This window comes from Chiloscyllium punctatum, chromosome 27, assembly GCF_047496795.1.
Source record: "Chiloscyllium punctatum isolate Juve2018m chromosome 27, sChiPun1.3, whole genome shotgun sequence".
Taxonomy (NCBI): Eukaryota; Metazoa; Chordata; class Chondrichthyes; order Orectolobiformes; family Hemiscylliidae; genus Chiloscyllium; species Chiloscyllium punctatum.
In genome coordinates this window covers 72413677-72557855 of record NC_092765.1, presented here as the reverse complement: position 1 = coordinate 72557855, position 144179 = coordinate 72413677, and positions in this window count along the sequence as shown.

Genomic DNA, 144179 nt, shown 5'->3' with positions numbered 1-144179 from the left:
TGAGTGTGTGTGTCCTTCCCTCGTTGTGAGTGTGTCCTTACCTCGCTGTGTGTGTGTGTGTCCCTCCCTCGGTGTGTGCGTGTGTCCCTCCCTTGCTGTGTGTGTGTTGTTGTCTGTGTATGTTTGTCCTTCCCTTGCTCTGTGTGTGTGTGTGTGTGTTTGTCCTTCCCTCGCTGTGAGTGTGTGTGTCCCTCCCTCGCTGTGTTTGTGTGTGTTCCTCCCTCGCTGTGTGTGCGTGTCCTTCCCTCGGTGTTTGTGTGCACGTGTCCCTCCCTCGCTGTGTGCGTGTGTGTCCTTCCCATCGCTATGTGTGTGTGTCCTTCCCTTACTGTGTGTGTATTTGTGTGTGTGTATGCGTGTGTGTGTGTCCCTCCCTCGGTGTGTGTGTGTGTGTGTGTGTGTGTTTGTGTGTGTGTGCCCCTCCCTCCCTCGCTGTGTATGTGTGTCCCTCCCTCCCTCTTTGTGTGTGTGTGTGTGTGTGTGTATGTGTGTGTGTGTGTGTGTGTGTGTGTGTACACCTCTTGTTGTTCCTGTGTGTGTGTGTGGCCCATCCTCGCTCTATGTGTGTGTGCGTGTGCGTGCGTGTGTGTGTGTAGTCCCACCCTCGCTGTCTGTGTGTGTGCGTGTCCCTCCCTCACGGTGTATATGTGAATTTCCTCTTTGCTCTGTGTGTGTCCCTCTTGCTGCGTGTGTGTGTGTGTCCCTCCCTCGCTGTGTGTGCACATGTCCCTCTCTTACTCTGTGTATGTGTGTGTCCCTCTCTCACTGTGTGTGTCTGTGTTTGTGTGCTTCCTCATGCACGTTTCACTCCCTCACTGTGTGTGCATGTCCCACCCTTGCTGTCGGTGTGTGTGTGTGCGTCCCTCCCTCGCTCTGTGTGTGTGTGTGTGTGTGTGTGTGTGTGTGTGTGTGTGTGTGTGGTCCCACCCTCGCCACCCTCGCTGTCTGTGTGTGCGTGTCTCTACCTTGCTGTGTGTGTGTGTGTGTGTGTGTGTGTGTGTGTGTTCTCCCCTCACTGTGTATGTGTGAGTTACCCCTTGCTCTGTGTGTGTGTGGGTTTGCGTGTGTGTTCTCCCCTTGCTGTGTATGTGTGAGTTACCCCCTTGCTCTGTGTGATTGTGCGTGTGTGTGTGTGTGTGTTTGCGTATGTCCATGTCCCTCCCTGGCTATGTGTGTGCGTGTCCCTTTCTCGCTGTGTGTCTGCGCTTGTGTGCTTAAACATGCGCGTGTCCTTCCCTCACTGTGTGTGTGTGTCCTTCCCTCGCTGTGTGTGTGTGTCCCTCCCTCGCTCTGTGTGTGTGTATGTGTGTGTGTGTGTGTCCTTCCCTCCTGTGAGTGTGTGTCCCTCCCTCGGGGTGTGTGTGTGTGTGTGTGTGTCCCTCCCTCGGTGTGTGTTTGTGTGTCCCTCCCTCGCTGTGTGTGTGTGTGTGTGTGTGTGTGTCCCTCCCTCGCTGTGAGTGTTTGTGTCCCTCCCTCGCTCTCTGTGTGTGTGTGTGTGTGTGTGTGCGTGCGCGTGTGTCCTTCCCTCGCTGTGAGTTTGCGTGTCATTCCCTCACTGTGTGTGTGTGTGTTTGTCCTTCCCTCGCTGTGTGTTTGTGTGTCCCTCCCTCACTGTGTGTGCATGTCCCTTCCTTGCTGTGTGTTCGTGACCCTCTCTCGCTGTGTGTCTGTAATTTTGTCCTTCCACATGCGCGTGTCCCCCTCTTGCTGTGAGTATGTGTGTCCCTCTTGCAGGGTATGTGAGTGTCCTTCCCTTGCTGTGTGTGTGTGTGTGTGTGTCCCTCCCTCGCTGTGTGTCTGCGTGTATCCCCTTAACTGTGTGTATGTGTGCTTGTCCCTCCCTCGCTTTGTGTGTGTGTGTCCCTCCCTTGCTGTTTGTGTATATCCCCCTCACTGTGTGTGCTCATCTCCCCTTGCTGTGTGAGTGCATGATCCCCTTGCTGTGTGTGCGTGTGTCCCTCCCTCTGTGTGTGTGTGTGTGTTTGTGTGTGTGTGTGTCCCTCCCTCGCTGTGTGTGTGTGTGTGTGTGTATGTTTGTGTGTGTGTGTGTGTCCTTCCCTCGCTGTGTGTTTGTGTGTCCCTCCCTCACTGTGTGTGCATGTCCCTTCCTTGCTGTGTGTTCGTGACCCTCTCTCGCTGTGTGTCTGTAATTTTGTGCTTGCGCATGCGCGTGTCCCTCCCTCACTGTGTGTGCGTGTCCCACCCTTGCTGTCGGTGTGTGTGTGCGTCCCTCCCTCGCTCTGTGTGTGTGTGTGTGTGTGTGTGTGTGTGTGTGTGTCCCGCTCTGTGTGTGTGTGTGGTCCCACCCTCGCTGTGTGTGTGTGTGTGTGTGTGTGTTTGTGTGTGTGTGTTTTCCCCTCGCTGTATATGTGTGAGTTACCCCCATACTGTGTGTGTGTTTGCATGTGTGTCCTTCCCTTACTGTTTATGTGTCAGTTTCCTTCCCTGTGAATGTGTGTGTGTGTGTGTGTGTGTGTGTGTGTTTGCGTGTGTCCATGTCCCTCCCTGGCTCTGTGTGTGCGTGTCCCTCTCTCGCCGTGCGTCTGCGCTTGTGTGCTTGAGCATGCGCGTGTCCATCCCTCGCTGTGTGCGCGTATCCCCTCTTGCTGTGAGTATTCGTGACCCTTTTACAGTGTATGTGAGTGTCCTTCCAACGCAGCGTGTGTGTGTTTATGCGTGTCACTCCCACACTGTGTGTGTGTCCCTCCCTTGCTGTGTGTCTGTGTGTATGTCCCTCCCTCGCTTCGTGTGTGCGAGTCCCTCCCTCGCTGCGTGTGTGCGTGTCCCTCCCTCGCTGTGTGAATGCGTGTTCCCCTCGCTGTGTGTCTGTCCCTTCCTCACTGTGTGAGTCCCTCCCTCAATTTGCGTGGGTGTCCCTCCCTCGCTGTGTGTCTGCGTGTATTCCCCTCACTATGTGTGCATGTCCTTCCCTCGCTGTGTGTCTGCGGGTATCCCCCACACTGTGTGTGGTTGCGTGTCGCTGCCTTGCTGTGTGTGTCCAAAATCTGCACCATCAGTGGATTGGCCATCATAAATTGACTATAGTATTCAGGAATGTCTGGTTTAAGTAAGTTCACCACGAGAAATGCAGGGTTTAATGTACAGTTAGAGGGGTGGGTCTGGGTAGGATGCTCTTCAGAGGGTTGGAATGGACTGGTTGGGTCGAATGGCCTGGCTCCACACTATGGCGATTCTATTCAGGTCATTGTCCAGCCCTGTCAACCATCCCTGTCTCTTAAACCTTACCTTATCCCCAATATTCTCCTTAACACTGTAATCTCCTCCAGACTCTAAAACAATCCTTGGCGATGTAACCTTCTCCAGTCCTTACAAAGATCGATATGTCTGTCATCTCTTCCTGCTTTTAGAACCCTCCCTATAACTATTACCATTTGGTACAGCACTCCCGATCATTGTTCCCTCTTGAAACTCCCATAAACATTTGTATCTCTGAAAACACATCTGGACTGTCTCAACTTCCCTTTGACAGTTACATGCTGAGACGTGCTCTATATCAGTGAAGTAATTAAGTCTTGGCAACACTCACTGTTATAACCTCCCTCCAGCCTGCCAGCACCGAGGATCTGTAGAAGCTCTTCTCAACCAGACAGCCATCTCTGTGTCTGTAATCTCCTCCACTCGCCTTAATACATTCTGTCTGAGCTCTTCTGTAGTTCACTAAACACTCCCTAACACTGTCTGTATCAGTGTAACCTTCACCAAAAATACAACCTTCCCTATCTGTGTAAATCCCGACACCGGGCCCTATCCCTCTCAGCTCCGTCTAACAATACAACCCTCCATGCCTGTGTATTCACCTTCAGTCCCTACATCCCTCCCTATCTGTGTCACCTTCTCCATGCATTTTTGCTTGTCTCTTCAACAGTCCTTGTCAGTGTAACCTCTTCCAGACCCGAAAACTCCCCTCTCTTTAACTTCCTCAGGTCACATACCCCTCACTATCTATAACCTACTCCTATCTGAGAATCCTACCTCTGCAAATTGCTCCAACTCTTCAACTCTCCATAAGCTCCTGCAGCTCTTACATCCCTCCCTATCCACCAAACCTCGTCCAGTTCCTAAACACCAACAGTCTGTGAAGACCCTACCACCATCCCGATCAGTGTAATCGTCTCAGATCCCTGCAGTACTCCTGGTCTGTCGAACTCACTGAAATGCCTGTGCCTCTCCCAATCCACTCCCTACAAAACCCACTATCTTTTTAACACTCTCCTGTCACGATCACCCCCATGTCAATGTAAGCTCTTCCTGTGTCTCGATCATCTACCCATCTCCATAACCTTGTCCAGCTCTTACACCACTATCTGTTTAAACGTCACCCTCCCCGACATCTTCCTCCTGTTTGTGCTATGCTCCCTTATCTGTGAAACTGTCTCTGATCAAAATTGCTATCCCAGTCTCCTAGACCCCTCCTAGAACCTAAGCCTTCCCTACATCCATTAACATCTCCAGTCACGACTACCCTGCATATCTCTGTTTGTTCTTCCACTCGATACAAACATCTTTATCTCTGTAATCTGCTCAGCTCCATAAAACACTCCCTGTCGGTGATCCAGCCCTGTCCGACAAATATCCTTATCCCTGTAAGCTTCTCCATCCCTTCCAACATTCCCAACTCCATGAACTCCTGCAGGCCCTGTAGCTCTCCACATTTCTGTAATCTCCTGTGTTTCTATGGCCCTTCTTCTCAATGTAACCTCGTTCAGACCACATACTCTCCAGCTTCCTGAATCCTCTTCCTGCCATTGCAACCAAAACCACATGTTTATGTAATATCCACCAGTGCTTAAACCCTCCACAACTCAGTAACCTCTTGCAATCCTAACAAAACACCTAAACTGTGAAACCTCTCATTTCCCTACAATCCTCCCTCCCTCCCTCCTCAAATGCCTTCATCACCATGAAACCTCACAATTACTGAAGCCTCCTTTTGGTACTGCAACCCTCCTAATGTCTGCAAAATCCTCCTGTCCTGATATACTTCCCTATCTCTGTAACCACCACCACCCTCCAGTACCCTATCCTATCCTGGGGAACATTAAGATTAGATTACTTACAGTGTGTAAACAGGCCCTTCGGCCCAACAAGTCCACACCACCCCGCCGAAGCGCAACCCACCCATACCCCTACATCTACCCCTTACCTAACACTACAGGCAATTTAGCATGGCCAATTCACCTGACCTGCACATCTTTGGACTGTGGGAGGAAACCGGAGCACCCGGAGGAAACCCACGCAGACACGGGGAGAATGTGCAAACTCCACACAGATAGCCGCCTGAGGCGGGAATTGAACCCGGGTCTCTGGCGCTGTGAGGAAACAGTGCTAACCACTCTGCCACCGTGCCGCCCATACATGGCAGAGGAGGGAAGATTTGTAGAGTCTGGTCCATATTACGGAGGTAGAATTCTGGGAATTACAGATTTGGTCGAATGTCCGTGGTGTGCAGATTATTGGCGAGGATTCTAAAGACAGGATTTATGACTACTTGGAAAACCATAGTTAAATTAGCCACAGTCAGTAAAAGTTTGTCAGGGGTCAGGTCATGCCTCACAAATCTTATTGAATTCTTTGAGTATATGGCAGATTACGTTGATGGCTCATTTAAAAAAGAAGGGTGATTTTGAATACAGGGAAATCTGTCTGTCTGGATACAGGATTGGATACCCCAGAGGAGACAGAGCATGGCAGCAGATGGACAGTATTGAGACTGGATTTCAGTGGCCTCCAGTCAGTCCAGTGGCTCAGTTTTCTGTAACAGTCGGCTTTGGGACTCTGCTCTTTGTGATTTTTTTTAAAAAATGATGTGCATGTGGATGTTGGAGAGTGGGTTTGTAAGTTTGCCAATCACATGAATATTGTTGGAGTGGATGGGAATGTGGAGGGCTGTTGTAGGTTGCACTGGGACATTGACAGGCCGCAGAGCCGGGCTGGAAGTGACAGATGGAGTTTAATCTGGAAAAGTGATTCATTCTGGAAGTTCAAATTTGAATACAGAATACGGGGTGAAAGGCAGAATACTTGGCAGTGCGGAGGAACAGAGATCATGGGGTCCATGTCCATGACAAAATCACCACGCACGTTGGTGGATTTGTTAAAAAGGCATATGTTGCGTTGGCTTTCCTTTGCAAGGGGATCGATTTTAAGAGCCGTGAGGTTTTACTGCATCTTTATAGCATCCTGGTGAGAACACACTTGGAATATTGTGTTCAATTCTGGTCCCGTCTTTACAGGAAGGATGTGCAGGTTTTCGATAGCATACACAGGAGATATACCAGGATGCTGCCTGGAATGGAGGGCATTTCTTATGGAGAAAGGTTGAGGGAGCTTAGGCTTTTCTCATTGGAGTGAAGAAGGGGCGGGGCGACTTGGTAGACGTGAACAAGGTGATGCGAGGCACAGAGTGAGTGAATACTCAGAGACTTTTTCTCCTAAAGCATAAATGGCTATCACAAGCGGGTGTAATTTTAAGATGATTGGAGGATGGATCAGACGATAGAGAATGGTAGGTGAATGGAATGCACTGCCAATGGTGGTAGTAAAATTAGATACATCCGGGACATTTAATAGACTCTTGGACAGATACATGGATAATAGTAAAATGAAGGGTATGTAGGTTAGTTTGATCTTACAGTTGGATAAAAGGTTTGCATGAAATCATGTCCGAAGGGTCTTGGGCTGAACTGTTCTGTGTTCTGTGTTCTGTCTGCTAAACTGGGTAATAAGCCCAGATCAGCGCAAAAACAATATGGCATTCAGGAGGAGCTAGTGAACTGGATACAAAAGTTACTTGATGGTATGAGCCAAGAGGGTGAAGGGGGACATGTTTTTCTGACTGGAGGTATGTGACCAGCGGTGTAGTGGGCCCACTTGTTTGTTATTTGGATAAATGGTATGGATGGGAATATTGGTTTCCTGGTAAGTAAGCTTCATGGGTGACACTGACATTGGTGGTAAAGTGATTAGTGGAGAAGATTATACATAATACAACAAGATTAACAGTACTGCTGGGATAGTGGGCTGAAGAATAGCAGATGAAGTTTAATTAGATAAAGGTGAGGTGTTCCATTTTGCTTAAACAAACCAGGGCGGGACTTGTACAGTTAATGTTTGGGCCCTGGGTAGTGTTGTCAGTCAGTGACCCAGGGATGCAGATACACAGTTCTTTGAAAGTGGTGTCACAGATAGACAGGCTGGTGAAGCAGAAACTGGGGTGGTTACCTCCATTGGGGGGAGCATTAAGAGTAAGAGTTGGGGTGTCATGTTGTGTCTGTAAAAGACATTGGTGGGGCCACCATAAAAACATTGTTGATCAGTAGGAAGAACCCATCTAGTTCACTAACCTCCTTCAGGGAAGAACATCAAATATTCAAACCTGGTCTGGCTAACATATGCCTCCAGACCCACAGCAAGACGGCCAACTCTGAGCTATACTCTGGGTAATTAGTAGTGTGGTCAAAGAATGTTAGTTTAGGCAGTGACACCCCCATCCCATGAATGAATAAATACAAATACATATGTCCCTCCCTACCTCTGCAAACCCTTCCAGCTGCAACAATCCGTACTGGCTTTGTAACACCTTTCAGACCTTGACCACTCTCTGTAACATTCTCACCACCTCCAGCACCTTCACCTCTCCCTGTTCCTATTGTGTCAATAAACCCTGACCATCAGCCCTCCTCCTGTGAGCAGACCCATTCCAATCCATTAACATTTACTCCTAAAGCACACTCTCACTTCAGGATTTTAAGTACTTTGTGGTAATCTTCTCAGCCGTATAATGTAGTATGATCCCTTTTGTCCTGAGTGAGGGACCAGTGGGGATTTCTTGCTGAGGTGTTTACTGTTTCAATGGAGTGTCCTTTTGTTGAGTGTTTTACACTGCTCCTTCAAATGGTTTCCACTGTTCATTTCCAGGCACATATTTCAGTCGGTTTCGCCTGTTTATCTTGGTCAGTTCTCCTCTCAAACTCATGTAATTGGCTATTTTTGTTTCTAGTTGTAGCTTGTCCTTTCTGTGTTTCACTTTAAAACTTTATATGTCTTTAAACTGCACTTTATCACAATTTCCAGAAGGATCTCTGCAGGTGACATTACTCATTCATTAAGTTTCATTACACGGTCGCTCTGCGATAGTTATGTCCCTAGCCAGTTGCACAATATGTCTTTCAAAGAAACACTGAAAAAAAATCTCCGAACTCCTCTTCCAATATCAATGTTGACTGTGTGATTGTCCCAGATTATACAAATATTGAAGTTTTCCAAAATTATCACAATGTGTATGTCAAAAACTTCCAATGAGTTCCTGTGTAATGCAGTGATGAGCAATGGAATGCAGTAAGGTGGCTAAAACTGTTCTGTTGCTTGTGTCCTTGACAAGTAGTAGCCAGAATTTACATTCAGACTGACTCTACTTCATGATCTGAGGCCAAATGCTTTCTCTGTAATGCCTTTGTTACCCATTATTGTTAGAGTCGTCCATTTAGCCTGAGTTGTGAACCATTGAATATTTATGTCCAACTTTTGTCATCCTGTAACCATATCTCTCTGGTGTCTAAATTTCTTCTATCTCTGTGTCAGAAATCCATCTGCCTTATTGATGAGACTTCATCCATTCAAAAAAAAACATAACTTACTCTTTCCCTCAATTTCCTGTCACAAACCTATTCTCTGATGTACAGTTTTGGTGAATGGCTGTCCCATTTTGTTCCTTCCTGCTTGTCTATGGCCACATTCCCGTGCTGTTCCGATGCTCCACCTTTTCTCTTTGGATTTGGAAAGCTCCTTTGACCTGAACCCTGTCCCTGCATCCTCTCAGTCACTGTAAAGCTCTGTCCTTAAACCTACTAACATGATTAGCCAGGATACTGGTCCCAGCACAGTTCCAGTGGGACCATCCTAATAGATTTTTTAAAAAAAAATCAGGTATGGGATGTGGGTGTCTCTGGCTGACTAGCATTTCTTGCCCATCCCTCGCTGCCCTTGAGCTGAGTAACGTGCTCAGCCATTTCCAATATCACTGTTGTCAGTGTGATTGTCCCAGACTTTGCGAATATTTACGTTTCACTAAATGTTCACCATGCTTGTATTAAACATTCCAATGAATTCCTATTTATTGCAGCGACGAGCCATGAAATGCTGTTCGGTGGGTGGTCTGAAACTGTTCTGCTGCTTGTGTCCTTGGCAAGTCGTAGCCAGAAATTACATTCAAACTGACTCTATTTCATGATCTGATGCCAAATGCTTTCTCTGAACTGCCTTTCTTACCCATTATTGTTAGCGTCGTCCATTTTGCCTGAATTTGCACAAGATTGTGAACCATTGAATATTTATGTTCCACCTTTTGTTCACCCTGTAACCACATCTCTCTGGTGTCTAAATCCCTTTTATCTCTGTGTCACAAATCCATCTACCTTGTTGCAGAGACTTTGTCCATTAATAAAAAAAACATAATTTACCCGCTCCCACAATTTCCTGTCACAAATGGATTGACTGATCTACAGCTTTTGTTAAACTTTGTCCCATCCTATTCCTTTCTGTTGTCTTCGGTCACATTCCCACGCTGCTCTGATGCTTCACCTTTTCTCTTTGGATTTGGAAAGCTCCTTTCACCTGAAGCCTGTCCCTGCATCCTCTCTGTCAGTTTAAAGCCCTGTCCATAAATCTACCAGCGTGATTGGCCAGGACATTGTTCCACTGGAACTGTGCTGGGACCAATCTGATGTTTTTTTTTAAATTCAGGTATGGGATGTGGGTGTCTCTGTCTGACTAGCCTTTATTTCCCATCCCTTGCTGCCCTTGAGCTAAGCAGCTGGCTCGCCCATTTCACAGGGTAATTGAGAGGCAAACACTTTGCTGTGGATATGTCGTGCAGACCACATGAGAGTGAACTGTTGTCTTTCTCTGAAGGTCAAGTGTTTGGATTTTTATCAATATTTATTTATGGATTGTTAATTCCAATTTTTAAAACATATATTCATTTAAAATTCCACATGGTTAGAAGTTAGAAAGAAGAAGCGGGGTGGTCACTTTGTTGGGACTGTATTGTAGACTGTTGTAGACCCAACAGATACCAGAGGAGCAGCTGTGTAGAGAGATTGCAGATAACTATAGGAATAATAGAGGAGTGCAGGCTGGAGATTTTAATATTCCCTCTATTGACTGGGTCACCTCGAGTATAAAAAGACCAGGACGGAGGGCAATTTTTCAAATGTGACCAAGAAAGGTCCCCTCAGAAAACGAGGTCGGGCAAATGACTGAACTGTCATTCAGAGAGCACTTTGGGTCCAGTGCCCACAACTGTCTTCATTTTAACATAGTTATGGAGAAAGATCAGCAGGTCCGCAGATTGAGAGGAAAACTGGAACAGGGCCAGGTTCGGGGCCATTCTGCAGGATCTGGTCAGCGGCAATGCCGTGAATTTAAAATTGCACAACGCCCAGTTATAATCTAACTCGCTTTGGAAGCGCTGGTGGTCACTGAAACAGATGAAAGGCTTAAACTAAATTTGTTTGATTTTATATTCCATGACACTGCCATTCTGTTGTTATAAATTCTGTACCTTAGGATTGTGCTCCACAACCACCTGATGAAGAGGCAGTGTTCTGAAAGGTAGTGCTTTCAAATAAACTGGTTAAACTGTCACTGAATGTCGTGTAATTTTTAACTGTGTACACCCTAGTCCAACTCAAGCACCTCCATATTATGATTCCAATTGATTGGGTAAGTCTGTTTGAAGGAAAAGGAACAACTGGCAAATGGGAGTCTTTTCAAAGTGTGATATCAAGAATCCAGGGCCAGTATGCCCCATTGGGGGGAAAGGGAAAAGCTGGCAGGTTTAGGGATCCATGGCTGATGAGGGATAATAAGGATCTTGCCTTGAAATAAAGACTGCATGCATTGGGTTTAAGCTATTCGGATCTACATAAACTCTTCTATTCTTAAAGACACGATCAACCTGTGGAGACCCTACAATCAGTCCCTGTAACACTCCCAATCTTCAGAAGTCATTCCAATACCTGTGACTCTTCCAGTCCAGCTCCTACAAGACCCTCTATCTGTGTGATATCTTTTCATTGCCAGCACCCACCCTGTCAATGTAAGCTCCTCCAGTGTCTCCATCCATCTACTCATTTCCACAATCTTCTCCAGCTCTTTCATGTGTAAACATCACCCTCCCCTACAACCCTTCCCACTTTGACCAATCTGGAAGAAGTTACAAATGCTCCCTAATCTGTGAACGGTCTCCAACCAAAATTGCTGTCTTTGTCACTTGGAAAAATCTGTCTGATTCCACACCCTCCATGTCTAAATAACCTGCAGAACCTAAGCCTTCCTGTATCTATAAACATCTTCAGTCACGACTACCCTCCATATGTCTATTTGTTATTCCATTCTGTACACCCACGTTTTCTCTGTAATCTGCTCCATTCACCTGAACATTCCTGTCTGTGTAAAGCACCCCATCCTACCAAAATCCTTCGCCCTCTAAACTGATCCATTCCTCCCAACCTCCCCATCTCCATGAACACTGGTAGGTCCTGTAGCTCCCCACATTTCTGTAACCTCCTGTGGCTCTATGGTCCTCCCTCCTCCCTGTGAAACCACCTCCAGTCCCCACACCCCTCTCAGTCTGGGTCATCTGCTCCAGATCAGGCCATTGCTGTCTCTGTTACCTCATACAACCTTAGCAATGCCTCCTATTTGTGTCTCTTCATTCACATCGCATCCCCTCCCGCTTCCTGGAACCTCTTGCTGCCATCATAACCCTTGCTATTTAGAAAATGGGATAGCACATTTCAGTACAAGCTCTTCAGCCCTCAATATATTGCTGACCTTTTATCCTAATCTGAAGACTAATCTAACCTACATACCTTACCTTTTTACTATCATTGATGTGCCTATCCAAGAGTTGCTTAGATGTCTGTAATGTGTCTGAATCTACTACCACGGCGGGCACCCCATTCCACGCACACCACAGTTTGTGTAAATAACTTACCAGTCCCGTCCATGCCGACAGGATATCCCAACCCAATCTAGTCCTACCTGCCAGCACCTGGCCCATATCCTTCTGATATCTCAGCTAAACCTTCCGCCAGTTAACTTAAACGTATGTCCCCTTGTGATAGCCATTTCGCCATGGGATGTAGTCTCTGGTTATCCACTCTATCTATGCTTCTCATTCCCTTGTACACCTCTATCATGTCAACATTCTTCCTCCTTCGCTCTGATCAGAAAAGCCCTCGCTTCCACAACCTACCTTCGATGGACATGCCCTCCAGTCCCAGCAGCATCCTGCTAAATCTCTTCTGCAATGTCTTTAAAGCTTCCACATCCTTCCTATAATGAAGCGAATAGAACTGTTCAAAATATTTTAAGTTTGGTCTCACTGGGGTTCTGTAGAGCTGCAGCAAAATATCATATCTCTTAAATTCAAACCCCCTGCTAATGAAAGCCAACATACCATCCGCCTTCTTAACAGCCAGTCAACTTGGGTGGTAACCAGAGGGACACAGGATCCCTTTGTTCCTGCACGCTGCTAAGAATCCTGCATTTAACCACGTAAAGGTTTTCTGCAGAATCCTCCAATCTAAAACTATCCCTATCTTTGTAAGTTCCTCCGGTCCCTACAACACTCATGTACTGTGAAACCTCCTCAAGTCCATATATTCCTAATGTCTGCAAAACCCTCCCGTCCTGATGTCCCTCCATATCTCTGTAACCCCCACCATCCTCCAGTGCCCTTCTGGGGAACATTACAGAGGAAGGAGGAGTTGGAGAGTCTGGGCCATGTTACGAGGTATGAAGGGCTGCAGAACCTGGAGGATGGTACAAATGTCGGAAGGGACGTGGGACTTGCAGAAGCTTAGAGGTTCCGGGATTCATTGAACCTGCAGGATGGGACAGGGGATGGCTTGTGGAACCTGGAGGATATTATGATTTGAACCACAGGTAATTTTTGATTAGACCATTCAGCCAATCTTACAGTCAAAGAGATGTACAGCATGGAAACAGACCCTTCATTCCAACCCAGCCATGCCGACAGGATATTCCAACCCAATCTAGTCCTAACTGTAAGTACCTGGCCTATTTCCCTCCAAACCCTTTCTATTCATATATCCATCCAAATGCTTCTTAAATTTTGCAATTGTACTGTATGTAAGATTGGCTGAAAGATCCAATCAAACATTACCTGTGGTTCAAATCATAACATCCTTCAGGTTCCACAACCCATTCATGGTCCCATCCTGCAGATCAGATATCCCAACACAATGTAGTCCCACCTGCTCGCACCCGGCCCACCTCCCTCTAAACCTTTCCTATTCATATACCCATCCAGATGCCTTTAACTGTTGCAGTTGTACTAGCCTCCACCACTTCCTCTGGCATCTCATTCAATACATGTACTATCCTCTGCGTGAAAAAGTTGCCCCTTTTTATCTTTTATATCTTTCTACTCTCACCCTAAACCTCGCCCTATAATTCTGGACTCGCAACCCCAGGAGAAAGACTTTGTCTATTTACCCTATCCATGCCCCTCTTAATTTTATACACCTCTATAAGGTCACCCGCAGCCTCCGACTCTCCAGGAAAAAAGCCTTCATCTGATCAAACTCTCCCTATAGCTCATCCCTGGCAACGTTGTTGTAAATCTTTTCTGGACCCTTTCAAGTTTCGCAAAATCCTTCCGATCGGAAGTAGAACAGAGTTGCATGCAACATTCCAAAAGTGGCATAACTACTGTCTTGTACAGCCGCAACATGACCTCCCAAATCCTGTACTCAATACTCTGACCAATAAAGGAATGTATACCAAGCGCCTTCTTCGCTATCCTAACTACCTGTGACTCTACTGTCAAGCAACTCTGTATTTCATCTGAAAAGTTGCATAGACAGGTAGAGTGGCCCGAGGTCTTCTGGGTAATGCTAGTTTAGTCTAAGCTGGTAGGCAGAGCCAGTGAAGTATTTGCAGCGCTGTCTGATGAATGATCGAGAGATAATGCACATGTCAAACAGGCTATTTTAAGTGCTTATGGATTGCATATGAAAGGGAAACCACTACAATTCCCTTTACTGTACCATCGCTATCTGTCAAAGCTCCTTCAGGTCTATATCCTCCGAATTGTTGAAACCTGCTCTCACCATTGCAACTCCCATTATTTCCTAACATTGTTGAGTCTCTAAAAGCTTCCCTATCAGGTTAATGTCCTCCACTGCATACAACATTCCTAGCCTGTGTAATCTCTTCAATTCCTTCAGTTCCTATATACCTATGTATTGGTGCGACTGCTTTGTGGCCATTGTATCCTCATATATATCTGCAAAAGACTCTGCTCACTGTAGCACATCCTATGCTCAAAAGTGAATCTGGTCTCTCACAAGACTCTCCATCACTCTCTCCTCCAATCTCTATAAGCTTCCCTGTCCCTGTCGTAACTTGCAGCATGGACACGACTCACTCTCTCTGACGTACTTTCCAGTGCATAAATTCATCTCTCCTTCTAACTATATCCAGTCTACAACTTCATCCCTGTCCGTGCAACATCCTCCAGTCCATATACTCCTCTCTATTGCTGCAGCATTCTCCAGCTTATATCATCTCCCATGTGCTTGCAACATTCTCCAGTCCATACTAGCCACCCTTTCCCTGTAATATTCTCCAGTCCATACCATCCTCCCTATTACTGTGATATTCTCCAGATCCCACAACTGTTGTTAAATGTACGACATCCTGGAATCCTGTGAATGTTTCTACGCCCTGATCAACATCGTCTATGTAACGATCCACAACACTATACACATCCCTATCTCTGGAATCTAATCAAAGACACTTTATCTCTCTAACTTCCTCCAAACAATAAAATGTTTTCTCCTGCGAACATTCTGTAGCAACTGTAACTATGTTTAACCCTGCAACATTGTCGCGCCCCCAAACATCTCTGCCACTCTGTGACCTCTAACCATCCCTCCAAGGCCCTCACTAGGTGACACGCGCCATGCATTTGCATCAAGGCAGATGGAATGACAGCATTAACTGAAGAGAACAGATATGATCGAACAGTTATTGTGGAGGTGTGGCTGCAGAATGATCATGACAGCAATGTGATTATTGAGGGGTTGTCGGGATTTAGGCAGGATCAGCAAAAAAACCAAACAAGGTCCCGTTTTGTTGTGAAGAAAGGATGCAGTCAGTGCATTAGTGAGACAGCCAATTTAATCTGGGAAACAAAGTATAGAGTCATTTTGAAATGATAGCTTCCAAATAACAAGGGGGATCTGGAAGATCAAATCACAATCCATGCTGGTTGTTAAGTTGGATGCAATGTTTTCTTGGTGATAGTAGATAGAGGCATGTGGAGTGGTGAATTTCTGATCGGACGTCTGTGGCCAATGATGTTTCACAAGGATCAGAGCTGCGATGTCTGTGTGTAATTTATATCTGTGATTCAGATGAAAAGGTCAGCAGTTTGAGTGGTAATTTTGCAGACGACATTTGGAAAGGCATGTAATGATTAGGGATAGTTAGGGGAATTGTGGATAGTGAGGAAGAGTGTTAAAGGTTGCAGCAGTATGTAGATCAGCTGGAACGTTGGGCAGAGATGTGGCAAATTGAATTTCATCGGGACAGGTGTGAAGTGATACATTTATGAAGTTAAATGGAAGAGAGAAGTACACTCATTGACTAGTTGGAAACATTGATAAACAGAGAGACATTGGAAGCAAATCCATAGCTCCCTAAAAATATCAACACAACAGGATGTGGTGGTAGAGCGGGAGTATGGTATGCTTACCTTTATTGGTCACAGTATTGAGTACAGACGTTTGCATGTCATGTTGTGACTGAATGAAACTTCAGTCGGCCATGTTTGGAAGCTTGCGTGTCGTTCTCATCGACACACCACAGGAAGGTTTTGGGGAGGTTGCAACAGAGTGTTGGCAGAATATTGCCGGGATGAGAATGTGTTTACTGTAAGGAGGTTGGATGCAGTTGGATTGTTTTGCATGAGTATAGGAGATTGAGGGGTGACTTGGTACAAGTATATAGCATAAGGAGAGGCATGGATAGTGTGGATAGTTGGAATCCTCCTTCCAATGTAGAAATATCAAACACTAGGGCGCATCGGTTTAAGGTGAGCGTGAGAAGTTTTAAGTGAGATGAATGAGGCCAGTTGTCTTCACCGAAAGGGTAGAAGCTGCTCAGGAAGTGGGAGAGGTGGCAACAAGAGCAAACATTTGAAGGGCATTTAGACAGAAACATGAACAGGCAGAGAATAGAGGGATATCGCCCATGTGCAGGCAGATGGGATTAGTTTAGAATAGCATCATGGTCAGCACAGCCATGGTGGGCTGAAGGGCCTATTACTCTGCTGTACTGTTCAATTCTCTAACGTAACGACATCTAACCTGTCAAAGCCCCTCCGAATCCTGGATGTTTCATTCAATTTCTCTCCCATTCTTCAAAACCCCAATATGTTCAAGGGCAATCTACTCCACCTCTTCTCATTGGAAAATCCCGCCATCTCCAGGATCAGCCGAGTGAACATTCCATGGCCTGCTTCTAATGCAAGAATGTCTTTCCGTAGGGCACGCATACTGTTCATTATAATCTAGGTGTGGTCTGACTTGTACCTTGCATCTTTTTAGCAAGACCGCCCTATTTTTAGACTCCCTTTGTAATAAAGGCCAACATTTGATTTGCCTTCTCTATGACCTGCTGACGCTGTCAGCTACCTGTTTCAGATTGATTCACAAGGATTCCAAAAACCCTTTGTGCAGTCAGTCTGAAATTTCAGAAGCATTTTGACAAATTTCAACAAGGGCTAAAAACTAGCTCGTGAGAGAATAGGGCCCCTGAAAGGTCAATGAGGCTGTCTGTGTGGAATCACTGCTGATGGGTGAGATACTGAACACATATTTTGTGTTCGGATTTACTACGGAGAAAGACATGGAAGCTCGGGAAGTTAGGAAAATACATAGGGATGTCTTGAAAAGAATTCACATTGGAAAACAGGAGGTGCTGGATGTCTTAAAATGAAAAAAGGTTAGATAAAACCTTGGGACATGGTCAGATATATCGAAGCGTCTTGTGAGAAGCGAGGGAGGAAATTGCAGTGCTACTCCCAGAGATATTTGCATCATCAACAGTCACTACAGACCAGTGAGACTGATGCAGCGGTGGTAAGTTGTTGGAGGAGATTCTGAGGGAAACGATCATCATGCCTTTGGAAAGGTCAGGACAGATTAACAATCATCAGCATGGCTTTGTGCATGGGAAATCATGTCTCAAATTTGAGTGTGGAGATAGACAAGTGAGAGATCAAAGCAGAGCAGTACACGATGTCCACATGAACTTTATCAAGGCCTTTGAGAAGGTTCTGCATGGCAGACTGGATAGTAAGTTTAGATCACACATAACCAGGGAGCGCTCAACAATTGGATACAAAACAGGATTGACTGTAGGAGATAGAGCATATTCATAGACGGTTGCTGCTCAAACTGCAGGCCTGTGACCAACGGTGTGCCATGAGGTTCGGTGCTGGGTCACTGTTGTGCATCATTTATATAAACAGTTTGGATGATAATACAGGAGCCATGGTTAGCAAGCTTGTGAGTGAGACTGAATTGGTGATAAAGTGGACAGTGAAGAGGGTTATCGAAGAGGACAATGGGATCAACACTACTGCTGGACCAGTGAGGTTAGGGATAACAGGTGGAGAAATGCAAGATGTTGTATTGTGGTAAAACAGACCAGGCTGGACTTGTACAATTAATGTTCGGGCCCTGGGTCGTGTTGTCAATCAGTGACCCAGGGACTCAGGTACACAGTTTTTTAAAAGTAGCGCCACGAGTAGACAGGCTGGTGAAGCAGGCGTTTGCGATGGTTCCCCTTCATTGGGCAGAGCATTGAGAGTAGGAGTTGGGATGTCATGGTGTATCTGTACAGGACATTAATGAGGCCACTGTATAAGCACTGGTGATTATCTGGAAAAAATCAAATTGTTCACGTATGTCCTTTAGGGAGGGACATCTGGCATTCTTACCTGGTCTGGCTCACATGTGACTCCAGTCCCACAGCAATATGGCCGACTTTGAGCTGCCTCTGGGCAATTAGCAGGAGGGCAATGTATGCTGGTCCAACCGGTGACATCCTCAGGCCATGAATGAATCAATGAAAATACAGATGTCCATCCCTAGCTCTGCAAAAAGCTCTAGCTGCAGCAATTCGTACTGGCTTTGTAACATTGTTCAGGCCTTTACCCCTCTCTGTAACACTCTCACCATCTCCAGCACCTTCAATTCTCCCTGTTCCGATCATCTGATTAAACGCTGACAATGTTTCCTCTTCCTACTGCACTCCTCCTGCTAGGAGAATCCCTAGCGATCTCTTTAACAAATGCGTCCACATTTCTAAACGTTGGCTTCTTCAGAATTAATCATTTGTTTTCATCTCTTAATCAAATCTGTTAAGTCCTGGGCCAAGACCGTCCGAAGTGGGGAATGAGCATTGGGAAGGTGTTGAACACTTCGAGATTTGGTGTGGGGAAAATGGGAATCCAGGAGAAAAAACACAAGGAGCGCGCTGTCACATCAATGCCCCACCCACCCCCTTCTCATGTCCACCTTCTGCCACCAGTGTAACAGAGTCTGTGGAAGGCCACATCGGTTTGTACAGCCAACTCCAGCCTCACACCCCCCCCCCCCCCCACCGAGAGTGGGAGAGAGTCAGCCTCTTCTGTCATGTGATAGGAAGGTTGAATCCCCTCACAATTATCCCAGTGCCTTTGTTACAAATTCAAACAATTCCCTGTTAATACAGTGTCTAATAATGTGATATCACTCATTATCTCTCCATGTGTCGATCTATGTTCTGCGCCTGTCAGCATTTCTCCCTCTGACAGATAGAACATAGAACATAGAAGAATACAGCGCAGTACAGGCCCTTCGGCCCTCGATGTTGCGCCGATCAAAGCCCATCTAACCTACACTAACCAACTATCCTCCATATACCTATCCAATGCCCTCTTAAATACCCATAAAGAGGGAGAGTCCACTACTGCTACTGGCAGGGCATTCCATGAACTTACGACTCGCTGAGTGAAGAACCTACCCCTAACATCAGTCCTATATCTACCCCCCCCCTTAATTTAAAGCTATGCCCCCTTGTAATAGCTGACTCCATACGTGGAAAAAGGTTCTCACTGTCAACCCTATCTAACCTCCTAATCATCTTGTACACCTCTATCAAGTTACCCCTAAACCTTCTTTTCTCCAATGAAAACAACCCCAAGTGCCTCAGCCTTTCCGCATAGGATCTTCCTACCATTCCAGGCAACATCCTGGTAAACTTCCTCTGCACCCGTTCCAGTGCCTCCACATCCTTCCTATAGTATGGCGACCAAAACTGCACACAATATTCCAGATGCGGCCGCACCAGAGTCTTATACAACTGCAGCATGACATCAGGACTCCGGAACTCAATTCCTCTACCAATAAAAGCTAGTACGCCATATGCCTTCTTCACTGCACTATTTACCTGGGTGGCAACTTTCAGAGATCTGTGTACATGGACACCAAGATCCCTCTGCTCTTCCACACTACCAAGTAGTCTACCATTAGCCCAGTAACCCATCTTTTTATTACTCTTACCAAAGTGAATCACCTCACACTTAGCTACATTGAACTCCATTTGCCACCTTTCTGCCCAGCTCTGCAGCTTCTTTATATCCCGCTGTAACCTGCCATATCCTTCCTCACTGTCTACAACTCCTCCGACTTTCGTATCATCCGCAAACTTGCTCACCCAACCTTCTAACCCTTCCTCCAGGTCATTTATAAAAATGACAAACAGCAATGTTCCCAAAACAGATCCTTGCGGAACACCGCTAGTGAGGGCACTCCAAGATGAACCTTTGCCATCAACTACTACCCTCTGTCTTCTTCCAGCCAGCCAATTCCTAATCCAAACCTCCAACTCACCCTCAATGCCATATCTCTGTATTTTCTGCAGTAGCCTACCATGGGGGACCTTATCAAACGCCTTACTAAAATCCATATATACCACATCTACCGCTTTCCCCTCATCTACCTCCTTAGTCACCTTCTCAAAGAATTCAATAAGGTTTGTGAGGCACGACCTGCCCTTCACAAAACCATGCTGACTATCCTTGATCACATCATTCTTATCCAGATATGCATAAATCCTATCCCTTACAATTCTCTCTCAGACTTTGCGCACAACAGAAGTGAGACTCACTGGCCTATAGTTACTAGGATTATCCCTACTCCCCTTCTTGAACAAGTGAACCAAGTTTGCTAGCCTCCAGTCCTCTGGCACTACTCCTGTAGACAAAGAGGACACAAAAATCAAGGCCAATGGCTCTGCAATCTCCTCCCTTGCTTCCCAGAGAATCCTAGGATAAATGCCATCAGGCCCAGGGGACTTATCTATTTTCACCCTTGCCAGAATTTCCAACACCTCTTCTCTACATATCTCAAAGCCATCCATTCTACTTATTCGTGCCTCAGTATTCATATCGACAACAATGTCCTGTTCCTGAGTGAATACTGACGAAAAGTATTCATTCAGTGCCTCCCCAATCTCTTCAGCCTCCACAAGCAACTTCCCATTACTATCCTTGATTGGACCTATTCCTTCCCTAGTCATTCTTTTATTCCTAACATACCTATAGAAAGCTTTAGGGTTTTCCCTAATCCTACCAACTAAGGACCTTTCATGTCCCCTGCTTGCTGCTCTTAGCTCTCTCTTCAGGTCCTTTCGGGCTACCTTATAACTCTCAATCGCCCCTATTGAACCTTCACGCCTCATCTTTACAAAGGTTTCCCTCTTCCATTTAACAAGGGATTCCAACTCCTTATTAAACTACGGCTCCCTCACATGACCCTTTCCTCCCTGCCTGATAGGTACGTACTTATCAAGGACAGTCAATAGTTGCTCCTTGAACAAGTTCCACATATCAATTACGCTCTTGCCTTGGAATCTACTTTTCCAATCCACACATCCTAAGTCATGCCTCAACGCATCATAATTTCCCTGCCCCCAGCTATAACTCTTGCCCTGTAGTACACACTTATCCCTCTCCATCACGAGAGTAAAAATCACCGAATTGTGGTCACTGTCCCCAAAGTGCTCACCTACCTCTAGTTCTAATACCTGGCCTGGTTCGTTACCCAGAACCAAATCCAGTATGGCCTCACCTCTTGTTGGCTTATCTACATATTGTGTCAGGAAGCTCTCCTGCACACATTGCAAAAACACTGACCCATCTAACGAACTTGAGCTATAGCTTTCCCAATCAATATCAGGAAAGTTAAAGTCTCCCATAACAATCACCCTATTACGGTCACTCTTCTCCTGAATCATCTTTGCAATCCTTTCTTCAACGATTCTAGGACTATTAGGAGGCCTGTAAAAGACTCCTCACAGGGTGACCTCACCTTTCCTATTCCTAACCTCAACCCAAACTACCTCAGATGGCAAATCTTCGTCCATCTTCCTTTCCACCGCTGTAATACTATCTTTGACAAGCAAAGCCACCCCCCCCCCTCTTTTACCCCCACCTCTGACCCTACTAAAACATTTAAACCCTGGAACCTGCAACAGCCAATCCTGTCCCTGATCTAGCCACGTCTCCGTAATAGCCACAACATCGAAGTCCCAGGTACCAACCCACGCTGCAAGTTCACCTACCTTATTTCGTATACTTCTGGTATTAAAGTATACACACTTCAAGCCACTCTTCTATTTACAGGCACACTCCTTTAAGATTGATGCCATATTCCTAACCTCCCTACACTCCATGTCCTGCACCCCAAAGCTACAGTCTGGGTTCCCATGCCCCTGCAGAGTTAGTTTAACCCCCCCCCCCCCCCCCCCAAGAGCACTAGCAAACCTCCCCCCAAGGATACTGGTGCCCCTCAGGTTCAGGTGCAGACCATCCTGTTTATAGAGATCCCACCTTCCCCAGAAAGAACCCCAGTTATCCAAGTACCGAAATCCCTCCCTCCTGCACCATCCCTGTAGCCACGCATTTAACTGTTCTCACTCCCTATTCCTCGACTCTCTATCACGTGGCACGGGTAACAAACCAGAGACAACAATATTGTTCGTTCTAACTCTGAGCTTCCAACCTAGCTCCCTAAAAGCCTGTCTAACATCCTCAGCACTCCTCCTACCTATGTCATTGGTGCCTACCTATGTCATTGATGGTCTGAGATCCTGGGTCAACAGAATTGTCCAATCCAGAGAGACGCAGCAGCACGGGCAAGGGATGGAGACTGGGATTTTTAAGATCTCTGCTGGACTCAGTGCAACTCTGCATGTGTTATCCTCATTGCATCAATCTAATTTCCCATTCTGTCTCATGCAGGTAATCAGGATGTTCCTAACTTCTGTCTCATCCATCACCTCATTGAAGCTGGTTAGTCAGCCAGAGAGAGAGGGAGATCTGGAGCCTTCAGTAAATCATACAGCCGGTAAGATCACTCACAGTAAACAGCACAGGGTGGAGGTAGTAGACTTCTATATTCAGACCTGGAAGAGCGGACATCGATACAGAGCTGGGCAAGTAACATTCTAGGCTTCATTCTAACCATCTTGTGAGGTCTTGCTTTCACCTCTGCTGTACTGGTCCTCAATGCGACAACACAGGGGATCGCAGGCATCAATCCTGACCCATGATCTCAGTAATATCCGCCAGTCCCGAGAATCCTTCCTCGGTTTGGAATCTCGTCTAGTCCACACCACACCTCTGTCTTTGTGTCTGTCAGGTTCTTCAGTCCCTAACACACTAATTCCTAAACTTCTCCAGTAGATACTAAATTCCTTCACCCCTGTTAACCCTGACAGCCTTGTCTATCCTTGTAAGCTCCTCCTATCAATACCACCTTCCATGTCAATGTATTTGTCTTTAACCTCTCCATCAGTCCCTATCTATGTAATCTTCTCCAGCTCCTACAACCCTTCCTTAGCTGTGAAAAATTTGTAATCTCCTTATCCTTCTCCAATTCTTTGATCTTTATCTTGTTAAATTTCATCCTCATTCCTGACACCATACCTCTCGCGACCACAAGAACCTCTTTCAGTTTGTGCAACCCTCCCCATTTGTGTAACTGTCTCCAACCCAGTAACCTGGCAATCTCCATTGCCTTCCTAGCTATGTAGCCTCCAGAGCCTAGAAGCCTTCTTATATCTGTAAACGTCTTCAGTCAGGACACCCTTCCATATCTCTGTTAGTATGTACAATAATCTCCTAGATGAAACAGCTCCCTGTCTGTGCCTCTTCGTCTGCCTACCTCTTCCTTTCTCCATCCCTATCCTTATCTCCAGAATCTAATCCAGTTCCCTTTTCGATCTCTGAAAATTCCTCCAATCCCCAATCTCCTACTGACATTCTTGACCAGCTGTCACTCTGTTTAACTCTAACACCCCCGAGTCCTGTAAGCCTCCCTATCTCTGTAACCTCGACGCATCTGTTCAATCCCCACTACCGAGGAATGACTCCCTGTAATCGCCATAAGGGAGAAGGAATGACAGTGATCAGATATGATGGAACTGTCATTCCGGAGATTTAGCTGCAGAATGACCATCGCTGGGACGTGAATACTGAAGGGTTGTTGGGATAGAGTCAGAGAGATGTACAGCATGGAAACCGACCCTTCGGTCCAACCCATCCATGCAGAGCAGATATTCCAACCCAATCTAGTCCCAATAGGTAGACTAGGCAAAAAGCCAACAAGTTGTGAAGGAAGGATGAGGTTAATGCATTAATGAGACAGTCATGTATATTTGAATATCAAAAGTGGAGCTGAGATTAAGCAAGCAGCAGCAACCGTTAGCATGAATTCTTTTGTAGGCACCAGACAGTGATGGTAATGTCAATATAGTAACAGTCAGGACACTGAATGTACTTGTAGCAAGGGCAGTACAGTAACTGTGTGTGACAGTGGTCTCCATGCCGACTCATACAGCAATGGGTATCAGTGCTGTAACGGATAGAATCCTGGATTTTATGTGAGAGTTTTCTATAACATCATATCATATTTGTAGATCAAATGCTGTGTCCTAATAAATATCCAAGAATCCCATTATAAAGGAGTTTTGTGAGCAGAGACAAATAATATTATGCAGGACATTTTGAATTTGTACGCAGACCATGAGATTTAGGAGGGGAATGAGGCCATTTGGCCCATTGAGTATGCTCTGTCCTTCAATCAGATCATGGATGTTCAGCTCTACTTTCCTGCCTTTTCCACAAAACCCTTGTTTTCCTGATTAACTAAAATCTGCAGGAGGTGACAGAACAGTTGGAGAGATAGACAGAAATGGCAAATTGAGTTTAATCTGGACAAGTGTGAGATGATGTCAAATTCAAGAAGAAAGTTATCATACTGAAGGATATTGATATACAGAAGGATCTTGGTGCAAGTCAGTAACTCACAGAAAATGGTAACAGAAGTCTTTCAGATGGGAAAAAAGCAAATGGAGCACTGACCTTTATTGGTCACAACGTTGGGTATAGTGGTTTGCATCTGATGTTGTAATTGTATCAAATGGTTGTTTTGGCCTCATTTGGAGTACTGGGTGCAGGTCTCATCTCCACACAATAGGAAAGATGTAGAGGCTTTGGAGAGGGGACAAAAGGGGTTTATCAGCACGTTGCCTATGTTCGGGTTTTTTAAGAGTGTGTTCGGTGTAAGAGGAAATTATACAAAGTTGGATTGTTTAATGAGAGTATAAGAGGCTGTCAGGTGACCAGGTACAGTAATATAACATTTGGAACAGGGTTAGATAATGTCGATAATCAGAATCTCTTTTCTAGTGTGCAAGTTTCAAATACTAGAGCGCATGGGTTTAAGGTGAGAAAGAGGAAGTTTAAACGAGGCAAGTTTTTTTTATGTAGAGTGGATGTTACTGATGGAGGTCGTAGAAGCAGAAATGTGAGTTAAGTTTCAAGTGGGATTTAGACAGAAACATGAACAGGTAGGGAATAGAGGGATATGGACCATGTGAATGCAGATGGTATGTGTTAGAATAGTATCTTAGACAACACAGATGTGGTGGGCCGAATGGTCTGTTTCTGTGCTGCACTGTTAAGTTTTCTAACTTCCCAGCATCTGCCCCAGCATGCTGAAATTGTTCGAAACGATATGTCAATATACAATAACTGGCCACTTAGAAACACTTTTGATAAAAGAGAATTTGTTTTTGAGCCTGTTGGATTTAATTTGTTGGTGTGAATATAAATGGCAGAATTGTAAGGGTGTAGGAGGGGTATAGTGGTTTTGGGGATATGGTGTATTTGAATTATCAGAAACCTTTACACAAGTTTCAATAAGGGCTAAAGAGTAATTTGGTAGAGAATAGGGCCCCTTAAAGATCCATGAGGTCACCAATGTGTGGAACCAGAGGGGATGGGTGAGATATTAGACAAAATAATCTTGTCAGTATTTACTGTGGCGAAAGACATGGAAGCTCGGGAACTTGGTGAAATAAATAATGATGTCTTGGAAAGAATCCTCACCAGAGAAGAGAAAGTGTTGGAATCTTAAAACAAATAAAGGTAGATCAATCCTCAGGAGCTCATTAGGTCTGTGCTAGAATATTGTGAGAAGCTCGGGAAGAGATTGCAGTATCCCCAACAGAGATATTTATATTATCATCAGACACAGTGAGGTGTCAGAAGACTGGAGGGCGGCGAATGCTGTTCCGTCACTTAAGGGCTGCAGGGAAAAGCCAGGAAATTACAGCCCCGTGAGCCCAGTGATGGGGAAGATGTTAGAGGAGATTCTGAGAGAAAGGAGCTCCTTAATGAGAGGTCCTTAATGAATACTATGTCTCAGTATTCACTGCTGAGAAGGGTATTGTCGTTTGTGAGGACAGCGTGAAACAGGCTGATGGACGTGAACAGGTGGATGCTAAGAACGACGAAATGCTGAGAATTTCGTAAAAGATAAGGATCGATACATCTCTGACGCAGACGAGATGCGTCCAAAGTTAGTACACGAAGCGAGGGAATGGATTGCTGCGCACCTGGTGGTGACCTTTGCACCCTCACTGTCCACTGGAGTCTTACCAGATGATTGGAGGCAAGAAAATATTAGTCCCTTATTCAGGAAAGGGAATAGGAATAATCCTGGGAATTGCACACCTGTCAGTCTTATGTCTGTAGTGTGCAGATTATTGGAGAAGACTCTGAGAGACAGGAATTATTACTCCTTGGGAAACCATAATTTGATTAGAGGTAGTCAGCATGGTTGTGTAATGGGCAGGTCATGCCTTACATGTCTTATTGAATCTTTTCAGAATGTGATGAAACACCTTTATGGTTCATTCAGAAAGTACGGAGACATGGGATACAGGGAAACCTGTCTGTCTGGATACGGGATTACTGGCCCACACAAGACAGAGGGTGATGATAGATAGAAACAATTCATCCTGGAGCTCAGTGACCAGTGGTTTTCTGCAGGGAGTTGTTACAGGACTTCTGCTCTTTGTGATTTTATGAATAAGTTGGATGTGTGAGTGAAAGAGTTGTTTAGTAAGTTTGCCAATGACACGAAGGTTGGTGGAGTGGTGGATAGTGTGCAGGGCTGTTGTAGGTTGCAATGGGGCAATGACAGGATGTAGAGCTGGGCTGAGAAGTGGCAGGTGGAGTTCAATCTGGAAAAGTGTGGAGTCATTCATTTTGAAGATTGAATTTGAATGCAGGATACAGGGTTAAAGGTAGGATCCTTGGCAGTGAGGAGGAACAGAGAGATCTTGGGTTCCAAGTCCATAGATCCCTCAAAGTTGCCAACCAAGCTGATCGGCTTGTTAAGAAGGAATATATTGTGTTGGATTTCATTAGTTTGAGAATTGAGTTTTAAAGCTGTGAGGTTATGCTGCAGCTCTATAGAGCCCTGGTTAGACCTCACTTGGAATATTGTGTTCAGTTCTGGTCCCTTCATTACAGGAAGGATGTGGAGGTTTTAGAGAGGGTAAAGAGGAGATTTACCAGGATGCTACCTGGACTGGAGAGTATGTCTTATGAAGAAAGGTTGAGGGAGCTAAGGCTTTTCTCATTGGAGTGAAGAAGGATGAGAGGTGACTTGGCAGAGGTGAACAAGGTGATGAGAGTCATAGATAGAGCGAATAGAGAGAGATTTCTTTACCCTGACATAAATAGCTATGACAAGGGGTAAAATTTTCGGGTGATTCGCGGATGGTTAAGGGGGGATTTCAGAGTTAGGCTCGTTACATATAGAGTGGTGTATGTGGAATGCACTGCCAGCGGTGGCAGTAAAATTAGATGCATTAGGGACATTTAATATACTCCTGGATAGGCACATGGATGATAATAAAATGAAGGGAATTGAAGTTAGAGTCGTAGTGATGTACAGCATGGAAACAGACACGTCAGTTCAACCCGTCCATGCCGACCAGATATCCCAACCGAATCTAGTCCCACCTGCCAGCACTCGGCCCAGATCCCTCCAAACGCCTCCAATTCATATACGCATCCAAATACCTCTTAAATGTTGCCATTGTACCAGCCTCCACCACTTCTTCTGGTATCTCATTCCATACACGTACCGCCCTCTGCGTGAAAAAGTTGCCCCTTAGGTCTCTTTCATATCTTTCCCCTCTCACCCCAAACCTCCAGTTCTGGACTCACCCACCCTATGGAAAAGACTTTGTTTATTTACCCTATCCATGCCCCTCATAACTTTGTAAACCTCTATAAGGTGACCCCTCAGCCTCTGACACTCTCCCTGTAGCTCAAATCCTCTAACCCTCGCAGCATTTTTGTAAATCTTGTCTGAACCCTTTCAAGTTTCCCAACACCTTTCTGATTGTAAGGAGAACAAAATTGCACACAATATTCCAACAATGGCCTAACTAATGTGCTGTACAGTCGCAACATAACCTCCCAACTCCTGTACTCGGTACTCTGACCAATAAAGGAAAGCATACCAAACGCCTTCTTCACTATCCTATCTGCTTGCGATTCCACTTTCACGGTGCTATGAACCTGCACCCCAAGGTCTCTTGGTTCAGCAACACTCCCTAGGACCTTACCATTACGTGTTTGAGTCCTGTTAAGATCTACTTTCCTAAAATGGAGCATCTCGCATTTATCTGAATTAAACTTTATCTGCCACTCTTTTTTAATCTTACGGTCGGTTAAAGGATTGGCATGTCACCATGGCCGAAGGGTCTTGTTCTGTACTGTTCTGTGTTCTACCTGTCGTATCTTAAACTGGATAATAAGCTCAGATCAGTGTAAAAGGATACCGCATTCAGGAGGAGCTAGTCAACTGGACAGAAAATTGGGCTTGATGGTAGGAGACAGAGGGTGTTGGAGACATGTTGTTTTTCTGACAGGAGGCATGTGACCAGCGGTGTAGTTTGTTATTTGGATAAATGGTTTGGATGGGAATATTGGTTTCCCGTTAAGTAAGTTTTTTGGGTGACACTGGAATTGGTGGTAAAGTGGACAGTGATGAAGGTTATCTGTGATACAACTGGATGAACAGTACTGCTGGGATAGTGGGCTGAAGAATAGCAGATGGAGTAAAATTCGATAAATGTGAAGTGCTCCATTTTGGTGATTGTACAGTTAATGTTCGGGCCCTGGGTAGTGTTGTCAATCAGTGACCCAGGAATGCAGGTATACTGTTCTTTGAAAGTGGTGTCACAGGTAGACAGGCTGGTGAAACAGGCAGTTGGGATGGTTTCCTTCATTGGGCAGAGCATTAAGAGTAGGAGTTGGGACGTCATGTTGTATCTGTACAAGATATTGGTCAGGCCACTATTAAAACATTGTTGATCAGTGGGAAGAACTAATTCTGGTTCACTGACCTCCTTTAGGGAAGACATCTGACATTCTAACTTGGTCTGGCTAACATGCGATTCTAGACCCACTGCAATATGGCTGACTCTGAGTTGTCCACTGGGTAATTAGCAGAGACACCCACATCCCATGAATGAATAAATAAAAATACATATGCAAACCCTACCTCTGCAAACACTGCCAGCTGCAGCAATTAATACTGGCTTTGTAACACCGTTCATGCCCTGACCACTCTCTGTAAGACTCTTACCACCTCCAGCACCTTCAACTCTCCCTGTTCCTTTTGTGACATTAAACCCTGACAATGATTCCCCTTCCCATTGCCTTCCCCCTGCTATCAGACCCTTTGCAATCCCTTTCACGCTTACTCCTTCAACGGACTCTCATTTTAAGATTTTAAGTACTTTGTGATGATCTTCTCATCTTCATAATCTAATACGATACACTTTGTCCTGAGTGAGGGGCCGGTGGGAATTTCATGCTGTCTGCTTCAATGGAATGTTCTTTCGTTGAGTGATTTACACTGTTCCTTCAAATGATTTCCACTGTTCGTTTACAGGCAAACATTTAAGTCTGTTTAGCCTGTTTACTTTAGTCCATTCTCCTCTTAAACCCATGTAATTGGCTGTTTTTGTTTCTAGTTGTAGCGTGTCCTTTCTGTGATTCACTTTAAAACTTTATATTTCTTTAAACTGCACTTTATCACAATTTCCCAGAGGATCTCTCCAGGTGATATTACTTATTCACTAAGTTTCATCACACAATGATCGCTCTGAGATAGTTATGTCCCTAGCCAGTTGCACAATTTGTTATTCAAAGCAACACTGAAAAAAGTTCTCTGAACTCCTCTTCCAATAGCACTGTTGTCAGTGTGACTGTCCCAGATTATGGGAATATTGAAGTTTCCCAAAATTATCACAATGTGTTTGTTAAAAAATTCCAATGAGTTCCTGTTTAATTCAGTGATGAGCAATGAAATGCTGTTTGGTGGCTAAAACTGTTCTGCTGCTTGTGTCCTTGGCAAGTAGTAGCCAGAATTTACATTCAAACTGACTCTACTTCATGATCTGAGGTCAAATGCTTTCTCTGTAATTCCTTTGTTATCCATTATTGTTAGCGTTACCCATTTTGCCTGAGTTTCCACAAGGTTGTGATCCATTGAATATTTATGCCCACCTTTTGTTCGCCCTTTAACCACGTCTCTCTGGTGTCTAAATCTCTTTTATCTCTATGTCACAAATGAATCTACCTTATTGAAGAGACATTATCCATTCCAAAAAAAAACATAATTTACTCTTTCCCACAATTTCCTGTCACAAACCGATTCCCTGATGTACAGTTTTAGTTAAACTTTGTCCCATCCTGTTCCTTTCTGTTTGTCTTCAGTCACATTCCCGTGCTGCTCCCATACTTCACCTTTTCTCTGTGGATTTGGAAAGATCCTTTCACCTGAAAGATCCTTTCACCTGAATCCAGTCCCTGCATCTTCTCTGTCAGTTTGAAGCCCTGTTCATAAACCTACCAACACGATTGGCCAGGACCCTGGTCCCAGCACGGTTCCAGTCGGACCATCCTAATGGATTATTTATTAAATCAGGTATGGGATGTGCGTGTCTCTGGCTGACCAGCCTTTCTTGCTCAGCCCTAGCTGCCCTTGAGCTGAGTAGCTTGCTCGGCCATTTCAGAGGGTCATTGAGAGGCAAACACTTTGCTGTGGGTATGTCTTGCAGACCACATGAGGATGGACAGATGTCCTTCTCTTCAAGACAAGTGTTTGGGCTTTTTTTTGTACATCAGCAATGTTTTCATAAGTATTTAAGGATTGTTAATTACCATGTGTTTTAGTTATTGATTTCAAATTTCTCCATTTCTGATGGTGGGATTTAAACCTGCCTCCACAGAACATTCGCTGAGGTTTGGCATACATGCTCGAGCAATAATACCAAGCCAGCACTTCACCTGCTCACAGGTTGTTCAACCCTGAGCACTGATACATCATGAAGCTAAACCCGTTCTTCCTACACACTTGTTTGATCCTAAAGTCATCCTGAACTCTGCTAATAGCACTCAGTCTCTCTCTATGTGGTATCCCTCACTGTGTGGATCTAATTGCTGCCTCTGTCAACATCTCTCACACTTGCAGCTACTCCATATCATGAGCCAACAGAATTGTCCACTCTGAAGGGACACAGCAGCTCAGGCCAGGGATGGAGACTGGGATTTTCCAGATATCTGTGGGACACAGTATCATTCTCCCTGTGTAACCCTCACTGCTTCTGTCTAATTTCCTATTCTATCTATCTTTCAGTCTCCTCAGGAAGTTACTGACTCAGTGGACTTCCCAGCTGCTGGGTGTTTCGTCCATCACGACATTGAAGATGTTTGGTCAGCCAGAGAGACAAAGTGCAGGGAGATCTGGAACCTTCGGCTAACAAGACATGACATAGATACAGTGCTGGAGGAGGAGCACAGTACAGACACACGCCAGGCTCAATCACCGCCCCGACTTTAACTTACTTTGTACTGAGTCAGCATCGGGAGTGTCACAGTTATCGATCCAGGACTGTGCTGTCTTAGTGAGCATCAGTATAACCAATGGGAAAGCAGGCCTCCCATGAGAGGGTGGCACTTCTGCCTGGGGTCATTCTGTTCTGCACTCCCTGTCCAACACTGTATCTATGTCATATCTCCTTGACCAGTGTCTTCAACAGTGTGTAACTACTACATCAGTTACAGTCCCTGTAACCTCCTCCCTTCCCTTTCGTCCGTCCACATATTTGAAATGTACTGCATCCCAGCGTACCATCCCTGTCTCTGTAACTGGCTGCAATGTCTACAACATGCCTTATCTCAGTAGTCTCCTCCTCCAATAACTGGAGACAGATTCATGCAGCACGGAAACAGAACCTACGGTCCGACTCGTCCGTGCTGACCAGGTTTACCAAACTGAACGATTCGCTTCAGCCTCTGTTTGGCCCATATTCGGTCAAACCTTCTCTCTCCATGTACCTGCCCAAATGTCTTTTCCATGTTGCAATTGTTCTTGTTTCTCCCATGTGCCCCTGGCAGTTCATTCCGTCTATGCACCACACTCTGTGGATAATGTTGGCCCTCCACTTCCTCTTTAAATCCTTGCTCTCACACCTCCCATTTATACCTTCTAGTTTGGACTCACCTACCCTTGGCTATTCACCTTACTCAGGGCCCGCAAGATTTTGTAAACCTTGATAAGTTCACCCCATTGCCTCCTCTGCCCAAGGGAAATATTTAGGACAATGTTACAAATATCTCCAACTCATATAGCAAAGTGCTTGCCAATGAGGGCAAGTTTACCAAATGATGCTTTCTCCAAGCTGTCCACCTGTGATGCCACTTCCAAGGAACAATGTAACTGCACCCCTTGTTCTCTCTCTGTTCGACAACACTGCCCAGGGCCCTGCCATTAACTGTGTTAGTCCTCCCTGGTTTGTCTTAACAAAATCCAACATCTGAATTCTACTCCATCTTTCATTCCTTGGTCCACTGCCCCAGTTAGTCGAGATACCCTTTGATAACCGTATTCACTGCCCACAACACCATTAATCTGATCATCCATACAATTACAAATAATGGCTCCTATATTCTCAACCAAATCGTTTATTTAGATGATTCACATCAGTGGACCCAGCCCTGATCCTTATGGCACACCGCTGGTCACAGGCTTACAGTCTGAACAACAATCCTCTCCTACCTCTCTCTGTCTCCTATTGTCAAGCCAATTTTGTATCCAGTTGGCGAGCTCTCCCTGATCCCATGTGATCTAACCTCACTCACCAGTGTATCATGCTAAACCCTGTCAAAGGCCCTTCTGACGTTAGTGTAGACAATGTATGGTCACAACTTCAACGAAAGCAATCAAGTTAGTGAGACCTGACTCTGTCTGCACAATGCCCTGCTGACTATCTTTTATCAATCTTTGCTTTTCCAAATGAATGTGAATCCTGTCTGGCAGAATCGCTTTCACAACTTACCCACCACTGACGTTGGGCTAATTGGTCTTAAGTTCCCTGGCTATCCATTGCAGCCTTTCTTAAATAATGGAATAAGACTATATTCCTGTCATAGAGCCATAAAGCATGGAAACTGACCCTTCAGTTGGTACCAAATATAACCTAAAAAACTAAACACATCCCAGCTGCCTGTTGCTGGCCCATATCCCTCTAACCCCTCCCTATTCTTTTACTTAATCAAATGTGTTTTAAACATTGTATTTGTACCCACATTCCCCCCTTCCTCAGGAAGTTCATTCCACTCTCAAACCACCCTCTGTGTAACAATTAGCCTCCATGTCTTTTTTTTTAACATATCCCTCTTCGCACCTTAAAAATGTGGCCCTTCCACTTGAGACTTCCCCATCCTGAGGAAAAGGCAACTGCCATTAACTCTATCCCTCATCTTTTTCATAAACTTCCATCAGGCCATCTCTCATCCTCCAGGCTCAAGTGAAAAAAGACTGGCTGGATAGGCTTTTTTTTCAGAACCCAAGACTTCCATACCCAGCCACATTCTGGTAAATCTCTTCTGAACCCTCTGCACCTTAATAGTATCCTCACAATAACTGGGCGACCAGAACTGGACAGAGTATTGCAGAAGAGGCTTCACCAATGTTTATACAATCTCAATATGACGTCCAAAATCCTCCACTCAAAGGACTGAGCAATAGTCAGGCATGCCAAGCAGTGCCTTATCCAACCTGTGATGCAAACTTCAAGATTTATGTACCTGAACCCGGAGATCCCTCTGCTCTAAAACACTAACTGAGGCCCGAACATTAATTGTATAAGCTCTACCCTTATTTGTTTTACCAAGTGCACTACCTTGCATTCATTCAGATTGAATTCCATCTAAGGTTTCTCAGTCCATTCAGCCATATTATCAAGATCCATTTCAGCAAACCTCCCTCACAGTCCACGATTCCACCCTCCAGTCTTCCAGCACATCACACTTGGCTGTTAATTGTACAAATACCTTTGCTCGGTGCTCCACAATTTCTTGCCTAGCATCCCACAATGTCCTATGATAAACTTAATGAGGTCATGGTGCTGTCCATACCTTTGTGTTTTAAAACCTCCAGCATCACCTCTTCTATAACATGCCCTCTTTTCAAGTCATAGAGATGGATAGCATGGAAGCAGAGCCTTCGGTCCAACTCATCCATGCTGACCAGAAGATCCAAATGTATCCATCCCATTTACCAGCATTTGGCCCACGTACCTCAAAACACTTGTTATTTATATACACAACCAGATACCTTTTAAATGTTGTAATTGTATTAGTCTACATTACTTTCTCTCTCAGCTCATTTCATACACGTATCACCATGTGCATGAAAAAACTGTCCCTTCAATCCCTTTGAAACCTTTCCCCTCTAACCTTAAACCTATGCCCTCTAGTTTTGGACTCCCCAACCCCTGGGAAAAGACCTTGAATGTTTACCCAATCCATACACCTCATGTTTATTTAAACCTCTGTCAGGTCACCCCTCAGTCTCCGATTCTCCAGTGACAGTAACCCCAGCTTATTTAGCAACAACCCGGACAATATCTTGTTAATCTTTTCTGAGCACTTTCAAATTTCACAACGTCATTCCTAGAGCAGGGAGGCTGGAATTGCAGAGAACTCCAATTGCTGTCTAACATACTACTCTTGTTCCATGAGTTACCCAGTCTTTCTCCACAGTAAGTTCTGGAGTGAAAAAAATGTTTAGGGTCTTAGGAAATATCCGCACATCAATTGCCTCATTGATCTTTAAGGGCCCGTATTTTGTCTCGAGTTACTCTTTTACTCTTAATATATCTTAATATACAATCACTTTTGGATTCTCCTTATGCTTCTCTGCCAAGGCTAGTTCATGTACCCTTTCTGCATTACTGATTTCCACCCAAAGTGTATTCCTACAGCCCCTGTGATCCACGTGGATTCCCTTGCTCCAGCTGGCTATACCTGACATGTGCCCCCTTTTCCTTGGCCAGACCCTCAACAGACAGCCAATGTTTGCTAATGCTGTCAGCATTGACCTGCACACAAACAGGAATATGCTGGCACTGAACGCTCAATTTATCTCACTTTTAATATATTCTCACTTGCCAGATTTCACTTTCCCTGTAAATAGACTCTCCAATCACCTTTTGAAAGTTCCTGGCTGATACGATCAATATTAGTCTGGCCCCATTTTACAACTTGAATTTGTGGACCAGGCCTGTCCTTTTCCATGGCCATTTTCAAACTAGTACAACTGCCTCAGTCCCTTTCCCTACCTTGTTTCCCAAGTGGAGGTCAGGTTTTGCCCTTTTCTCTTTTCAGGCCATTTACATATTGATTGAGAGTTTTTCTGGAACGCAATTACCAAATTCCACCCTTGCAAACACTGAACACTGGCAGTCCCAGTCTCAGTTTGGAAAGTTTAAAAACCCCGACCAGAACAGCCCTATTATTGTGATCGATATTTGAGATCTCCTGACATATTTGTTTCTCAGTCTGCCACGGATTATTCGGGGTCAATAGGACAATTGTGTCAGAGTGATGACCCATTCTTATTTCTCTGTCCCACTAACATAGCTTCACTGGGCGATCTCACTGGGCGATCGCACTGGAATATCCACTCTATGTACTGCTGTGAAAATTCTTGCAAACGAAGCCCACCACCACGCGTCCTCTCTTGCCTCCCCTTCGATGCTTCCTGTAGCATCTCCACCATGAAACAATGAGCTGCCAGTCCTGCCCCTCCCTCAGCTGTGTTTCTGTAATACCTATAATATCCCAGTCCCATGTTCCAATCCATGTCCTGAGTTCATCTTCCTTAGCTGTCATGCCCCTTGCAATGAAGTAAATGCAGTTTAATAATCAGTATTCCCCTATTCCCTGCTATGTTCTTGCCTGCCTTGTCTGTTGAAATTGCTGTCTTTAACTTGTGCAACAGTCTCAACCTTTTTTCTGACCGTACGACTGTTTAAGGTTCAACACCCTGCCAGATTAGATTATATCCTCTCAAGCAGCTCTAACAATTCGCCCCACCAGGATGTGAGTCCCCCTCGCACTCCCAGTTCAGGTGCCTTCCCCACCCAGTCCACCTGTGGTGACACCTTTAGGGATATTTGGATTGATCATTCAGGTCCCTGTGTTCCTCAGTAGTCGGCAAGAACCAACCATTCGTTATGTCTGCCCTTCGCTTATCATACCTCCCATAGGGTATGTCCTCACATTGATCAGAACTAAATACTGCTCAGATTATCATCTGATCGTCATCAGACTGTAGCGGGAGACCATCCCCCTCACTGTGCACAACATCTTCATCTTTCATGTCGTCTGCAAACGTACTAATGATTACTTTTGCTTTCACATCGAAGTTATTATTCGACAGACGAACCAGCGATGGTTCCTGCACAGATCCCTGTGGTACACCCGCTGGTGAAAGAATCTCAAACACAAATTTTGTATCCAATTTACCAACTTGCCTTGAATCCCTTTGGATCTTCCCTTTTGGACCAGCCTTCCATGTGGGACATTGTCAAATGCCTTATTCAGGTCCATGTAAACCACATCATCTGCACTGCCCTCATTAATATTTTGAGAGATCATTTTAAAAAAAAGCAACTGAATTCCTCAGACAGTATCTTCCTCTGCCAAATCCGTGATGACTTAGCCGAGTTGATCCCTGCCTTTTCAAGTGTGTATTCATCTTCAGAATTGTTCCCAGAAATTTCCCTCCACCTGCTGTCAGACTATCTGCTCTGTAATTACCTGGCCTATCCCTGCTACCCTTTTGAACAAAGGAACCACATTCGCTATCCTCCAGTCATTCGGCACTTCACCTGTGTCCAGCAAAGTATTAAATATATCCACCAGGGCCCCAGCAATCTCATTCCCTTACCTCCCATATCAGCCTGGGATACCTTTCTTTGGGCTCTCGGGATTTCTCCATCTTTATGCCTGTGAAGGCATTTACTCCTTGCTCCTTATTGATCTTAACATGTTGTAGAACCTCAGCATCCCAACTGAAATGCCCGGCGACAATGTCTTTCTCCTGTGTGAATACAGATGGGAAGTATTCATTGGATGACCTCACCTACTTCCTCTGGCTCCATGCACAGATTATCCCTTTGGTTTCTAACAGGCGCAACTATTTAACTGGTAATCTTCTTCCTCTAACTGTATTGATAAAATACCCTGTGGCCTTTTCTTAACAGTATCTTCCAAGGGTATTTCAAGCCCATTCTTTGCTCATCATTTTTAAGGACCCCTTGCACTCTCTATACTTTTGAAGTGCTTCCCCTGTTTTCATCGCACTGTCCTTACTTTATCCAGCTCATGATATCGCTTGACCAGTATTCACTGGAGTTACTGCCTTTGTCTTTCACTCTTCTCTTCTCGGAGCACACTAGCCCTGCATTCTCACTGTATCACTTTAACTTTCTTCCTTTATCCGAATATGATCCCAACTGCAAATAGTTCCTCCCAGTCTGTGTTTGCCAGACCCTGTCTCGTGACAGTGATAATGCCCAGTGACAGTAACATTCTAATGATTAGGGGCTTCCCCAAATTTGGCACCTTCACTTCTGCACTATCCTTATCTCTTTCCAAAATGACTTTGACACGTATTGTTGTGTCCACTATCCCGAAAACGGTACAAAAATCCTTATGTCAGTCATCCTGTCACGCACCTACAACCCTACTCTGTCTGTAACATCCAGCCCTTATTGATCTACCCTCCAGCCTCTCCAGCAAATGATATCACTGCAACCTTCTCCAGTCCCACAGCACTTCTCCATCCTTTCATACAGCACCTCATTACCTCTAACTATTCAGAAAGTACGGAGGCATGGGATACAGGGAAACCTGTCTGGATACAGAATTCCTGGCCTATAGATGACAGAGGGTGATGATAGATGGAAAACATTCAGTCTGGAGTTCTGTGACCAGTCGTGTTCTGCAGGGATCAGTTCCTGGAACCATGCTCTTTGTAATTTTTATAAATGATTTGGATGTGGGAGTAGAAGATTGGGTTAGTAAGTTTACCAATGACACAAAGATTGTTGGAGTGGTGGATAATGTGGAGATCTGTTGCTGGTTGTAACGGAGTATTGACATGAATGGGAGCTGGGCTGAGAGGTGGCAGAAAGAGTTCAACCTGGAAAAGTGTGAAGTGATTCGTTTTCGAAGGTCGTAACTTGAATTTAAAATATTGGGTTAAAAGTAGGATTCTTGGCGTGTGGAGTAACAGTGGGATGCATGGTTCCACGTCCATAGATCCCTCAAAATTGCCACCCAAGCTGATAGGGTTGTTAAGAAGAAATACGTTGTGTTGGTTTTCATTAGCTGGGGGATTGAGTTTCAGAGCCGTGAGGCTATGCTGCAGCTCTATGGAGCTGTGCTTAGATCACACTTAGATATTACATTCAGTTCTGGTTCTCTCCTTACAGGAAGAATGTGGAAGCTTTAGAGATGGTAAAAAGAAGATTTACAAGGATGCTGCCTGTACTGGAGAACATGTCTTATGAAGAAAGTTTGAGGGAGGTAAGGCTTTCCTCATTGGAGTGAAGAAGGATGAGGGACGTCTTGGTAGAGGTGAACAAGATAATAAGAGGTGCAGACACAGTGAACAGTGAATTTTTTTTCCCCATGGCAGAAATGGCTATCAGAAGGGATTATAATATTAAGGTGACTGGAAGAAGGTTAAGGGGAGATTTCAGAGTTTGGTTCTCCACAGAGTGGTGGGTGCGTCCAATGTACTGCAGTGGTGGAAGTAGAGTTAGGTACATTAGGGGCATTTAATAGACGCTTGGAAAGGAACATGGATGATAGTGCAAAATGAAATGCATGTACGTTAGTTTGATCTTGGAGGAAGATAAAAGGTCGGCAGAACATTGAGGGCCCAAGGGCCTTATACTGTACTGTTTTATGTTCTATGTTCCGAATGGAAAACTGGGTAATACGTTCTGATCAAGGTAAAAGGATACGGCATACAGGACGAATTGTCTACTGGATATACAATTTACCTCATGGTTGGAGACAAAGAGTAGTTGGAGACATTTTGTTTTTCTGACTGGGGGTGTTTGTCATTTGGATAATTGATTTGGCTGAGAATTTCCTGGTAAATACGTTTGTAGGTGGCACTAAAATTGGTGATATACTGGACAGTGAAGAAGGTTAACTATGATAAAACAGGATGACCAGTACTGCTGGGATAGTGGGCTGAAGAATAGCAGATGGAGTTTAATTAGATAAATGTGACGTGTTCCATTTTGCTAAAACAAGCCATGGCGGGATTGTACAATTAATGTTCGGGCCCTGGGTAGTGTTGTCAATCAGCGAGCCAGGGATGCAGGTACACAGTTCTTTGAAAGTCGTGTCACAGGTAGATAGACTGGTGAAGCAGGCGTTTGGGATGGTTTCCTTCATTGGTCTCAGCATTCAGAGTAGGAGTTGGGATGTGATGTTGTGGTGGACACTGGTGAGGTCACAATAAATGCGTTGTTGATCAGTAGGAAAAAGACATCTGGTTCACTTACATCCTTTAGGGAAGGACACCTGATATTTCAACCTGGTCTGGCTGTCGTGTTACTCCAGACCCACAGCAATATGGCTGATTCGGAGCTGCCCTCTTGATAATTAGCAGTGGGGCAAAGAATGCTGGTTCCGGTAGTGACACCCACAGCCCATGAATGAATAAATTAAATACATATGTCCCTCCATACCTCTGTAAACCCCTTCAGCTGCAGCAATTCGTACTGGCTTTGTAACAGCGTTCAGGCACTGATCACTCTCTGTAACACTCTCACCACCTCCAGCACCTTCTCCTCTCCCTGTTCCTATCATCTCATCAAACCCTGACAATGATTTCCCTTCTCACTGCCCCCCTCCTGCTAGAAGACCATTCGCAATCCCTCTAACACTTACTGCATAAACACTTTCTCACTTTAGAATTGTTAGTACTTTTTGGTGATCTTCTAAGCCTGATAATCTAATAAGATCCATTTGGCCTGAGTGAGGAACAGGTGGAAATTTCTTGCTGAGGTTTTGACTGTTTCAATGGAATGTCCTTTTGTTGATTGTTTTACACCATTCTTCAAGTGTTTTCAACTGTTTGCTTACAGACACACATTTCAGTCTGTTCATCCTGTTAACCCTTGGTCAATCCTCCTATCAAACCCATGTAAATGGTCTATTTTGTTACACGTTGTGTCTTGTACATTCTGTGATTCATGTTAAAGCTTTAGAATTAATTAAATTTCACTTTATCCCAATTTCCCAGAGGATCTCTCTGTGTGCCATTACTCATTTACTCTGCTTCGTCAGACAACAATCGCTCTGAGATAGCTGCGTCCCTCGCCAGTTGCACAATGTGATATTCAAAGAAACACTGAGTGGAAAAACAAAGTTCTCCTCTTCGAATATCACTCTTGTCAGTGTGATTGTGCCAGATTATGCGAATATTGAAGTTTCCCAAAATTATCTCAATGCATTTGTTAAAAATTCCAATGAGTTCCTGTTTAATGCAATGATGAGCAAGGAAATCCTGTTCAGTGGCTAAAACTGGTCTGCTGCTTGTGATCTTGGAAAGTACGAGCTAGAATTTACATTCAGACAGATTCTACTTCATGATCTGTGGCCAAATGCTTTCTCTGTAATGCCTTTGTTACCCATTTCTGTCAGCGTTACCCAACCGCCCTTTCCCATTCTGCCTTAGACCCAGCAAGATTGTGAACCATTGAATATTTACGTTCCACCTTTTATTCGTCCTGTAACCATGTCTAAATCCCATTTATCGCTGTGTCACAAATCCATCGACCTTATTGAAAATACTTTGTCCATTCCAAAATAAAACATAATTTACTCTTCCCATAATCGCCTGTCACAAACCTATTCACTGATGTACAGTTTTAGTTAAACTTTTTCCACCCTGCTCCTTTCCACTTGTCTTCAGTCACATTCCCATGCTGTTCTGATGTTTCCCTCTTTCTCTTTGGATTTGGAAAGCTCCTTTCACTTGAATCCTGTCACTGCATCCTCTCTGTCAGTTTAAACTTTGTCCATAAACCTACCAACATGATTTCCAGGACTCCGTTCTCATCATGGTTCCATTGGGACCCAGTGCAATGGGATTGTTTTTATTTACTTGTGTGATATGGGTGTCTCTGGCTGACCAGCCTTTCTTGCCCAGCCCTAGCTGCCTTTGATTAGAGTAGCTTGCTCGGCCATTTCAGAGGGTAATTGAGAGACAAACACTTTGCTGTGGGTATGTCGTGAGGATAGGCAGATGTTCTTCTCTAAAGGACCAGTGTCGTTTTGATGAACAAAGATTATTTTGGCCATCAGCAATGGTCTCATACTTATTCATGAATTGTTAATTGCAAGTATTTTTTATTATTGATTTAAACTTACCCCCATTTCTGATGGTGGGATTCAAACCTGTCTCCCCTGAACATTAGCTGAGGTTTGGGGGACATGCTCTAGCAATAATACCACTCGGCCATCACTTCACCTGCTCACAGGTTGGTCATTCCTGATCGGTTCTGCCAGTGTGTACTGAAGCAAAACCCGTTCTTCGTGCACAATTGTTTGATACTGACATCTTCCAGCAATCTGGTGATATTACTCAGTCTCTCTCCATGTGGTATCCCTCACTGTGTGGGTCTAATTGCTGCCCCTGTCAGTGTCTCTCACACTTTTAGCTACTCCAGATCCTGAGCCAACATAATTCTCCACTCCAGAGCGATGAGGCAGAACAGGCCAAGGATGCAGACTGGGATTGTCCAGATCTCTGTGTGACTTAGTGCCATTCTGTATGTGTAAACCTCAGTTCATCCGTCTAACATCCCAATCTGACTATTTCTCTGTCTCCTGAAGGTTCCTGACTCAATAGACTTCCCAACTGTTGGGTGTCTCTTGCAACACCACATTGAAGATAGTTGGTCAGCCAGAAAGACAAAGAGAAGGGAGATCTGGAGTCTTCAATAAATCCTGCATGAGGTAAGATCACTCACAGTGCACAGAGCAGAGAGCAAAAGAGGGCTCCAAACATCGGCTAACAAGACATGACATAGATACAGTGCTGGAGGGGGAGCACAGTACACACACCCCCAGGCTCAATCCCCACCTCTACTGTAATTTCTGTTGTACTAAGACTCAGTAATCTGCAACACTGTATCTGTGGTATGTCTTGTGCGCCAGTGTCTTCAATAATTTGTATCTCCTATAACAGTTCCTGTCTCTGTAACCTCCTCCCTTCCCGATAGCCCCTCCACATATTTGAAATGTACTGCACTCCAGATTACCATCATTATCACTGTAACTTGCTTCAGTGTCTATCACATGCCTTATCTCGGTGGTCTCCTCCTCCAATAACTGGAGACAGAGCCATGCAGCATGGAAACGGTTCCTTGGATCCAAATAATCCATGCTGACCAGAGTCCCTGAACAAGTCATGTTTCCCTGCACTTGACCCTGCACTCCCTTCAAACCTTCTCCTCTCCATGTATCTGCCCAAATGTCTTTTACATGTTGTTATTGTACTTTGCTCTACCACTTCCCCGGGAACCCATTCCATGCCTGCACCATCCTCTGTGAAAAATGTTCTCCTCCAATCCCATCTAAGTCCTTCCTCTCCCATCTCATACTTATGCCCTCCCGAACACAGATCATGACAGTGCAGTACTGGCCTTTCAGCTCTCGATGTTGCGCCGACCTGTGGAACCAATCTGAAGCCCAAGGAGCTAACACTAATCCATTCTTGTCCATATGCCTATCCAACGACCATTTAAATGCCCTTAACCTTGTCGAGTCTACCACTGTTGCCAGCAATGCATTCCATGGCCCGACTATTCTGAGTAAAGAACCTACCTCTGGCATCTGTCCCATATCTATTTATTAATTTAGTATCTACCTCAATTTACTGTCTCCCCTCGCATTAGGCATCGCCATCCAAGAGAAAAGACTCTCACTGTCCAACCCATCTAACTCTGATTATCTTATATATCTCAATTAATTGGCCTCAAATGTCTTCTCACGAACAGAAACAGATTCAAGTCTCTCATCGTTCCTCATAAGACCTTCACTTCAGACTCTTTAAAATCTTAGTAAGTCTCCTCTGAACCCTATCCAAATCATTCACATCCTTCCTGTAATGCGTTGATCTGAACCATAGTCAAAACTCCAAATGCGGCTGCACCAGAGTTTTGACCAGCTGCAGCATTATCTCATGGTTCTGAAACTCAATCCCTGTACCAATAAAAGCTCACACGCTGAATGCCTTCTTAATAACTCTATCAAACTGGGTGGCGACTTTCAACGAATCCATGTACATAGACACAGTGATCTCTCTGTTCATCCGCACTACCAAGGTCTGCTTTACCCACATCCACTCGTTAGGTCACCTGCTCAAATACGTCAATAAGATTTGTGAGGCATGACCTACCCTTCACAAAACCATGCTGAATATCCATCATCAATTTATTTATCTCCAGATGATTATAAATCCTAGCCTCTTTTACAAGCCTTTCCAACACTTTACCCAGAATCGGAGTAAGGCTCACAGGTCTATAATTACCCAGTGTTGTCTCTACTTCCCTTCTTGGTCAAGGGGTCAACATTTGCTATCCTCCAGCCTTCTGGCACTATTCCTGTACACAATGACGACATAAAAATCAAAGCCAAAGGCTTGGCAATCTCCTTCCTGGCTTACCAGAGAATAAAAGGATCAATCTTATCCAGCGCAAGGGACTTACCAATTTTAACACTTTCCAGAATTGCTAACACCTTCCCCTTCTGCAGTTCAATCCCATCTAGTTATGGACCCCACTACCCGGGGGTAAAAACGTTGGCTAATCAACTTTCCTGTACCCATCATGGTTTTCTAAACCTTTAGAAGGTCACCCCTCAGCCACCTCCACCCAATGGAAATGAGAAAGACAATGATATAAATATCCCTGCTCATGTCCCTGCTACTACATTGTCACAATGTTCTGGGATACACTTGTTTAGGACCTAGGGCTTTCTCACCCTTTGTGATCTAAGACCTCCAGCGCCAGCTCTTCTGTCATAGGGACTCTTTACAAGCCATCACTGTTTCTTTCCTTTGTTTCCTAGTCTTTGTTCACAGTCCATTCTGACATGAAATATTCATTCAGGCTCTCGCCCAACTCCTGTGGTTCCACACATCGATGACCCTACTGATCTTTGAGGGGCCCTAGTGTCTCTCCAGTTGCTTTATTGTACTTTTGTGCTGTAGAAAACTCTTTGCACTCTCCTTTACCTTATCTGCCAAAACTCTCATCTCCCCCACCTCCATGTTACTTTCCAGCTTATCCAGCCTCTCCATTTCTGTCATACACTCCAGTATCAGTAACATCTTCGTCAATCCTTGCAGCATTTACAGTTTCAAAAATGCTTCCTAAATCAGAATGATCAGAATTCTACGCAGTACTCCAAAGCTGTGCTGACTATCCCTAATCAATCCTTGTCTTTGGAAATGCATAGGACTCCTGTCCCGCAGACATGCTTCCAACAACGTATGCACCACTGACATCAAGCTAATTGGTGTTGATGTCCCTGGCTTTCCCTCGTAGCCTTTCCTAAGCATTGGCACAACATTAGCCCCGCTCCAGGCTCCCTGGAGACACTGATAACTTCTGGCTATCAGTGACAGAAAAATCTCTTTTTGGGACGCCGCAATTTCTTCCTGAGCTTCTCACAATATCCTGAGATATACTTCATTAGCTCCCAAGGACTTGTCTCCCTTATATGCATTTTAATACCTCCAGTACCTCGTGTTATCTGGAGTCTTTTGAAGTTATCACATTTTTTCCCCTGACGTCCCCAGTCTTCCTCCACAGTAAGTTCATAGAAACATAGAAAAATACAGCGCAGTACAGGCCCTTCAGCCCTCGATGTTGCGCCGACCGAAGCCTTCCTAACCTACACTAGCCCAATAACCTCCATATGCTTGTCCAATGCCCGCTTAAATGACCATAAAGAGGGAGAGACCACCAGTGCTACTGGCAGGGCATTTCATGAACTCACAACCCGCTGAGTTAAAAATCTACCCCTAACATCTGTCCTATACCAACCTCCCCTTAATTTAAAGCTGTGTCCCCAAGTAACAGCTGACTCCATACGCGGAAAAAGGTTCTCACTGTCAACCCTATCTAAACTCCTAATCATCTTGTACACCTCTATCAAATCTCCACTAAACCTTCTTTTCTCCAATGAGAAAAGTCCCAAGTGCCTCAGCCTTTCCTCATACAATCTTCCTACCATGCCAGGCAACATCCTGGTAAACCTCCTCTTCACTCGTTCCAATGCCTCCACATCCTTCCTGTAGTATGGCGACCAATACTGCACACAATACTCCAGATGAGGCCGCACCAGAGTCTTATACAACTGCAAAATGATCTCAGGACTCCGGAACTCAATTCCTTTCCCAATAAAGCCCAGTACACCATATACCTTCTTCACAGCACTATTTACCTGGGTGGCAACTTTCAAAGATCTGTGTACATGGACACCAAGATCCCTCTGTTCATCCACACTACCAAGTAGTCTACCATTAGCCCAGTGATCCATCTTCTTGTTACTCCTACCAAAGTGAATGACTTCACACTTAGCTGCAAAGAATTCCATTTGCCATCTTACTGCCCAGCTCTGCAACTTATCTATATCACGCTGTAACCTGCCACATCCTTCTTCGCTGTCCACCACTCCAACGAGTTTCGTGTCATCCGCAAACTTGCTCACCAAGCCTTCAAGCCCCTCCTCCAAGTCATTTATAAAAATGACAAACAGCAATGGTCCCAAAACTGATCCTTGTGGAACACCGCGAGTAACTGCGCTCCAAGATGAACCTATACCATCAACTACTACCTTCTGTCTCCTTCCAGCCAGCCAATTCCAAATCCAAACCTCTAATGCACCCTCAATGCCATACCTCCGTAGTTTTTGCATTAGCCTGCCATGGGGTACATTATCGAACGCCTTTCTAAAATCCATATACGCCACATCTTCTGCTTTACCCTCGTCCACTTCCGTGGTCACCATCTCAAAGAATTCAATAAGGTTTGTGAGGCACGACCTGCCCATAAAAAACCATGCTGACTATCCTTGATCACATTATTCCTATCCAGATATTCATAAATCCTATCCCTTACAATTCTCTCTAAGACTTTGGCCTCAACAGAAGTGAGACTGACTGGCCTGTAGTTACTCGGGCTATCCCTGCTCCCCTTCTTGAACAAGGGGACCACATTCGCTATCCTCCAGTCTTCTGGTACTGTTCCCGAAGACCACGACGACATAAAAATCAAGGCCAATGGCTCCGCTATCTCCTCCCTGGCTTCCCAGAGGATCCTAGGATAAATGCCATTAGGCCCAGGGGACTTATCTATTTTCATCCTTTCCAGTATTCCCCAGACCTCTTCCCTACGTACCTCAAGGCCATCCATTCTAATCACTTGTGACTCAATATTCACATCAGCAACCGTGTCCTGTTCCTGAGTGAATACTGACGAAAAGTATTGATTTAGTGTCTCACCAATCTCCTCCACCTCCACACACAACTTCCCACTACTATCCTTGACTGGACCGATACCTACCCTAGTCATCCTTTTATTCCTGACAAACCTATAGAAGGCCTTTGGGTTTTCCCTAATCCTACCAACTAAGGACTTTTCATGTCCCCTTCTCGCTGCTCTGAGCTCTCTCTTTAGATCCTTCCTGGCTACCTTATAACTCTCAGTCACCACAACTGAACCTTCACGCTTCATCTTTACATAGGCCGCCCTCTTCCCTTTCACAAGGGATTCCAATTCCTTATTAAACCACGGCTTCTTGCAAGACCCTTTACTCCCTGCCTGACTGGTACATATTTATCAAGGACACACATGAGCTGTTCCTTGAACAATCTCCACATGTCATTTGTGTTCTTCCCTTGAAGCCTATTTTTCCAATCCACGCATCCTAAGTCATGCCTCACCGCATCATAATTTCCCTGCCCCAATCTATAACTGTTGCCCTGCAATGCACACTTATCTCTCTCCATCACTAGAGTAAAAGTCACCGAGTTGTGGTCACTGTCCCCAAAGTGCTCACCTACCTCCAAGTCTAACACCTGGCCTGGTTCATTACCCAGAACCAAATCCAGTATGGCCTCACCTCTTGTTGGCCTGTCTACATATTGTGTCAAGAAACCCTCCTGCACACATTGGACAAACACAGACCCATCCAACGAACTCGAGCTATAGCTTTCCCAGTCAATATCTGGGAAGTTAAAGTCTCCCATAACAACCACCCTGCTACTTTCACTCTTCTCCTGAATCATCCTCGCAATACTTTCCTCTACTTCTGTCGGACTATTAGGAGGCCTGTAGAAACCTCCTAACAGGGTGACCTCACCTTTCCTATTTCTAACCTCTGCCCACACTACCTCAGATGGCAAGTCTTCCTCCATCATCCTTTCTACTGCTGTAATACTATCCTTGACAAGCAATGCCACACCTCCCCCTCTTTTACCCCCATCTCTGACCCTAATAAAACATTTAAACCATGGAACTTGCAACAGCCATTCCTGTCCCTGTTCTACCCACGTCTCTGTAATGGTCACAACATCGAAGTCCCAGGTACCAATCCATGCTGCAAGCTCACCTACCTTATTTCTTATCCTTCTGGCATTGAAGTATACACACTTCAAGCCACCTTCCTGTTTACAGGCACCCTCCTTCGAGATGGATGCCATGTTCCTAACCTCCCGACACTCAAGGTCCTGTACCCTAAAGCTGCAGTCCAGGTTCCCATACCCCTGCAGAGTTAGTTTAAACCCTCCCAAAGAGCACTAGCAAACCTCCTCCCAAGGATACTGGTGCCCCTCAGGTTCAGGTGTAGACCATCCAATTTATAGAGGTCCCACCTTCCCCAGAAAGAACCCCAGTTGTCCAGAAACCGGAATCCCTCCTTCCTGCACCATCCCTGTAGCCACGCATTTAAAACTTCTCTCTCCCTTTTCCTCGACTCTCTACCACGTGGCACGGGTAACAAACCAGAGACAAGGACTCTTTTCGTTCTAGCTCCGAGCTTCCAACCTAGCTCACTGAAAGCCTGTCTAACATCCTCATCTCAACTACTTCCTCTGGGTTCATGCACAGATTGGTCCTTTAGTTTCTATCTCTTCCCTCAGTAATTTTCCTATCCTTACTATACTGCTAAAATACATTCATTCTTCTGGAGGCCAACTTGCAGTCGCTATACTTTTGAACGGCTTCACCTGTGTTTATTGCAGTGTATTTTCTTTACCAAACTCACGATATAACTTGATTAGTATTTGCTGGACCTGCTGCCTTTACTATTCCCTCGTCAGGAACACATTGGCCCTGAACTCCCACTGCATCGCTTTAACGTAATCCCACTTTCCAACATAGACCCAACTGCAGATAGCCCTCCCAATCTCTGTTTGTCAGATCCTCTCTATTGATAGTGATACTGATAGAAGGTTCAGTTGTGAGGGGGACAGACAGGAGGTTGTGTGTCTGCAGAAGAGACCCAAGGATGGTATGCTGCCTCCCAGGTATCAGGGTCAAGGATGTCTCTGAGCAGTTACAGAACATTCTGAAGTGGCAGGGTAAATATTCAGAGGTCATTGTTCACATTGGTCCACATGACACAGTTAGTCAAAGGGATGGTATCCTGTGAAATACGTACAGGGAATGCGGAAAGAAGTTAAAAAGCAATACCTCAAGGGTTGTGATCGCCAGAATACTCCCAGTGCCACATGCCAATGAGGGTAGAAATAGAAAGATTGGCTAGATGGATACGTGGCTGGGGAGCTGGTGGAGGGGCCAGGGTTTTCAGTTCTTGGATCATTGGGATCTCTTCTGGGGTAGAGGTGACCTGAAAAAGAGGGGCAGGTTGGACTTGAAACAGAGGTGCACCAGTATCCCTGGGGGGAAATTTGTTTGTCTTACGCAGAGGGTTTAAACTAGTTTGGCAGGGTTTTGGACTCTGAGTAAGAGAGGGCCCATTGATCAGTCAAGGGAAAAATGCATCAGCCATCGAGAGCATGTTCTCTATCCAGGATATCCAGGGGCACATTCAAGGGAGGGAAAAGACGTCTGTTTGAAAGGACATTTATTCCGACACACGAGGCCTGACAGGTAAGGCAGACGAGATCAGAGCATGGATTGGCTCTGGGGACTAGCATAACAGAAACATTGCTGGGACAAGGGCAGGACTGGCAACTCAGTGTTCCAGGACACAGAAGCTACAGGCGTGATAGAAGGACAAGTAAGTGAGGAGGGGGAGTTGTCCCTTTTGATAAGGGAAGACATAACAACAGTGCTTAGAGAGGATACTCTTTCGGGGTGATCAAATGAGGTCATATGGTTAGAATTTGGATCAAAAAGGGGATGGTCAGTCTGCTGGGATTGTGTTCTGGACACACAAATAGCCAGCGGGTACTAGAGGAGAAGATGTGTAGAAGGATTGCAGGCATCTATAGAAATAATAGAATAGTATTGATTGGAGATTTTAACTTTCCCTGGATTGTCTGGACCACCCGGAGTGTAAAAAGTCCTATATGGGGTGGAATTTGTCAAATGTGTCCAAGAAAGTTTCCGAGATCAATATGGAGAGTGCCCCACTCTACTCAGGCAGCTGAAAACGAGACCTCCCCTCAGAAAACGAGTTCAGGCAAGTGACTGAAGTGTCAGTCGGAGAGCACTTTGGGTCCAATTACCACAACTGTCCTCGTTTTAACATAGTTATGGAAAAAGATCTGGCAGGTCCACAGATTAAGGTCTTAATCTGGAGCAGGGCCAATTTTGGGGCTATCTGGCAGATTGAGCAGAGGTCGATTGGGTGAATTAAAAATTAGACAACACCAGGTTATAGTCCAACAGATTTAATTCAAAGGACCAGCTTTCGAAATCCAGGTGATCATTCTGAAAGATGAAAACTTAAACTAAATTTGTTTGGTATTACCTTCCATCACACTGCAATCCTGTTGCTATAAATTCTATGCCTGTTTATTGTGCTCCACAACCACCTGCTGAAGGAGCAGCGCGATGAAACCCAGTACCTCCAAATAAACCCGCTGGACTGTAAGCTGGTGTTGTGTGATTTTTAACGTTGTCCATCCCAGTCCAACACCAGCTTCTCCACATCATGCACCCATCACTGGGTGAGTCTGTTTGAAGGAAATGGAATGACTGGCAAATGGGAGGCTTTTAAAAGTGTGATCTCAAGAATCCAATATGTCTCTGTTAGAGTGACGGGAGAAGCTGGCAGGTTTAGTGATCCCTGGCTGATGGGGAATATTGAGGCTTTGTTCAAGTAAAAGAAGGCGGCACACATTGTCTTCGATGTTTCTGTATCTACGTAACCTCTTCCAGTCCTAAAGACACGATCACTCGGTGGAGACACAACAACCCTCTCAGGTCCCTGCAGCACTCCCGATCTGTAGAACCCACTGAAAGCCTGTGACTCTCCCGAACCAGTTCGGACAAGACTCACTCTCTGTGTAACATCATCCCATCGCTAACACCCACCTTTTCAATGTAAGCCCCTCCTGTATCTCCATCCATTTACTCATCTCCATAACCTTTTCCAGCACTTACGCCCCTACCTGTGTAAATGACACCCTCCCCTACAACCCTTCCCACTGTGACCATTCAGGAGGAGTTTCCTAATGCTCCCTTATCTGTGAAAATGTCTCCGACCAAAATTACTGCCCTTCTGGAAAATCTGTCAGACTCCACACTCTTCATATCTAAATAATCTGCAAAGTTAAACGTCCTATATCTGTAAACATCTTCAGTCACGACTACCCTCCATATCTCTGTTTGGTCCTCCAGTTTATACAATCCACTTTATCTCTGTAATCTCCTCCATTCACCGAAAATCCTCCCTGTCTGTGTAAACTGCTCCATCCTACTAACATCCTTCTCTCTGTAAACTGCTCCATCCCTCCCAACCTCTCTATCTTCATGAACACATGTAGACAGTACAGCTCTCCACATTTCTGTAACATCCTGGGGCTCTATGTGCTCCCCGTGAAACCACCTCCAGTCCCCACAACCCTCCCAATCTGGGTCGTCTTCTCCAGATCAGATCATTGCTGTCTCTGTTACCTCCGACAATCCTAGTAAATCCTTCGTAATGTGTCTATTCATTCAGATCCCATCCTCTCCTGCCTCCTGAAACCTTTTCCTGCCATCGGAACTCTCCCTATTTAAAACAAGGAACAGTACAGCACAGTACAAGCCCTTCAGCCCTCAGTTTTGTGCCAATCTTTTATCCTACTCTAAGATCAATTTAACCTGCAGACCATTGAAAGAACAAAGAAAATCACAGCACAGGAACAGGCTCTTCAGCCCACTAAGACTCCGCTGATCCAGATTCTCTGTCTAAACCTTTCACCTATTTTGTGAGGATCTGCTCCCTGCCCATTCAGGCATCTGTCTGGATACATCTTAACTGACGTTATCATTCCTGCCTGTTCCTCCTCCGCTGGCAAAGTGTTCCAGGACCCCATCACTCTCTGCGTATGGGGGCCTGCCACGCATATCTGCCCTAAACCTTTCCTCTCTTACTGTGAACTCGTGACCCCTAGTAATTGAGTTTCGCACTCTGGGGAAAAAAGCTTCTTGCTATTCACCTTGTCTATAAATCCCATGATTTTGCAGACCTCAATCAGGTCCCCAATCAAACTTTGTATTTCTAATGAAAATAATACAAAACTATTCAATCTCTCCATATTGCTAGCGCCCTCTATGCCAGGCAACATCCTGGTGAACCTCCTCTGCACCCTCTCCAAAGCATGCACATCCTTTTGGTAATGTGGAGACCAGAACTGTACGTAATATTCTAAACCAAACTCCGAAGCAACTGTAACATGACCAGTCCCCACTACACTCTTAAACTGTGAAACCTCTTCCAGTCCCTACAATCCTCCTTAGCTCTGTATCCTCTGTAAGCATGCGGTGGTAGACGTGTGGTTTAGGCGATGGGTTAGAAATCCATTGGGGCTTGCCCACACAGTTTTGAATCCAACAGGGCGGTGGGGTTGATTGGTGCAGGTGTTAGGAGATGTTCTCTAAAGTGCTCTGCGAGGAGATGAGGAAACTGATGCCTTCTCACATCTTGCTTCACAGAACATCTCCACAACACCTGAAAATCAACTCACCGCCCTGTGGCCAAACATTTGAACTCCCCCTCCCACTCTGCCGAGAACTTCGCCACTCCCTCACCACCTGAGGAAGGAAGAGAGAAGAACGTCTTATCTTCTGCCTTGGGACCCTTCAACCACATGACATCAATGTGGACGTCACCAGTTTCCTCATTTCCCCTCCCCCCTTACCCGAGTTCCAATCATCCAGCTCAGCGCTACCCTCATGACCTGTCCCACCTGTCAATCTTCCTTCCCACCTATCCACTCCACCGTCCTCTCTGACCTAACAATCTTATCCCCATCAACAACCACCTATTGCACTCTCAGTGACCTTTCCCCCAACTCCCCTTCCCATTTATCTCTCCACCCCCGAGGGTCCCAGCCTCATTCCTGAGGAAGGGCTCCAGCCCAAAACATCGACTATCCTGCTACTCAGATGGTGCCTGACTTGTGCTTTTCCAGCAATACACACTCAACTCTGATCTACAACATTTGTAGACCTCACTGTCTCCTCTTTATCAGATGAGCCAATGGAGTGAAGAGTGTCAGCTGGAGAGAAAGGCACAACAGAAGAACTTTTATTTTTAAGGCTCCCTAGCAGCATTTCATTGTTCATCACTGCAATAAACAGGAATTTGTTGCAATTTGTACCAAAGACTCAAGGGAAAACAGTCGAGTGTCAGAGGCTGAGGGGTGGCCTTATCGAGGTTTGTAAAATCATGTGGAGCATGGTTAGAATAAACAGACAAGGTCTTTTCCCTGGGGTAGGGGAGTCCAGAACAGATGGCATAAGTTCAAGTGAGAGGTGAAAGATTTAAAAGGGACCTAAGGGGCAAATATTTCACGCAGAGGGTGTTGTATGTACAGAATCAACTGCCAGAGGAAGTGGTGGAGGCTAGTATAGTTGCAACATTTAAAAGGCACCTGGATGGCGATATGAATAGGAAGGGTTTAGTGGGATATGGGCTAAATGCCGGTAAATGGGACAAGAATGGTTATGACATCTGGTCGGCGTGGATGAATTGGACTGAGGGGCTTATTTCTCAGATGTATATCTCTATGACTGTATGACACTAATTGTTTTCCACTGTTCACTTACAACCATATATTTTAGCCGGTTTTCCCTGTTTACCTTGGTCAGTTCTCCACTCGCACTCATGTAATTGGCTTTGTTTCTGATGCTCGGGTGTGTTTTATTGTCACTTGAAAACTTGATAATCTCTTTGAATTCCACCATATTGCAATCTCCTGGAGGATCTCTGTGTTACATCACTCCTTCAGTCAGCTTCATCACTCAACGGTTGATCTGAGATGGTGACATCCCTAGCCATTTGCACAATATGTTACTCAAAGAAACACTGACAAAAACATTCAAACAGGAGCTTGCAGAATATCATTCTTGCCAATGCGACTGTCCTAGATCATGCAAATATTGAAGTCTCTCAAAATTATCACACCACCTTTGTTACAAATTCCAACAAATTCCTGTTTATTGCAGTGATGAACAACGAAATGCTGCTAGGGAGCCTTAAAAATAAAAGTTCTTCTGTTGTGCTTTTCTCTCGTAGGACATAGAATTCACATTCAGGCTGATTAAGCCACATCATCTGAGGCCAAATGTTTTCTCTGTACTGCCTTTGTTCCACATCACTGTCAGGTGTTAGGCTCCTGCGCTCCTATTCGGCCTGAGATCCATTAAGGTTGTTTACCATTAAATATTTATGTTCCACCTTTTGTTCACACTGTAATTATGACTGTCTGGTGACTAAGTCTCAGCTATCTCTATGTCACTAGTCTATTAACTTATTGCAGATACTTCGGCAATTCCAGAAAAGAACATTATAATTTCCTCTTTCCCACAATGTCCTGTCACAAACCTATTCACTGATGTACAGTTTTAGTTCAACTCTGTCCCTTCCCGTTCCTTTCTGCTTGTCTTCAGCCCATTCCCCATGCTGTTCCGATGCTTCACCTTTCGTCTCTGAATTTGGAAAGCTCCTTTCACCTGAACCCTATCCCCGAATCATCTCTGTAAATAAACCTACTGACATGACTGGCCAGGATACTGCTCCCAGCAGGGTTAGTTTTAAAGCATTCATGGGATGTTGCTGTCTTTGGCTGGCCAGCCCGTCATGCCCACCCCGAGATGCCCTTGAGCTGAGTGGCTTGCTAGATCATGTCAGAGGGCAGTTGAGTCCCATTGTTGAGGGTCTGAATTCATATGTAGGCCAGACCAGCTGCCTACAACAAATTTCCTTCCTTAAAGGCTATTGAGTATTCACATGGGTATGCCTGACACCGGCATTAAATTCTGGATGAACAGTCTAGTGAGAGGAACACCAGACCATTGCCTGGCTCACTGATAGCTCCCTCATCCCTGAGTACTGATCCCAGTGCCCTCTTCTTCCTGACTGTGGTTTGATCCTGATGCCTTCCTGCGCTCTGGTGATATCACTCAGTATCTGTCCATTTGGTATCTGTCACTGTCAGGGTCTAATTGCTGTCTCTGACTCCACCTTTTGCAGCTACTCCAGATCCTGAGCCAACAGAATTCTCCACTTCAGAGAGTCCAGGCAGCACAGGCCAGGGATGGAGACTGGGATATTTCAGATCTCTGGGACTCAGTGTCATTCTCCATGTGTAACCCTCAATGCATCATTCTAATTTCCCATTCTGTCTATTTCTCTGTCTCCTGTCGGTACTCAGGATATTCCTGACTCAGCAGAATTCCCAACCCCTATCTCGTCAATCACCTCATTGAGGATGGTTAGTCAGCCAGTGAGAGATGGAGTGTGAGATCTGGAACCTTCAGTAAGTACTGCAATGATGTACGATCACTCACAGTGAACAGAGCAGAGCGTATTTAAGGGATTGAAGTTTGATCCAGAAGACACAACACAGATACAGTGTTGAAGGGTGAACACAGACCATGAAGATTCGAGGCTCAATCCTCACCCTCTTGTTTACTTTCATCTCTGCTGTACTGAGCCTTCCTCTGACAATATAGGAAGTTCACAGTTATCAATCCAGGCCTGTGCTGTCTGAGTGAGGATCAGTACAACAGAGGGGAAAGCAGGCCTCCCTTAGGAAGGTGGTATTGAAACCTGGGATCTTTCTGTTCTATGTTCCCCTCTCACACTGTCTCTTGTCGTGTGATAGCGTCATACAGCAAAGAAACATACCTTTTGGTCCAACTCATCTGCACTAGTGTCTTGAATGCTTGTAATTCCCAGAAAATGTCTTATTTCTGTAACCTCCACCCCTCCCATAATCCTGCTATATATTTGAAACCTACTCCAATGCTGACGACTCTCCCTATTTGTAAATTGCTCTGGTCTCAATAACATGCCCAATCTCAATAACCTCATCCTGGACTCAGTACAATAATCCCTATTCCTGTAGTCTTGCAAAACAACTACAGTCCACCCTGTCTCTGTAAAGTCCTCTAGCCCGGACCAAAATACCGACCTGTGTATCTTTCTCAAGCCCCAAGAGACCATGATATCACTGTAACCTTCTGCAGGCCCGATCATATTCCTGCCTCCTGGCCTATAGCACCACACGACCTCAGTAACCATCTCCCATCCCTAAAGACCTCCTTATCTATATAAACACCTACAGACCCTTTTCCAGCTGAAACAACACCATATACCTCTATTTGCTCCTCCACATCCTACAACCCTCTCACCATCTCAAACTCTCTCTTTGTGTAACTCTGCAATTTGGGGCATCATGGTGGCTCCGTGATGAACACTGATGCCTGACAGTGGCAGGGACCGAGATTTAATTGCAGGCTTGGGTGACTGTCTGTGTGGAGCTTGCACATTCTCCCCATGCCTGCGTGGATTTCCTTCAGGTGCTCTGGTTTCCTCCCACAGTCCAAAGATATTCAGATTACGTGAATTGGCCATTCTAATTTGTCCATCGTGTTAGGTCGGTATAGACTTGTTGTGCCGAAGTGCCTGTTTCAGTACTGTAGGGGATTTAGTCGAATCTAAACTCTACCTCTGCGTTCCATATTAAAGTCCCTAAAAATATATCTCTATCCATAAATAACCCCAAACCCTCCAAACCTCCCAGTCTCTGTAAACTCCGACAGCTCCAACATTCCTCCTTTTCTATGTAAACTCTTCCAGTCCTAAAACCCTCTGATAATGTGGAGATCTTACCATCCTCCCTATCTGCGTCATCCTCTGCGTAAGGTTGCTGCACCACTCGCAATCTGTAGAACCCACTCCAATGCCTGTGACTCTCTCAATCCAGTTCATTCAAAACTCTCTATCTATGTAACCTCCTCCCGTCACTTCACCCGCCCTGTCAATGTAAGCTCCGGCTGTCTCTTTATCTTTCTAATCATGTCCATAATCTTCTCCAGCTCTTACACCTCTATCTGTGTAAACGTCACCCTGGCCCAGAACCCTCTCTACCGCAGGAACCTCCTCCAGTGTTTGCAATGCTTCCTAATATGTGTTATTGTCACCAAGCTCTATTGATGTTCCTGTCTCTGTAAGCTCTGACAGACTGTCCAGCTCTCACGTCCATTTAATTTCCAGAACTTTCATATCCGACATTAACTACAGCCTTTCACATCTCTGTTCGTTCCTCAATTCTATACAACTTTGTAATCTCAGTAACTAGTACCATTCCATAAAATACTCCCTCTCTGCGTAAACTGCCCCATCCTACGCTGAGAAGCCTCACTGTCCTTTTGATCACCTATGGTCCATTCAGATCTCCCTGTATCTTCCCTGACTCCATTGAATACAGCCCATCTCATGTTGTAATCCTCATATGTTACTCCCTATCTCAGTGATATTCTTCATTCCATTCAATTCTCGTTCTCTATCTCCAGACCTTCCAACCCCCCCTGATCGAGGTAAGGTTATTGATCCCTTGCAGCATGTTTAATACCTGTAGCAGACTCCAACTCCTCAATGCACCCTGTCGCTGTAACCTCCTCAAATACTACAGCTCACTGTCTTTGTAACATCTTCCAGCATCTCCAACCCTCTTGATTTCTGTAACCTCCTCCATAGCAGCACTCCACATCTCTGTAACTGATGGGAATGCTGCAAACCTGCCTTCATAGACCCCACTAACTCTCTGAACTCCTGTGGCCTTACAATCCTCAGTATCTCTGACTTCTTCAATCGCGACAATTCTCCTTGGCTCTGTGAACTTATCCAGCCCCTTTGAACCTCCCTATCTCACTGATCCCTGCAGATCTAAGTACTGTCCTTGTTAGTGTATGCCCCAGCACTAATAATCCTCCCTATCCTATAATCTCCATGAGCTCCAACCACCATCACTATCTGTGTACACTCCAGTCCCTACAACAGTCCCCATTTCTGTAAGTCCTGCAGCTCCAGTTGTCACCCTTTTCTGTGCAATCTCCAGTCCCTCGAATCTTCCCTTTCTCGAAAAAACTCCTGCAGCTCCGACCACCACCACTATCTGTGTAATTTCCACTGCCTACGCCCCTCCTTTTCTCCAAAACCTCCTGTCGCTCCAACTGCCACCCATATCTGTGTAATCACCAGTCCCGACCACCTTCCAGTCTCTGTATCTCCTGGAGCTCCACCTACCAGCCCTATCTGTGTAATCTCTTGTCCCTATATTCCTCCCTATCGCTGTAACTTCTTCCGGACTAATAATGTTCTACCTCTATGAGACATGTTTCATCCCGACAACCTATCTGATCTCTTACCACCAACAGTGATCTCAAACCATCCGAACTCTATAACATCCTCCAGTCTCCCTGCTTTTCTCTGTAAGCTTCCCTAGTGCCGGCATTCCCCATTATCCCCGGTTACAGATTCTTGCTCAGGGGAACAACGTCTCAGTACCGAACCTGTAAGAACACAAGGATATTCGGTCTATGAATAATTTTGCCTTATTTTCTACATTCTAATAAGTTCAAGTACAACCTTTTTCACCTACTCTCATCAATATCCTTCCATTTTGAGCAGCAGTCTGTTGAACCTTCTCTGGACTGCCTCCAATGCAAGAACATTCCCCCTCAAGATAGGGGACCGAACCTGTTCACAGTATTCTCAGTGTGAGCTGACTGGAACCCTCTATAGTTGTTACAGGCTTTCCCTACTGTTATTCTCCATTCCCTTTGGAATCAATCCCAGCATTCCACTTGCCTTCTTTATGACCTGCTGATCTTGTATACCACCTTTCTGAGGTTTATACACAAGGCTCCCCACCTTACTCTGTGGTGCAGCTTTCTGCAGTCTGTCTGAAACCAAGAGGTGACTGCAAAAATTTGGAAAATGCCGGAGTGCATGGTAAACGATATGGCAGAAAGGACAAATGCATGAAACCTATGGAATAAGCACTGTCCACAAGACCATCGGATACAATAATAGAATTAGGCCATTCAGTCTATCGAATCTGCCACACCATTCAATTGTGGCTGTATTTTGTCTGAGCCCCATTCTCTCAGCTACTCCCTGTAACCATTGATCTCTTCGTTCATGAACAGCCTATCTATCTATGAGTTAAATGCACTGAAATACTTACCTCCACAGCCCTATGAGGTAGTGAGTTCCACTGATCCATCACCCTCTGGCTGAATAAATTCCTTCACATCTCCATTCGAAAGGGTCGTACCTTCACACGGAAGATGTGGCCTTGGCCCCTAGTCTCTCTGCCTAGTTGAAACATCTTCCCCACATCATGTCCATTTAGGCCCCTCAGTATTGTGTAAGTTTGAATGAGTTTCAGCCACTGCCTCCTAAACCTCATAGAGTACAGCTCCAGAGACTTCACCTGTTCCTCATATGACAAGCATTTCATTCTGGGCTCATTCTTGGAAAACTAGTTCTTGTACCCCTTCACATTTTTTTCCAGACTGTTAAAGCATGACATGTACAGCGTGGTCCCAACACTGACCCCTGCGGAGTTCCCCTCATCACCAGATCCCATCGTGAAAACAACTCCTTTATACTCACTCCCTGTCTTCTGTCAATCAGCCAATCCTCTATCCATGCCAAGCATGTTGTTCTGAAACTGAAATTCCATTTCATAAACCCTGCCGGATTTGATTTCCTGTTTGGCTGTAAACAGCAGAGTAGATAAAAGGGAGGAACGGTTTGTCGGGAATTTTATAAATATTTCAACAAGGTCCCAATGAAGAGGAGGATAAGCAAAATTAACATGTGTGGGGTTGGAGGGAATGTACTGGCATGGTATGGGAATTCTTTAACTGAAAACTAAGCGGGAATAAATGGATTAGTGCTTGACCCCTACCTATTCACAAAGGGATTCGATACATTTGATGGATGGACAAAATCGACTGATTCCATGTTTGTTGCTGACATCGAACTCGATAGGAATGTGGGTTGTGTGGAGGAAGCAAAGGGGACATGAACAGTCCATGAGTTTCCCTGTTCAAATTCATTGATGGGATGTGGCCATCACTTGCTCGGCCATCATTACCTTCCCATTTGTACTTCCCTGGAGAAGGTGATGGTAACCTGCCTTGCTGATGCACTGCAGTCCTTTTAGGTGTAGGGACAGATACAGCGCTGGGAGGATGGAGTGTGGCTTGGCAGTCACTTTGGAAATGCTGGTGTTCCCGTGCACCTGGAACTAATGTACTTCCAGGGTATAGTGGTTCCGGGTTTGTGAAGGTCTGCTGAAAGAGCCTTCCTGAGTGACCTCCGTGATGCTTGAAGATCTTTTATTTATTTATTCACTCGTGGTCATGAGCATTGCTGGATGTATTGTTGATTTGGAGTTGTCCCTGATAATGTGATGGTGAGCTGCCTTCCTGAGCCACTGCACCAGCCGATGGAAATGCTGTTATCTGTATCCCCTCCAGCAGGCGCCACAACACTCCTCATGTCTGTAAATGCATACAGACAATGCAGCTCTTCCTGTATATGTGACATCTTCCTCTACCGACAACACTTATTGTTCATCAGAATGTCTCACCACCTCCATTCCCATCTACACTCATGATCTCTCAATTTTTTTTATTCTTGTTTAAACTTCTGATCATCTATAACCTCTTCCTTTCTAAATTTGTAACCCCTCGGTATCTGCAACTCTCCATATAACTGTAATCAATGACAGCACAGGTTCCCTTCCTTAAATCACTGTGAATTACAGCGGCTGGTTGTGCTAAATTGGTACTTTTCATCCCCCTTATCCATCTTAACTCTTCCAGCCGCTGCAATCCCACTAATTTGCAATGCTCCCATTCTCTGTACCTCCTTATGTCCTGAGGGTCCTTGAATATCACGAGTGCTTCAAACATCTGTAACCCCCCCCCCCCCCCCCAGTTACTGCGAGTCTTCTAACTCTGTAACATCCAACAGTCTCCAGTACCGTACAACACTTACTGGCTGTCAATTTGAATTTGTTGACGTCTTCACATCTCAGTAAGTAGCTCACAAAAAGCCCTTTAGAGTGTACAAGGCTCCGTAACCAACAAACCACGATCTCTCTATTTCTTTTGCCTCCCTCAGTGCCTACAATCCTCCCTGTATCTTCCAGTAACCTGCTTTAGACACTGCAGGTCTGCCTACCTCTCCAGATAACCTGTTCCATCGCCGACAGCTCGCTCAATCACTGTAACACCCTCTGTATACTCTCAACCTCCTCTTTTCCTCTGTCCTCCAGGCACAGCGGGGATCCTATGTGGGAGCAGTGTGGAGTGGGATATTATACATCTCAGCTGAGGCTTGAGGCCTACCATTAGCTGGGAATGACAAAGGGAGAAAACCTGACCTTGAGCAGCACAAAGCTGGAGAATATAAATCAGCAGCGAGGATGAGGGCCGACTGGGACTTGGCGTTGAACAAACAGCAGAGCAGGGGGCTCTAAATCAGCACCAAGTCACAAGGGAGTGACCACGTGAGGGAGCAACTTGAAGCAGGAACATGAAGGCTCACACTCACCTGGGTGTTACAGAAGCACCAAAGTGGGAGGATATAAATCAGCACTGAGGATCAAGGCCTAATCGTGCCTGGGAGTCACAGACATGGTGACCCTGTGAGGGAGCAGAGTGGAGTGGGAGCTGGAGGATTACATGTACCTTGGAGTCACAGAGACAGTGACCCTGTGAGGGAGCAGAGTGGAGTGGGAGCTGGAGGATTACACGTACCTGGGAGTCACAGAGACAGTGACCCAGTGAGGGAGCAGAGTGGAGTGGGAGCTGGAGGATTACACGTACCTGGGAGTCACAGAGACGGTGACCCAGTGAGGGAGCAGAGTGGAGTGGGAGCTGGAGGATTACACGTACCTGGGAGTCACAGAGACGGTGACCCAGTGAGGGAGCAGAGTGGAGTGGGAGCTGGAGGATTACACGTACCTGGGAATCACAGAGACAGTGACCCAGTGAGGGAGCAGAGTGGAGTGGGAGCTGGAGGATTACACGGACCTGGGAGTCACAGAGACGGTGACCCTGTGAGGGAGCAGAGTGGAGTGGGAGCTGGAGGATTACACGTACCTGGGAGTCAGAGAGATATCTTTCTGCTACTTGGACCTGCCTGCACCGAGTTTGACAGAAGGGCTCGAGCCATCACAGAAAATGCTATAAGTTTCATTGGCTTATAATGACGCCGTTATTAGCGACTGTCAGTTAACTACTGTAAGTCAGCAAATGTATTTTGTCAACTTCTGAAATAAGAGTTGAACTCACAACTAAGAGGAAGAAGTGAATTCTGAGCCAATATAATAAATTATGCTCAGTAAGCCATTGTGGAATTAGAGAGTTAACCATATTGTTATTTCCCTGATATTAACTTAATTAATTACTAAGAATGAAGTTACTCTAGACATGTTGCATTTTAAGACATGACAAGACATGTTTGTCAGATGGAAAATGTGTTCTGTTACATTGGGATGTTATAGCCCCTGCTCGTGTCCTAGATGAACACTGGGTGTTGGAGCTCAGACAGTGACTAGAGATTCAATGGGACATCTGTGATGCTGAGAATTAGGGGGATAGTACATACACAGAGCAGATCACCCTGCAGACATGAAAGCTGAGAAGAAGAAAGGGAACAGGGGAATAGACAATCGAAGAGAAACATTCAAGGAATGGGATAATATCCTGATATCTCCGTCCCAATTCAGTTTCCTGGTTTGGAAGCTGATGAAGGTGCTGGATGCTCAGGGAGGGCAGTCGGAGCCATGTCGGCTACACCACAAGCAGCCTGACTGTACAGGAGGTGGGGGGGGGGGGATGATGTGGGGGATAAGGAAGGTGGAGTAATAGGCACAGGGGAGTCAGGAAATTGAAGAAGTTGTCAGTATTCCTGTAATTCCAGGATAGTGGAGTGAAGAATGTCACGGTGTCTGCAGGACATTCGTCTGATGGACAGTGAGCAGCCATGTTGGTAGGAATGACCTGGGAGGGAAGGTTGAAGTGGTCTGGGAATCAGAATTTAGGGAGCTTGGTGGATGGTAAGCAAGCAGGACCTCAAATTTAGCAGTCCCTTGGTTACTGCCAGTGCCGTGTCCAAGTGAGAACAGAACTCGGAGTTTTAGGTAGATGAGAGTGTGACTGGAACGATGGTGCAGCAGGAAGGGCTTCAGATTCCTGGGACATTGGGACTGATTCTGGGGAAGGCAGCAGCTGTACAAGCTGGATGAGCTAACGTGACAGAACCAGGACTAAATCTCTTACGAGGTGTTTGGGAGTGATTGAAAATAACTTGGCGTGTGCTTAAGATCCAAAAAGGAATAGTAGAGTAGACTACCAGGAATCTCAAAATAATGGGAGATATAGTTGGTACTAATTTACAACAACAAGTTTATCAGTGCAAGATGGAATGAGAAAGAAAGCCTTATGGACATGGACATGAATACTCGGGATGTGGGGCGTTCCAGGTGCAGATTGGTGTGTGGAAATCTGATGTACTGATCACCGAGAGCTGGTTCAGGGAATGGCAGGCCTTTGTGTTAAATATTGCCAGGTATAAAGGATTCCAAAATAATAGTAGGGAAAGGAATAGATGAAGGTAGAAGTACTGGTTGAGATTAGCGTTAGTTAAAGGGTCCAAGAGAATGAGGATCCATCCAAGGACGGAATGAATTTGGCTGGAGCTACAGAACAAAAAGTGTGCAATTACACTGAGGTACAGTCTATCAGCCAGCCACCATTGGAAAGGATGGAGAGAATAAATATGCAGGGGTATTTGAGAGCGATGATAATACTACAGATTAGTTATACTGAGAAACTTAATTTATCCAGATATTGACTGGGTTATTGGTGGTGCAGGGTCATGATGGGCCAGTATCGCTGGATTATATGGAGGAGAGCTCACTTCAGGAGTATGTGTCCAGCCTAAGAGAGTATGCACTGTTGGACCTGGTCCTTGGGAAAGAGATGGGGCAAGTGGATGCAGTGTCAGTAGGGGAACGTTTTGGAGTGCAGCGATCATTTTATTGTAAATTTCAGAATGATGGTAGAGAATGATATACAATAATTGAGAGTGAGAAACATTAGTTGACTGCGATCAGCCTTCAATAGGGCAAGAATGAAGCTGGGAACCTTTCCACAAGGACAGTGAAATGGTAGTTTTAAATAGCTCTGTTAGATGGAGCTGGGATTGTGGAGATGTGGCTGCAGTGTGACCACGACTGAGAACTGGATAATCAAAGGTTTTCCCCATTTCTACAGGAAGGATAAGCAGGCCAACACAGTGAAGTAGCATTGTGTAAAAGGATGGGATCAGTATTATTGTGATGCTAATCAATTTGCACACTGCTACTCCCTGCCCTCACCCCTCATCCTTGTGTATTGATCCTATCAGATGTTGGTAACCTTTGAAAACTTCAGAAAATAGCACAGTACAGAGGAGATTACTCTGTCCACTGTCTGCATTGGACAAGATATAACGTTGTTTGAAGCCCCAGTTCTGTCTCCCCAGACAGTGTCGGACTTGAGCTGCAGATCCCGGCACCTTTTAAAAATGGTTTGAGAGTTTCTACCTCTACTCCACTTCCATGTGTGACTCCCAGATCCCGACCATACTCTGGGTGAAATAACAACTTTCCTCACAACTTCGCAAATATTTCAACCAATTACATTAAATATACACCACTGTTAACTGATCTCTCCAACAGGAACAAGGTGTTCTCTCCCTTTCTACCCAGGCTCCTGACAATATGTGCACCCCAATCTAATCTCCTCTGAGCATCCTCCGATCCAATCTTTCCCCATAATTGCACTTCCACTGTCACAGGGTGGAGAATCTCCTCTGGACCCTCTCCAGTCCAATTCCATCCTTCTATGTGATGGGGTGACCAGAAATGTACACAGTCTCCAAGCTATGACTGAGCTCATTATTTATACAGTTCCAGGATAAGCTTCCTACTCTGAAGTTCCGTATTTTGTCTGATAGAGGAAATAATGGCAATTGTTGCATTAACGAGATGATTGATGTTTCCAGCTACCTTCATTTATCCGCCCACACAGACTATTCTATCATTTATTGTCCATTCCTCTCTTTTGTTGATGTCCCCAAATGCATTGCCTTGCACTTCTCTGGGTTGTTTGCTCCATTCACCTGGACCCCATAGTTGCTGTTTTTAAATAGGCTCCCATGGGATCTCTCGTCAAATCCATGTAAGTCACATGCAGTTACAAGTTACTGCCTCAAACCGACACAGTCAGATTAATTACACAGAATCTTCCTTGAACAAATCCCGGGACTTTCTCAGTGACCGTTCATCCACTGTCTCAGAATTCCAGCCGCGACCTATTGTCAGTCCCTTGCTCGACATTAAACAAAGCTGCAGTGTTAGCCATTCTCTAGGCTTCCGGCACCATCCCTGCATCCAGTGAGGATTGGATAATATGGGTAACAATAAGGCAGGGCATTTTCCTCGGCTTTATTTAACAGTTTGGAACATTGTGTTACCCCTTTTTGAGGATTTGAATCTCCTTATGATTCTCCGCTCCAAGTTTGTTGCTCCCAATATTTCACACTGCATCCCTATTTTGGTTCAGACAGACAGGGGTCTAAACCATCTTTTGATTTGGTCAAGTCCGATTTTAATCGGGTTTCCTGGAGGGTTTCTCTCCACAAGGTGAAGTGCATTTTCTCATGATGCCATCCACAATCTGCTTCATTAACTACCCTTCCTGACCGTGTGCTCTTCCGCTCATCTGACACTAAGGTGATGATTTTTCCCTTTGTCATAACAACCACCCACTGCCTGGATTTCCCAGAATGCACCAGCCTCCCTGTTCCAGTGGCCATCTTTAAAAAGTCATTACACACTTGGATTATCACTCCGAAACTGCCCTGGACATGGCAGAGAGGGTAAAACTGGAGCTTCACTTTGTGGCCAAGCCTCAGAGGTTCTGGTGTATGACATGGTGCAGGAGAGGAACATTATCTTCCTATAGGACTGGCAGGGGAGGCCATGACATTATACCCTGCCAGCTTGGTCTGAGGGGGTTCCCTGGTCAGTGCGGTGTCAGCCTTCTTGGTGAATGCCCAGCAGTGTAGGAAGCAGGTCAGTGACCGTCTCCCCTCCACCATGGTAAGTGCCACCATCTGCACTTAATGACCTCGCCCTCATGCTCTCTCTGTTACTGCACCCACCTCCCACCAAGGCTTATGTTCTCCCACTCTCACTGAATGCAGCATCTTCTCTCAGTCTTTCTCTAACCGCTTCTCTGTCACTCTGCGTTGGTGTTTGTGCTGCCCACTCATTCACTCAGGATACCTTGCCACCTTTCCCCAGCTGTCCCAGCACTAACAGCTGTACTCACCTTTTCCATCTCCCTTTATAACATTTGTTAATTTTCACATTCCAGAGGGAACCATTCCACAATCGGAGAGAAAGAGCCAAACGAGGCATGGCTCTCCCCAACATTCAGCTCCTTATTCCCCTCACAGGGGAAGGAGCCTGACTGACCACATACAAGCTCCCGGACTGGGATCTGAGTGTCCCCTTGTCTCACTACTGGGCACCGTGACAATGATATTGAGCTTCCTGGGTTTGTGTCTGTGCTAAACACCAAAACAATACAGCAGGAGGGTGAGCCTGGTAGCTCTGACTGAGGGGTAACACTGCTAAAGACAGGGTAAGGCAAGGCAATAATTCTGTCAGCATTCAAATCAGCTCAAAGTGAATGTGTACAAACACAGAGTCAGTAGCCCAGACGGACGGTCCATGAGCTGGGTGTGTGCCTAAGCTCAGTGTCCTTGCAGCATCATTGAGTGTGTACAAACACGGAGTGAGCTGCCCAGAGGGATAGTCCATGAGCTGGGTGTGCCCCTGAGCACAGTGGCCTTGCAGCAGCATTGCAATGAGAGTTGTCAGTGGACCCTGAGCTGCAGCATTGAAGTACAAATGTATACTGTCAGTGGGACGGAGATATTCTGGGATGGCGTTGTGAGGCTGACGTGTCAGATGTCAGCATTAGTGAGTGTGGATTACATGCAGCTTCTCTCAGTGCAGTGTCCACCGAGACGTTGATGTCCAAGATAGAAGGCCGTAGGAGCGCGGGGCGAGATGGAGTCACCAGTTACCAGCTCGGATTTTCACGTCAAATTCTCCATATTGAGTTTCCCTACTGTGGGAGGGAGGATATGAAACTGCAAGTTGTTGAGGATAGACCCACTGAATGTGGCTGTTGATCATCAGTAATCATTCAGTCAACACCTCGCCACTCCCTTGTTTTCGAGATCAGTCCAGCACAGGAACAGGCCCTTCATCCCACACTGACACATGATGCCGTTCTAAAGTTAAAAAGAACGCTTTTGCTCCGACACCCCCATGTCATTCTATTCTCTACTTACTCATATTTGTGCCAAGATCCCTCTTGAACCTTGCTATATTGGCTTCTTCCCCTCTATCACTGCATTCCAGGCACTTACACATTCTGTCTGGAACAGCAAAAATAAACCTTGCCGATCATATCTCCTGAACTTTCTCCCCTTTACCAAAAACCTACGGTCTTGAGTAATTGAAATTTCTACTCTGGGAAAAAAAGCTTCTAACTGTCCTTCTATCTATGCCTCTGATAATTGTGTAAATATCTATCAGGTAGCCCCATAGCCAATGATACCCAGGTGCAAACAAACCATGTTTGTTCAATTTCTCCTTCTGACTAATACCCTCCAAACCAATCAACATCCTGGGAAACCTTTTCCATACCCTCTCCAACACTTCCACATCGTTCTGCTGGTGTGGCAACCAGTACTGTACACAATATTCTAAATGTTCCCGAACTAAGCTTCTCTACAGCTGCAATATGACCTGCTAATTTTCATTCTGGATGTTCCGATGCCTGTCTGCAAGTTTGCCGTCAGTCTTCTTGATCACCCTATCCACCCGTGTTACCACTTTCAGGGAACTGTGGAGCAGTACACCAAGATCCTTTCGGATGCTGATGCAATCAGTAGTTTTTCCATCCACTGTCCACTTCCCTCCTGCATTAGACCTTCTAAAACACATCACGTCACAGTTGTCTAGGTAAAGTTACATCTGTGTTTTCTCTGTCCAAGTCTGCAGCCCACCTATATCCTACTGTATTCTCTGGCAATGATCCTCACAATATGCAACTCCGCTAATCTATTTACAGGTCTCCAATCACAAAACACTGTTCCACCGTTACTCTTTAGTCTATGACCAAGCAGTTCTCTATCCATCTTACTAACTTACCGCTGATCCCCTTTCACTTCACCTTCCTGCCATAAGGAACCATATCAAACGCCTTGCTAAGGTCCAAATGGCAACATCCAGCCCCATGTCCTCATCAATCAACTTTGTCACTTCCTCAAAATGTTCAATCAAGTTTGTGAGACATGATGTTCCCCACACAACTGCCTATCACGAATAAGTCCATATTAGAGTACTGTTGGAGCTGCACTCATTCAGACAAATGATTATTCCATCATATTCCTGAATTGAACCTTGGAGAGTAGATTAGATTCCCTACAGTGTGGAAACAGGCCCATCAGCCAAAATAGTCCACACCAACCCTCAGAGGAGTAATCCACCCAGACCCATTTCCCTCTGGCTAAAGCATCTAATACTACGGGAAATTAATTATGGCCAATTCACCTGACCTGCACATCTTTGGACTTGGGAGGAAACCCACACAGACACAGGGTGAACGTGCAAACTCCACACAGACAGTCACCCCAGGACCTTGGTGCTGTGAGCGAGCAGTGCAATCCACTGAGCAACCGTGCTGCTCGTGATGGTTACAGTACAGTGGGAGTTATATCGGGCCGTGGTGGTTACTGTACAGTGGGAGGGATCTCGGGCCGTGATAGTTACTGTACTGTAGGAGGAATGTTGGACCGTGATGGTTACTGTACAGTGGGAGGTATGTCGGGCCGTGGTGGTTATTGTACAGTGGGAGGTATGTCGGGGTGTGATGGTTACTGTACAGTGGGAGGTATGTTGGAACGTGATGGTTATTGTACAGTGGGAGGTATGTCGGGCCGTGATGGTTACTGTACAGTGGGAGGTATGTCGGGCCGTGGTGGTTATTGTACAGTGGGAGGTATGTCGGGGTGTGATGGTTACTGTACAGTGGGAGGTATGTCGGAACGTGATGGTTACTGTACAGTGGGAGGTATGTCGGGCCGTGATGGTTACTGTACAGTGGGAGGTATGTCGGGGTGTGATGGTTACTGAAAAGTGGGAGGTATGTCGGGACGTGATGGTTACTGTACAGTGTGAGGTATGTCGGGGTGTGATGGTTACTGTACAGTGGGAGGTATGTCGGATCGTGACGGTTACTGTACAGTGGGAGGTATGTCGGGCCGTGATGGTTACTGTACAGTGGGAGGTATGTAGGATCGTGACGGTTACTGTACAGTGGGAGGTATGTCGGGCCGTGATGGTTACTGTACAGTGGGAGGTATGTCGGGGTGTGATGGTTACTGTACAGTGTGAGGTATGTCGGGCCGCGATGGTTACTGTATAGTGGGAGGTATGTCGGGGTGTGATGGTTACTGCACAGTGGGAGGTATGTCGGGCCGTGATGGTTACTGTACAGTGGGAGGTATGTCAGACCGTGATGGTTACTGTACAGTGGGAGGTATGTCGGGGTGTGATGGATACTGTACAGTGGGAGGTATGTCGGACCGTGATGGTTACTGTACAGTGGGAGGTATGTCGGGGTGTGATGGTTACTGTACAGTCGGAGGTATGTCGGATCGTGACGGTTACTGTACAATGGGAGGTATGTCAGACCGTCATGGTTACTGTACAGTGGGAGGTATGTCTGGGTGTGTTGGTTACAGTAGAGTGGGAGGTGTGTCAGGGGTGTGATGGTTACTGTACAGTGGGAGGTATGTCGGGGTGTGTTGGTTACTGTATAATGGGAAGTATGTCGGGGTGTGTTGGTTACTGTACAGTGGGAGGTATGTTGGGTCGTGATGGTGACTGTACAGAGGGAAGTATGTCGGGTTGTGATGGTTTCTGTACAGTGGGAGGTATATCAGGCCGTGATGGTTACTGTACAGTGGGAGGTATGTCGGACAGTGAGGGTTACTGTACAGTGTGAGGTATGTCGGATCGTGATGGTTCCTGTACAGTGGGAGGTATGTCGGATCTTGATGGTTACTGTACAGTGGGAGGTATGTCTGGGTGTGTTGGTTACAGTAGAGTGGGAGGTGTGTCAGGGGTGTGATGGTTACTGTACAGTGGGAGGTATGTCGGGTTGGGATGGTTACTGTACAGTGGGAGGTATGTCGGGTTGTGATGGTTCCTGTACAGTGGGAGGTATGTCGGGGTGTGATGGTTACTGTACAATGGGAGGTATGTCGGGCCGTGATGGTTACTGTACAGTGGGAGGTATGTCGGGGTGTGATGGTTACTATACAGTGGGAGGGATGTCGGGGTGTGATGGTTACTGTACAGTGGGAGGTATGTCGGAACGTGATGGTTACTGTACAGTGGGAGGTATGTCTAGGTGTGTTGGTTACAGTAGAGTGGGAGGTGTGTCAGGGGTGTGATGGTTACTGTACAGTGGGAGGTATGTCGGGGTGTGTTGGTTACTGTATAATGGGAGGTATATCAGGGTGTGTTGGTTACTATACAGTGGGAGGTATGTTGGGTCGTGATGGTGACGGTACAGAGGGAGGTATGTCGGGTTGTGATGGTTACTGTACAGTGGGAGGTATATCAGGCCGTGATGGTTACTGTACAGTAGGAGGTATGTCGGGGTGTGATGGTTACTGTACAGTGTGAGGTATGTCGGATCGTAATGGTTACTGTACAGTGGGAGGTATGTCGGGTTGTGATGGTTACTGTACGGTGGGAGGTATGTCGGGGTGTGATGGTTACTGTACAGTGGGAGGTATGTCGGGCCGTGATGGTTACTGTACAGTGGGAGGTATGTCGGGCCGTGATGGTCACTGTACAGTGGGAGGTATGTCGGGGTGTGATGGTTACTGTACAGTGGGAGGTATGTCGGATCGTGACGGTTACTGTTTAGTGGGAGGTATGTCGCGCCGTGATGGTTTCTGTACAGTGGGAGGTATGTCGGGCCGTGATGGTTACTGTACAGTGGGAGGTATGTCGGGGTGTGATGGTTACTGTACAGTGTGAGGTATGTCGGGCCGCGATGGTTACTGTACAGTGGGAGGTATGTCGGGGTGTGATGGTTACTGCACAGTGGGAGGTATGTCGGGCCGTGATGGTTACTGTACAGTGGGAGGTATGTCAGACCGTGATGGTTACTGTACAGTGGGAGGTATGTCGGGGTGTGATGGATACTGTACAGTGGGAGGTATGTCGTACCGTGATGGTTACTGTACAGTGGGAGGGATGTCGGGGTGTGATGGTTACTGTACAGTCGGAGGTATGTCGGATCGTGACGGTTACTGTACAATGGGAGGTATGTCAGACCGTCATGGTTACTGTACAGTGGGAGGTATGTCTGGGTGTGTTGGTTACAGTAGAGTGGGAGGTGTGTCAGGGGTGTGATGGTTACTGTACAGTGGGAGGTATGTCGGGGTGTGTTGGTTACTGTATAATGGGAGGTATGTCGGGGTGTGTTGGTTACTGTACAGTGGGAGGTATGTTGGGTCGTGATGGTGACTGTACAGAGGGAAGTATGTCGGGTTGTGATGGTTTCTGTACAGTGGGAGGTATATCAGGCCGTGATGGTTACTGTACAGTGGGAGGTATGTCGGACAGTGAGGGTTACTGTACAGTGTGAGGTATGTCGGATCGTGATGGTTACTGTACAGTGGGAGGTATGTCGGATCGTGATGGTTACTGTACAGTGGGAGGTATGTCTGGGTGTGTTGGTTACAGTAGAGTGGGAGGTGTGTCAGGGGTGTGATGGTTACTGTACAGTGGGAGGTATGTCTGGTTGTGATGGTTACTGTACAGTGGGAGGTATGTCGGGTTGTGATGGTTCCTGTACAGTGGGAGGTATGTCGGGGTGTGATGGTTACTGTACAGTGGGAGGTATGTCGGACAGTGAGGGTTACTGTACAGTGGGAGGTATGTCGGGGTGTGATGGTTACTATACAGTGGGAGGGATGTCGGGGTGTGATGGTTACTGTACTTTGGGAGGTATGTCGGACCGTGATGGTTACTGTACAGTGGGAGGTATGTCTAGGTGTGTTGGTTACAGTAGAGTGGGAGGTGTGTCAGGGGTGTGATGGTTACTGTACAGTGGGAGGTATGTCGGGGTGTGTTGGTTACTGTATAATGGGAGGTATATCAGGGTGTGTTGGTTACTATACAGTGGGAGGTATGTTGGGTCGTGATGGTGACGGTACAGAGGGAGGTATGTCGGGTTGTGATGGTTACTGTACAGTGGGAGGTATATCAGAACGTGATGGTTACTTTACAGTAGGAGGTATGTCGGGGTGTGATGGTTACTGTACAGTGTGAGGTATGTCGGATCGTAATGGTTACTGTACAGTGGGAGGTATGTCGGATCGTGATGGTTACTGTACAGTGGGAGGTATGTCGGGTTGTGATGGTTACTGTACGGTGGGAGGTATGTCGGGGTGTGATGGTTACTGTACAGTGGGAGGTATGTCGGGCCGTGATGGTTACTGTACAGTGGGAGGTATGTCGGGCCGTGATGGTCACTGTACAGTGGGAGGTATGTCGGGACGTGATGGTTACTGTACAGTGTGAGGTATGTCGGGGTGTGATGGTTACTGTACAGTGGGAGGTATGTCGGATCGTGACGGTTACTGTTTAGTGGGAGGTATGTCGCGCCGTGATGGTTACTGTACAGTGGGAGGTATGTAGGATCGTGACGGTTACTGTACAGTGGGAGGTATGTCGGGCCGTGATGGTTACTGTACAGTGGGAGGTATGTCGGGGTGTGATGGTTACTGTACAGTGTGAGGTATGTCGGGCCGCGATGGTTACTGTACAGTGGGAGGTATGTCGGGCCGCGATGGTTACTGTACAGTGGGAGGTATGTCGGGGTGTGATGGTTACTGTACAGTGGGAGGTATGTCAGACCGTGATGGTTACTGTACAGTGGGAGGTATGTCGGGGTGTGATGGATACTGTACAGTGGGAGGTATGTCGGACCGTGATGGTTACTGTACAGTGGGAGGTATGTCGGGGTGTGATGGTTACTGTACAGTCGGAGGTATGTCGGATCGTGACGGTTACTGTACAGTGGGAGGTATGTCAGACCGTCATGGTTACTGTACAGTGGGAGGTATGTCTGGGTGTGTTGGTTACAGTAGAGTGGGAGGTGTGTCAGGGGTGTGATGATTACTGTACAGTGGGAGGTATGTCGGGGTGTGTTGGTTAATGTATAATGGGAGGTATGTCGGGGTGTGTTGGTTACTGTACAGTGGGAGGTATGTTGGGTCGTGATGGTGACTGTACAGAGGGAGGTATGTCGGGTTGTGATGGTTTCTCTACAGTGGGAGGTATATCAGGCCGTGATGGTTACTGTACAGTGGGAGGTATGTCGGACAGTGAGGGTTACTGTACAGTGTGAGGTATGTCGGATCGTGATGGTTACTGTACAGTGGGAGGTATGTCGGATCGTGATGGTTACTGTACAGTGGGAGGTATGTCTGGGTGTGTTGGTTACAGTAGAGTGGGAGGTGTGTCAGGGGTGTGATGGTTACTGTACAGTGGGAGGTGTGTCGGGTTGTGATGGTTACTGTACAGTGGGAGGTATGTCGGGTTGTAATGGTTCCTGTACAGTGGGAGGTATGTCGGGGTGTGATGGTTACTGTACAGTGGGAGGTATGTCGGGCCGTGATGGTTACTGTACAGTGGGAGGTATGTCGGGGTGTGATGGTTACTATACAGTGGGAGGGATGTCGGGGTGTGATGGTTACTGTACAGTGGGAGGTATGCCGGACCGTGATGGTTACTGTACAGTGGGAGGTATGTCTAGGTGTGTTGGTTACAGTAGAGTGGGAGGTGTGTCAGGGGAGTGATGGTTACTGTACAGTGGGAGGTATGTCGGGGTGTGTTGGTTACTGTATAATGGGAGGTATGTCAGGGTGTGTTGGTTACTATACAGTGGGAGGTATGTTGGGTCGTGATGGTGACGGTACAGAGGGAGGTATGTCGGGTTGTGATGGTTACTGTACAGTGGGAGGTATATCAGGCCGTGTGGTTACTGTACAGTAGGAGGTATGTCGGATCGTAATGGTTACTGTACAGTGGGAGGTATGTCGGATCGTGATGGTTACTGTACAGTGGGAGGTATGTCGGGACGTGATGGTTACTGTACAGTGGGAGGTATGTCGGGGTGTGATGGTTACTGTACAGTGGGAGGGTTGTCGGGGTGTGATGGTTACTGTAGAGTGGGAGGTATGTCGGACAGTGATGGTTACTGTACAGTGGGACGTATGTCAGACCGTGATGGTTACTGTACAGTGGGAGGTATGTCGGGGTGTGATGGTTACTGTACAGTGTCAGGTATGTCGGATCGTGACGGTTACTGTACAGTGGGAGGTATGTCGGGCCGTGATGGTTACTGTACAGTGGGAGGTATGTCGGAGTGTGATGGTTACTGTACAATGGGAGGTATGTCGGGGTGTGATGGTTACTGTACAGTGGGAGGTATGTCGGATCGTGACGGTTACTGTACAGTGGGAGGTATGTCGGGGTGTGATGGTTACTGTACAATGGGTGTTATGTCGGGGTGTGATGGTTACTGTACAGTGGGAGGTATGTCGGGCCGTGATGGTCACTGTACAGTGGGAGGTATGTGAGGCCGTGATGGTTACTGTACAGTGGGAGGTATGTCTGGGTGTGATGGTTACTGTACAGTGGGACGCCTGTCGTGGTGTGTTGGTTACTGTCCAATGGGAGGTATATCGGGGTGTGTTGGTTACTGTACAGTGGGAGGTATGTCGGGTCGTGATGGTGACTGTACAGTGGGAAGAATGTCGTGTTGTGGTGGTTACTGTACAGTCGGAGGTATGTCGGATCGTGACGGTTACTGTACAGTGGGAGGTATGTCGGGTCGTGATGGTGACTGTACAGTGGGAAGAATGTCGTGTTGTGGTGGTTACTGTACAGTCGGAGGTATGTCGGATCGTGACGGTTACTGTACAGTGGCAGGTATGTCGGGCCGTGACGGTTACTGTACAGTAGGAGGTATGTCGGGGTGTGATGGTTACTGGACAATGGGAGGTATGTCGGGGTGTGATGGTTACTGTACAGTGGGAGGTATGTCGGGACGCGATGGTTACTGTACAGTGGGAGGTATGTCGGATCGTGACGGTTACTGTACAGTGGGAGGTATGTCGGGGTGTGATGGTTACTGTACAGTGTGAGGTATGTCGGAGTGTGATGGTTACTGTACAGTGGGAGGTATGTCGGGGTGTGATGGTTACTGTACAGTGGGAGATATGTCGGACCGTGATGGTTGCTGTACAGTGTGAGGTATGTCGGGACGCGATGGTTACTGTACAGTGGGAGGTATGTCGGATCGTGACGGTTACTGTACAGTGGGAGGTATGTCGGATCGTGATGGTTACTGGACAGTGTGAGGTATGTCGGGGTGTGATGGTTACTGTACAGTGGGAGATATGTCGGACCGTGATGGTTACTGTACAGTGTGAGGTATGTCGGGGTGTAATGGTTACTGTACAGTGGGAGGTATGTCGGTCCGTGATGGTTACTGTACAGTGGGAGGTATGTCGAGGTGTGATGGTTACTGTACAGTTGGAGGTATGTCGGGGTGTGATGGTTACTGTACAGTGGGAGGTATGTCGGGGTGTGATGGTTACTGTACAGTTGGAGGTATCTCGGGGTGTGATGGTTACTGTACAGTGGGAGGTATGTCGGGGTGTGATGGTTACTGTACATTGGGAGGTATGTCGGGGTGTGATGGTTACTGTACAGTGGGAGGTATGTCGGGGTGTGATGGTTACTGTACAGTGGGAGGTATGTCGGTCCGTGATGGTTACTGTACAGTGGGAGGTATGTCGGGGTGTGATGGTTACTGTACAGTTGGAGGTATGTCGGGGTGTGATGGTTACTGTACAGTTGGAGGTAGGTCGGGGTGTGATGGTTACTGTACAGTGGGAGGTATGTCGGGGTGTAATGGTTACTGTACAGTGGGAGGTATGTCGGGGTGTGATGGTTACTGTACAGTGGGAGGTATGTCAGATCGTGATGGTTACTGTACAGTGGGAGGTATGTCGGGGCGTGTTGGTTACTGTACAATGGGAGGTATGTCAGCCGTGATGGTTACTGTACAGTGGGAGGTATGTCGGTCCGTGATGGTTACTGTACAGTGGGAGGTATGTCGAGGTGTGATGGTTACTGTACAGTGGGATGTATGTCGGGGTGTGTTGGTTACTGTACAGTGGGAGGTATGTCGGGCCGTGATGATTACTGTACACTGGGAGGCATGTCGGATCGTGATGGTTACTGTACAGTGGGAGGTATGTCGGATCGTGATGGTTACTGTACAGTGGGAGGTATGTCGGGGTGTAATGGTTACTGTACAGTGGGAGGTATGTCTGGGTGTGTTGGTTACAGTAGAGTGGGAGGTGTGTCAGGGGTGTGATGGTTACTGTACAGTGGGAGGTGTGTCGGGTTGTGATGGTTACTGTACAGTGGGAGGTATGTCGGGTTGTAATGGTTCCTGTACAGTGGGAGGTATGTCGGGGTGTGATGGTTACTGTACAGTGGGAGGTATGTCGGGCCGTGATGGTTACTGTACAGTGGGAGGTATGTCGGGGTGTGATGGTTACTATACAGTGGGAGGGATGTCGGGGTGTGATGGTTACTGTACAGTGGGAGGTATGCCGGACCGTGATGGTTACTGTACAGTGGGAGGTATGTCTAGGTGTGTTGGTTACAGTAGAGTGGGAGGTGTGTCAGGGGAGTGATGGTTACTGTACAGTGGGAGGTATGTCGGGGTGTGTTGGTTACTGTATAATGGGAGGTATGTCAGGGTGTGTTGGTTACTATACAGTGCGAGGTATGTTGGGTCGTGATGGTGACGGTACAGAGGGAGGTATGTCGGGTTGTGATGGTTACTGTACAGTGGGAGGTATATCAGGCCGTGTGGTTACTGTACAGTAGGAGGTATGTCGGATCGTAATGGTTACTGTACAGTGGGAGGTATGTCGGATCGTGATGGTTACTGTACAGTGGGAGGTATGTCGGGACGTGATGGTTACTGTACAGTGGGAGGTATGTCGGGGTGTGATGGTTACTGTAGAGTGGGAGGTATGTCGGACAGTGATGGTTACTGTACAGTGGGACGTATGTCAGACCGTGATGGTTACTGTACAGTGGGAGGTATGTCGGGGTGTGATGGTTACTGTACAGTGTCAGGTATGTCGGATCGTGACGGTTACTGTACAGTGGGAGGTATGTCGGGCCGTGATGGTTACTGTACAGTGGGAGGTATGTCGGAGTGTGATGGTTACTGTACAATGGGAGGTATGTCGGGGTGTGATGGTTACTGTACAGTGGGAGGTATGTCGGATCGTGACGGTTACTGTACAGTGGGAGGTATGTCGGGGTGTGATGGTTACTGTACAATGGGTGTTATGTCGGGGTGTGATGGTTACTGTACAGTGGGAGGTATGTCGGGCCGTGATGGTCACTGTACAGTGGGAGGTATGTGAGGCCGTGATGGTTACTGTACAGTGGGAGGTATGTCTGGGTGTGATGGTTACTGTACAGTGGGACGCCTGTCGTGGTGTGTTGGTTACTGTCCAATGGGAGGTATATCGGGGTGTGTTGGTTACTGTACAGTGGGAGGTATGTCGGGTCGTGATGGTGACTGTACAGTGGGAAGAATGTCGTGTTGTTGTGGTTACTGTACAGTCGGAGGTATGTCGGATCGTGACGGTTACTGTACAGTGGGAGGTATGTCGGGTCGTGATGGTGACTGTACAGTGGGAAGAATGTCGTGTTGTGGTGGTTACTGTACAGTCGGAGGTATGTCGGATCGTGACGGTTACTGTACAGTGGCAGGTATGTCGGGCCGTGACGGTTACTGTACAGTAGGAGGTATGTCGGGGTGTGATGGTTACTGGACAATGGGAGGTATGTCGGGGTGTGATGGTTACTGTACAGTGGGAGGTATGTCGGGACGCGATGGTTACTGTACAGTGGGAGGTATGTCGGATCGTGACGGTTACTGTACAGTGGGAGGTATGTCGGGGTGTGATGGTTACTGTACAGTGGGAGATATGTCGGACCGTGATGGTTGCTGTACAGTGTGAGGTATGTCGGGGTGTGATGGTTACTGTACAGTGTGAGGTATGTCGGAGTGTGATGGTTACTGTACAGTGGGAGGTATGTCGGGGTGTGATGGTTACTGTACAGTGGGAGATATGTCGGACCGTGATGGTTGCTGTACAGTGTGAGGTATGTCGGGACGCGATGGTTACTGTACAGTGGGAGGTATGTCGGATCGTGACGGTTACTGTACAGTGGGAGGTATGTCGGATCGTGATGGTTACTGGACAGTGTGAGGTATGTCGGGGTGTGATGGTTACTGTACAGTGGGAGATATGTCGGACCGTGATGGTTACTGTACAGTGTGAGGTATGTCGGGGTGTAATGGTTACTGTACAGTGGGAGGTATGTCGGTCCGTGATGGTTACTGTACAGTGGGAGGTATGTCGAGGTGTGATGGTTACTGTACAGTTGGAGGTATGTCGGGGTGTGATGGTTACTGTACAGTGGGAGGTATGTCGGGGTGTGATGGTTACTGTACAGTTGGAGGTATCTCGGGGTGTGATGGTTACTGTACAGTGGGAGGTATGTCGGGGTGTGATGGTTACTGTACATTGGGAGGTATGTCGGGGTGTGATGGTTACTGTACAGTGGGAGGTATGTCGGGGTGTGATGGTTACTGTACAGTGGGAGGTATGTCGGTCCGTGATGGTTACTGTACAGTGGGAGGTATGTCGGGGTGTGATGGTTACTGTACAGTTGGAGGTATGTCGGGGTGTGATGGTTACTGTACAGTTGGAGGTAGGTCGGGGTGTGATGGTTACTGTACAGTGGGAGGTATGTCGGGGTGTAATGGTTACTGTACAGTGGGAGGTATGTCGGGGTGTGATGGTTACTGTACAGTGGGAGGTATGTCAGATCGTGATGGTTACTGTACAGTGGGAGGTATGTCGGGGCGTGTTGGTTACTGTACAATGGGAGGTATGTCAGCCGTGATGGTTACTGTACAGTGGGAGGTATGTCGGTCCGTGATGGTTACTGTACAGTGGGAGGTATGTCGAGGTGTGATGGTTACTGTACAGTGGGAGGTATGTCGGGGTGTGTTGGTTACTGTACAGTGGGAGGTATGTCGGGCCGTGATGATTACTGTACACTGGGAGGCATGTCGGATCGTGATGGTTACTGTACAGTGGGAGGTATGTCGGATCGTGATGGTTACTGTACAGTGGGAGGTATGTCGGGGTGTAATGGTTACTGTACAGTGGGAGGTATGTCTGGGTGTGTTGGTTACAGTAGAGTGGGAGGTGTGTCAGGGGTGTGATGGTTACTGTACAGTGGGAGGTGTGTCGGGTTGTGATGGTTACTGTACAGTGGGAGGTATGTCGGGTTGTAATGGTTCCTGTACAGTGGGAGGTATGTCGGGGTGTGATGGTTACTGTACAGTGGGAGGTATGTCGGGCCGTGATGGTTACTGTACAGTGGGAGGTATGTCGGGGTGTGATGGTTACTATACAGTGGGAGGGATGTCGGGGTGTGATGGTTACTGTACAGTGGGAGATATGCCGGACCGTGATGGTTACTGTACAGTGGGAGGTATGTCTAGGTGTGTTGGTTACAGTAGAGTGGGAGGTGTGTCAGGGGAGTGATGGTTACTGTACAGTGGGAGGTATGTCGGGGTGTGTTGGTTACTGTATAATGGGAGGTATGTCAGGGTGTGTTGGTTACTATACAGTGGGAGGTATGTTGGGTCGTGATGGTGACGGTACAGAGGGAGGTATGTCGGGTTGTGATGGTTACTGTACAGTGGGAGGTATATCAGGCCGTGTGGTTACTGTACAGTAGGAGGTATGTCGGATCGTAATGGTTACTGTACAGTGGGAGGTATGTCGGATCGTGATGGTTACTGTACAGTGGGAGGTATGTCGGGACGTGATGGTTACTGTACAGTGGGAGGTATGTCGGGGTGTGATGGTTACTGTACAGTGGGAGGGTTGTCGGGGTGTGATGGTTACTGTAGAGTGGGAGGTATGTCGGACAGTGATGGTTACTGTACAGTGGGACGTATGTCAGACCGTGATGGTTACTGTACAGTGGGAGGTATGTCGGGGTGTGATGGTTACTGTACAGTGTCAGGTATGTCGGATCGTGACGGTTACTGTACAGTGGGAGGTATGTCGGGCCGTGATGGTTACTGTACAGTGGGAGGTATGTCGGAGTGTGATGGTTACTGTACAATGGGAGGTATGTCGGGGTGTGATGGTTACTGTACAGTGGGAGGTATGTCGGATCGTGACGGTTACTGTACAGTGGGAGGTATGTCGGGGTGTGATGGTTACTGTACAATGGGTGTTATGTCGGGGTGTGATGGTTACTGTACAGTGGGAGGTATGTCGGGCCGTGATGGTCACTGTACAGTGGGAGGTATGTGAGGCCGTGATGGTTACTGTACAGTGGGAGGTATGTCTGGGTGTGATGGTTACTGTACAGTGGGACGCCTGTCGTGGTGTGTTGGTTACTGTCCAATGGGAGGTATATCGGGGTGTGTTGGTTACTGTACAGTGGGAGGTATGTCGGGTCGTGATGGTGACTGTACAGTGGGAAGAATGTCGTGTTGTGGTGGTTACTGTACAGTCGGAGGTATGTCGGATCGTGACGGTTACTGTACAGTGGGAGGTATGTCGGGTCGTGATGGTGACTGTACAGTGGGAAGAATGTCGTGTTGTGGTGGTTACTGTACAGTCGGAGGTATGTCGGATCGTGACGGTTACTGTACAGTGGCAGGTATGTCGGGCCGTGACGGTTACTGTACAGTAGGAGGTATGTCGGGGTGTGATGGTTACTGGACAATGGGAGGTATGTCGGGGTGTGATGGTTACTGTACAGTGGGAGGTATGTCGGGACGCGATGGTTACTGTACAGTGGGAGGTATGTCGGATCGTGACGGTTACTGTACAGTGGGAGGTATGTCGGGGTGTGATGGTTACTGTACAGTGGGAGATATGTCGGACCGTGATGGTTGCTGTACAGTGTGAGGTATGTCGGGGTGTGATGGTTACTGTACAGTGTGAGGTATGTCGGAGTGTGATGGTTACTGTACAGTGGGAGGTATGTCGGGGTTTGATGGTTACTGTACAGTGGGAGATATGTCGGACCGTGATGGTTGCTGTACAGTGTGAGGTATGTCGGGACGCGATGGTTACTGTACAGTGGGAGGTATGTCGGATCGTGACGGTTACTGTACAGTGGGAGGTATGTCGGATCGTGATGGTTACTGGACAGTGTGAGGTATGTCGGGGTGTGATGGTTACTGTACAGTGGGAGATATGTCGGACCGTGATGGTTACTGTACAGTGTGAGGTATGTCGGGGTGTAATGGTTACTGTACAGTGGGAGGTATGTCGGTCCGTGATGGTTACTGTACAGTGGGAGGTATGTCGAGGTGTGATGGTTACTGTACAGTTGGAGGTATGTCGGGGTGTGATGGTTACTGTACAGTGGGAGGTATGTCGGGGTGTGATGGTTACTGTACAGTTGGAGGTATCTCGGGGTGTGATGGTTACTGTACAGTGGGAGGTATGTCGGGGTGTGATGGTTACTGTACATTGGGAGGTATGTCGGGGTGTGATGGTTACTGTACAGTGGGAGGTATGTCGGGGTGTGATGGTTACTGTACAGTGGGAGGTATGTCGGTCCGTGATGGTTACTGTACAGTGGGAGGTATGTCGGGGTGTGATGGTTACTGTACAGTTGGAGGTATGTCGGGGTGTGATGGTTACTGTACAGTTGGAGGTAGGTCGGGGTGTGATGGTTACTGTACAGTGGGAGGTATGTCGGGGTGTAATGGTTACTGTACAGTGGGAGGTATGTCGGGGTGTGATGGTTACTGTACAGTGGGAGGTATGTCAGATCGTGATGGTTACTGTACAGTGGGAGGTATGTCGGGGCGTGTTGGTTACTGTACAATGGGAGGTATGTCAGCCGTGATGGTTACTGTACAGTGGGAGGTATGTCGGTCCGTGATGGTTACTGTACAGTGGGAGGTATGTCGAGGTGTGATGGTTACTGTACAGTGGGAGGTATGTCGGGGTGTGTTGGTTACTGTACAGTGGGAGGTATGTCGGGCCGTGATGATTACTGTACACTGGGAGGCATGTCGGATCGTGATGGTTACTGTACAGTGGGAGGTATGTCGGATCGTGATGGTTACTGTACAGTGGGAGGTATGTCGGGGTGTAATGGTTACTGTACAGTGGGAGGTATGTCGGGGTGTGATGGTTACTGTACATTGGGAGGTATGTCGGGCCGTGATGGTTACTGTACAGTGGGAGGTGTGTCGGGGTGTGATGGTTACTGTACAGTGGGAGGCATGTCGGGGTGTAATGGTTACTGTACAGTGGGAGGTATGTCGGGGTGTGATGGTTACTGTACAGTGGGAGGTATGTCAGATCGTGATGGTTACTGTACAGTGGGAGGTATGTCGGGGCGTGTTGGTTACTGCACAATGGGAGGTATGTCGGGCCGTGATGGTTACTGTACAGTGGGAGGTATGTCGGTCCGTGATGGTTACTGTACAGTGGGAGGTATGTCGAGGTGTGATGGTTACTGTACAGTGGGAGGTATGTCGGGGTGTGTTGGTTACTGTACAGTGGGAGGTATGTCGGGCCGTGATGATTACTGTACACTGGGAGGCATGTCGGATCGTGATGGTTACTGTACAGTGGGAGGTATGTCTGTGTGTGTTGGTTACAGTAGAGTGGGAGGTGTGTCAGGGGTGTGATGGTTACTGTACAGTGGGAGGTATGTCGGGTTGTGATGGTTACTGTACAGTGGGAGGTATGTCGGGTTGTGATGGTTCCTGTACAGTGGGAAGTATGTCGGGGTGTGATGGTTACTGTACAGTGGGAGGTATGTCGGGCCGTGATGGTTACTGTGCAGTGGGAGGTATGTCGGGGTGTGATGGTTACTATACAGTGGGAGGGATGTCGGGGTGTGATGGTTACTGTACAGTGGGAGGTATGTCGGACTGTGATGGTTAGTGTACAGTGGGAGGTATGTCTAGGTGTGTTGGTTACAGTAGAGTGGGACGTGTGTCAGGGGTGTGATGGTTACTGTATAATGGGAGGTTTGTCAAGGTGTGTTGGTTACTATACAGTGGGAGGTATGTTGTGTCGTGATGGTGACGGTACAGAGGGAGGTATGTCGGGTTGTGATGGTTACTGTACAGTGGGAGGTATATCAGGCCGTGATGGGTACTGTACAGTAGGAGGTATGTCGGGGTGTGATGGTTACTGTACAGTGTGAGGTATGTCGGATCGTAATAGTTACTGTACAGTTGGAGATATGTCGGATCGTGATGGTTACTGTACAGTGGGAGGTATGTCGGGTTGTGATGGTTACTGTACGGTGGGATGTATGTCGGGGTGTGATGGTTACTGTACAGTGGGAGGTATGTCGGGCCGTGATGGTTACTGTACAGTGGGAGTTATGTCGGGGTGTGATGGTTACTGTACATTGGGAGGGTTGTCGGGGTGTGATGGTTACTGTAGAGTAGGAGGTATGTCGGACCGTGATGGTTACTGTACAGTGGGAGGTGTGTCAGACCGTGATGGTTACTGTACAGTGGGAGGTATGTCGGGGTGTGATGGTTACTGTACAGTGTCAGGTATGTCGGATCGTGACGGTTACTGTACAGTGGGAGGTATGTCGGGCCGTGATGGTTACTGTACAGTGGGAGGTATGTCGGAGTGTGATGGTTACTGTACAATGGGAGTTATGTCGGGGTGTGATGGTTACTGTACAGTGGGAGGTATGTCGGGCCGTGATGGTCACTGTACAGTGGGAGGTATGTCAGGCCGTGATGGTTACTGTACAGTGGGAGGTATGTCTGGGTGTGATGGTTACTGTACAGTGGGATGCCTGTCGGGGTGTGTTGGTTACTGTCCAATGGGAGGTATATCGGGGTGTGTTGGTTACTGTACAGTGGGAGGTATGTCGGGTCGTGTTGGTGACTGTACAGTGGGAGGAATGTCGGGTTGTGATGGTTACTGTACAGTCGGAGGTATGTCGGATCGTGACGGTTACTGTACAGTGGGAGGTATGTCGGGCAGTGACGGTTACTGTACAGTAGGAGGTATGTCGGGGTGTGATGGTTACTGTACAGTGGGAGGTATGTCGGGACGCAATGGTTACTGTACAGTGTGAGGTATGTCGGGGTGTGATGGTTACTGTACAGTGGGAGGTATGTCGGATCGTGACGGTTACTGTACAGTGGGAGGTATGTCGGGTCGTGATGGTGACTGTACAGTGGGAGGTATGTCGGGGTGTGATGGTTACAGTAAAGTGGGAGATATGTCGGACTGTGATGGTTACTGTACAGTGTGCGGTATGTCGGGGTGTGATGGTTACTGTACAGTGGGAGGTATGTCGGATCGTGACGGTTACGGTACAGTGGGAGGTATGTCGGATCGTGATGGTTACTGGACAGTGTGAGGTATGTCGGGGTGTGATGGTTACTGTACAATGGGAGGTATGTCGGGGTGTGATGGTTACTGTACAGTGGGAGGTATGTCGGGGTGTGATGGTTACTATACAGTGGGAGGTATGTCGGGGTGTGATGGTTACTGTACAGTGGGAGGTATGTCGGGGTGTGATGGTTACTATACAGTGGGGGGTATGTCGGTGTGTGATGGTTACTTTACAGTGGGAGGTATGTCGGACCGTGATGGTTACTGTACAGTGGGAGGTATGTCGGAGTGTGATGGTTACTGTACAGTTGGAGGTATGTCGGGGTGTGATGGTTACTGTACAGTGGGAGGTATGTCGGGGTGTGATGGTTACTGTACAGTGGGAGGTATGTCGGGGTGTGATGGTTACTATACAGTGGGGGGTATGTCGGTGTGTGATGGTTACTTTACAGTGGGAGGTATATCGGGCCGTGATAGTTACTGTACAGTGGGAGGTATGTCGGGGCGTGTTGGTTACTGTACAATGGGAGGTATGTCGGGCCGTGATGGTTACTGTACAGTGGGAGGTATGTCGGTCCGTGATGGTTACTGTACATTGGGAGGTATGTCGGGGTTTGATGGTTACTGTACAGTGGGAGGTATGTCGGGGTGTGTTGGTGACCGTACAGTGGGAGGTATGTCGGGCCGTGATGGTTACTGTACAGTGGGAGGCATGTCGGACCGTGATGGTTACTGTACAGTGGGAGGTATGTCGGGGTGTGATGCTTACTGTACAGTGGGAGGTATGTCGGATCGTGACGGTTACTGTACAGTGGGAGGTATGTCGGGGTGTGATGGTTACTGTACAATGGGTGTTATGTCGGGGTGTGATGGTTACTGTACAGTGGGAGGTATGTCGGGCCGTGATGGTCACTGTACAGTGGGAGGTATGTGAGGCCGTGATGGTTACTGTACAGTGGGAGGTATGTCTGGGTGTGATGGTTAGTGTACAGTGGGACGCCTGTCGGGGTGTGTTGGTTACTGTCCAATGGGAGGTATATCGGGGTGTGTTGGTTACTGTACAGTGGGAGGTATGTCGGATCGTGACGGTTACTGTACAGTGGGAGGTATGTCGGGGTGTGATGGTTACTGTACAGTGGGAGGTATGTCGGATCGTGACGGTTACTGTACAGTGGGAGGTATGTCGGGGTGTGATGGTTACTGTACAATGGGTGTTATGTCGGGGTGTGATGGTTACTGTACAGTGGGAGGTATGTCGGGCCGTGATGGTCACTGTACAGTGGGAGGTATGTGAGGCCGTGATGGTTACTGTACAATGGGAGGTATGTCAGACCGTCATGGTTACTGTACAGTGGGACGCCTTTCGGGGTGTGTTGGTTACTGTCCAATGGGAGGTATATCGGGGTGTGTTGGTTACTGTACAGTGGGAGGTATGTCGGGTCGTGATGGTGACTGTACAGTGGGAAGAATGTCGTGTTGTGGTGGTTACTGTACAGTCGGAGGTATGTCGGATCGTGACGGTTACTGTACAGTGGCAGGTATGTCGGGCCGTGACGGTTACTGTACAGTAGGAGGTATGTCGGGGTGTGATGGTTACTGGACAATGGGAGGTATGTCGGGGTGTGATGGTTACTGTACAGTGGGAGGTATGTCGGATCGTGACGGTTACTGTACAGTGGGAGGTATGGCGGGACGCGATGGTTACTGTACAGTGGGAGGTATGTCGGATCGTGACGGTTACTGTACAGTGGGAGGTATGGCGGGTCGTGATGGTGACTGTACAGTGTGAGGTATGTCGGGGTGTGATGGTTACTGTACAGTGGGAGATATGTCGGACCGTGATGGTTGCTGTACAGTGTGAGGTATGTCGGGGTGTGATGGTTACTGTACAGTGTGAGGTATGTCGGGGTGTAATGGTTACTGTACAGTGGGGGGTATGTCGGGGTGTGATGGTTACTGTACATTGGGAGGTATGTCGGGCCGTGATGGTAACTGTACAGTGGGAGGTGTGTCGGGGTGTGATGGTTACTGTACAGTGGGAGGTATGTCGGGGTGTAATGGTTACTGTACAGTGGGAGGTATGTCGGGGTGTGATGGTTACTGTACAGTGGGAGGTATGTCAGATTGTGATGGTTACTGTACAGTGGGAGGTATGTCGGGGCGTGTTGGTTACTGTACAATGGGAGGTATGTCGGGCCGTGATGGTTACTGTACAGTGGGAGGTATGTCGGTCCGTGATGGTTACTGTACAGTGGGAGGTATGTCGAGGTGTGATGGTTACTGTACAGTGGGAGGTATGTCGGGGTGTGTTGGTTACTGTACAGTGGGAGGTATGTCGGGCCGTGATGATTACTGTACACTGGGAGGCATGTCGGATCGTGATGGTTACTGTACAGTGGGAGGTATGTCTGTGTGTGTTGGTTACAGTAGAGTGGGAGGTGTGTCAGGGGTGTGATGGTTACTGTACAGTGGGAGGTATGTCGGGTTGTGATGGTTACTGTACAGTGGGAGGTATGTCGGGTTGTGATGGTTCCTGTACAGTGGGAGGTATGTCGGGGTGTGATGGTTACTGTACAGTGGGAGGTATGTCGGGCCGTGATGGTTACTGTGCAGTGGGAGGTATGTCGAGGTGTGATGGTTACTATACAGTGGGAGGGATGTCGGGGTGTGATGGTTACTGTACAGTGGGAGGTATGTCGGACTGTGATGGTTAGTGTACAGTGGGAGGTATGTCTAGGTGTGTTGGTTACAGTAGAGTGGGACGTGTGTCAGGGGTGTGATGGTTACTGTACAGTGGGAGGTATGTCGGGGTGTGTTGTTTACTGTATAATGGGAGGTTTGTCAAGGTGTGTTGGTTACTATACAGTGGGAGGTATGTTGTGTCGTGATGGTGACGGTACAGAGGGAGGTATGTCGGGTTGTGATGGTTACTGTACAGTGGGAGGTATATCAGGCCGTGATGGGTACTGTACAGTAGGAGGTATGTCGGGGTGTGATGGTTACTGTACAGTGTGAGGTATGTCGGATCGTAATAGTTACTGTACAGTTGGAGATATGTCGGATCGTGATGGTTACTGTACAGTGGGAGGTATGTCGGGTTGTGATGGTTACTGTACGGTGGGATGTATGTCGGGGTGTGATGGTTACTGTACAGTGGGAGGTATGTCGGGCCTTGATGGTTACTGCACAGTGGGAGTTATGTCGGGGTGTGATGGTTACTGTACATTGGGAGGGTTGTCGGGGTGTGATGGTTACTGTAGAGTAGGAGGTATGTCGGACCGTGATGGTTACTGTACAGTGGGAGGTGTGTCAGACCGTGATGGTTACTGTACAGTGGGAGGTATGTCGGGGTGTGATGGTTACTGTACAGTGTCAGGTATGTCGGATCGTGACGGTTACTGTACAGTGGGAGGTATGTCGGGCCGTGATGGTTACTGTACAGTGGGAGGTATGTCGGAGTGTGATGGTTACTGTACAATGGGAGGTATGTCGGGGTGTGATGGTTACTGTACAGTAGGAGGTATGTCGGACCGTGAGGGTTACTGTACAGTGGGAGGTATGTCGGGGTGTGATGGTTACTGTACAATGGGAGTTATGTCGGGGTGTGATGGTTACTGTACAGTGGGAGGTATGTCGGGCCGTGATGGTCACTGTACAGTGGGAGGTATGTCAGGCCGTGATGGTTACTGTACAGTGGGAGGTATGTCTGGGTGTGATGGTTACTGTACAGTGGGATGCCTGTCGGGGTGTGTTGGTTACTGTCCAATGTGAGGTATATCGGGGTGTGTTGGTTACTGTACAGTGGGAGGTATGTCGGGTCGTGTTGGTGACTGTACAGTGGGAGGAATGTCGGGTTGTGATGGTTACTGTACAGTCGGAGGTATGTCGGATCGTGACGGTTACTGTACAGTGGGAGGTATGTCGGGCAGTGACGGTTACTGTACAGTAGGAGGTATGTCGGGGTGTGATGGTTACTGTACAGTGGGAGGTATGTCGGGACGCAATGGTTACTGTACAGTGTGAGGTATGTCGGGGTGTGATGGTTACTGTACAGTGGGAGGTATGTCGGTTCGTGACGGTTACTGTACAGTGGGAGGTATGTCGGGTCGTGATGGTGACTGTACAGTGGGAGGTATGTCGGGGTGTGATGGTTACAGTAAAGTGGGAGATATGTCGGACCGTGATGGTTACTGTACAGTGTGCGGTATGTCGGGGTGTGATGGTTACTGTACAGTGGGAGGTATGTCGGATCGTGACGGTTACTGTACAGTGGGAGGTATGTCGGATCGTGATGGTTACTGTACAGTGGGAGGTATGTCGGGGTGTGATGGTTACTGTACAGTGGGAGGTATGTCGGTGTGTGATGGTTACTGTACAATGGGAGATATGTCGGACCGTGATGGTTACTGTACAGTGGGAGGTATGTCGGGGTGTGATGGTTACTGTACAGTGGGAGGTATGTCGGGGTGTGATGGTTACTGTACAGTGGGAGGTATGTCGGAGTGTGATGGTTACTGTACAGTGGGAGGTATGTCGGGGTGTGATGGTTACTATACAGTGGGGGGTATGTCGGTGTGTGATGGTTACTTTACAGTGGGAGGTATATCGGGCCGTGATGGTTACTGTACAGTGGGAGGTATGTCGGGGTGTAATGGTTACTGTACAGTGGGAGGTATGTCGGGGTGTGATGGTTACTGTACAGTGGGAGGTATGTCAGATCGTGATAGTTACTGTACAGTGGGAGGTATGTCGGGGCGTGTTGGTTACTGTACAATGGGAGGTATGTCGGGCCGTGATGGTTACTGTACAGTGGGAGGTATGTCGGTCCGTGATGGTTACTGTACATTGGGAGGTATGTCGGGGTTTGATGGTTACTGTACAGTGGGAGGTATGTCGGGGTGTGATGGTTACTGTACAGTGGGAGGTATGTCGGAGTGTGATGGTTACTGTACAGTGGGAGGTATGTCGGGGTGTGATGGTTACTATACAGTGGGGGGTATGTCGGTGTGTGATGGTTACTTTACAGTGGGAGGTATATCGGGCCGTGATGGTTACTGTACAGTGGGAGGTATGTCGGGGTGTAATGGTTACTGTACAGTGGGAGGTATGTCGGGGTGTGATGGTTACTGTACAGTGGGAGGTATGTCAGATCGTGATAGTTACTGTACAGTGGGAGGTATGTCGGGGCGTGTTGGTTACTGTACAATGGGAGGTATGTCGGGCCGTGATGGTTACTGTACAGAGGGAGGTATGTCGGTCCGTGATGGTTACTGTACATTGGGAGGTATGTCGGGGTTTGATGGTTACTGTACAGTGGGAGGTATGTCGGGGTGTGTTGGTGACCGTACAGTGGGAGGTATGTCGGGCCGTGATGGTTACTGTACAGTGGGAGGCATGTCGGACCGTGATGGTTACTGTACAGTGGGAGGTATGTCAGACCGTGATCGTTAATGTACAGTGGGAGTTCTGTCGGGCCGTGATGGTTGCTGTACAGTGGGAGGTATGTCGGGGTGTGATGGTTACTGTACAGTGGGAGGTATGTCGGGCCGTGATCGTTAATGTACAGTGGGAGTTCTGTCGGGCCGTGATGGTTGCTGTACAGTGGGAGGTATGTCGGGGTGTGATGGTTACTGTACAGTGGGTGGTATGTCGGGGTGTGATGGTTACTGTACATTGGGAGGTATGTCAGACCGAGATGGTTACTGTACCGTGGGAGGTATGTCGTGCCATGTTGGTTACTGTGCAGTGGGAGGGATGTCGGGTTGTGATGGTTAATGTACAGTGCGAGGTATGTCGGGCCGTGATGGTTACTGTACAGTGGGAGGTATGTCGGGCCGTGATGGTTACTGTACAGTGGAAGGTATGTCAGACCGTGATGGTTACTGTACAGTGGGAGGTATGTCGGGCCGTGATGGTTACTGTACAGTGGGAGGTATTTCGGGTTGTGATGGTTAATGTACAGTGCGAGGTATGTCGGGCCGTCATGGTTAATGTACAATGGGAGGTATGTCAGACCTTGATGGTTACTGTACAGTGGGAGGTATGTCGGGGTGTGATGGTTACTGTACAGTGGGGGGTATGCCGGGGTGTGATGGTTACTGTACAGTGGGAGGTATGTCGGGGTGTGATGGTTATTGTACAGTGGGAGGTATGTCGGGCCGTGATGGTTACTGTACAGTGGGAGGTATGTCAGACCGTGATGGTTACTGTACAGTGGGAGGTATGTCGGGGTGTGATGGTTACTGTACAGTGGGAGGTATGTCGGGCCGTGATGGTTACTGTACAGTGGGAGGTATGTCGGGGTGTGATGGTTACTGTACAGTGGGAGGTATGTCGGAGTGTGATGGTTATTGTACAATGGGATGTATGTCGGGGTGTGATGTTTACTGTACAGTAGGAGGTATGTCGGATCGTGACGGTTACTGTACAGTGGGAGGTATGTCGGGCCGTGATGGTCACTGTACAGTGGGAGGTATGTCGGGGTGTGATGGTTACTGTACAGTGGGATGTATGTCAGACCGTGATGGTTACTGTACAGTGGGACGCATGTCGGGGTGTGTTGGTTACTGTCAATGGGAGGTGTGTCAGGGGTGTGATGGTTACTGTACAGTGGGAGGTATGTCGGGTCGTGATGGTGACTGTACAGTGGGAGGTATGTCGGGTTGTGATGGTTACTGTACAGTGGTAGGTATGTCGGATCGTGACGGTTACTGTACAGTGGGAGGTATGTTGGACCGTGATGGTTACTGTACAGTGGGAGGTATGTCGGGCCGTGATGGTTACTGCACAGTGGGAGGTATGTCGGGCCGTGATAGTTACTGTACAGTGGGAGGTATTTCGGGTAGTGATGGTTATTGTACAGTGCGAGGTATGTCGGGCCGTGATGGTTACTGTACAGTGGGAGGTATGTCAGACCGTGATGGTTACTGTACAGTGGGAGGTATGTCGGCGTGTGATGGTTACTGTACAGTGGGAGGTATGTCAGACAGTGATGGTTACTGTACAGTGGGAGGTATGTCGGGGTGTGATGGTGACTGTACAGTGGGAGGTATGTCGTGGTGTGTTGGTTACAGTAGAGTGGGAGGTGTGTCAGGGGTGTGATGGTTACTGTACAGTGGGAGGTATGTCGGGTCGTGATGGTGACTGTACAGTGGGAGGTATGTCGGGTTGTGATGGTTACTGTACAGTGGTAGGTATGTCGGATCGTGACGGTTACTGTACAGTGGGAGATATGTTGGACCGTGATGGTTACTGTACAGTGGGAGGTATGTCGGGGTGTGATGGTTACTGTACAGTGGGAGGTATGTCGGGGTGTGATGGTTACTGTACAGTGGGAGGTATGTCGGTGTGTGATGGTTACTGTGGAGTGGGAGGTATGTCGGGGTGTGATGGTTACTGTACAGTGGGAGGTATGTCAGACCGTGATGGTTACTGTACAGTGGGAGGTATGTCAGGGCGTGTTGGTTACTGTACAATGGGAGGTATGTCAGGCTGTGATGGTTACTGTACAGTGGGAGGTATGTCGGGCCGTGATGGTTACTGTACAGTGGGAGGTGTGACGGGCCGTGATGATTACTGTACAGTGGGAGGTATGTCAGACCGTGATGGTTACTGTACAGTGGGAGGTATGTCGGGCCGTGATGGTTACTGTACAGTGGGAGGTGTGACGGGCCGTGATGATTACTGTACAGTCGGAGGTATGTCGGGCCGTGATCGTTACTGTACAGTGGGAGGTATGTCGGGCCGTGATGGTTACTGTACAGTGGGTGGTATGTCGGGGTGTGATGGTTACTGTACAGTGGGAGGTATGTCTGGGTGTGATGGTTACTGTACAGAGGGAGGTATGTCAGACCGAGATGGTTACTGTACCGTGGGAGGTATGTCCTGCCACGATGGTTACTGTACAGTGGGAGGTATGTCGGGTTGTGATGGTTAATGTACAGTGTGAGGTATGTCGGGCCGTGATAGTTACTGTACAGTGGGAGGTATTTCGGGTAGTGATGGTTATTGTACAGTGCGAGGTATGTCGGGCCGTAATGGTTACTGTACAGTGGGAGGTATGTCAGACCGTGATGGTTACTGTACAGTGGGAGGTATGTCGGCGTGTGATGGTTACTGTACAGTGGGAGGTATGTCAGACCGTGATGGTTACTGTACAGTGGGAGGTATGTCGGGGTGTGATGGTGACTGTACAGTGGGAGGTATGTCGTGGTGTGATGGTTACTGTACAGTGGGGGGTATGTCGGGGTGTGATGGTTACTGTACAGTGTGAGATATGTCGGGGTGTGATGGTTACTGTACAGTGGGTGGTATGTCGGGCAGTGATGGTTACTGTACAGTGGGAGGCATGTCAGACCGTGATGGTTACTGTACAGTGGTAGGTATGTCGGGGTCTGATGGTTACTGTACAGTGGGAGGTATGTCGGGCCGTGATGGTTACTGTACAGTGGGAGGTATGTCAGACCGTGATGGTTACTGTACAGTGGGACGCATGTTTGGGAGTGTTGGTTACAGTAGAGTGGGAGGTGTGTCAGGGGTGTGATGGTTACTGTACAGTGGGAGGTATGTCGGGGTGTGTTGGTTACTGTACAATGGGAGGTATGTCGGGGTGTGTTGATTACTGTACAGTGGGAGGTATGTTGGGTCGTGATCGTGCCTGTACAGTGGGAGGTATGTCGGGTTGTGATGGTTACTGTACAGTGGGAGGTATATCAGGCCGTGATGGTTACTATACAGTGGGAGGTATGTCGGGCCGTGATGGTTACTGTACATTGGGACGCATGTCGGGGAGTGTTGGTTACAGTAGAGTGGGAGGTGTGTCAGGGGTGTGATGGTTACTGTACAGTGGGAGGTATGTCGGGGTGTGTTGGTTACTGTACAATGGGAGGTATGTCGGGGTGTGTTGATTACTGTACAGTTGGAAGTATGTTGGGTCGTGATGGTGCCTGTACAGTGGGGGGTATGTCGGGGTGTGATGGTTACTGTACAGTGGGAGGTATGTCGGGGTGTGATGGTTATTGTACAGTGGGAGGTATGTCGGGCCGTGATGGTTACTGTACAGTGGGAGGTATGTCAGACCGTGATGGTTACTGTACAGTGTTAGGTATGTCGGGGTGTGATGGTTACTGTACAGTGGGAGGTATGTTGGGTCGTGATCGTGCCTGTACAGTGGGAGGTATGTCGGGTTGTGATGGTTACTGTACAGTGGGAGGTATATCAGGCCGTGATGGTTACTATACAGTGGGAGGTATGTCGGGCCGTGATGGTTACTGTACAGTGGGACGCATGTCGGGGAGTGTTGGTTACAGTAGAGTGGGAGGTGTGTCAGGGGTGTGATGGTTACTGTACAGTGGGAGGTATGTCGGACTGTGAGGGTTACTGTGCAGTGTGAGGTATGTCGGGGTGTTATGGTTACTGTACAGTGTGAGGTATGTCGGATCGTGACCGTTACTGTACATTGGGAGGTATGTCGGGCCGTGATGGTTACTGTACAGTGGGAGGTATGTCGGGGTGTGATGGTTACTGTACAGTGGGAGGTATGTCGGTGTGTGATGGTTACTGTAGAGTGGGAGGTATGTCGGGGTGTGATGGTTACTGTACAGTGGGAGGTATGTCAGACCGTGATGGTTACTGTACAGTGGGAGGTATGTCGGGGCGTGTTGGTTACTGTACAATGGGAGGTATGTCGGGCTGTGATGGTTACTGTACAGTGGGAGGTATGTCGGGCCGTGATGGTTACTGTACAGTGGGAGGTATGACGGGCCGTGATCGTTACTGTACAGTGGGAGGTATGTCAGACCGTGATGGTTACTGTACAGTGGTAGGTATGTCGGGGTCTGATGGTTACTGTACAGTGGGAGGTATGTCGGGCTGTGATGGTTACTGTACAGTGGGAGGTATGTCAGACCGTGATGGTTACTGTACAGTGGGACGCATGTCGGGGAGTGTTGGTTACAGTACAGTGGGAGGTGTGTCAGGGGTGTGATGGTTACTGTACAGTGGGAGGTATGTCGGGGTGTGTTGGTTACTGTACAATGGGAGGTATGTCGGGGTGTGTTGATTACTGTACAGTGGGAGGTATGTTGGGTCGTGATGGTGCCTGTACAGTGGGAGGTATGTCGGGTTGTGATGGTTACTGTACAGTGGGAGGTATATCAGGCCGTGATGGTTACTATACAGTGGGAGGTATGTCGGGGTGTGATGGTTACTGTACAGTGGGAGGTATGTCGGAGTGTGATGGTTATTGTACAATGGGAGGTATGTCGGGGTGTGATGTTTACTGTACAGTAGGAGGTATGTCGGATCGTGACGGTTAGTGTACAGTGGGAGGTATGTCGGGCCGTGATGGTCACTGTACAGTGGGAGGTATGTCGGGGTGTGATGGTTACTGTACAGTGGGATGTATGTCAGACCGTGATGGTTACTGTACAGTGGGACGCATGTCGGGGTGTGTTGGTTACTGTCAATGGGAGGTGTGTCAGGGGTGTGATGGTTACTGTACAGTGGGAGGTATGTCGGGTCGTGATGGTGACTGTACAGTGGGAGGTATGTCGGGTTGTGATGGTTACTGTACAGTGGTAGGTATGTTGGACCGTGATGGTTACTGTACAGTGGGAGGTATGTCGGGCCGTGATGGTTACTGCACAGTGGGAGGTATGTCGGGCCGTGATAGTTACTGTACAGTGGGAGGTATTTCGGGTAGTGATGGTTATTGTACAGTGCGAGGTATGTCGGGCCGTGATGGTTACTGTACAGTGGGAGGTATGTCAGACCGTGATGGTTACTGTACAGTGGGAGGTATGTCGGCGTGTGATGGTTACTGTACAGTGGGAGGTATGTCAGACAGTGATGGTTACTGTACAGTGGGAGGTATGTCGGGGTGTGATGGTGACTGTACAGTGGGAGGTATGTCGTGGTGTGTTGGTTACAGTAGAGTGGGAGGTGTGTCAGGGGTGTGATGGTTACTGTACAGTGGGAGGTATGTCGGGTCGTGATGGTGACTGTACAGTGGGAGGTATGTCGGGTTGTGATGGTTACTGTACAGTGGTAGGTATGTCGGATCGTGACGGTTACTGTACAGCGGGAGATATGTTGGACCGTGATGGTTACTGTACAGTGGGAGGTATGTCGGGGTGTGATGGTTACTGTACAGTGGGAGGTATGTCGGGGTGTGATGGTTACTGTACAGTGGGAGGTATGTCGGTGTGTGATGGTTACTGTGGAGTGGGAGGTATGTCGGGGTGTGATGGTTACTGTACAGTGGGAGGTATGTCAGACCGTGATGGTTACTGTACAGTGGGAGGTATGTCAGGGCGTGTTGGTTACTGTACAATGGGAGGTATGTCAGGCTGTGATGATTACTGTACAGTGGGAGGTATGTCGGGCCGTGATGGTTACTGTACAGTGGGAGGTGTGACGGGCCGTGATGATTACTGTACAGTGGGAGGTATGTCAGACCGTGATGGTTACTGTACAGTGGGATGTATGTCGGGCCGTGATCGTTACTGTACAGTGGGAGGTATGTCGGGCCGTGATGGTTACTGTACAGTGGGTGGTATGTCTGGGTGTGATGGTTACTGTACAGTGGGAGGTATGTCTGGGTGTGATGGTTACTGTACAGAGGGAGGTATGTCAGACCGAGATGGTTACTGTACCGTGGGAGGTATGTCCTGCCACGATGGTTACTGTACAGTGGGAGGCATGTCGGGTTGTGATGGTTAATGTACAGTGTGAGGTATGTCGGGCCGTGATAGTTACTGTACAGTGGGAGGTATTTCGGGTAGTGATGGTTATTGTACAGTGCGAGGTATGTCGGGCCGTAATGGTTACTGTACAGTGGGAGGTATGTCAGACCGTGATGGTTACTGTACAGTGGGAGGTATGTCGGCGTGTGATGGTTACTGTACAGTGGGAGGTATGTCAGACCGTGATGGTTACTGTACAGTGGGAGGTATGTCGGGGTGTGATGGTGACTGTACAGTGGGAGGTATGTCGTGGTGTGATGGTTACTGTACAGTGGGGGGTATGTCGGGGTGTGATGGTTACTGTACAGTGGGAGATATGTCGGGGTGTGATGGTTACTGTACAGTGGGTGGTATGTCGGGCAGTGATGGTTACTGTACAGTGGGAGGCATGTCAGACCGTGATGGTTACTGTACAGTGGTAGGTATGTCGGGGTCTGATGGTTACTGTACAGTGGGAGGTATGTCGGGCCGTGATGGTTACTGTACAGTGGGACGCATGTTTGGGAGTGTTGGTTACAGTAGAGTGGGAGGTGTGTCAGGGGTGTGATGGTTACTGTACAGTGGGAGGTATGTCGGGGTGTGTTGGTTACTGTACAATGGGAGGTATGTCGGGGTGTGTTGATTACTGTACAGTGGGAGGTATGTTGGGTCGTGATCGTGCCTGTACAGTGGGAGGTATGTCGGGTTGTGATGGTTACTGTACAGTGGGAGGTATATCAGGCCGTGATGGTTACTATACAGTGGGAGGTATGTCGGGCCGTGATGGTTACTGTACATTGGGACGCATGTCGGGGAGTGTTGGTTACAGTAGAGTGGGAGGTGTGTCAGGGGTGTGATGGTTACTGTACAGTGGGAGGTATGTCGGGGTGTGTTGGTTACTGTACAATGGGAGGTATGTCGGGGTGTGATGGTTACTGTACAGTAGGAGGTATGTCGGATCGTGACGGTTACTGTACAGTGGGAGGTATGTCGGGCCGTGATGGTCACTGTACAGTGGGAGGTATGTCGGGGTGTGATGGTTACTGTACAGTGGGATGTATGTCAGACCGTGATGGTTACTGTACAGTGGGACGCATGTCGGGGTGTGTTGGTTACTGTCAATGGGAGGTGTGTCAGGGGTGTGATGGTTACTGTACAGTGGGAGGTATGTCGGGTCGTGATGGTGACTGTACAGTGGGAGGTATGTCGGGTTGTGATGGTTACTGTACAGTGGTAGGTATGTCGGATCGTGACGGTTACTGTACAGTGGGAGGTATGTTGGACCGTGATGGTTACTGTACAGTGGGAGGTATGTCGGGCCGTGATGGTTACTGCACAGTGGGAGGTATGTCGGGCCGTGATAGTTACTGTACAGTGGGAGGTATTTCGGGTAGTGATGGTTATTGTACAGTGCGAGGTATGTCGGGCCGTGATGGTTACTGTACAGTGGGAGGTATGTCAGACCGTGATGGTTACTGTACAGTGGGAGGTATGTCGGCGTGTGATGGTTACTGTACAGTGGGAGGTATGTCAGACAGTGATGGTTACTGTACAGTGGGAGGTATGTCGGGGTGTGATGGTGACTGTACAGTGGGAGGTATGTCGTGGTGTGTTGGTTACAGTAGAGTGGGAGGTGTGTCAGGGGTGTGATGGTTACTGTACAGTGGGAGGTATGTCGGGTCGTGATGGTGACTGTACAGTGGGAGGTATGTCGGGTTGTGATGGTTACTGTACAGTGGTAGGTATGTCGGATCGTGACGGTTACTGTACAGTGGGAGATATGTTGGACCGTGATGGTTACTGTACAGTGGGAGGTATGTCGGGGTGTGATGGTTACTGTACAGTGGGAGGTATGTCGGGGTGTGATGGTTACTGTACAGTGGGAGGTATGTCGGTGTGTGATGGTTACTGTGGAGTGGGAGGTATGTCGGGGTGTGATGGTTACTGTACAGTGGGAGGTATGTCAGACCGTGATGGTTACTGTACAGTGGGAGGTATGTCAGGGCGTGTTGGTTACTGTACAATGGGAGGTATGTCAGGCTGTGATGGTTACTGTACAGTGGGAGGTATGTCGGGCCGTGATGGTTACTGTACAGTGGGAGGTGTGACGGGCCGTGATGATTACTGTACAGTGGGAGGTATGTCAGACCGTGATGGTTACTGTACAGTGGGAGGTATGTCGGGCCGTGATGATTACTGTACAGTGGGAGGTGTGACGGGCCGTGATGATTACTGTACAGTCGGAGGTATGTCGGGCCGTGATCGTTACTGTACAGTGGGAGGTATGTCGGGGTGTGATGGTTACTGTACAGTGGGAGGTATGTCGGTGTGTGATGGTTACTGTGGAGTGGGAGGTATGTCGGGGTGTGATGGTTACTGTACAGTGGGAGGTATGTCAGACCGTGATGGTTACTGTACAGTGGGAGGTATGTCAGGGCGTGTTGGTTACTGTACAATGGGAGGTATGTCAGGCTGTGATGGTTACTGTACAGTGGGAGGTATGTCGGGCCGTGATGGTTACTGTACAGTGGGAGGTGTGACGGGCCGTGATGATTACTGTACAGTGGGAGGTATGTCAGACCGTGATGGTTACTGTACAGTGGGAGGTATGTCGGGCCGTGATGGTTACTGTACAGTGGGAGGTGTGACGGGCCGTGATGATTACTGTACAGTCGGAGGTATGTCGGGCCGTGATCGTTACTGTACAGTGTGAGGTATGTCGGGCCGTGATGGTTACTGTACAGTGGGTGGTATGTCGGGGTGTGATGGTTACTGTACAGTGGGAGGTATGTCTGGGTGTGATGGTTACTGTACAGAGGGAGGTATGTCAGACCGAGATGGTTACTGTACCGTGGGAGGTATGTCCTGCCACGATGGTTACTGTACAGTGGGAGGTATGTCGGGTTGTGATGGTTAATGTACAGTGTGAGGTATGTCGGGCCGTGATAGTTACTGTACAGTGGGAGGTATTTCGGGTAGTGATGGTTATTGTACAGTGCGAGGTATGTCGGGCCGTAATGGTTACTGTACAGTGGGAGGTATGTCAGACCGTGATGGTTACTGTACAGTGGGAGGTATGTCGGCGTGTGATGGTTACTGTACAGTGGGAGGTATGTCAGACCGTGATGGTTACTGTACAGTGGGAGGTATGTCGGGGTGTGATGGTGACTGTACAGTGGGAGGTATGTCGTGGTGTGATGGTTACTGTACAGTGGGGGGTATGTCGGGGTGTGATGGTTACTGTACAGTGGGAGATATGTCGGGGTGTGATGGTTACTGTACAGTGGGTGGTATGTCGGGCAGTGATGGTTACTGTACAGTGGGAGGCATGTCAGACCGTGATGGTTACTGTACAGTGGTAGGTATGTCGGGGTCTGATGGTTACTGTACAGTGGGAGGTATGTCGGGCCGTGATGGTTACTGTACAGTGGGAGGTATGTCAGACCGTGATGGTTACTGTACAGTGGGACGCATGTTTGGGAGTGTTGGTTACAGTAGAGTGGGAGGTGTGTCAGGGGTGTGATGGTTACTGTACAGTGGGAGGTATGTCGGGGTGTGTTGGTTACTGTACAATGGGAGGTATGTCGGGGTGTGTTGATTACTGTACAGTGGGAGGTATGTTGGGTCGTGATCGTGCCTGTACAGTGGGAGGTATGTCGGGTTGTGATGGTTACTGTACAGTGGGAGGTATATCAGGCCGTGATGGTTACTATACAGTGGGAGGTATGTCGGGCCGTGATGGTTACTGTACATTGGGACGCATGTCGGGGAGTGTTGGTTACAGTAGAGTGGGAGGTGTGTCAGGGGTGTGATGGTTACTGTACAGTGGGAGGTATGTCGGGGTGTGTTGGTTACTGTACAATGGGAGGTATGTCGGGGTGTGTTGATTACTGTACAGTGGGAAGTATGTTGGGTCGTGATGGTGCCTGTACAGTGGGGGGTATGTCGGGGTGTGATGGTTACTGTACAGTGGGAGGTATGTCGGGGTGTGATGGTTATTGTACAGTGGGAGGTATGTCGGGCCGTGATGGTTACTGTACAGTGGGAGGTATGTCAGACCGTGATGGTTACTGTACAGTGTTAGGTATGTCGGGGTGTGATGGTTACTGTACAGTGGGAGGTATGTTGGGTCGTGATCGTGCCTGTACAGTGGGAGGTATGTCGGGTTGTGATGGTTACTGTACAGTGGGAGGTATATCAGGCCGTGATGGTTACTATACAGTGGGAGGTATGTCGGGCCGTGATGGTTACTGTACAGTGGGACGCATGTCGGGTAGTGTTGGTTACAGTAGAGTGGGAGGTGTGTCAGGGGTGTGATGGTTACTGTACAGTGGGAGGTATGTCGGACTGTGAGGGTTACTGTGCAGTGTGAGGTATGTCGGGGTGTTATGGTTACTGTACAGTGTGAGGTATGTCGGATCGTGACCGTTACTGTACATTGGGAGGTATGTCGGGCCGTGATGGTTACTGTACAGTGGGAGGTATGTCGGGGTGTGATGGTTACTGTACAGTGGGAGGTATGTCGGTGTGTGATGGTTACTGTAGAGTGGGAGGTATGTCGGGGTGTGATGGTTACTGTACAGTGGGAGGTATGTCAGACCGTGATGGTTACTGTACAGTGGGAGGTATGTCGGGGCGTGTTGGTTACTGTACAATGGGAGGTATGTCGGGCTGTGATGGTTACTGTACAGTGGGAGGTATGTCGGGCCGTGATGGTTACTGTACAGTGGGAGGTATGACGGGCCGTGATCGTTACTGTACAGTGGGAGGTATGTCAGACCGTGATGGTTACTGTACAGTGGTAGGTATGTCGGGGTCTGATGGTTACTGTACAGTGGGAGGTATGTCGGGCTGTGATGGTTACTGTACAGTGGGAGGTATGTCAGACCGTGATGGTTACTGTACAGTGGGACGCATGTCGGGGAGTGTTGGTTACAGTACAGTGGGAGGTGTGTCAGGGGTGTGATGGTTACTGTACAGTGGGAGGTATGTCGGGGTGTGTTGGTTACTGTACAATGGGAGGTATGTCGGGGTGTGTTGATTACTGTACAGTGGGAGGTATGTTGGGTCGTGATGGTGCCTGTACAGTGGGAGGTATGTCGGGTTGTGATGGTTACTGTACAGTGGGAGGTATATCAGGCCGTGATGGTTACTATACAGTGGGAGGTATGTCGGGGTGTGATGGTTACTGTACAGTGGGAGGTATGTCGGAGTGTGATGGTTATTGTACAATGGGAGGTATGTCGGGGTGTGATGTTTACTGTACAGTTGGAGGTATGTCGGATCGTGACGGTTAGTGTACAGTGGGAGGTATGTCGGGCCGTGATGGTCACTGTACAGTGGGAGGTATGTCGGGGTGTGATGGTTACTGTACAGTGGGATGTATGTCAGACCGTGATGGTTACTGTACAGTGGGACGCATGTCGGGGTGTGTTGGTTACTGTCAATGGGAGGTGTGTCAGGGGTGTGATGGTTACTGTACAGTGGGAGGTATGTCGGGTCGTGATGGTGACTGTACAGTGGGAGGTATGTCGGGTTGTGATGGTTACTGTACAGTGGTAGGTATGTTGGACCGTGATGGTTACTGTACAGTGGGAGGTATGTCGGGCCGTGATGGTTACTGCACAGTGGGAGGTATGTCGGGCCGTGATAGTTACTGTACAGTGGGAGGTATTTCGGGTAGTGATGGTTATTGTACAGTGCGAGGTATGTCGGGCCGTGATGGTTACTGTACAGTGGGAGGTATGTCAGACCGTGATGGTTACTGTACAGTGGGAGGTATGTCGGCGTGTGATGGTTACTGTACAGTGGGAGGTATGTCAGACAGTGATGGTTACTGTACAGTGGGAGGTATGTCGGGGTGTGATGGTGACTGTACAGTGGGAGGTATGTCGTGGTGTGTTGGTTACAGTAGAGTGGGAGGTGTGTCAGGGGTGTGATGGTTACTGTACAGTGGGAGGTATGTCGGGTCGTGATGGTGACTGTACAGTGGGAGGTATGTCGGGTTGTGATGGTTACTGTACAGTGGTAGGTATGTCGGATCGTGACGGTTACTGTACAGTGGGAGATATGTTGGACCGTGATGGTTACTGTACAGTGGGAGGTATGTCGGGGTGTGATGGTTACTGTACAGTGGGAGGTATGTCGGGGTGTGATGGTTACTGTACAGTGGGAGGTATGTCGGTGTGTGATGGTTACTGTGGAGTGGGAGGTATGTCGGGGTGTGATGGTTACTGTACAGTGGGAGGTATGTCAGACCGTGATGGTTACTGTACAGTGGGAGGTATGTCAGGGCGTGTTGGTTACTGTACAATGGGAGGTATGTCAGGCTGTGATGGTTACTGTACAGTGGGAGGTATGTCGGGCCGTGATGGTTACTGTACAGTGGGAGGTGTGACGGGCCGTGATGATTACTGTACAGTGGGAGGTATGTCAGACCGTGATGGTTACTGTACAGTGGGATGTATGTCGGGCCGTGATCGTTACTGTACAGTGGGAGGTATGTCGGGCCGTGATGGTTACTGTACAGTGGGTGGTATGTCGGGGTGTGATGGTTACTGTACAGTGGGAGGTATGTCTGGGTGTGATGGTTACTGTACAGAGGGAGGTATGTCAGACCGAGATGGTTACTGTACCGTGGGAGGTATGTCCTGCCACGATGGTTACTGTACAGTGGGAGGTATGTCGGGTTGTGATGGTTAATGTACAGTGTGAGGTATGTCGGGCCGTGATAGTTACTGTACAGTGGGAGGTATTTCGGGTAGTGATGGTTATTGTACAGTGCGAGGTATGTCGGGCCGTAATGGTTACTGTACAGTGGGAGGTATGTCAGACCGTGATGGTTACTGTACAGTGGGAGGTATGTCGGCGTGTGATGGTTACTGTACAGTGGGAGGTATGTCAGACCGTGATGGTTACTGTACAGTGGGAGGTATGTCGGGGTGTGATGGTGACTGTACAGTGGGAGGTATGTCGTGGTGTGATGGTTACTGTACAGTGGGGGGTATGTCGGGGTGTGATGGTTACTGTACAGTGGGAGATATGTCGGGGTGTGATGGTTACTGTACAGTGGGTGGTATGTCGGGCAGTGATGGTTACTGTACAGTGGGAGGCATGTCAGACCGTGATGGTTACTGTACAGTGGTAGGTATGTCGGGGTCTGATGGTTACTGTACAGTGGGAGGTATGTCGGGCCGTGATGGTTACTGTACAGTGGGAGGTATGTCAGACCGTGATGGTTACTGTACAGTGGGACGCATGTTTGGGAGTGTTGGTTACAGTAGAGTGGGAGGTGTGTCAGGGGTGTGATGGTTACTGTACAGTGGGAGGTATGTCGGGGTGTGTTGGTTACTGTACAATGGGAGGTATGTCGGGGTGTGTTGATTACTGTACAGTGGGAGGTATGTTGGGTCGTGATCGTGCCTGTACAGTGGGAGGTATGTCGGGTTGTGATGGTTACTGTACAGTGGGAGGTATATCAGGCCGTGATGGTTACTATACAGAGGGAGGTATGTCGGGCCGTGATGGTTACTGTACATTGGGACGCATGTCGGGGAGTGTTGGTTACAGTAGAGTGGGAGGTGTGTCAGGGGTGTGATGGTTACTGTACAGTGGGAGGTATGTCGGGGTGTGTTGGTTACTGTACAATGGGAGGTATGTCGGGGTGTGTTGATTACTGTACAGTGGGAAGTATGTTGGGTCGTGATGGTGCCTGTACAGTGGGGGGTATGTCGGGGTGTGATGGTTACTGTACAGTGGGAGGTATGTCGGGGTGTGATGGTTATTGTACAGTGGGAGGTATGTCGGGCCGTGATGGTTACTGTACAGTGGGAGGTATGTCAGACCGTGATGGTTACTGTACAGTGTTAGGTATGTCGGGGTGTGATGGTTACTGTACAGTGGGAGGTATGTTGGGTCGTGATCGTGCCTGTACAGTGGGAGGTATGTCGGGTTGTGATGGTTACTGTACAGTGGGAGGTATATCAGGCCGTGATGGTTACTATACAGTGGGAGGTATGTCGGGCCGTGATGGTTACTGTACAGTGGGACGCATGTCGGGGAGTGTTGGTTACAGTAGAGTGGGAGGTGTGTCAGGGGTGTGATGGTTACTGTACAGTGGGAGGTATGTCGGACTGTGAGGGTTACTGTGCAGTGTGAGGTATGTCGGGGTGTTATGGTTACTGTACAGTGTGAGGTATGTCGGATCGTGACCGTTACTGTACATTGGGAGGTATGTCGGGCCGTGATGATTACTGTACAGTGGGAGGTATGTCGGGGTGTGATGGTTACTGTACAGTGGGAGGTATGTCGGTGTGTGATGGTTACTGTAGAGTGGGAGGTATGTCGGGGTGTGATGGTTACTGTACAGTGGGAGGTATGTCAGACCGTGATGGTTACTGTACAGTGGGAGGTATGTCGGGGCGTGTTGGTTACTGTACAATGGGAGGTATGTCGGGCTGTGATGGTTACTGTACAGTGGGAGGTATGTCGGGCCGTGATGGTTACTGTACAGTGGGAGGTATGACGGGCCGTGATGGTTACTGTACAGTGGGAGGTATGTCAGACCGTGATGGTTACTGTACAGTGGTAGGTATGTCGGGGTCTGATGGTTACTGTACAGTGGGAGGTATGTCGGGCTGTGATGGTTACTGTACAGTGGGAGGTATGTCAGACCGTGATGGTTACTGTACAGTGGGACGCATGTCGGGGAGTGTTGGTTACAGTACAGTGGGAGGTGTGTCAGGGGTGTGATGGTTACTGTACAGTGGGAGGTATGTCGGGGTGTGTTGGTTACTGTACAATGGGAGGTATGTCGGGGTGTGTTGATTACTGTACAGTGGGAGGTATGTTGGGTCGTGATGGTGCCTGTACAGTGGGAGGTATGTCGGGTTGTGATGGTTACTGTACAGTGGGAGGTATATCAGGCCGTGATGGTTACTATACAGTGGGAGGTATGTCTGGGTGTGATGGTTACTGTACAGTGGGAGGTGTGTCGGACTGTGAGGGTTACTGTGCAGTGTGAGGTATGTCGGGGTGTTATGGTTACTGTACAGTGTGAGGTATGTCGGTGTGTGATGGTTACTGGACAGTGGGAGGTATGTCGGGGTGTAATGGTTACTGTACAGTGGCAGGTATGTCGGGACGCGATGGTTACTGTACAGTGTGAGGTATGTCGGATCGTGACGGTTACTGCACAGTGGGAGTTATGTCGGGTCGTGATGGTGACTGTACAGTGGGAGGTATGTCGGGGTGTGATGGTTACTGTACAGTGGGAGATATGTCGGATCGTGACGGTTACTGTACAGTGGGATGTATGTCGGAGCGTGATGGTTACTGGACAGTGTGAGGTATGTCGTGGTGTGATGGTTACTGTACAGTGGGAGATATGTCGGACCGTGATGGTTACTGGACAGTGTGAGGTATGTCGGGGTGTGATGGTGACTGTACAGTGGGAGGTATGTCGGGCCGTGATGGTTACTGTACAGTGGGAGGTATGTCGGACCGTGACGGTTACTGTACAGTGGGAGGTATGTCGGAGCGTGATGGTTACTGTACAGTGGGAGGTATGTCGGGGTGTGATGTTTACTGTACAGTGGGAGATATGTCGGGCCGTGATGATTACTGTACAGTGGGAGGTATGTCGGGCCGTCATGGTTACTGTACAGTGGGAGGTATGTCGGGGTGCGATGGTTACTGTACAGTGGGAGGTATGTCGGGGTGTGATGGTTACTGTACAGTGGGAGGTATGTCGGACCGTGATGGTTACTGTTCAGTGGGAGGTATGTCGGGGTGTGATGGTTACTGTACAGTGGGAGGTATGTCGGGCCGTGATGGTTACTGTACAGTGAGAGGTATGTCGGTGTGTGATGGTTACTGTAGAGTGGGAGGTATGTCGGGGTGTGATGGTTACTGTACGGTGGGAGGTATGTCAGACCGTGATGGTTACTGTACAGTGGGAGGTATGTCGGGGCGTGTTGGTTACTGTACAATGGGAGGTATGTCGGGCCGTGATGGTTACTGTAGAGTGGGAGGTATGTCGGGGTGTGATGGTTACTGTACAGTGGGAGGTATGTCAGACCGTGATGGGTACTGTACAGTGGGAGGTATGTCAGACCGTGATGGTTACTGTACAGTGGGAGGTATGTCGGGGTGTGATGGTTACTGTACAGTGGGAGGTATGTCGGGGTGTGATGGTTACTGTACAGTGGGGGGTATGTCGGGGTGTGATGGTTACTGTACAGTGGGAGATATGTCGGGGTGTGATGGTTACTGTACAGAGGGTGGTATGTCGGGCAGTGATGGTTACTGTACAGTGGGAGGCATGTCAGACCGTGATGGTTACTGTACAGTGGTAGGTATGTCGGGGTCTGATGGTTACTGTACAGTGGGAGGTATGTCGGGCCGTGATGGTAACTGTACAGTGGGAGGTATGTCAGACCGTGATGGTTACTGTACAGTGGGACGCATGTCGGGGAGTGTTGGTTACAGTAGAGTGGGAGGTGTGTCAGGGGTGTGATGGTTACTGTACAGTGGGAGGTATGTCGGGGTGTGTTGGTTACTGTACAATGGGAGGTATGTCGGGGTGTGTTGGTTGCTGTACAGTGGGAGGTATGTTGGGTCGTGATGGTGCCTGTACAGTGGGAGGTATGTCGGGTTGTGATGGTTACTGTACAGTGGGAGGTATATCAGGCCGTGATGGTTACTATACAGTGGGAGGTATGTCTGGGTGTGATGGTTACTGTACAGTGGGAGGTAAGTCGGACTGTGAGGGTTACTGTGCAGTGTGAGGTATGTCGGGGTGTTATGGTTACTGTACAGTGTGAGGTATGTCGGATCGTGACGGTTTCTGTACAGTGGGAGGTATGTCGGGCCGTGATGGTTACTGTACAGTGGGAGGTATGTCGGATCGTGATGGTTACTGTACAGTGGGAGGTATGTCGGACCATGATGGTTACTGTACAGTGTGAGGTATGTCGGGGTGTGATGGTTACTGTACAGTGGGAGGTATGTCGGGCCGTGATGGTTACTGTACAGTGGGAGGTATGTCGGGGTGTGATGGTTACTGTGCAGTGGGAGGTATGTTGGGCAATGATGGTTACTGCACAGTGGGAGGTATGTCGGTCCATAATGTTTACTGTACAGTGTGAGGTATGTCGGGGTGTGATGGTTACTGTACAGTTTGAGGTATGTCGGGCCGTGATGGTTACTGTACAGTGGGAGGAATGTCGGGGTATGATGGTTACTGTACAGTGGGAGGTATGTCGGGCCGTGATGGTTACTGTACAGTCGGAGGTATGTCAGACCGTGATGGTTACTGTACAGTGGGAGGTATGTCGGTGTGTGATGGTAACTGGACAGTGGGAGGTATGTCGGGGTGTAATGGTTACTGTACAGTGGGAGGTATGTCGGGACGCGATGGTTACTGTACAGTGTGAGGTATGTCGGATCGTGACGGTTACTGCACAGTGGGAGGTATGTCGGGTCGTGATGGTGACTGTACAGTGGGAGGTATGTCGGGGTTTGATGGTTACTGTACAGTGGGAGATATGTCGGATCGTGACGGTTACTGTACAGTGGGAGGTATGTCGGAGCGTGATGGTTACTGGACAGTGTGAGGTATGTCGGGGTGTGATGGTTACTGTACAGTGGGAGATATGTCGGACCGTGATGGTTACTGGACAGTGTGAGGTATGTCGGGGTGTGATGGTGACTGTACAGTGGGAGGTATGTCGGGCCGTGATGGTTACTGTACAGTGGGAGGTATGTCGGATCGTGACGGTTACTGTACAGTGGGAGGTATGTCGGAGCGTGATGGTTACTGTACAGTGGGAGATATGTCGGATCGTGACGGTTACTGTACAGTGGGAGGTATGTCGGATCGTGACGGTTACTGTACAGTGGGAGGTATGTCGGGGTGTGATGGTTACTGTACAGTGGGAGATATGTCGGGACGTGATGATTACTGTACAGTGGGAGGTATGTCGTGCCGTCATGGTTACTGTACAGTGGGAGGTATGTCGGGGTGCGATGGTTACTGTACAGTGGGAGGTATGTCGGGGTGTGATGGTTACTGTACAGTGGGAGGTATGTCGGACCGTGATGGTTACTGTTCAGTGGGAGGTATGTCGGGGTGTGATGGTTACTGTACAGTGGGAGGTATGTCGGGCCGTGATGGTTACTGTACAGTGAGATGTATGTCGGGGTGTGATGGTTACTGTACAGTGGGAGGTATGTCGGATCGTGACGGTTACTGTACAGTGGGAGGTATGTCGGATCGTGACGGTTACTGTACAGTGGGAGGTATGTCAGACCGTGATTGTTACTGTACAGTGGGGTGTATGTCGGCGTGTGTTGGTTACTGTACAATGGGAGGTATGTCGGTTTGTGATGGTTACTGTACAGTGGGGGGTATGTCGGGCCGTGATGGTTAGTGTACAGTGGGAGGTATGTCGTGGTGTGATGGTTACTGTACAGTGGGAGGTATGTCGGGGTGTGATGGTTACTGTACAGTGGGAGGTATGTCGGGGTGTAATGGTTACTGTACAGTGGGAGGTATGTCGGGGTATGATGGTTACAGTACAGTGGGAGGTATGTCGGAGCGCGTTGGTTACTGTACAATGGGAGGTATGTCGGGCTGTGATGGTTACTGTACAGTGGGAGGTATGTCGGGGTGTAATGGTTACTGTACAGTGGGAGGTATGTCGGGGTGTAATGGTTACTGTACAGTGGGAGGTATGTCGGGGTGTGATGATTTCTGTACAGTGGGAGGTATGTCGGGGTGTGATGGTTACTGTACAGTGGGAGGAATGTCGGGGTGTGATGGTTACTGTACAGTGGGAGGTATGTCAGACCGTGATGGTTACTGTACAGTGGGAGGTATGTCGGAGCGCGTTGGTTACTGTACAATGGGAGGTATGTCGGGCTGTGATGGTTACTGTACAGTGGAAGGTATTTCGGGCCGTGATGGTTCCTGTACCGTGAGAGGTATGTCGGGCCGTGATTGTTACTGTACAGTGGGAGGTATGTCAGACCGTGATGGTTACTGTACAGTGGGAGGTATGTCGGGCCGTGATTGTTACTGTACAGTGGGAGGTATGTCAGACCGTGATGGTTCCTGTACCGTGAGAGGTATGTCGGGCCGTGATTGTTACTGTACAGTGGGAGGTATGTCGGGCCGTGATCGTTACTGTACAGTGGGAGGTATGTCGGGCCGTGATGGTTACTGTACAGTGGGTGGTATGTCGGGGTGTGATGGTTACTGTACAGTGGGAGGTATGTCGGGGTGTGATGGTTACTGTTCAGAGGGAGGTATGTCAGACCGAGATGGTTTCTGTACCGTGGGAGGTATGTCGTGCCATGATGGTTACTGTACAGTGGGAGGTATGTCGGGTTGTGATGGTTAATGTACAGTGTGAGGTATGTCGGGCCGTGATGGTTACTGTACAGTGGGAGGTATTTCGGGTAGTGATGGTTAATGTACAGTGCGAGGTATGTCGGGCCGTGATGGTTACTGTACAGTGGGAGGTATGTCAGACCGTGATGGTTACTGTACAGTGGGAGGTATGTCGGCGTGTGATGGTTACTGTACAGTGGGAGGTATGTCAGACCGTGATGGTTACTGTACAGTGGGAGGTATGTCGGTGTGTGATGGTTACTGTACAGTGGGAGGTATGTCGGGGTGTGATGGTTACTGTACAGTGGGAGGTATGTCGGGCCGTGATGGTTACTGTTCAGTGGGAGGAATGTCGGGGTGTAATGGTTACTGTACAGTGGGAGGTATGTCGGGGTGTGATGGTTACTGTACAGTGGGAGGGATGTCGGATCGTGACGGTTACTGTACGGTGGCAGGTATGTCGGTGTGTGACGGTTACTGTACAGTGGGAGGTATGTCGGATCATGACGGTTACTGTACAGTGGGAGGTATGTCAGACCGTGATGGTTACTGTACAGTGGGACGCATGTCGGGGTGTGTTGGTTACAGTGGATTGGGAGGTGTGTCAGGGGTGTGATGGTTACTGTGCAGTGGGAGGTATGTCGGGGTGTGTTGGTTACTGTACAGTGGGACGTACGTTGGGTCGTGATGGTGCCTGTACAGTGGGAGGTATGTCGGGTTGTGATGGTTACTGTACAGTGGGAGGTATATCTGGCCGTGATGGTTACTATACAGTGAGAGGTATGTCTGGGTGTGATGGTTACTGTACAGTGGGAGGTATGTAGGACTGTGAGGGTTACTGTACAGTGTGAGGTATGTCGGGGTTTTATGGTTACTGTACAGTGTGAGGTATGTCGGATCGTGACGGTTACTGTACAGTGGGAGGTATGTCGGGGTGTGATGGTTACTGTACAGTGGGAGGTATGTCGGGCCGTGATGGTTACTGTACAGTGGGAGGTATGTCGGAGTGTGATGGTTACTGTACAGTGGGAGGTATGTTGGGCCGTGATGGCTACTGCACAGTGGGAGGTATGTCGGACCATGATGGTTACTGTACAGTGTGAGGTATGTCGGGGTGTAATGGTTACTGTACAGTTTGAGGTATGTCGCGCCGTGATGGTTACTGTACAGTGGGAGGTATGTCGGGGTGTGATGGATACTGTACAGTGGGGGGTATGTCGGGCCGTGATGGTTACTGTACAGTCGGAGGTATGTCAGACCGTGATGGTTACTGTACAGTGGGAGGTATGTCGGGGTGTGATGGTTACTGTACAGTGGGAGGTATGTCGGGATGTGATGGTTACTGTACAGTGGGAGATATGTCGGACCGTGATGGTTACTGTACAGTGTGAGGTATGTCGGGTTGTGATGGTTACTGTACAGTGGGAGGTATGTCGGATCGTGACGGTTACTGTACAGTGGGAGGTATGTCGGAGCGTGATGGTTACTGGACAGTGTGAGGTATGTCGGGGTGTGATGGTTACTGTACAGTGGGAGGTATGTCGGGCCGTGATGGTTACTGTACAGTGGGAGGTATGTCGGATCGTGACGCTTACTGTACAGTGGGAGGTATGTCGGAGCGTGATGGTTACTGTACAGTGGGAGGTATGTCGGTGTGTGATGGTTACTGTACAGTGGGAGATATGTCGGGCCGTGATGGTTACTGTACAGTGGGAGGTATGTCGGGCCGTGATGGTTACTGTACAGTGGGAGGTATGTCGCGGTGCGATGGTTACTGTACTGTGGGAGGTATGTCGGGGTGTGATGGTTACTGTACAGTGGGAGGTATGTTGGGCCGTGATGGTTACTGTTCAGTGGGAGGTATGTCGGGGTGTGATGGTTACTGTACAGTGGGAGGTATGTCGGGGTGTGTTGGTTACTGTACAGTGGGAGGTATGTCGTGGTGTGATGGTTCCTGTACAGTGGGAGGTATGTCGGATCGTGACGGTTACTGTACAGTGGGAGGTATGTCGGGGTGTGACGGTTACAGTACAGTGGGAGGTATGTCTGGGTGTGTTGGTTACTGTACAGTGGGAGGTATGTCGGTTTGTGATGCTTACTGTACAGTGGGAGGTATATCAGGACGTGATGGTTACTATACAGTGGGATGTATTTCTGGGTGTGATGGTTACTGTACAGTGGGAGGTATGTCGGACCGTGAGGGTTACTGTACAGTGTGAGGTATGTCGGGGTGTTATTGTTACTGTACAGTGTGAGGTATGTTGGATCGTGACGGTTACTTTACAGTGGGAGGTATGTCGGGCGGTGATGGTTACTGTACAGTGGGAGGTATGGCGGGGTGTGTTGGTTACTGTACAATGGGAGGTATGTCGGGGTGTGTTGGTTACTGTACAGTGTGAGGTATGTCGGGGTGTGATGGATACTGTACAGTGGGAGGTATGTCGGGCCGTGATGGTTACTGTACAGTGGGAGGTATGTCGGGGTGTGATGGTTACTGTACAGTGGGAGGTATGTTGGGCCGTGATGGTTACTGCACAGTGGGAGGTATGTCGGGGTGTGATGGTTACTGTACAGTGGGAGGTATGTCGGGGTGTGATGGTTACTGTACAGTGGGAGGTATGTCGGGGTGTGATGGTTACTGTACAGTGGGAGGTATGTTGGGCCGTGATGGTTACTGCACAGTGGGAGGTATGTCGGGGTGTGATGGTTACTGTACAGTGGGAGGTATGTCGGGCCCTGATGGTTACTGTACAGTCGAAGGTATGTCAAACCGTGATGGTTACTGTACAGTGGTGGGTATGTCGGGGTGCGATGGTTACTGTACAGTGGGAGGTATGTCGGGGTGTGATGGTTACTGTACAGTGGGAGGTATGTCGGGCCGTGATGGTTACTGTTCAGTGGGAGGTATGTCGGGGTGTGATGGTTACTGTACAGTGGGAGGTATGTCGGGGTGTGTTGGTTACTGTACAGTGGGAGGTATGTCGGGGTGTGATGGTTCCTGTACAGTGGGAGGTATGTCGGATCGTGACGGTTACTGTACAGTGGGAGGTATGTCGGGGTGTGACGGTTACAGTACAGTGGGAGGTATGTCGGATCGTGACGGTTACTGTACAGTGGGGGGTATGTCTGGGTGTGTTGGTTACAGTAGAGTGGGAGGTGTGTCAGGGGTGTGATGGTTACTGTACAATGGGAGGTATGTCGGGGTGTGATGGTTACTGTACAATGGGAGGTATGTCGGGGTGTGTTGGTTACTGTACAGTGTGAGGTATGTTGGGTCGTGATGGTGCCTGTACAGTGGGAGGTATGTCGGTTTGTGATGCTTACTGTACAGTGGGAGGTATATCAGGCCGTGATGGTTACTATGCAGTGGGAAGTTTGTCTGGGTGTGATGGTTACTGTACAGTGGGAGGTATGTCGGACCGTGAGGGTTACTGTACAGTGTGAGGTATGTCGGGGTGTTATGGTTACTGTACAGTGTGAGGTATGTTGGATCGTGACGGTTACTTTACAGTGGGAGGTATGTCGGGCGGTGATGGTTACTGTACAGTGGGAGTTATGTCGGATCGTGATGGTTACTGTACAGTGGCATGTATGTAGAACCATGATGGTTACTGTACAGTGTGAGGTATGTCGGGGTGTGATGGATACTGTACAGTGGGAGGTATGTCGGGGTGTGATGGTTACTGTACGTTGTGAGGTATGTCGGGGTGTGATGGTTACTGTACAGTGTGAGGTATGTCGGATCGTGACGGTTACTGTACAGTGGGAGGTATGTCGGAGCGTGATGGTTACTGGACAGTGTGAGGTATGTCGGGGTGTGATGGTTACTGTACAGTGGGAGATATGTCGGACCGTGATGGTTACTGGACAGTGTGAGGTATGTCGGGTTGTGATGGTTACTGTACAGTGGGAGGTATGTCGGATCGTGACGGATACTGTACAGTGGGAGGTATGTCGGAGCGTGATGGTTACTGTACAGTGGGAGGTATGTCGGGGTGTGATGGTTACTGTACAGTGGGAGATATGTCGGGCCGTGATGATTACTGTACAGTGGGAGGTATGTCGGGCCGTCATGGTTACTGTACAGTGTGAGGTATGTCGGGGTGCGATGGTTACTGTACAGTGGGAGGTATGTCGGGGTGTGATGGTTACTGTACAGTGGGAGGTATGTCGGGCCGCGATGGTTACTGTTCAGTGGGAGGTATGTCGGGGTGTGATGGTTACTGTACAGTGGGAGGTATGTCGGGCCGTGATGGTTACTGTACAGTGAGAGGTATGTCGGGGTGTGATGGTTACTGTACAGTGGGAGGTGTGTCGGATCGTGACGGTTACTGTACAGTGGGAGGTATGTCGGGGTGTGACGGTTACTGTACAGTGGGAGGTATGTCAGACCGTGATTGTTACTGTACAGTGGGGGGTATGTCTGGGTGTGTTGGTTACAGTCGAGTGGGAGGTGTGTCAGGGGTGTGATGGTTACTGTACAGTGGGAGGTATGTCGGCGTGTGTTGGTTACTGTACAATGGGAGGTATGTCGGTTTGTGATGGTTACTGTACAGTGGGACTTATGTCGGGCCGTGATGGTTAGTGTACAGTGGGAGGTATGTCGTGGTGTGATGGTTACTGTACAGTGGGAGGTATGTCGGGGTGTGATGGTTACTGTACAGTGGGAGGTATGTCAGACCGTGATGGTTACTGTACAGTGGGAGGTATGTCGGGGTATGAAGGTTACTGTACAGTGGGGGGGATGTCGCGGTGTGATGGTTACTGTACAGTGGGAGCTATGTCGGGGTGTGATGGTTTCTGTACAGTGGGAGGTATGTCAGACCGTGATGGTTACTGTACAGTGGGAGGTATGTCGGCGCGCGTTGGTTACTGTACAATGGGAGGTATGTCGGGCTGCGATGGTTACTGTACAGTGGGAGGTATGTCGGGCCGTGATGGTTACTGTACCGTGGGAGGAATGTCGGGCCGTGATGGTTACTGTACAGTGGGAGGTATGTCAGACCGTGATGGTTACTGTACAGTGGGAGGTATGTCGGGCCGGGATCGTTACTGTACAGTGGGAGGTATGTCGGGCCGTGATGGTTACTGTACAGTGGGTGGTATGTCGGGGTGTGATGGTTACTGTACAGTGGGAGGTATGTCGGGGTGTGATGGTTACTGTTCAGAGGGAGGTATGTCAGACCGAGATGGTTACTGTACCGTGGGAGGTATGTCGTGCCATGATGGTTACTGTACAGTGGGAGGTATGTCGGGTTGTGATGGTTACTGTACAGTGGGAGGTATTTCGGGTAGTGATGGTTAATGTACAGTGCGAGGTATGTCGGGCCGTGATGGTTACTGTACATTGGGAGGTATGTCAGACCGTGATGGTTACTGTACAGTGGGAGTTATGTCGGCGTGTGATGGTTACTGTACAGTGGGAGGTATGTCAGACCGTGATGGTTACTGTACAGTGGGAGGTATGTCGGTGTGTGATGGTTACTGTACAGTGGGAGGTATGTCGGGCCGTGATGGTTACTGTACAGTGGGAGGTATGTCGGGGTGTGATGTTTACTGTACAGTGGGAGGCATGTCGGGCCGTGATGGTTACTGTTCAGTGGGAGGTATGTCGGGGTGTAATGGTTACTGTACAGTGGGAGGTATGTCGGGGTGTGATGGTTACTGTACAGTGGGAGGGATGTCGGATCGTGACGGTTACTGTACGGTGGGAGGTATGTCGGGGTGTGACGGTTACTGTACAGTGGGAGGTATGTCGGATCATGACGGTTACTGTACAGTGGGAGGTATGTCAGACCGTGATGGTTACTGTACAGTGGGACGCATGTCGGGGTGTGTTGGTTACAGTAGATTGGGAGGTTTGTCAGGGGTGTGATGGTTACTGTGCAGTGGGAGGTATGTCGGGGTGTGTTGGTTACTGTACAATGGGAGGTATGTCGGGATGTGTTGGTTACTGTACAGTGGGAGGTACGTTGGGTCGTGATGGTGCCTGTACAGTGGGAGGTATGTCGGGTTGTGATGGTTACTGTACAGTGGGAGGTATATCTGGCCGTGATGGTTACTATACAGTGAGAGGTATGTCTGGGTGTGATGGTTACTGTACAGTGGGAGGTATGTAGGACTGTGAGGGTTACTGTACAGTGTGAGGTATGTCGGGGTTTTATGGTTACTGTACAGTGTGAGGTATGTCGGATCGTGACGGTTACTGTACAGTGGGAGGTATGTCGGGCCGTGATGGTTACTGTACAGTGGGAGGTATGTCGGATCGTGATGGTTACTGTACAGTGGGAGGTATGTCGGACCATGATGGTTACTGTACATTGTGAGGTATGTCGGGGTGTGATGGATACTGTACAGTTTGAGGTATGTCGTGGTGTGATGGATACTGTACAGTGGGAGGTATGTCGGTCCGTGATGGTTACTGTACAGTCGGAGGTATGTCAGACCGTGATGGTTACTGTACAGTGGGAGGTATGTCGGGGTGTGATGGTTACTGTACAGTGGGGGGTATGTCGGGCCGTGACGGTTACTGTACAGTGGGAATTATGTCGGGGTGTGATGGTTACTGGACAGTGGGAGGAATGTCGGGGTGTGATGGTTTCTGTACAGTGTGAGGTATGTCGGATCGTGACGGTTACTGCACAGTGGGAGGTATGTCGGGTCGTGATGGTGACTGTACAGTGGGAGGTATGTCGGGGTGTGATGGTTACTGTACAGTGGGAGATATGTCGGACCGTGATGGTTACTGTACAGTGTGAGGTATGTCGGGTTGTGATGGTTACTGTACAGTGGGAGGTATGTCGGATCATGACGGTTACTGTACAGTGGGAGGTATGTCGGAGCGTGATGGTTACTGGACAGTGTGAGGTATGTCGGGGTGTGATGGTTACTGTACAGTGCGAGGTATGTCGGGCCGTGATGGTTACTGTACAGTGGGAGGTATGTCGGATCGTGACGCTTACTGTACAGTGTGAGATATGTCGGAGCGTGATGGTTACTGTACAGTGGGAGGTATGTCGGTGTGTGATGGTTACTGTACAGTGGGAGATATGTCGGGCCGTGATGGTTACTGTACAGTGGGAGGTATGTCGGGCCGTGATGGTTACTGTACAGTGGGAGGTATGTCGGGGTGCGAGGGTTACTGTACAGTGGGATGTATGTCGGGGTGTGATGGTTACTGTACAGTGGGAGGTATGTCGGGCCGTGATGGTTACTGTTCAGTGGGAGGTATGTCGGGGTGTGATGGTGACTGTACAGTGGGAGGTATGTCGGGGTGTGTTGGTTACTGTACAGTGGGAGGTATGTCGTGGTGTGATGGTTCCTGTACAGTGGGAGGTATGTCGGATCGTGACCGTTACTGTACAGTGGGAGGTATGTCGGGGTGTGACGGTTACAGTACAGTGGGAGGTATGTCGGATCGTTACGGTTACTGTACAGTGGGGGGTATGTCTTGGTGTGTTGGTTACAGTAGTGTGGGAGGTGTGTCAGGGGTGTGATGGTTACTGTACAGTGGGAGGTATGTCGGGGTGTGATGGTTACTGTACAATGGGAGGTATGTCGGGGTGTGTTGGTTACTGTACAGTGGGAGGTATGCTGGGTCGTGATGGTGCCTGTACAGTGGGAGGTATGTCGGTTTGTGATGCTTACTGTACAGTGGGAGGTATATCAGGCCGTGATGGTTACTATACAGTGGGATGTATGTCTGGGTGTGATGGTTACTGTACAGTGGGAGGTATGTCGGACCGTGAGGATTACTGTACAGTGTGAGGTATGTCGGGGTGTTATGGTTACTGTACAGTGTGAGGTATGTTGGATCGTGACGGTTACTTTACAGTGGGAGGTATGTCGGGCGGTGATGGTTACTGTCCAGTGGGAGGTATGTCGGATCGTGATGGTTACTGTACAGTGGCATGTATGTAGAACCATGATGGTTACTGTACAGTGTGAGGTATGTCGGGGTGTGATGGATACTGTACAGTGGGAGGTATGTCGGGCCGTGATGGTTACTGTACAGTGGGAGGTATGTCGGGGTGTGATGGTTACTGTACAGTGGGAGGTATGTTGGGGTGTGATGGTTACTGCACAGTGGGAGGTATGTCGGGGTGTGATGGTTACTGTACAGTGGGAGGTATGTCGGGCCCTGATGGTTACTGTACAGTCGGAGGTATGTCAAACCGTGATGGTTACTGTACAGTGGTGGGTATGTCGGGCCGCGATGGTTACTGTTCAGTGGGAGGTATGTCGGGGTGTGATGGTTACTGTTCAGTGGGAGGTATGTCGGGCCGTGATGGTTACTGTACAGTGAGAGGTATGTCGGGGTGTGATGGTTACTGTACAGTGGGAGGTCTGTCGGATCGTGACGGTTACTGTACAGTGGGAGGTATGTCGGGGTGTGACGGTTACTGTACAGTGGGAGGTATGTCGGATCGTGACGGTTACTGTACAGTGGGAGGTATGTCAGACCGTGATTGTTACTGTACAGTGGGGGGTATGTCTGGGTGTGTTGGTTACAGTCGAGTGGGAGGTGTGTCAGGGGTGTGATGGTTACTGTACAGTGGGAGGTATGTCGGCGTGTGTTGGTTACTGTACAATGGGAGGTATGTCGGTTTGTGATGGTTACTGTACAGTGGGAGGTATGTCGGGCCGTGATGGTTAGTGTACAGTGGGAGGTATGTCGGGGTGTGATGGTTACTGTACAGTGGGAGGTATGTCAGACCGTGATGGTTACTGTACAGTGGGAGGTATGTCGGGGTATGAAGGTTACTGTACAGTGGGGGGGATGTCGCGGTGTGATGGTTACTGTACAGTGGGAGCTATGTCGGGCCGTGATGGTTACTGTACAGTGGGAGGTATGTCGGGGTGTGATGGTTTCTGTACAGTGGGAGGTATGTCGGGGTGTGATGGTTACTGTACAGTGGGAGGTATGTCGGGGTGTGATGGTTACTGTACAGTGGGAGGTATGTCAGACCGTGATGGTTACTGTACAGTGGGAGGTATGTCGGCGCGCGTTGGTTACTGTACAATGGGAGGTATGTCGGGCCGTGATGGTTACTGTACCGTGGGAGGAATGTCGGGCCGTGATGGTTACTGTACAGTGGGAGGTATGTCAGACCGTGATGGTTACTGTACAGTGGGAGGTATGTCAGACCGTGATGGTTACTGTACAGTGGGAGGTATGTCAGACCGTGATGGTTACTGTACATTGGGAGGTATGTCGGGCCGTGATCGTTACTGTACAGTGAGAGGTATGTCGGGCCGTGATGGTTACTGTACAGTGGGTGGTATGTCGGGGTGTGATGGTTACTGTACAGTGGGAGGTATGTCGGGGTGTGATGGTTAATGTTCAGAGGGAGGTATGTCAGACCGAGATGGTTACTGTACCGTGGGAGGTATGTCGTGCCATGATGGTTACTGTACAGTGGGAGGTATGTCGGGTTGTGATGGTTAATGTACAGTGTGAGGTATGTCGGGCCGTGATGGTTACTGTACAGTGGGAGGTATTTCGGTTTATGATGGTTAATGTACAGTGCGAGGTATGTCGGGCCGTGATGGTTACTGTACAGTGGGAGGTATGTCAGACCGTGATGGTTACTGTACAGTGGGAGGTATGTCGGCGTGTGATGGTTACTGTACAGTGGGAGGTATGTCAGACCGTGATGGTTACTGTACAGTGGGAGGTATGTCGGCGTGTGATGGTTACTGTACAGTGGGAGGTATGTCGGGCCGTGATGGTTACTGTACAGTGGGAGGTATGTCGGGGTGTGATGTTTACTGTACAGTGGGAGGTATGTCGGGCCGTGATGGTTACTGTTCAGTGGGAGGTATGTCGGGGTGTAATGGTTACTGTACAGTGGGAGGTATGTCGGGGTGTGATGGTTACTGTACAGTGGGAGGGATGTCGGATCGTGACGGTTACTGTACGGTGGGAGGTATGTCGGGGTGTGACGGTTACTGTACAGTGGGAGGTATGTCGGATCATGACGGTTACTGTACAGTGGGAGGTATGTCAGACCGTGATGGTTACTGTACAGTGGGACGCATGTCGGGGTGTGTTGGTTACAGTAGATTGGGAGGTGTGTCAGGGGTGTGATGGTTACTGTGCAGTGGGAGGTATGTCGGGGTGTGTTGGTTACTGTACAATGGGAGGTATGTCGGGGTGTGTTGGTTACTGTACAGTGGGAGGTACGTTGGGTCGTGATGGTGCCTGTACAGTGGGAGGTATGTCGGGTTGTGATGGTTACTGTACAGTGGGAGGTATATCTGGCCGTGATGGTTACTATACAGTGAGAGGTATGTCTGGGTGTGATGGTTACTGTACAGTGGGAGGTATGTAGGACTGTGAGGGTTACTGTACAGTGTGAGGTATGTCGGGGTTTTATGGTTACTGTACAGTGTGAGGTATGTCGGATCGTGACGGTTACTGTACAGTGGGAGGTATGTCGGGCCGTGATGGTTACTGTACAGTGGGAGGTATGTCGGACCGTGATGGTTACTGTACAGTGGGAGGTATGTCGGACCGTGATGGTTACTGTACATTGTGAGGTATGTCGGGGTGTGATGGTTACTGCACAGTGGGAGGGATGTCGGACCATGATGGTTACTGTACAGTGTGAGGTATATCGGTGTGATGGTTACTGTACAGTTTGAGGTATGTCGGGCCGTGATGGTTACTGTACAGTGGGAGGTATGTCGGGGTGTGATGGATACTGTACAGTGGGAGGTATGTCGGTCCGTGATGGTTACTGTACAGTCGGAGGTATGTCAGACCGTGATGGTTACTGTACAGTGGGAGGTATGTCGGGGTGTGATGGTTACTGTACAGTGGGGGGTATGTCGGACCGTGACGGTTACTGTACAGTGGGAATTATGTCGGGGTGTGATGGTTACTGGACAGTGGGAGGAATGTCGGGGTGTGATGGTTTCTGTACAGTGTGAGGTATGTCGGATCGTGACGGTTACTGCACAGTGGGATGTATGTCGGTTCGTGATGGTGACTGTACAGTGGGAGGTATGTCGGGGTGTGATGGTTACTGTACAGTGGGAGATATGTCGGACCGTGATGGTTACTGTACAGTGTGAGGTATGTCGGGTTGTGATGGTTACTGTACAGTGGGAGGTATGTCGGATCGTGACGGTTACTGTACAGTGGGAGGTATGTCGGAGCGTGATGGTTACTGGACAGTGTGAGGTATGTCGGGGTGTGATGGTTACTGTACAGTGGGAGGTATGTCGGGCCGTGATGGTTACTGTACAGTGGGAGGTATGTCGGATCGTGACGCTTACTGTACAGTGGGAGTTATGTCGGAGCGTGATGGTTACTGTACAGTGGGAGGTATGTCGGTGTGTGATGGTTACTGTACAGTGGGAGATATGTCGGGCCGTGATGGTTACTGTACAGTGGGAGGTATGTCGGGCCGTGATGGTTACTGTACAGTGGGAGGTATGTCGGGGTGCGAGGGTTACTGTACAGTGGGATGTATGTCGGGGTGTGATGGTTACTGTACAGTGGGAGGTATGTCGGGCCGTGATGGTTACTGTTCAGTGGGAGGTATGTCGGGGTGTGATGGTTACTGTACAGTGGGAGGTATGTCGGGGTGTGTTGGTTACTGTACAGTGGGAGGTATGTCGGGGTGTGATGGTTCCTGTACAGTGGGAGGTATGTCGGATCGTGACGGTTACTGTACAGTGGGAGGTATGTCGGGGTGTGACGGTTACAGTACAGTGGGAGGTATGTCGGATCGTGACGGTTACTGTACAGTGGGGGGTATGTCTGGGTGTGTTGGTTACAGTAGTGTGGGAGGTCTGTCAGGGGTGTGATGGTTACTGTACAGTGGGAGGTATGTCGGGGTGTGATGGTTACTGTACAATGGGAGGTATGTCGGGGTGTGTTGATTACTGTACAGTGGGAGGTATGTTGGGTCGTGATGGTGCCTGTACAGTGGGAGGTATGTCGGTTTGTGATGCTTACTGTACAGTGGGAGGTATATCAGGCCGTGATGGTTACTATACAGTGGGATGTATGTCTGGGTGTGATGGTTACTGTACAGTGGGAGGTATGTCGGACCGTGAGGGTTACTGTACAGTGTGAGGTATGTCGGGGTGTTATGGTTACTGTACAGTGTGAGGTATGTTGGATCGTGACGGTTACTTTACAGTGGGAGGTATGTCGGGCGGTGATGGTTACTGTACAGTGGGAGGTATGTCGGATCGTGATGGTTACTGTACAGTGGCATGTATGTAGAACCATGATGGTTACTGTACAGTGTGAGGTATGTCGGGGTGTTATGGTTACTGTACAGTGGGAGTTATGTCGGAGCGTGATGGTTACTGTACAGTGTGAGGTATGTCGGGGTGTGATGGATACTGTACAGTGGGAGGTATGTCGGGCCGTGATGGTTACTGTACAGTGGGAGGTATGTCGGGGTGTGATGGTTACTGTACATTGTGAGGTATGTCGGGGTGTGATGGTTACTGTACAGTGGGAGGTATGTCGGGGTGTGATGGTTACTGTACAGTGGGAGGTATGTTGGGCCGTGATGGTTACTGCACAGTGGGAGGTATGTCGGGGTGTGATGGTTACTGTACAGTGGGAGGTATGTCGGGCCCTGATGGTTACTGTACAGTCGGAGGTATGTCAAACCGTGATGGTTACTGTACAGTGGTGGGTATGTCGGGGTGCGATGGTTACTGTACAGTGGGAGGTATGTCGGGGTGTGATGGTTACTGTACAGTGGGAGGTATGTCGGGCCGTGATGGTTACTGTTCAGTGGGAGGTATGTCGGGGTGTGATGGTTACTGTACAGTGGGAGGTATGTCGGGGTGTGATGGTTCCTCTACAGTGGGACGTATGTCGGATCGTGACGGTTACTGTACAGTGGGCGGTATGTCGGTGTGTGACGGTTACAGTACAGTGGGAGGTATGTCGGATCGTGACGGTTACTGTACAGTGGGGGGTATGTCTGGGTGTGTTGGTTACAGTAGAGTGGGAGGTGTGTCAGGGGTGTGATGGTTACTGTACAATGGGAGGTATGTCGGGGTGTGATGGTTACTGTACAATGGGAGGTATGTCGGGGTGTGTTGGTTACTGTACAGTGTGAGGTATGTTGGGTCGTGATGGTGCCTGTACAGTGGGAGGTATGTCGGTTTGTGATGCTTACTGTACAGTGGGAGGTATATCAGGCCGTGATGGTTACTATGCAGTGGGATGTATGTCTGGGTGTGATGGTTACTGTACAGTGGGAGGTATGTCGGACCGTGAGGGTTACTGTACAGTGTGAGGTATGTCCGGGTGTTATGGTTACTGTACAGTGTGAGGTATGTTGGATCGTGACGGTTACTTTACAGTGGGAGGTATGTCGGGCGGTGATGGTTACTGTACAGTGGGAGTTATGTCGGATCGTGATGGTTACTGTACAGTGGCATGTATGTAGAACCATGATGGTTACTGTACCGTGTGAGGTATGTCGGGGTGTGATGGATACTGTACAGTGGGTGGTATGTCGGGCCGTGATGGTTACTGTACAGTGGGAGGTATGTCGGGGTGTGTTGGTTACTGTACAATGGGAGGTATGTCGGGGTGTGTTGGTTACTGTACAGTGGGAGGTACGTTGGGTCGTGATGGTGCCTGTACAGTGGGAGGTATGTCGGGTTGTGATGGTTACTGTACAGTGGGGGGTATGTCTGGGTGTGTTGGTTACAGTAGTGTGGGAGGTCTGTCAGGGGTGTGATGGTTACTGTACAGTGGGAGGTATGTCGGGGTGTGATGGTTACTGTACAATGGGAGGTATGTCGGGGTGTGTTGATTACTGTACAGTGGGAGGTATGTTGGGTCGTGATGGTGCCTGTACAGTGGGAGGTATGTCGGTTTGTGATGCTTACTGTACAGTGGGAGGTATATCAGGCCGTGATGGTTACTATACAGTGGGATGTATGTCTGGGTGTGATGGTTACTGTACAGTGGGAGGTATGTCGGACCGTGAGGGTTACTGTACAGTGTGAGGTATGTCGGGGTGTTATGGTTACTGTACAGTGTGAGGTATGTTGGATCGTGACGGTTACTTTACAGTGGGAGGTATGTCGGGCGGTGATGGTTACTGTACAGTGGGAGGTATGTCGGATCGTGATGGTTACTGTACAGTGGCATGTATGTAGAACCATGATGGTTACTGTACAGTGTGAGGTATGTCGGGGTGTTATGGTTACTGTACAGTGGGAGTTATGTCGGAGCGTGATGGTTACTGTACAGTGTGAGGTATGTCGGGGTGTGATGGATACTGTACAGTGGGAGGTATGTCGGGCCGTGATGGTTACTGTACAGTGGGAGGTATGTCGGGGTGTGATGGTTACTGTACATTGTGAGGTATGTCGGGGTGTGATGGTTACTGTACAGTGGGAGGTATGTCGGGGTGTGATGGTTACTGTACAGTGGGAGGTATGTTGGGCCGTGATGGTTACTGCACAGTGGGAGGTATGTCGGGGTGTGATGGTTACTGTACAGTGGGAGGTATGTCGGGCCCTGATGGTTACTGTACAGTCGGAGGTATGTCAAACCGTGATGGTTACTGTACAGTGGTGGGTATGTCGGGGTGCGATGGTTACTGTACAGTGGGAGGTATGTCGGGGTGTGATGGTTACTGTACAGTGGGAGGTATGTCGGGCCGTGATGGTTACTGTTCAGTGGGAGGTATGTCGGGGTGTGATGGTTACTGTACAGTGGGAGGTATGTCGGGGTGTGATGGTTCCTCTACAGTGGGACGTATGTCGGATCGTGACGGTTACTGTACAGTGGGCGGTATGTCGGTGTGTGACGGTTACAGTACAGTGGGAGGTATGTCGGATCGTGACGGTTACTGTACAGTGGGGGGTATGTCTGGGTGTGTTGGTTACAGTAGAGTGGGAGGTGTGTCAGGGGTGTGATGGTTACTGTACAATGGGAGGTATGTCGGGGTGTGATGGTTACTGTACAATGGGAGGTATGTCGGGGTGTGTTGGTTACTGTACAGTGTGAGGTATGTTGGGTCGTGATGGTGCCTGTACAGTGGGAGGTATGTCGGTTTGTGATGCTTACTGTACAGTGGGAGGTATATCAGGCCGTGATGGTTACTATGCAGTGGGATGTATGTCTGGGTGTGATGGTTACTGTACAGTGGGAGGTATGTCGGACCGTGAGGGTTACTGTACAGTGTGAGGTATGTCCGGGTGTTATGGTTACTGTACAGTGTGAGGTATGTTGGATCGTGACGGTTACTTTACAGTGGGAGGTATGTCGGGCGGTGATGGTTACTGTACAGTGGGAGTTATGTCGGATCGTGATGGTTACTGTACAGTGGCATGTATGTAGAACCATGATGGTTACTGTACCGTGTGAGGTATGTCGGGGTGTGATGGATACTGTACAGTGGGTGGTATGTCGGGCCGTGATGGTTACTGTACAGTGGGAGGTATGTCGGGGTGTGTTGGTTACTGTACAATGGGAGGTATGTCGGGGTGTGTTGGTTACTGTACAGTGGGAGGTACGTTGGGTCGTGATGGTGCCTGTACAGTGGGAGGTATGTCGGGTTGTGATGGTTACTGTACAGTGGGAGGTATATCTGGCCGTGATGGTTACTATACAGTGGGAGGTATGTCGGGGTGTGATGGTTACTGTACATTGTGAGGTATGTCGGGGTGTGATGGTTACTGTACAGTGGGAGGTATGTTGGGCCGTGATGGTTACTGCACAGTGGGAGGTATGTCGGGGTGTGATGGTTACTGTACATTGTGAGGTATGTCGGGGTGTGATGGTTACTGTACAGTGGGAGGTATGTCGGGCCCTGATGGTTACTGTACAGTCGGAGGTATGTCAAACCGTGATGGTTACTGTACAGTGGGAGGTATGTCGGGGTGTGATGGTTACTGTACAGTGGGAGGTATGTCGGATCGTGACGGTTACTGTACAGTGGGCGGTATGTCGGGGTGTGACGGTTACAGTACAGTGGGAGGTATGTCGGATCGTGACGGTTACTGTACAGTGGGTGGTATGTCTGGGTGTGTTGGTTACAGTAGAGTGGGAGGTGTGTCAGGGGTGTGATGGTTACTGGACAGTGGGAGGAATGTCGGGGTGTGATGGTTTCTGTACAGTGTGAGGTATGTCGGATCGTGACGGTTACTGCACAGTGGTAGGTATGTCGGTTCGTGATGGTGACTGTACAGTGGGAGGTATGTCGGGGTGTGATGGTTACTGTACAGTGGGAGATATGTCGGACCGTGATGGTTACTGTACAGTGTGAGGTATGTCGGGTTGTGATGGTTACTGTACAGTGGGAGGTATGTCGGATCGTGACGGTTACTGTACAATGGGAGGTATGTCGGAGCGTGATGGTTACTGGACAGTGTGAGGTATGTCGGGGTGTGATGGTTACTGTACAGTGGGAGGTATGTCGGGCCGTGATGGTTACTGTACAGTGGGAGGTATGTCGGATCGTGACGCTTACTGTACAGTGGGAGTTATGTCGGAGCGTGATGGTTACTGTACAGTGGGAGGTATGTCGGTGTGTGATGGTTACTGTACAGTGGGAGATATGTCGGGCCGTGATGGTTACTGTACAGTGGGAGGTATGTCGGGCCGTGATTGTTACTGTACAGTGGGAGGTATGTCGGGGTGCGAGGGTTACTGTACAGTGGGATGTATGTCGGGGTGTGATGGTTACTGTACAGTGGGAGGTATGTCGGGCCGTGATGGTTACTGTTCAGTGGGAGGTATGTCGGGGTGTGATGGTTACTGTACAGTGGGAGGTATGTCGGGGTGTGTTGGTTACTGTACAGTGGGAGGTATGTCGGGGTGTGATGGTTCCTGTACAGTGGGAGGTATGTCGGATCGTGACGGTTACTGTACAGTGGGAGGTATGTCGGGGTGTGACGGTTACAGTACAGTGGGAGGTATGTCGGATCGTGACGGTTACTGTACAGTGGGGGGTATGTCTGGGTGTGTTGGTTACAGTAGTGTGGGAGGTCTGTCAGGGGTGTGATGGTTACTGTACAGTGGGAGGTATGTCGGGGTGTGATGGTTACTGTACAATGGGAGGTATGTCGTGGTGTGTTGGTTACTGTACAGTGGGAGGTATGTTGGGTCGTGATGGTGCCTGTACAGTGGGAGGTATGTCGGTTTGTGATGCTTACTGTACAGTGGGAGGTATATCAGGCCGTGATGGTTACTATACAGTGGGATGTATGTCTGGGTGTGATGGTTACTGTACAGTGGGAGGTATGTCGGACCGTGAGGGTTACTGTACAGTGTGAGGTATGTCGGGGTGTTATGGTTACTGTACAGTGTGAGGTATGTTGGATCGTGACGGTTACTTTACAGTGGGAGGTATGTCGGGCGGTGATGGTTACTGTACAGTGGGAGGTATGTCGGATCGTGATGGTTACTGTACAGTGGCATGTATGTAGAACCATGATGGTTACTGTACAGTGTGAGGTATGTCGGGGTGTGATGGATACTGTACAGTGGGAGGTATGTCGGGCCGTGATGGTTACTGTACAGTGGGAGGTATGTCGGGGTGTGATGGTTACTGTACATTGTGAGGTATGTCGGGGTGTGATGGTTACTGTACAGTGGGAGGTATGTCGGGGTGTGATGGTTACTGTACAGTGGGAGGTATGTTGGGCCGTGATGGTTACTGCACAGTGGGAGGTATGTCGGGGTGTGATGGTTACTGTACAGTGGGAGGTATGTCGGGCCCTGATGGTTACTGTACAGTCGGAGGTATGTCAAACCGTGATGGTTACTGTACAGTGGTGGGTATGTCGGGGTGCGATGGTTACTGTACAGTGGGAGGTATGTCGGGGTGTGATGGTTACTGTACAGTGGGAGGTATGTCGGGCCGTGATGGTTACTGTTCAGTGGGAGGTATGTCGGGGTGTGATGGTTACTGTACAGTGGGAGGTATGTCGGGGTGTGTTGGTTACTGTACAGTGGGAGGTATGTCGGGGTGTGATGGTTCCTGTACAGTGGGACGTATGTCGGATCGTGACGGTTACTGTACAGTGGGCGGTATGTCGGGGTGTGACGGTTACAGTACAGTGGGAGGTATGTCGGATCGTGACGGTTACTGTACAGTGGGGGGTATGTCTGGGTGTGTTGGTTACAGTAGAGTGGGAGGTGTGTCAGGGGTGTGATGGTTACTGTACAATGGGAGGTATGTCGGGGTGTGATGGTTACTGTACAATGGGAGGTATGTCGGGGTGTGTTGGTTACTGTACAGTGTGAGGTATGTTGGGTCGTGATGGTGCCTGTACAGTGGGAGGTATGTCGGTTTGTGATGCTTACTGTACAGTGGGAGGTATATCAGGCCGTGATGGTTACTATGCAGTGGGATGTATGTCTGGGTGTGATGGTTACTGTACAGTGGGAGGTATGTCGGACCGTGAGGGTTACTGTACAGTGTGAGGTATGTCGGGGTGTTATGGTTACTGTACAGTGTGAGGTATGTTGGATCGTGACGGTTACTTTACAGTGGGAGGTATGTCGGGCGGTGATGGTTACTGTACAGTGGGAGTTATGTCGGATCGTGATGGTTACTGTACAGTGGCATGTATGTAGAACCATGATGGTTACTGTACCGTGTGAGGTATGTCGGGGTGTGATGGATACTGTACAGTGGGTGGTATGTCGGGCCGTGATGGTTACTGTACAGTGGGAGGTATGTCGGGGTGTGTTGGTTACTGTACAATGGGAGGTATGTCGGGGTGTGTTGGTTACTGTACAGTGGGAGGTACGTTGGGTCGTGATGGTGCCTGTACAGTGGGAGGTATGTCGGGTTGTGATGGTTACTGTACAGTGGGAGGTATATCTGGCCGTGATGGTTACTATACAGTGGGATGTATGTCGGGGTGTGATGGTTACTGTACATTGTGAGGTATGTCGGGGTGTGATGGTTACTGTACAGTGGGAGGTATGTCGGGGTGTGATGGTTACTGTACAGTGGGAGGTATGTTGGGCCCTGATGGTTACTGTACAGTGGGAGGTATGTCGGGGTGTGATGGTTACTGTACAGTGGGAGGTATGTCGGGCCCTGATGGTTACTGTACAGTGGGCGGTATGTCGGGGTGTGACGGTTACAGTACAGTGGGAGGTATGTCGGATCGTGACGGTTACTGTACAGTGGGTGGTATGTCTGGGTGTGTTGGTTACAGTAGAGTGGGAGGTGTGTCAGGGGTGTGATGGTTACTGTACAATGGGAGGTATGTCGGGGTGTGATGGTTACTGTACAATGGGAGGTATGTCGGGGTGTGTTGGTTACTGTACAGTGTGAGGTATGTTGGGTCGTGATGGTGCCTGTACAGTGGGAGGTATGTCGGGTTGTGATGGTTACTGTACAGTGGGAGGTATGTCGGGGTGTGATGGTTACTGTACAGTGGGAGGTACGTTGGGTCGTGATGGTGCCTGTACAGTGGGAGGTATGTCGGGTTGTGATGGTTACTGTACAGTGGGAGGTATGTCGGGCCGTGATGGTTACTGTACATTGTGAGGTATGTCGGGGTGTGATGGTTACTGTACAGTGGGAGGTATGTCGGGCCCTGATGGTTACTGTACAGTCGGAGGTATGTCAAACCGTGATGGTTACTGTACAGTGGTGGGTATGTCGGGGTGCGATGGTTACTGTACAGTGGGAGGTATGTCGGGGTGTGATGGTTACTGTACAGTGGGAGGTATATCTGGCCGTGATGGTTACTATACAGTGAGAGGTATGTCTGGGTGTGATGGTTACTGTACAGTGGGAGGTATGTAGGACTGTGAGGGTTACCGTACAGTGTGAGGTATGTCGGGGTTTTATGGTTACTGTACAGTGGGAGGTATGTCGGGCCGTGATGGTTACTGTACAGTGGGAGGTATGTCGGATCGTGATGGTTACTGTACAGTGGGAGGTATGTCGGGGTGTGATGGTTACTGTACAGTGGGAGGTATGTCGGGGTGTGATGGTTACTGTACAGTGGGAGGTATGTCGGGCCGTGATGGTTACTGCACAATGGGAGGTATGTCGGACCATGATGGTTACTGTACAGTGTGAGGTATGTTGGGCCGTGATGGCTACTGCACAGTGGGAGGTATGTCGGACCATGATGGTTACTGTACAGTGTGAGGTATGTCGGGGTGTGATGGTTACTGTACAGTTTGAGGTATGTCGGGCCGTGATGGTTACTGTACAGTGGGAGGTATGTCGGGGTGTGATGGTTACTGTACAGTTTGAGGTATGTCGGGCCGTGATGGTTACTGTACAGTGTGGGGTATGTCGGGCCGTGATGGATACTGTACATTGTGAGGTATGTCGGGGTGTGATGGTTACTGTACAGTGGGAGGTATGTTGGGCCGTGATGGTTACTGTACAGTTTGAGGTATGTCGGGCCGTGATGGTTACTGTACAGTGTGGGGTATGTCGGGCCGTGATGGATACTGTACATTGTGAGGTATGTCGGGGTGTGATGGTTACTGTACAGTGGGAGGTATGTTGGGCCGTGATGGTTACTGTACAGAGGGAGGTATGTCGGGGTGTGATGGTTACTGCACAGTGGGAGGTATGTCGGGGTGTGATGGTTACTGTACATTGTGAGGTATGTCGGGGTGTGATGGTTACTGTACAGTGGGAGGTATGTCGGGCCCTGATGGTTACTGTACAGTCGGAGGTATGTCAAACCGTGATGGTTACTGTACAGTGGTGGGTATGTCGGGGTGCGATGGTTACTGTACAGTGGGAGGTATGTCGGGGTGTGATGGTTACTGTACAGTGGGAGGTATGTCGGATCGTGACGGTTACTGTACAGTGGGCGGTATGTCGGGGTGTGACGGTTACAGTACAGTGGGAGGTATGTCGGATCGTGACGGTTACTGTACAGTGGGTGGTATGTCTGGGTGTGTTGGTTACAGTAGAGTGGGAGGTGTGTCAGGGGTGTGATGGTTACTGGACAGTGGGAGGAATGTCGGGGTGTGATGGTTTCTGTACATTGTGAGGTATGTCGGATCGTGACGGTTACTGCACAGTGGGAGGTATGTCGGTTCGTGATGGTGACTGTACAGTGGGAGGTATGTCGGGGTGTGATGGTTACTGTACAGTGGGAGATATGTCGGACCGTGATGGTTACTGTACAGTGTGAGGTATGTCGGGTTGTGATGGTTACTGTACAGTGGGAGGTATGTCGGATCGTGACGGTTACTGTACAGTGGGAGGTATGTCGGAGCGTGATGGTTACTGGACAGTGTGAGGTATGTCGGGGTGTGATGGTTACTGTACAGTGGGAGGTATGTCGGGCCGTGATGGTTACTCTACAGTGGGAGGTATGTCGGATCGTGACGCTTACTGTACAGTGGGAGTTATGTCGGAGCGTGATGGTTACTGTACAGTGGGAGGTATGTCGGTGTGTGATGGTTACTGTACAGTGGGAGATATGTCGGGCCGTGATGGTTACTGTACAGTGGGAGGTATGTCGGGCCGTGATTGTTACTGTACAGTGGGAGGTATGTCGGGGTGCGAGGGTTACTGTACAGTGGGATGTATGTCGGGGTGTGATGGTTACTGTACAGTGGGAGGTATGTCGGGCCGTGATGGTTACTGTTCAGTGGGAGGTATGTCGGGGTGTGATGGTTACTGTACAGTGGGAGGTATGTCGGGGTATGTTGGTTACTGTACAGTGGGAGGTATGTCGGGGTGTGATGGTTCCTGTACAGTGGGAGGTATGTCGGATCGTGACGGTTACTGTACAGTGGGAGGTATGTCGGGGTGTGACGGTTACAGTACAGTGGGAGGTATGTCGGATCGTGACGGTTACTGTACAGTGGGGGGTATGTCTGGGTGTGTTGGTTACAGTAGTGTGGGAGGTCTGTCAGGGGTGTGATGGTTACTGTACAGTGGGAGGTATGTCGGGGTGTGATGGTTACTGTACAATGGGAGGTATGTCGGGGTGTGTTGGTTACTGTACAGTGGGAGGTATGTTGGGTCGTGATGGTGCCTGTACAGTGGGAGGTATGTCGGTTTGTGATGCTTACTGTACAGTGGGAGGTATATCAGGCCGTGATGGTTACTATACAGTGGGATGTATGTCTGGGTGTGATGGTTACTGTACAGTGGGAGGTATGTCGGACCGTGAGGGTTACTGTACAGTGTGAGGTATGTCGGGGTGTTATGGTTACTGTACAGTGTGAGGTATGTTGGATCGTGACGGTTACTTTACAGTGGGAGGTATGTCGGGCGGTGATGGTTACTGTACAGTGGGAGGTATGTCGGATCGTGATGGTTACTGTACAGTGGCATGTATGTAGAACCATGATGGTTACTGTACAGTGTGAGGTATGTCGGGGTGTGATGGATACTGTACAGTGGGAGGTATGTCGGGCCGTGATGGTTACTGTACAGTGGGAGGTATGTCGGGGTGTGATGGTTACTGTACATTGTGAGGTATGTCGGGGTGTGATGGTTACTGTACAGTGGGAGGTATGTCGGGGTGTGATGGTTACTGTACAGTGGGAGGTATGTTGGGCCGTGATGGTTACTGCACAGTGGGAGGTATGTCGGGGTGTGATGGTTACTGTACAGTGGGAGGTATGTCGGGCCCTGATGGTTACTGTACAGTCGGAGGTATGTCAAACCGTGATGGTTACTGTACAGTGGTGGGTATGTCGGGGTGCGATGGTTACTGTACAGTGGGAGGTATGTCGGGGTGTGATGGTTACTGTACAGTGGGAGGTATGTCGGGCCGTGATGGTTACTGTTCAGTGGGAGGTATGTCGGGGTGTGATGGTTACTGTACAGTGGGAGGTATGTCGGGGTGTGTTGGTTACTGTACAGTGGGAGGTATGTCGGGGTGTGATGGTTCCTGTACAGTGGGACGTATGTCGGATCGTGACGGTTACTGTACAGTGGGCGGTATGTCGGGGTGTGACGGTTACAGTACAGTGGGAGGTATGTCGGATCGTGACGGTTACTGTACAGTGGGGGGTATGTCTGGGTGTGTTGGTTACAGTAGAGTGGGAGGTGTGTCAGGGGTGTGATGGTTACTGTACAATGGGAGGTATGTCGGGGTGTGATGGTTACTGTACAATGGGAGGTATGTCGGGGTGTGTTGGTTACTGTACAGTGTGAGGTATGTTGGGTCGTGATGGTGCCTGTACAGTGGGAGGTATGTCGGTTTGTGATGCTTACTGTACAGTGGGAGGTATATCAGGCCGTGATGGTTACTATGCAGTGGGATGTATGTCTGGGTGTGATGGTTACTGTACAGTGGGAGGTATGTCGGACCGTGAGGGTTACTGTACAGTGTGAGGTATGTCGGGGTGTTATGGTTACTGTACAGTGTGAGGTATGTTGGATCGTGACGGTTACTTTACAGTGGGAGGTATGTCGGGCGGTGATGGTTACTGTACAGTGGGAGTTATGTCGGATCGTGATGGTTACTGTACAGTGGCATGTATGTAGAACCATGATGGTTACTGTACCGTGTGAGGTATGTCGGGGTGTGATGGATACTGTACAGTGGGTGGTATGTCGGGCCGTGATGGTTACTGTACAGTGGGAGGTATGTCGGGGTGTGTTGGTTACTGTACAATGGGAGGTATGTCGGGGTGTGTTGGTTACTGTACAGTGGGAGGTACGTTGGGTCGTGATGGTGCCTGTACAGTGGGAGGTATGTCGGGTTGTGATGGTTACTGTACAGTGGGAGGTATATCTGGCCGTGATGGTTACTATACAGTGGGAGGTATGTCGGGGTATGATGGTTACTGTACATTGTGAGGTATGTCGGGCCGTGATGGTTACTGTACAGTGGGAGGTATGTCGGGGTGTGATGGTTACTGTACAGTGGGAGGTATGTCGGGCCCTGATGGTTACTGTACAGTCGGAGGTATGTCAAACCGTGATGGTTACTGTACAGTGGTGGGTATGTCGGGGTGCGATGGTTACTGTACAGTGGGAGGTATGTCGGGGTGTGATGGTTACTGTACAGTGGGAGGTATGTCGGATCGTGACGGTTACTGTACAGTGGGCGGTATGTCGGGGTGTGACGGTTACAGTACAGTGGGAGGTATGTCGGATCGTGACGGTTACTGTACAGTGGGTGGTATGTCTGGGTGTGTTGGTTACAGTAGAGTGGGAGGTGTGTCAGGGGTGTGATGGTTACTGTACAATGGGAGGTATGTCGGGGTGTGATGGTTACTGTACAATGGGAGGTATGTCGGGGTGTGTTGGTTACTGTACAGTGTGAGGTATGTTGGGTCGTGATGGTGCCTGTACAGTGGGAGGTATGTCGGTTTGTGATGCTTACTGTACAGTGGGAGGTATATCAGGCCGTGATGGTTACTATGCAGTGGGATGTATGTCTGGGTGTGATGGTTACTGTACAGTGGGAGGTATGTCGGACCGTGAGGGTTACTGTACAGTGTGAGGTATGTCGGGGTGTTATGGTTACTGTACAGTGTGAGGTATGTTGGATCGTGACGGTTACTTTACAGTGGGAGGTATGTCGGTCGGTGATGGTTACTGTACAGTGGGAGTTATGTCGGATCGTGATGGTTACTGTACAGTGGCATGTATGTAGAACCATGATGGTTACTGTACCGTGTGAGGTATGTCGGGGTGTGATGGATACTGTACAGTGGGAGGTATGTCGGGCCGTGATGGTTACTGTACAGTGGGAGGTATGTCGGGGTGTGATGGTTACTGTACATTGTGAGGTATGTCGGGGTGTGATGGTTACTGTACAGTGGGAGGTATGTCGGGCCCTGATGGTTACTGTACAGTCGGAGGTATGTCAAACCGTGATGGTTACTGTACAGTGGTGGGTATGCCGGGGTGCGATGGTTACTGTACAGTGGGAGGTATATCTGGCCGTGATGGTTACTATACAGTGAGAGGTATGTCTGGGTTTGATGGTTACTGTACAGTGAGAGGTATGTCTGGGTGTGATGGTTACTGTACAGTGGGAGGTATGTAGGACTGTGAGGGTTACCGTACAGTGTGAGGTATGTCGGGGTTTTATGGTTACTGTACAGTGGGAGGTATGTCGGGCCGTGATGGTTACTGTACAGTGGGAGGTATGTCGGATCGTGATGGTTACTGTACAGAGGGAGGTATGTCGGACCATGATGGTTACTGTACATTGTGAGGTATGTCGGGGTGTGATGGTTACTGTACAGTGGGAGGTATGTCGGGGTGTGATGGTTACTGCACAGTGGGAGGTATGTCGGACCATGATGGTTACTGTACAGTGTGAGGTATGTCGGGGTGTGATGGTTACTGTACAGTTTGAGGTATGTCGGGCCGTAATGGTTACTGTCCAGTGGGAGGTATGTCGGGGTGTGATGGATACTGTACAGTGGGAGGTATGTCGGGCCGTGATGGTTACTGTACAGTCGGAGGTATGTCAGACCGTGATGGTTACTGTACAGTGGGAGGTATGTCGGGGTGTGATGGTGACTGTACAGTGGGAGGTATGTCGGATCGTGACGGTTACTGCACAGTGGGAGGTATGTCGGGTCGTGATGGTGACTGTACAGTGGGAGGTATGTCGGGGTGTGATGGTTACTGTACAGTGGGAGATATGTCGGACCGTGATGGTTACTGTACAGTGTGAGGTATGTCGGGTTGTGATGGTTACTGTACAGTGGGAGGTATGTCGGATCGTGACGGTTACTGTACAGTGGGAGGTATGACGGAGCGTGATGGTTATTGGACAGTGTGAGGTATGTCGGGGTGTGATGGTTACTGTACAGTGGGAGGTATGTCGGGCCGTGATGGTTACTGTACAGTGGGAGGTATGTCGGATCGTGACGCTTACTGTACAGTGGGAGGTATGTCGGAGCGTGATGGTTACTGTACAGTGGGAGGTATGTCGGTGTGTGATGGTTACTGTACAGTGGGAGATATGTCGGGCCGTGATGGTTACTGTACAGTGGGAGGTATGTCGGGCCGTGATGGTTACTGTACAGTGGGAGGTATGTCGGGGTGCGATGGTTACTGTACAGTGGGAGGTATGTCGGGGTGTGATGGTTACTGTACAGTGGGAGGTATGTCGGGCCGTGATGGTTACTGTTCAGTGGGAGGTATGTCGGGGTGTGATGGTTACTGTACAGTGGGAGGTATGTCGGGGTGTGTTGGTTACTGTACAGTGGGAGGTATGTCGTGGTGTGATGGTTCCTGTACAGTGGGAGGTATGTCGGATCGTGACGGTTACTGTACAGTGGGAGGTATGTCGGGGTGTGACGGTTACAGTACAGTGGGAGGTATGTCGGATCGTGACGGTTACTGTACAGTGGGGGGTATGTCTGGGTGTGTTGGTTACAGTAGTGTGGGAGGTGTGTCAGGGGTGTGATGGTTACTGTACAGTGGGAGGTATGTCGGGGTGTGATGGTTACTGTACAATGGGAGGTATGTCGGGGTGTGTTGGTTACTGTACAGTGGGAGGTATGTTGGGTCGTGATGGTGCCTGTACAGTGGGAGGTATGTCGGTTTGTGATGCTTACTGTACAGTGGGAGGTATATCAGGCCGTGATGGTTACTATACAGTGGGATGTATGTCTGGGTGTGATGGTTACTGTACAGTGGGAGGTATGTCGGACCGTGAGGGTTACTGTACAGTGTGAGGTATGTCGGGGTGTTATGGTTACTGGACAGTGTGAGGTATGTTGGATCGTGACGGTTACTTTACAGTGGGAGGTATGTCGGGCGGTGATGGTTACTGTACAGTGGGAGGTATGTCGGATCGTGATGGTTACTGTACAGTGGCATGTATGTAGAACCATGATGGTTACTGTACAGTGTGAGGTATGTCAGGGTGTGATGGATACTGTACAGTGGGAGGTATGTCGGGCCGTGATAGTTACTGTACAGTGAGAGGTATGTCGGGGTGTGATGGTTACTGTACATTGTGAGGTATGTCGGGGTGTGATGGTTACTGTACAATGGGAGGTATGTCGGGCCGTGATGGTTACTGTACAGTCGGAGGTATGTCAAACCGTGATGGTTACTGTACAGTGGTGGGTATGTCGGGGTGCGATGGTTACTGTACAGTGGGAGGTATGTCGGGGTGTGATGGTTACTGTACAGTGGGAGGTATGTCGGGCCGTGATGGTTACTGTTCAGTGGGAGGTATGTCGGGGTGTGATGGTTACTGTACAGTGGGAGGTATGTCGGGGTGTGATGGTTCCTGTACAGTGGGAGGTATGTCGGATCGTGACGGTTACTGTACAGTGGGCGGTATGTCGGGGTGTGACGGTTACAGTACAGTGGGAGGTATGTCGGATCGTGACGGTTACTGTACAGTGGGGGGTATGTCTGGGTGTGTTGGTTACAGTAGAGTGGGAGGTGTGTCAGGGGTGTGATGGTTACTGTACAATGGGAGGTATGTCGGGGTGTGTAGGTTACTGTACAGTGTGAGGTATGTTGGGTCGTGATGGTGCCTGTACAGTGGGAGGTATGTCGGTTTGTGATGCTTACTGTACAGTGGGAGGTATATCAGGCCGTGACGGTTACTATGCAGTGGGATGTATGTCTGGGTGTGATGGTTACTGTACAGTGGGAGGTATGTCGGACCGTGAGGGTTACTGTACAGTGTGAGGTATGTCGGGGTGTTATGGTTACTGTACAGTGTGAGGTATGTTGGATCGTGACGGTTACTTTACAGTGGGAGGTATGTCGGGCGGTGATGGTTACTGTACAGTGGGAGTTATGTCGGATCGTGATGGTTACTGTACAGTGGCATGTATGTAGAACCATGATGGTTACTGTTCAGTGTGAGGTATGTCGGGGTGTGATGGATACTGTACAGTGGGAGGTATGTCGGGCCGTGATGGTTACTGTACAGTGGGAGGTATGTCGGGGTGTGATGGTTACTGTACAGTGGGAGGTATGTCGGGGTGTGATGGTTACTGTACAGTGGGAGGTATGTTGGGCCGTGATGGTTACTGGACAGTGTGAGGTATGTCGGGGTGTGATGGTTACTGTACAGTGGGAGGTATGTCGGGCCGTGATGGTTATTGTACAGTCGGAGGTATGTCAAACCGTGATGGTTATTGTACAGTGGTGGGTATGTCGGGGTGTGATGGTTACTGTACAGTGGGGGGTATGTCGGGCCGTGACGGTTACTGTACAGTGGGAGGTATGTCGGGGTGTGATGGTTTCTGGACAGTGGGAGGTATGTCGGGGTTTGATGGTTACTGTACAGTGGGAGGTATGTCGGGACGCGATGGTTACTGTACAGTGTGAGGTATGCCGGGTTGTGATGGTTACTGTACAGTGGGAGTTATGTCGGATCGTGACGGTTACTGCACAGTGGGAGGTATGTCTGGTCGTGATGTTGACTGTACAGTGGGAGATATGTCGGACCGTGATGGTTACTGTACAGTGTGAGGTATGTCGGGGTGTGATGGTTACTGTACAGTGGGAGGTATGTCGGATCGTGACGGTTACTGTACAGTGGGAGGTATGTCGGAGCGTGATGGTTACTGGACAGTGTGAGGTATGTCGTGGTGTGATGGTTACTGTACAGTGGGAGGTATGTCTGATCGTGACGATTACTGTACAGTGGGAGATATGTCGGACCGTGATGGTTACTGGACAGTGTGAGGTATGTCGGGGTGTGATGGTTACTGTACAGTGGGAGGTATGTCGGGCCGTGATGGTTACTGTACAGTGGGAGGTATGTCGGATCGTGACGGTTACTGTACAGTGGGAGGGATGTCGGAGCGTGATGGTTACTGTACAGTGGGAGGTATGTCGGACCGTGAGGGTTACTGTACAGTGTGAGGTATGTCGGGGTGTTATGGTTACTGTACAGTGTGAGGTATGTTGGATCGTGACGGTTACTTTACAGTGGGAGGTATGTCGGGCGGTGATGGTTACTGTACAGTGGGAGTTATGTCGGATCGTGATGGTTACTGTACAGTGGCATGTATGTAGAACCATGATGGTTACTGTTCAGTGTGAGGTATGTCGGGGTGTGATGGATACTGTACAGTGGGAGGTATGTCGGGCCGTGATGGTTACTGTACAGTGGGAGGTATGTCGGGGTGTGATGGTTACTGTACAGTGGGAGGTATGTCGGGGTGTGATGGTTACTGTACAGTGGGAGGTATGTTGGGCCGTGATGGTTACTGGACAGTGTGAGGTATGTCGGGGTGTGATGGTTACTGTACAGTGGGAGGTATGTCGGGCCGTGATGGTTATTGTACAGTCGGAGGTATGTCAAACCGTGATGGTTATTGTACAGTGGTGGGTATGTCGGGGTGTGATGGTTACTGTACAGTGGGGGGTATGTCGGGCCGTGACGGTTACTGTACAGTGGGAGGTATGTCGGGGTGTGATGGTTTCTGGACAGTGGGAGGTATGTCGGGGTTTGATGGTTACTGTACAGTGGGAGGTATGTCGGGACGCGATGGTTACTGTACAGTGTGAGGTATGCCGGGTTGTGATGGTTACTGTACAGTGGGAGGTATGTCGGATCGTGACGGTTACTGCACAGTGGGAGGTATGTCTGGTCGTGATGTTGACTGTACAGTGGGAGATATGTCGGACCGTGATGGTTACTGTACAGTGTGAGGTATGTCGGGGTGTGATGGTTACTGTACAGTGGGAGGTATGTCGGATCGTGACGGTTACTGTACAGTGGGAGGTATGTCGGAGCGTGATGGTTACTGGACAGTGTGAGGTATGTCGTGGTGTGATGGTTACTGTACAGTGGGAGGTATGTCGGATCGTGACGATTACTGTACAGTGGGAGATATGTTGGACCGTGATGGTTACTGGACAGTGTGAGGTATGTCGGGGTGTGATGGTTACTGTACAGTGGGAGGTATGTCGGGCCGTGATGGTTACTGTACAGTGGGAGGTATGTCGGATCGTGACGGTTACTGTACAGTGGGAGGGATGTCGGAGCGTGATGGTTACTGTACAGTGGGAGGTATGTCGGGGTATGTTGGTTACTGTACAGTGGGAGATACGTCGGGCCGTGATGGTTACTGTACAGTGGGAGGTATGTCGGGCCGTGATGGTTACTGTACAGTGGGAAGTATGTCGGGGTGCGATGTTTACTGTACAGTGGGAGGTATGTCGGGGTGTGATGGTTACTGTACAGTGGGAGGTATGTCGGGGCGTCTTGGTTACTGTACAATGGGAGGTATGTCGGGCCGTGATGGTTACTGTTCAGTGGGAGGTATGTCGGGGTGTGATGGTTACTGTACAGTGGGAGGTATGTCGGGCCGTGATGGTTACTGTACAGTGGGAGGTATGTCTAGGTGTGATGGTTACTGTACAGTGGGAGGTATGTCGGATCGTGACGGTTACTGTACAGTGGGAGGTATGTCGGGGTGTGACGGTTACAGTACAGTGGGAGGTATGTCGGATCGTGACGGTTACTGTACAGTGGGAGGTATGTCAGACCGTGATTGTTACTGTACAGTGGGGTGTATGTCTGGGTGTGTTGGTTACAGTAGAGTGGGAGGTGTGTCAGGGGTGTGATGGTTACTGTACAGCGGGAGGTATGTCAGGGTGTGTTGGTTACTGTACAATGGGAGGTATGTCGGGGTGTGTTGGTTACTGTACAGTGGGAGGTATGTTGGGTCGTGATGGTGCCTGTACAGTGGGAGGTATGTCGGTTTGTGATGGTTACTGTACAGTGGGAGGTATATCAGGCCGTGATGGTTACTATACAGTGGGATGTATGTCTGGGTGTGATGGTTACTGTGTATTGGGAGGTATGTCGGACCGTGAGGGTTACTGTACAGTGTGAGGTATGTCGGGGTGTTATGGTTACTGTACAGTGTGAGGTATGTCGGATCGTGACGGTTACTTTACAGTGGGAGGTATGTCGGGCCGTGATGGTTACTGTACAGTGGGAGGTATGTCGGATCGTGATGGTTACTGTACAGTGGCATGTATGTAGAACCATGATGGTTACTGTACAGTGTGAGGTATGTCGGGGTGTGATGGATACTGTACAGTGGGAGGTGTGTCGGGCCGTGATGGTTACTGTACAGTGGGAGGTATGTCGGGGTGTGATGGTTACTGTACATTGTGAGGTATGTCGGGGTGTGATGGTTACTGTCCAGTGGGAGGTATGTCGGGGTGTGATGGTTACTGTACAGTGGGAGGTATGTCGGGCCGTGATGGTTACTGTACAGTGGGAGGTATGTCGGGGTGTGATGGTTACTGTACAGTGGGAGGTATGTCGGGGTGTGATGGTTACTGTACAGTGGGAGGTATGTCGGGGTGTGATGGTTACTGTACAGTGGGAGGTATGTTGGGTCGTGATGGTTACTGCACAGTGGGAGGTATGTCGGGGTGTGATGGTTACTGTACAGTGGGAGGTATGTCGGGCCGTGATGGTTACTGTACAGTCGGAGGTATGTCAAACCGTGATGGTTACTGTACAGTGGTGGGTATGTGGGGGTGTGATGGTTACTGTACAGTGGGGGGTATGTCGGGCCGTGACGGTTACTGTACAGTGGGAGGTATGTCGGGGTGTGATGGTTACTGGACAGTGGGAGGTATGTCGGCGTGTGATGGTTACTGTACAGTGGGAGGTATGTCGGGACGCGATGGTTACAGTACAGTGTGAGGTATGCCGGGGTGCGATGGTTACTGTACAGTGGGAGGTATGTCGGATCGTGATGGTTAATGCACAGTGGGAGGTATGTCTGGTCGTGATGGTGACTGTACAGTGGGAGGTATGTCGGACCGTGACGGTTACTGTAAAATGTGAGGAATGTCGGGGTGTGATGGTTACTGTACAGTGGGAGGTATGTCGGATCGTGACGGTTACTGTACAGTGGGAGGTATGTCGGAGCGTGATGGTTACTGGACAGTGTGAGGTATGTCGTGGTGTGATGGTTACTGTACAGTGGGAGGTATGTCGGATCGTGACGGTTACTGTACAGTGGGAGATATGACGGACCGTGATGGTTACTGGACAGTGTGAGGTATGTCGGGGTGTGATGGTTACTGTACAGTGGGAGGTATGTCGGGGTGTGATGGTTACTATACAGTGGGTGGTATGTCGGGGTGTGATGGTTACTGTACAGTGGGAGGTATGTCGGGCCGTGATGGTTACTGTACAGTGGGAGGTATGTCGGATCGTGACGGTTACTGTACATTGGGAGGGATGTCGGGCCGTGATGGTTACTGTACAGTGGGAGATACTTCGGGCCGTGATGGTTACTGTACAGTGGGTGGTATGTCGGGCCGTGATGGTTACTGTACAGTGGGAAGTATGTCGGGGTGTGATGGTTACTGTACAGTGGGAGGTATGTCCGGGTGTGATGGTTACTGTACAGTGGGGGGTATGTCGGGGTGTGATGGTTACTGTACAGTGGGAGGTATGTCGGGCCGTGATGGTTACTGTACAATGGGAGGTATGTCAGACCGTGATGGTTACTGTACAGTGGTAGGTATGTCGGGGTGTGATGGTTACTGTACAGTGGGAGGTATGTCGGGCCGTGATGGTTACTGTACAGTGGGAGGTATGTCGGGGTGTGATGGTTACTGTACAGTGGGAGGTATGTCGGGCCGTGATGGTTACTGTTCAGTGGGAGGTATGTCGGGGTGTGATGGTTACTGTACAGTGGGAGGTATGTCGGGCCGTGATGTTTACTGTACAATGGGAGGTATGCCGGGGTGTGATGGTTACTGTACAGTGGGAGGTATGTCGGATCGTGACGGTTACTGTACAGTGGGAGGTATGTCAGGGTGTGATGGTTACTGTACAGCGGGAGGTATGTCGGATCGTAACGGTTACTGTACAGTGGGAGGTATGTCAGACCGTGATGGTTACTGTAGAGTGGGAGGTATGTCTGGGTGTGTTGGTTACAGTAGAGTGGGAGGTGTGTCAGGGGTGTGATGGTTACTGTACAGTGGGAGGTATGTCGGGGTGTGTTGGTTACTGTACAATGGGAGGCATGTCGGGGTGTGTTGGTTGCTGTACAGTGGGAGGTATGTTGGGTCGTGATGGTGCCTGTACAGTGGGAGGTATGTCGGGTTGTGATGGTTACTGTACAGTGGGAGGTATATCAGGCCGTGATGGTTGCTATACAGTGGGAGGTATGTCTGGGTGTGATGGTTACTGTACAGTGGGAGGTATGTCGGACCGTGAGGGTTACTGTACAGTGTGAGGTATGTCGGGGTGTTATGTTACTGTACAGTGTGAGGTATGTCGGATCGTGACGGTTACTGTACAGTGGGAGGTATGTCGGGCCGTGATGGTTACTGTACAGTGGGAGGTATGTCGGATCGTGATGCTTACTGTACAGTGGGAGTTATGTCGGGCCGTGATGGTTACTGTACAGTGGGAGGTATGTTGGGGTGTGATGGTTACTGTACAGTGGGAGGTATGTCGGGCCGTGATGGTTACTGTACAGTGGGAGGTATGTCGGACCATGATGGTTAATGTACAGTGTGAGGTATGTCGGGGTGTGATGGTTACTGTACAGTGGGAGGTATGTCAGACCGTGATGGTTACTGTAAAGTGGGAGGTATGTCGGGCCGTGATGGTTACTGTACCGTGGGAGGTATGTCGTGCCATGATGGTTACTGTACAGTGGGAGGTATGTCGGGTTGTGATGGTTAATGTACAGTGTGAGGTATGTCGTGCCGTGATGGTTACTGTACAGTGGGAGGTATTTCGGGTAGTGATGGTTAATGTACAGTGCGAGGTATGTCGGGCCGTGATGGTTACTGTACAGTGGGAGGTATGTCAGACCGTGATGGTTACTGTACAGTGGGAGGTATGTCGGCGTGTGATGGTTACTGTACAGTGGGAGGTATGTCAGACCGTGATGGTTACTGTACAGTGGGAGGTATGTCGGTGTGTGATGGTTACTGTACAGTGGGAGGTATGTCAGACCGTGATGGTTACTGTAAAGTGGGAGGTATGTCGGGCCGTGATAGTTACTTTGCAGTGGGAGGAATATCAGGCCGTGATGGTTACTGTACAGGGGGAGGTATGTCGGGCAGTAATGGTTACTGTACAGTGGGAGGTATGTCGGGATGTGATGGTTACTGTACAGTGGGAGGTATATCGGGGTGTGATGGTTACTGTACAGTCGGAGGTATATCGGGGTGTGATTGTTACTGTACAGTGGGAGGTATGTCGGGCTGTGAAGGAAACCTGAAGAAAGGCGTATGCCCGAAACGTCAATTCTCCTGCTCCTTGGATGCTGCCTGCCCTGCTGCGCCTTTCCAGCAAAGCATTTATCAGATCTGGTTAGAGACATACCTGAACAACGGTGAGATGTGTGTTGGTGTAGATTGGTCATTGGACTAGAACATAGCACTGTTCCAGATGCAGTCCAACATTTGTAACAATGACCTGTCAACAAACCTGTCTTGCAAATATATCTCTTCTGTGTGCCACCTAAACTCTGTAATTCTGCACCTTAGACCCGATCCTGAATGAAGTGTTTATAAAGGTGATGGGCTCCTGCAGCACATGGCATCTTACATTGAATCCGTCATAAACCATATCCAGTGTACATTTGCCCCACAATGTCAGTATCCAAACAGAATTGTGCAGCTCCATTGATGGCCAGTATGAACCCAGCCCAACAACCTTGTGTGCGACTTGAGCTGGAAATGTCTGTGTAAATGTTGACAGCATTGTTCTAACCATGAACAGCCAAGTCTCTTTGCTGAAGTTTCGATAGCCTTTCATAATCCCAACTTTTAGATTGTCCAATAAGCATTATATCGTCCCTTTATTCTGTTCACTTTTATAACAATAATATGATGAAAACAGTGCCCAATTCACAGGAAGGAGCATTGAAATGATGAGCCTCATTGCCACTACCAAGACCAGATGATTATTAAGTACAAGGTCTTTGAAAATATGCAACTATTTTCCCTTGTATTAGTATTGTGAACGAATAGTCGACTCTCCTGTTCCTCAGATGCTGCCTGAACGGTTGTGTTTTTTTTTTCAGAACCAC